Source organism: the organism of the source record quoted next, unplaced genomic scaffold (assembly GCF_019419815.1).
Source record: "Pyrus x bretschneideri cultivar Hongxiangsu unplaced genomic scaffold, Pyrus_bretschneideri_v1 Contig11, whole genome shotgun sequence".
In the NCBI taxonomy this organism is placed as follows: domain Eukaryota; kingdom Viridiplantae; phylum Streptophyta; class Magnoliopsida; order Rosales; family Rosaceae; genus Pyrus; species Pyrus x bretschneideri.
In genome coordinates, this window is record NW_025999402.1 from 3447867 (window position 1) to 3588848 (window position 140982).

Here is a 140982-nt window from a genome sequence, read left to right on the forward strand (position 1 = left end):
CATAAGCTCAACCTTTATTTGACTATTTTTGTAAAATCAGTTCAACTCTTATTCGACCATTTTTGCAGAATCAGTTCAATCAGTCCTCGACCATTTTTGGAGAATTAGTTCAACCAGTCTTTGACCATTTTTGCAGAATTAGTTCAACCTATGATCAACTATTTTTGCAGAATCAATTCAACATTTCCTCGACCATTTTTGCAGAATCAGTTCAACCCGTCCTCAACCATTTTTGCAAAATTAGTTCAATCAGTCATTGATCATTTTTGCAGAATTAATTCAATCAGACATCGACCATTTTTGCAGAATCTGTTCAATCCGTCATCAACCATTTTTGCAGAATTAGTTCAACCCGTCATCGACCATTGGACAGTCATTTTTGAAGAATGAGTTCAACTTGTCCTCAACCATTTTTGAAGAATCAGTTTAAAAATATGCATAATTAATTTTGGTATGCTTTTTAGCTCAACCAATTTGTAAATGCATATAGTTACATTTAATTCTCTATTAATGTAGGATCATCTCATTCTAAGTAACTACAAGTCTATTATGCCCAAGCATGAACCTACCATCCAAAATTAGGGTGGGCTAAACTTTGAAGCCAATTTTCAATAGTGAAACTATTTTATTAAAAAAAAAAAAATCACAATTAACAGCCAATAACCAACAATTCAGAATTGCGACATGCCAATCAGCCGCATGGCCCAAAAAAAAGAGAAACAAGTGAGTAGAGGTGGCCACCAAGAATTGCCCAGATTGGCTCATTAAGCTATTTCACTGATTAATGATTAAACAAAAATATTCATATTATCATACCCAGAATTGCCTAGATTGGCTCATCAAGGCACAAACGATTAATGTTATATCAAGACGAAAATCAAGAAAGACTCGGAAGGAAAATGAAGATGAAGAGGGTTAAAGAAGAGTTGTTGTAGCAGCAAGCCAGACAAGGGAAGACTCAAGCATGACTTACTCATATTTATCTTCTTGTACCTTTGTATTCCGTTATTTCATCTACTTCTGATTTAGTCTGAGCATTGCTCTCGTGAACACAATCACAATCCTAGAATAATTTAACTTGGCATTTATAGAATAGCTAAATTCTATCTTATTGATGACTTCATATCAGCTTTTGAAAATCACATGTCGTGTTTTTCAATGATTAAATAAATAAAAAAAAAAAAAAAAAACAACAACAACACTTTGAAATGTTGATGATATATGCCGAGACACTGTCAGGAATGCATTTTCTGAACATTGTTCATATAAATATCCATTACTTGATAATAAAAACCCCCGATTCTCGTAAACTTCAATCGCCTATTGTGAATGTTTATGTACATATGTAAATGAGTATGGCTGCATGGGCATGATGTTTGATAAATGTTTATGTTATTTTGTGGTGTGTTGGCTTTTGGGTTTGGGTAGAAAATGTATGTTAGAATCTGAATGATTATAATGTTAAAACCTACGTTAATAAAGAATATTTTTGTAACTTGAAAAATAGCCAATGATGTCATATTTCACATGTTTTAATTTTTGTCTCTCTTTGAAATGTTTAAAAAATGTTATCTCAATATACAATTAAGTATTAAAAGTATACTCTATGTATAATTTTTCCTATAGAAAACTTTATTTTAATCCTTAAAAAAGATGAGTTTTAGACTATAACCTTGCGTAAGAATAAAATCCAATTTTAATCCCTTGTACATTTAATCATCTCATTTATTAATTATATTTTGATGATTTATTTATATTTTTCTTCCTTTTCAATGTATTAATTACATTTAAATTTCATTTTCATGAATCATAATATATTTTAGGGAGATTATATTCACATACCCCAAATTACTTTTCCCACAACTTTTTAATATTTTTAATATTTTTATATCAAGTGTTAGTGGTGTGTATGACACACCCCGACCGAGGTAGGAGCGTGCTGGCCGTCACATAAAGGCGACGTAGCCATGTGCACGTGCGGAAGCTAATAGAGTAGTAATAAGAAGTACGAATAATTAAAAACTAGCATTCAAGTACCAGAATAAGTGCTAGTTAGTGCGATACAAATTCAGAGCAGGTCTATAGCAGTCCAAATAAAATAACAACCGTAGTACGCCCGAAGGCGAACCTACAATGTGGAGTGTCTGTCAGAACGCCGAAAAGCTCGCAAGGGAAACCACCGCAACGGCTAAGCAACTAGAACCTGGAGGGGCGCAAAACAAAAGCGTGAGTGGGCAAAAACAAAACTCCTTGAAAACCATTTAGCAAAACACAACTAACCCCTCGCCGTAAAACCTGTATACGTCCCAGAAAATAACATATGTACGTATGTATAGATATGCTCAAACATGTTCAAGGGTATGCCAATCATGCTCAATATGTGCTATGACAAAATCTCCTAATGATATGCAAGTGCTCAGGTGTGAGTCGTATCAATCACACAATCTTCTGACAACCGGAGTCACCTAACGCGACCTGTACGGCTGTATATAGAGCTCAAATGTCAATCTCAATAACTAAACCTGCCCACGAGTCGGAACCACCTAAAGGGTCTGTACGACAGGCCTGGGTGTAACATGTATATACGCTCTAGTGCTACGATCACGTGAAGGCTGTGCGAATAATCGCGGGTCACCTACGAGTCGGAACCACCTACTGTGGTCTGTACGACAGGCCTATGCACCTAACTTGGATCCAAGCTGAGCGTATGGTGCGAGAGGTGAACAACACGTGAAGGACTGTGCCCTACTCTGGGCGGGAGCACTAACACCGGGGGTGCAGGTTATGAGCTCTCTAATCATCTCTAACCACTATTTAATGCAGTCGTTAATTAACGCTTACCTGGCACTCACCTATGCCTCCACAGCACCCACACATAAATATATATGACATATGCATATGTATATGTATGCCACAAATGATGCATGCAACGATGCATAAACGATAAATAATAAAGTACATGGCATAAGGCAATTAACCCTTTTTAAATCAATTTCTGGGAATATAAATGTATATAGGTATATACGGAAAACAAAAGCCCACTCACTGGTATGTAGAAGGGTCGTAGCCCCCCTGCCTCGAATGTGCACGCTCGTCCTCGGGATACGTGTCACCTATATGCGAATTAACTATAAAAACGTTAACTTTAGAGCACATAACCGTCCGTTCAAAATAACTTCTCATACATTGCTCAAAATGGACAAATGAATATACCAACGTGACCTACACAACCTCACGATCACAACCATATTTTTAAAATAATTTTTGGACCACGCACGCGCCCCCACGCGCCAGCACAGGCACGGGTCCACGCGCCCCCACGCGCGGCCACGTGACCTGCACACTGACGGCGTCAGGTGACGCCGTCAGGAATATTCCCTGGAATATTCCGTTAACCCTGACTGACGCCGTTAGCTTCTGTTAGGAATATTCCGTTAACCCTAACGGAATATTCCTCTGTCTTCTCCGGCCAACCCCCGTCGCCGGCGCCGTCGCCGGAAAACCTGCAACTTAGGTTTTCTCGCTCGTTTTTCAACCGTTTTTCAAGATTTTTGCACCAAAAGAAAGCTCTAGACTAGTAGAACATGTCCCAACAAGTTTTAAGGGCTAAAACCTAGAGATTATACCTGTCCAAAAACTCCAAGCTCGGCTAACCTCGAACCAGGCCTTCCCGACGTCCAAATTCGTCCAACGAGCTACTCCGACGCTCCTGGGAACCTCACCAACACCTCTACAAGCTTCAAAAGTCCAAAAACTCAATGTATAAAACTTGCATGAACAGTACTCAATTCGGCCATTGTTAAATCGACGTGAAAACGAAGTATTCCTCACCTGAAAATGGTATGGTTGAGCTCGCCTCGACCTTACGAGTTGAATGGTGTAGCTGGTTTCCACGATCTGTTAGGATTGTGTGGGTTGTGGGTTTGTCCGTACGTTTTCAAAGGGAAGGAGGAGAAATGGAGCTCGGGGGATAGAGAGAGAGAGGAAAGTCAGAGGGAGAGAGAGATAGCAAGTGTGAATGTGTGTGTGTGTGACCCCCACACCTGTCCACACCACACTAAACACCAAAAACCTAATAGAACAAACTAGGGGTAAAATGGTCATTTCACACGTACGGTTCGATAGTTTCGGGACGGGATGTCACAACCTACCCACCTTATTAGAATTTCGTCCCGAAATTCAAAACAACCGAAAACGACTCCTAGTAACCAAAGAATAATCTAGGATACAAATCCCTCATCCGATCTTCTGTCTCCCACGTCGCTTCCTCAACGGAATGGTTCCTCCACAAAACCTTCACTAATTTCACCGTCTTGTTCCGCAGAACCTTCTCTTTCCAATCGATGATCGTCACCGGTTCCTCGTCATACGTCAAGTCTGGATTAATTTCTAACGGTTGAGGAGGTATCACATGGGATGGATCAGCAACATAATGTCGGAGCATAGACACGTGGAAAACGTTATGCACTCTGGCTAGCTCCGGAGGTAACTCCAACCTGTAAGCTACCTCACCAACTCGCTCCACGACCATGTATGGTCCGATGTACCGTGGACTTAATTTGCCTTTCTTACCAAATCTCACTACACCTCTCCACGGCGAAAGCTTCAAAAATACCCAATCTCCGACTTCGTACACCCTGTCTGTAGCATGCCGATCCGCTAAACTCTTTTGTCTGTCTTGTGCCGCTTTCAAATTAGTCTTGATTACCTGGACGTTCTGGGTAGTCTCCTCAACGATCTCCGGACCTACTAAGACCCTTTCTCCGACTTCTGACCAACACAACGGTGTGCGACAAGCTCTACCATACAAAGCCTCAAATGGTGCCATGCCAATACTTGAATGAAAACTATTATTGTAAGCAAACTCCATCAAATCTAACCGCTGGTGCCAAGCGTCACCAAACTGCAACACCGAAGCTCGCAGCATATCCTCTAAGGTCTGTATAGTTCTCTCTGACTGCCCGTCGGTCTGTGGATGATACGCCGTACTATAAAGTAATCTCGTGCCCAAGGCTTCCTGGAAAGCTACCCAAAACTTCGATGTGAACCGTGGATCACGATCCGAGACAATACTCACAGGGACACCGTGGTACTTCACAACCTTCGAGATGAACAACTCCGCTAAACGGCTCAAAGAATACTTCTCTCTCACTGGAATAAAATGAGCCGACTTAGTGAGTCGATCAACGATCACCCAAATGCCGTCAAAGCCATTATGTGTACGCGGCAACTTGTACACAAAATCCATGGTGATATTTTCCCACTTCCACTCGGGAACTGGAAGCGGCTGCAACAACCCAAACGGCTTCTTCCTTTCTGCTTTAACTTGCTGACAAACAGCACAACTGCTCACATACTCGGCTATCTCCCTCTTCATACCTGGCCAATAATAAAATGGTCGAATGGTATGATACATTTTCGTAGCTCCTGGATGCATGGCGTAAGCCGAGATATGTGCTTCATCGAGAATTTCTTTCTTCAACTCCACGCTCTTAGGCACGAACATTCTACCATCTAGCATCAACATGCCATCCGAATCTCGAACTCTGAGGTCTCGCCTCCTTCCTTGCTCACGAGCTTGAATTAGTGCTTGAGTCTCTTGATCAGCTACCTGAGCTTCAAGTACCCGATCAATAAGAATTGGCCTAACTTGGAAATTAGCAAGTAACGCCACTTCTCGATCTTCAGCTTCTAACCTCACTCCCGTGGCACGCAAGTCAGCCAAAAGAGAAACACGACTAGCGTACAACGCATTAATGCGGCCCTGTGACTTCCTACTAAGCGCGTCAGCCACTACGTTCGCACGACCAGGATGATAATCAATCGTGCAATCGTAATCGCTGAGCAACTCCAACCACCTCCGCTGACGAAGATTAAGTTCCTTCTGAGTAAAGAGATACTGGAGACTCTTGTGATCTGTAAAGATCCTGCACTTTTCTCCGTAAAGATAGTGTCTCCACAACTTCAACGCAAAAATGATAGCAGCCAACTCCAAATCATGTGTAGGGTAATTCATCTCATGAGGTTTCAACTGCCGCGAAGCATAAGCAATCACCCTACCCTGCTGCATCAATACACAGCCCAAACCATTCAAGGAAGCATCGCTATAAACCTCGAAATCACCGCTATCGTCTGGGAGTGCCAAAACAGGTGCATGAGTGAGACAATGCTTCAACTGTTGGAAACTCTGTTCACACCTATCATCCCACTCAAATTTAACATCCTTCCTTGTTAACCTCGTCAGTGGTAAGGCAATCACCGAAAAATCCTTAACGAATCTCCGATAATACCCTGCCAATCCAAGGAAACTTCTCACCTCGGTGACGGTTCGCGGTTGCTCCCAATTCTCTACCGCTGCAACTTTCTGAGGGTCAACCAAAATACCCTGAGCAGAAACGACGTGCCCCAAGAACGCAACTTGGTCTAACCAGAACTGGCACTTGCTAAACTTAGCATATAGTTGGTGTTCCCTCAACCTCTTTAACACCAAAGTAAGATGTCGAACATGCTCCGCTTTCGACTTAGAATACACCAGAATATCGTCAATAAAGACAATGACAAATCTATCCAAGTAAGGCTGGAATACTCGGTTCATCAAATCCATGAAAGCGGCTGGTGCATTCGTCAACCCAAATGGCATAACCAGAAACTCGTAATGACCGTAACGAGTCCTGAACGCCGTCTTAGGGACATCATCCCTACTGATCTTCAGCTGATAGTAACCAGACCTCAAGTCTATCTTAGAGAACACGCAAGCACCTCTCAGCTGATCAAACAAATCATCGATACGAGGCAAGGGATAACGGTTTTTAATCGTCACCCGATTGAGTTGCCTGTAGTCGATGCACAGTCTCAAAGTTCCATCCTTCTTCCTTACGAATAACACTGGAGCGCCCCAAGGTGAAGTACTAGGCTGAATAAAACCCTTATCCACTAATTCTTGCAGTTGCACTTTCAATTCCCTTAATTCAGCAGGTGCCATACGGTAAGGAGTCAACGAAATAGGATTAGTACCTGGAAGCAACTCGATAGTGAACTCTAAATCTCGATCTGGTGGTAACCCAGGCAATTCCTCGGGAAAAACATCTGGAAAGTGTCGGACGACCCTCACGTCCTCAACACCACAAGGAGGAACCTCATCCAACACCACATGGGCTAAATACCCCTGACAACCCTTAGTCAACAACTTTTTCGCCCGTAGCGCCGAAATAACACCATGTCTCACCCCACTCTGCTCACCAACAAAGGTAACCACGGGTAGTCCAGGACGACGAAATGTAACTACCTTCCCGTAACAATCAATATTGGCACGATTGGGGTGCAACCAATCCGCGCCCAAAATCACATCAAAATCCACAATATCTAACGGGATAAGATCAGCGGGCATAACCACGCCCTCCACTATCACTGGACAACCTGGGTACACGCGATCCACAATACATCTCTCCCCTCTAGGCATAGCGAACTCTAAATCATACCCTAGGGGTGTGGGGCGAGGTTGCGTCACTTGAGCAAATGTATGAGAAATCACAGAATGTGTAGCTCCACAATCAATTAAGACTCTAGCAAAATAACCAAGAATATTTAACGTACCCATAATCAGATCCGGGTTGTTCTGAGCATCCTGCAAAGAAATGTTGTGTATACGCCCCTGGCCCTGATGCCGTCCGCCACGACCTCTGCTCGCCTGAGCACCACGACTCTGCGTACCACGCCCCTGACTGGGCTGACCGGTCTGTCTCGAAGACCCTGCACTACTGGTAGCAATCTCTCCTGTCTGAAACTGTCCTCCTTGATACCATTGAGAACCGCCGGCTGAAGCTGGAGGATACGGCATATAGCCGCCCGAATACTGAGGGTAACTACCCTGGGAGTAGGGGTCCTGAGGATACTGATACTGTCCCGAGGCATAGGGTACAGCATCACCCTGGTAGTGGTAGGCACCACCTCGACCTGCTTGTCCGTAACCACTAGGACCCTAGATCTGTTGAAGTGGTGCAGGTGGTGGCATAAAGGTCTGCTGTGGTTTCTGCTGCTGCTGGCCCTGGGGACAATGTGCCGCTCTATGTCCCACCTGTCCACATGTGAAGCAACCATTGCTACCACGTCTACACTCACCAAAATGCCGGTTGTTACACCTACGACAAACTGGGGCTCTGCCTCGCCCACCATCGCCCTGCCTCTGGCCTCTAGCGCCACCAGAAAATCTACCTCCACGACCCTGCCCAGTGGCACTGAAGCCACCACTCGAAGAACTAGAACTAGCTCCACCTCTCTTGAAGTTCTGAGTCTGACGGGGCCCAAGCGATGCTTGACCTTTACCTTTGTCATCTTTCTTCTGGTTGCCGTCCTTTTCTTCATCAGTATCGCTCGACATATTCTCCGAATCCTTGATCCTCAGTAGTATCTCATAGAAGTCCCGATAAGTCTCGCTGTGGATTGCGGACGCCATAGAACGCCACTTCTTCCTGGTGCCCAAACGAAAAAGACGGAGCATCTCCGCCGGATTACCAGCGACATCAGGGTGGTAACGGGACAAGTCAGTAAACTTACGGTAGTACTCATTCGCTGACATCTTCCGCTGTTTCAGTTCGGAAAACTCCTGTTTCTTACGGTCAATATACTCAGGGGGCACATACCTTCTCCTAAACAACCTCGTAAAAACATTCCACTCGACCCTCTGATCCGGAGTCAACCTACGAAGCTCCTGCTCCCACCAAGCTGCCGACTCCGTATCAAGAAACCAAGCGGTCGTCTCAACCCATCTCTCCATAGGCAAGTTCCCCTGATTATGTAGCACCCGAAAAGTCTTCTCTATGTGTTCTAGCCAGCGCTCTGCGTTCTCGGGTCCCTCACTGCCCTTAAACTTATCCAACTTCAGATTATACATAGTTTCCAGAGGAGTCCTCTGGGGAGGGCGCATCACTGCCTGAAGGGCTGTAGCAAAAGCTTCCCCCAATTGAGTAATATCGGGGAACATAGGCTCAGAAGAGCGACGGGGTTCCCGACGAGGCGGCATAGTTCTGACAGAAGACACCAAAATTATTAGAATACTCACAAGGACACAGGACTGCCAAACCTGGCTCTGATACCAAACTGACACACCCCGACCGAGGTAGGAGCGTGTTGGCCGTCACACAAAGGCGACGTAGCCATGTGCACGTGCGGAAGCTAATAGAGTAGTAATAAGAAGTACGAATAATTAAAAACTAGCATTCAAGTACCAGAATAAGTGCTAGTTAGTGCGATACAAATTCAGAGCAGGTCTATAGCAGTCCAAATAAAATAACAACCGTAGTACGCCCGAAGGCGAACCTACAATGTGGAGTGTCTGTCAGAACGCCGAAAAGCTCACAAGGGAAACCACCGCAACGGCTAAGCAACTAGAACCTGGAGGGGCGCAAAACAAAAGCGTGAGTGGGCAAAAACAAAACTCCTTGAAAACCATTTAGCAAAACACAACTAACCCCTCGCCGTAAAACCTGTATACGTCCCAGAAAATAACATATGTACGTATGTATAGATATGCTCAAACATGTTCAAGGGTATGCCAATCATGCTCAATATGTGCTATGACAAAATCTCCTAATGATATGCAAGTGCTCAGGTGTGAGTCGTATCAATCACACAATCTTCTGACAACCGGAGTCACCTAACGCGACCTGTACGGCTGTATATAGAGCTCAAATGTCAATCTCAATAACTAAACCTGCCCACGAGTCGGAACCACCTAAAGGGTCTGTACGACAGGCCTGGGTGTAACATGTATATACGCTCTAGTGCTACGATCACGTGAAGGCTGTGCGAATAATCGCGGGTCACCTACGAGTCGGAACCACCTACTGTGGTCTGTACGACAGGCCTATGCACCTAACTTGGATCCAAGCTGAGCGTATGGTGCGGGAGGTGAACAACACGTGAAGGACTGTGCCCTACTCTGGGCGGGAGCACTAACACCGGGGGTGCAGGTTATGAGCTCTCTAATCATCTCTAACCACTATTTAATGCAGTCGTTAATTAACGCTTACCTGGCACTCACCTATGCCTCCACAGCACCCACACATAAATATATATGACATATGCATATGTATATGTATGCCACAAATGATGCATGCAACGATGCATAAACGATAAATAATAAAGTACATGGCATAAGGCAATTAACCCTTTTTAAATCAATTTCTGGGAATATAAATGTATATAGGTATATACGGAAAACAAAAGCCCACTCACTGGTATGTAGAAGGGTCGTAGCCCCCCTGCCTCGAATGTGCACGCTCGTCCTCGGGATACGTGTCACCTATATGCGAATTAACTATAAAAACGTTAACTTTAGAGCACATAACCGTCCGTTCAAAATAACTTCTCATACATTGCTCAAAATGGACAAATGAATATACCAACGTGACCTACACAACCTCACGATCACAACCATATTTTTAAAATAATTTTTGGACCACGCACGCGCCCCCACGCGCCAGCACAGGCACGGGTCCACGCGCCCCCACGCGCGGCCACGTGACCTGCACACTGACGGCGTCAGGTGACGCCGTCAGGAATATTCCCTGGAATATTCCGTTAACCCTGACTGACGCCGTTAGCTTCTGTTAGGAATATTCCGTTAACCCTAACGGAATATTCCTCTGTCTTCTCCGGCCAACCCCCGTCGCCGGCGCCGTCGCCGGAAAACCTGCAACTTAGGTTTTCTCGCTCGTTTTTCAACCGTTTTTCAAGATTTTTGCACCAAAAGAAAGCTCTAGACTAGTAGAACATGTCCCAACAAGTTTTAAGGGCTAAAACCTAGAGATTATACCTGTCCAAAAACTCCAAGCTCGGCTAACCTCGAACCAGGCCTTCCCGACGTCCAAATTCGTCCAACGAGCTACTCCGACGCTCCTGGGAACCTCACCAACACCTCTACAAGCTTCAAAAGTCCAAAAACTCAATGTATAAAACTTGCATGAACAGTACTCAATTCGGCCATTGTTAAATTGACGTGAAAACGAAGTATTCCTCACCTGAAAATGGTATGGTTGAGCTCGCCTCGACCTTACGAGTTGAATGGTGTAGCTGGTTTCCACGATCTGTTAGGATTGTGTGGGTTGTGGGTTTGTCCGTACGTTTTCAAAGGGAAGGAGGAGAAATGGAGCTCGGGGGATAGAGAGAGAGAGGAAAGTCAGAGGGAGAGAGAGATAGCAAGTGTGAATGTGTGTGTGTGTGACCCCCACACCTGTCCACACCACACTAAACACCAAAAACCTAATAGAACAAACTAGGGGTAAAATGGTCATTTCACACGTACGGTTCGATAGTTTCGGGACGGGATGTCACAGTGTAGAAAATATTAAAATATTAAAAGGGTGTGGAAGAAGTGATTTGGGGTGTGTGAATATAATGTCTCTATATTTTAAGGCAAACTAATTTTTTTTATAATATATATTCTAATAACAATTTTGTATGTTCTTCATTTAGGTACATTAATACATTTGAATATTTCGGTATATCCATCGATACAAACATATAGATACTCTAATTCAATATAATGCATTTCAGTATGTACATTTTGGTATACACTTTTGGGTATTGACTTTCAGATACATTGATTCAATATACTATATTTCGGTATATATATATATTTGGTACATACATTTTGGTATTTACATTTAGATAATTAATTCAATATAATCCATTTTTGTACATACATTTAGGTTCATTATAATATATTTTGGTATATACATTTAGGTACAAACATTTCGGTGCAAAGAAGTCAATTTTATATATTTCGATATAGTCATTTTTATACACTTATGTATTTACATATTTTTATATCACAAATTTCTTTTAATATTTTCTCATTTATGTTTATTTATAATTACAAAACTAAATATGTGCATATTAATAAAATTAAAATTTAATATGGCGAGATTAAATAAAAATACACATTAAATAACAAAAATTGAATATAAATTTTAGTAAAAGTACAAAGTACACTTCAAGTGATTAGATTGAATATGTAATCTAGTACCAAATTTTTTTTAAAATTTTAATCTTTTACAATGATTAATGTTCAAAAACCCCTTAATATTATTCTTCACCATTGACGCTCTATCTAGTCAACAAACAACTACTAAGCAACATAACCATTAGCCGCCACATGTTGAAATGTCCCACATCAACCGTATCAATAAGAAAACAAGAGTTTAAATATTTTAACCTCATTCCAACTAATACCGAGGCCTTTTGTGATAAAACCCGACACCTGACGGATTATGCAGGTGGTAATTACCAAGTTGAAGACAATATCGGTGTTGTTGGAAGTGGGCCATATGGCCCGTCTCTCTAATAATTCTAAATGGTATCAGAGCTAGGGAGTGGGTCTGTACTGTATTGCCATGTGATGGGTGGGTCCCCTTGGCCCCACGTGTTGGGTGAGTCCCCTTAACTCCACATGATTGTCGATGTGTGGATCTCCCACATGTGACCCACTAATTAGGTCTCACATGAGGGGGTGTGTTAAAATGTCCTACATCGATCGTATCAATGAGAAAATAAGAGTTTAAATATCCTAATCTCATTCCAACTAATACCGAGGCCTTTTGTGATAAAACCCCACACCTGACGAATTATGCAGGTGGTAATTACCAAGTTGGGGACAATATCGGTGTTGTTAGAAGTGGGCCGTATGACCCGTTTCTCTGATAATTCTACAAACCCTCCCTTCATCTAAACAAAGCCTTTTCTACAACCAAAACCACCCATTTTTTTACAGCCGACACAGAAAACACCATCACCGCCTCCATTACGAACCCCATCGCCAAAGCCGATTGCCTATTCATCATCTGGATCTTCTACCATTGCCCCACTTTTTGTTTCCTATCTTTTGTTTCTTTTTTAATCTATTGGTTTTCATATAATAGATAATTAAGAGACAGAGTGAAATCCAAATGCTAAGCCCAGTTGTAAAATTTCAGTTTGATATAAACATCCTTGTCTCCAACCAATCCATAACAAGTGTTTTAAATTAATACAAATAAAATGGGTGTCCAAAGAAAATAAAAAGAAAGTTGTCCGTAGAAAAATAAATTCACAAAAAATTAAAGAAGAGTATTCTTGAAAGTTTAATAAATTATATTTTATTTGTCCCAAAAAAAGTGAGAAAATAAATTGGGTGTCCAAAGACAAAATTTGGGACTTCACATAACCACTCTAATTATAATTCGCACACCTGCGAACTGTGGCAATGTAACAATTTGATCCTTATTATTTTACTAACATTTTAAAAATATAATCTTTAAAAGTTATTGTTACTATAATAATGAACAACGATAATGAACAAACTCACTTTCATGTCACTTTCCAATATATATCCTTGCAAGCAAAAGAATAGGTTCATAGTGCCGTGTAAATTAGAAAATCAATTAAATTATAGGCTCTAGAGTCATGACTAGAGAGGTATAAGATGTGGTTGAGATTAGTCACACCTTGGTCGATAAAGGGTGTCGATATCGACAAAAGCGACGAAGACTTGGATGCGTACAAGAATCCGACGTTGTTTGAGACAATGACTCGGGCATTTGCCCACGGTTACGATTTGATTTGTCTCCTGCCTCCTAGTCCCCATTTTTTGTGCGTCTGAAATCTGTAGATGTTGTGATACTTTCTTTTAATTTTTGTTGGTCTTTTGGCCATGGGCGGAGCTATGTAGGAACCAAAATAGTCTCAGGCATATCGTGATATTTTCTTCACATAGAAAAAAACTCGAGTTATTTTTTTTTTCAAAGAATTTTCATGGTATTAGATCCCCAATCAAAGTCTTTTCCTTAGTTCTTTCACTGGGTTCAATTTAAGACTTGTGGCTATTATATAGTTAACTAGCTTAAGTGGGAATTTGAGAGACTTAGGTGATGAGAAGAGGGAGAGAGTGGAAGTAGGGGATAGAGTTGGTTTTTATTTTTATTTTTGCTTATCCTTTTATTTTATTCCTTGAAGTCTTTTGATACTGTTATTTTTGCTTTCTCTTTTTTCTTATTTTTTATCCCTCTCTACCTCCGTTCCTTCTTCCGCTTAAAAAGACTTTTATTTTGAATATGAGTCGTGATACTAGCAATGGGATTGAGTTGAGAAAGAAGATAACAACAATGTCATGCCAAACTCAAATGAAGATGGTTGGTAGCTTGGAAAACGTAAAATCCTTATTTTTTTTCAATAAGAAGATTGCTTTAGAGTGAGACTTTTGGAACCTTTTGGAGCTAAAATCTGACTCTGCCCCTGCTGTTTACCAACAATTTTCGTTTAGTCGTTTTAACTAAATATATGGAGAATGATTTAAACCTACCAAGAAAGGTAGTGACGGGCAAAATTTGTTTTCATAATGAAAAAACTACGTGGTCCATTAACACAAGAATGATCATGCCCCACTGAATCCACTCATTTGAATCAGAAGCAAATGATTGTTACTTTCACCTACGATTTATCTCAAAAAATGATAACTATACATTATTTTTCTCTCTTAGAGCAATTCCAGCGTAGAAACCCTCTCCTCCTAGGCAATACACTATACTATCTACCTAATAAATAGTAATTGCCTTTAATGAACAATAATTGCCTTTTGTATTTCTACCGTTACATTTCAATAACTCTGGCAATATGCAATAAAATATTAATATTTTTTTAATTTATAAAATAATACAAAATAATTGTGTTGGCTTTAATGTGCAAGTTGCATTAAACATATATTTTAATGGGTTTTAAAACCCACACTCTTGTGACATCAATTCCATCAGACATCATCACTCTTTCTTCTCCCCTCGCTCAACCGACTCTCTCTCTCTCTTTTACACATAGACCACATCCCATCGTTCTCCCTCACATCTCTCCCTTTCTCTCTCTACCCATTAAACTCTCTCTCTCTCTCTCTCTTTCTCTCTCTTCACTCAGCTTTCTCTCCCGTAGCTCTCCTCACTATCTTCCCCTCGGTGCAAGCCAAATAACCACCACATCATCTCCAAACGCCGCCAAAACTCCCCAAAATTTTCTAAGGGTCTCACTCTTAACCCTTGACCGTGGGAAAACCCATTGGAAAACAAAAACTCAGTTGTGTAGCTAGACGAATGTTGGCGAAACTTTCACTCCTTCAACCGTGGTAAGCCTAGATTTCTCACTCTCAAACTTTCCCTCGAGTTTTTGGTAAATATTCTTAGCATGCATGCACTTTTTAGTGCATTTGAAGGACAAATTTCCCTACTCTGTTTTCCCATCAAAGTTTGTAGGATTCCTAAGCCAAACCCAGCCAAATCCCGTTGGTTTGGTTGAGTTGAAGGCATATGACGATTTCGCACGACCCCTAGACCACGAGTTTGAGCTTGCATGCTTGAGTCCACTTTGAAATCGACGAAAACAAAGAACTTCAACTCAGGCCGTCACTTTCAGGGGGTTTTCCGATGAGCTCTGGCCATTTTTGGTCTTAAAAAAAATATAAAATTGGGCTGACGCCAGGATGACATCAGCCCTGGCGTCACATCCACTCAGGCTGGCAATTCCTCACGGGCCCGGAGCTCGGGCCTTCACTCTCCCTCGGGCTGCCTACGCTGGAGCTTCAAGGCCGGGCTATCTGGCCCTATTTCGTCCCCCGTCCCCCGAGCACCAGCCCACGTTGAAGTTGCTCTTACCTCTCTTCTTTTTTTGTCTGATTTGAAAGGGTTCCTGTTGAGTTCTTTGCTTTCATGTCTACAACTCAGTTCATCTGATTATTACAAGAGTGAACCTAATCTGGAATATGAACCATAAAAAACAAGAAAACTCTACACACATCTGTTTAATCTTATTTATTATACTATTTGATTTATTCAATTTGATAACCATAAATAAAGTGGTCATAATTTCCTTTTATTTTCTCACAATTTGCAGAAAGAGAGCTCTTTTCTCTCTCCATAAAGAATAAATACATTTTTTTGTTGTGTCAAGAACCAGTTGAAAACGCAGACGCCGATGCAGAGAGATTGAAAAGTTTTCTTGTGGTCCAAGAAACTAAGAAGCGAAGCTTTAATTCGATGCAGGAAAGCCACCAAGGTTAGGGTCGGTTTGGTAGTACACAACATTGCCAGTGTCACTCACATAGTGGTCTTTTTTCAAGCTTCTTATAAAACTTCCGAGCAAGTGAAATGGTAGGGGTCCTGATTTCTTTGGCTCTCTGTAGTATTTCCCGAATACTGGCTTTGCTGCCTCGGTCTGCAAGTTGAAGAACATTAAAACATCGTCACGACTCATGAGCGCTATTGGTTATCTGAAAATGGTTTAGAAGTATTCCCAAACAAGCCTTCTATAGGTATTAAGTTGGTACTTACTGCTTCAACTAAATGGTAGTGGGGGATCTGAGGAAAAAGATGATGAACCACATGGGTTCCAATGTCGTGGTGGATGTTATTGATCAATCCATAGTCACGATCCTAGTGTCGTAAGCCCTCCTCTCAGATAACTCCATTCCTGTCAAAGTTTTGAGGAAGAAAGTTACAAGATTTTGCAAGAACTTCAGCCACAAACTTAAACGAGACATGATAAGATGATGATATCCATGGAATTCTCTTTGTCGTGGCTTCATAAGGAAATAATGCCTAACTTGATTCGAAATCCACCCACCTTTCCTCGATACCAGGGTAGTTTGTCTTCATGACCATGGTGATGCAAGTACGTTACCAAATCCAGCCACATGACAAAAACCTAACAATGAAAGCAGAGTCAAATGTGGATTCTTGTTCGATTTAGATGCAAACCTATAGGAAAATTAAAGATGCAAAATTTACCCAGTAGGGAATGCCGTAGAGCTTAAGAACTTGAACAGGACCCATTACAAAGGACAATCCCACAAGTAGTGCGGCCATTGTTGTCCAACATAAACTGGAAGTGATCACATCCTTTCTCTCATTCTTGACAAACAGATCGCTGTCCGGGTGAAAGTGGGAACCAGTCTTTCCCGGACTTCTATTCCACTATAGGAGACAAATCACAATAAGTAATTGGTTTCATAGGTTCATGCATTATGCAGTTACAATCATCAATCAATCAAGGAACTACAAACTTACAAGGTAGAAAGGGTATGCAAGCATGGGAAAAGGCACGGTGAAGCGCAAAATTCGTGTCATGTTATCCAAGTTCTTGTAGATTTTCTCAGACAACTGCAAGCATACAATTTATCACCCTCAAAGATCAGAAAAATCCGGACGCGTCAAGAGAATGAAGAACACATAAGTGATACAGAGGAAGGAAAAAACGACTAACTGGGTGCCACGACTCGTCGTTCTCAACATGGCCATGGTTCTGATGATGAGTCCTATGGCTAATTCTCCTGCAAAGTTCAATCACCATTTTAACCATACTTCTGAATGTTCGATTACATACGAAAACCAATACTCAAATCAAAATGCATTATATTGTACTAATCTATCATCAAGAACATACCATCCATGATAGGGTACAAGAATTGATGAATGCAAGAGATGCCCCACCACACTGTTTAGCTTCGGATTATTCGAAAAGCTTCCATGGCCACTGCACAATCACAAACCAGACAAACAATTCACACCAGAAAACACAAATTGACATATAGCATGCAAACGAGTTCAAATTCTCTCCCCGGAGTTTAGAGTAAGTCTAGATTAGTCTAAAGTAGAATATCGCTGGTATAAGAAACACACAAATATATAAGAAGGGAACATAGGGAATCATTAGTATTTACCAATCATGGCCAAGGACAAATAGAGCCCAAAACATTGTCCCCTGAGCAGCCCAATACAGAGGCCAAACAAACCACTTGTTTACATAAACCGCCGCCGCAGCTAACCCAAAAACCACCGCCACATCCCTCACCACATAGCTCATTGACCTCCAGGGGTCCTTAACCCAACAATGCTTCGGAATGGCAGCTTTAACGTCAGCCAATTTAAACGGCGGCGGCGCACCCGGATCAAATCCCACCTCCTCTTCTCCATCTCCTCCACCATTAACGCCGTTAACCGTCTCCTCCTCCTCTTCAAATGAGGCAATTCTCAACGGAGCGCTCACGTTTAGTCCCCATCTTCTCTCTCTGAACAGCCCACCTGGGATTTTGGTCGAATCCAATCTCAGATCCGTCGAGCTCTGGTTGGACCAAAAAATTCGAACTTTTGACCGGTGGCTACAGCAAATTGCGGTTCCGGGTCCGCGCCGAACTTGGGGGAGAGGTTTTAGTCCGCATTCTGAGAGGACCCGACTCGCCATTGGAGACCCAGATGGAAGCAGAAACACCAGCACCAGGGCTTTAGTTCCGGGTCGCCCTCAGGCTAGAGAGAGAAAGCGAGGAGAGAGAATTTGAAGCTGGAGCAAAAACCAAAAGAAGAAAGTTCTAATGCAAAAAAATTTGGATTTCAAAATTGAGAAATATATATAGGATAACAGATTGGTCTTTGATTTCTTTTCCTTAAACAACAACCACACAAATACAATCTATATTGTCTCAGAGTTTTAGGCACTGTTTCCTTCTTGTTGGGTTTCTGGGTTAAAAAGCTAAAAGAAATCTGTATTATTTTATAGTTTTTGTTTCTCTTTCTCTCTCTCTCTCTCTCTCTCAAAGTTTGAACATTGAATGTTTCCGATCCCTTGTGATGAGGAGGAAGATAGGGCATACGAGTGGGTTAAATATAGGACCGAAGATACTGAGAAAGTCTGAAGCTTCCGCCATGGCAACTTGGTCAGTGGGCTTCTACTTTTTCTGTTTGTTTTGGGGAGACTTCCACTCTGTTTTACGCGTGTCCAACACGCCAAATTTTTTTCATATTTAGATTATGGAAGAACTAATAAAAAAATGTTTTATACGTGTCCCTCGCAAAACATGTTTTTTATTAAAAAAATATTTAGACATTTTATTATTATTTTTAAGGACATATTTTTATTGAAAGAGAAAAAACTAAACAAAAAGTCACACTTGAGAGTTTTAATTTAAAGTGTAATTATTAACAATAGCGAAAGTATCGATTCAAGCTAGAATTACAGCGAATATCATGTAGCGATCATTATAGACATGTAGCTATAGGACATGCACCTTGCAATGGAAAATACAATTATGATTTTAATGGTGTTCAAATTTATTTATTGCACGTATTGTCATGTGACTTATGATCAACAATGGAATGATATATTGGAGTAATATTATTGTTACTATAATTTTTAGGGAGTTTTAATGAAAAACTCGTAGTATTGTTTACTTTAACGAAAAATCATATTTTTACACTAAAAAAATCAAACATGGTGCTATTCACTTTACAATTTATTTTGTCCTTATCGTTAAAACTCAAAATTTTTAAGCTTTTTTCATTAATTTTCTTTAATTTTTATATCATATTTATACTATCTTTTTAATAGAAGTACGCCCATCAAAACATGAGAGTTTTATTTTTATTAGAAAAGTAGGACAAATACATGATTTTTTGTTTACGAAACTAAGAATTTTGCTCAACTTTGATGGTAGTGGTTTTGTTGGTTTGACCTAAGGAGGGAATTTTATTGGTGGGATCACGATATCATGCCACACATGATTTATTTATTTATTTTTTATTTTTTATTTTTGTAAACTCATGACACATGATATAATTTATGTTTTCGTTAATCATCATTGGAAGGTTGACAAGTAAAAGCCTGTAGATAAGAAAGAAAGGTAGACTGCATGAAAAGCAGGCCATGATCATTCTTCGTGTTATCGTCATGCAGTTAATTATTAATTCTCCAATGCCGCCGTCCAAGTAATTTTGTGACTCACTTTGCTTCTACAAGTTGACAACAAATTTTTTAGTGTGCCAAAATTACAGTTTGGTAAATTAAATGTTATAATACATTGGTTGGAAATTTGAAGAATAAAAATATTCAATTAATTGTATTATGATAATTGATGTATTGGATCGTGTTTTTAACACATTGAAAAATTTCTTCAAGTTGACACTTATCACAAAATTTGGTAATTGTCTCAATCTTTCTATCCAAAATGTTTAAAAATAAAATAAAAAAAGCTTAAATATCAAAACAGGTCTCTGTGTTTCATAAATTTGGTTAATTTGGCCCCCTTAGTTTCAATTTGACCAAATTGATCACCGCGTTTGCCTTCGTCAGTCAATTCTAGACAAAAGAACTGTTCAAATTGACATGTGTCTTGTATGTGAAAAGACAAAAATGTAATGCCATGAAACCCGTCTACTCCCTCTTCAGTAATCTTTCTAATCCTTTGTTTATTTTCCAGGAGAATTGTAATCCTAAAAAATTATTGTGTAGTTGATTTGCACTCCAAATAGATGTCCACAAGATTATCCTACATGAAAATATTTTGAGCCGTTGTCATTGATCATGTGATTTCGCATGCATGTAATAAGTTTACAATGGAATTACATTTTTTGTCTTAATTTTAATGTCAGTCTAAAATTGATTAACAAGGATAAATATGAAGATCAAATTGATTGATAGAGTAAAACATAGTAAACATTTTGACACTTAAGCCTAAAATATCATCTTTTGTGGCTCGACTTTCAATCTTTTTATTGAAAAATTAAAAAAGGTTTTGAGTTTGAATTTTCTTTGGTCATAAAAGAATATTCATATCATTTCAAACCATCACTCATCTTTGACATTCACGTATTCCACATAATACAAATAAAATTGGGAGGCTGTTATATTTTTCTTTATAAATATAAAAAAGTGTAGAATGCGAAAAGAAAATTTTAGAATGCCAATGATAATTTTTTAACATTTATCCTAAGTTATGTTTTATAGTACAAATAACGCTCCGTTTATTGTGCCTATTGCCTTACGTTTCGGCCTAACTAGTGGAGATCTTTTCAATGTGTACGGAATACGAGGATGTACACCACATGTAATTATGCAATTTGAGGAATATTTGAAAGACTTTTTAGCTAAAATAGTCTCTAAGATTTGCATAACACATCATTTTGATCTCTACGATTGAAAATCAATAGAAATGGTCCCTAAGATTGTCCACTATCCATTATTTTGATTATTTTGTTAAAAACTCCGTTAAGTGTCCCGGATCTCTTAGTCGGAAGTTTGGACAATTTTTCAAAGCTTTGTAACTAAATCGTTTCTTAACCAAATTCGACCCATAATATATCAAAATAAAGATAGAAAAGTGTAGAACACGATCATACCAATTTGGCCCAATGGTTGCCAGAGATGGCCGGAAAATATTTTGAAAGGTGACTGGTTCGCGGGAAAACTGGAAAACTCGTCGGAAACTGGTAAACTTTAAACGTTCACAACTTCTTCAACACTCAATGAAATCAAGTGATTTAAAAACGAAAATCATACTTCTCGACGAGTCGAAAAGAATGGTGCCTTTATCGATGGCTAATTAGCCGTGGTTTGGATGGAAAACGGCTTGAAATTGGCTAACTTGAGACTAAGACAACCACTTTCAAGCTGTTTTTGGCAAAACCACGGTGAGTAAGTAGTCTAAAAAGGTACCATTCTCTTTGTCTTGTTGAGAAGTATGATTTTCATTTTTGAATCACTTGATTTCGTTAAGTATTGAAGAAGTTATGAACGTTTAAGGTTTACACAGTTTTCGGAGAGTTTTCCAGTTTTTCCCGCTGACCAGTCTCTTTTTAGGATATTTTTCGGCCATCACCGGCAACCATTGGGCTTCCAAATAGCTATAATCTTGTTCAACACCTTCCTATCTTCAGTTTGATATATTATGGGTCGCATTTGGTTAAGAAATGATTGAGTTATGAAGCTTTGAAAATTGCCCAAACTTTCGGCCAAGAGCTCTGGAACACTTAATGGAGTTTTTAACGGAATGACCAAAATAATGGATGGTGGACAATCTCAGAGAACATTTTTATTGATTTTCAATTTCAAGGACCAAAGTGATGCGTAATGTAAATCTCAGGAACCACTTTAGCTAAACAGTCTATTTAAAAAGAAAATTTTCCAACCACTCAGCGTTCAGGCGACATCAATAAAATCTCACCTAACCGGCCCAATAAACTATTAAATTCATAAGTCTGCCTTTTTTTCTTTGACTGATCATCTTCCTTTTATTATACTAAATTAATATTAATTATAGCGACACTGAAAAATCCGAACTTAAATGTAAAAAGAGAAGTACATTTCTATAATCAACTTAAACTAAAGAAACACAAAATCATGAACTTTTATTTTCACTCATGCATTGGCCAAAACCCTATTTGGTCTCAGCCAACAGAGAAAATTTTTAATATGATGGGAACGTAAGTAGTATACCATGTGTTTTTATATAAGTATGAGGAAATTATGTTTGTTAAGTTATTAACTTGTTAACACACATATTTCACTATTGATACAGTAACACGTGGTATAACACCACATGTTCCAGTCACAAAAAAATCTCTGCGGCATGAAGAAGAAGATCCTACAGATCTGCATGCTTCTAATACAAGGCACGTGTCAGTCCGAATGAACCCTGGCCTTGGAACTAATTAGTTTCACATTTTTGTAAATCATAAAAATCAATTAATTATCCCCCATTGAAACATGATCACTTTCTTTTCCAATGGATCGATCGAGCTCAGTTAGTTCTGGTAGGGTTACCGATCTTTTCACGCCAAAACCTTCCAAAACTACCGCTCATTATCCTCTTCATGACGCCGATGATCCTCACCATCCAGACCCCCAGCAAGAAGAGCTCCAAGAGCCCCTCAAATTCCCTACCCAGCAGGTCTGACAATTCATTTCCATTGTTTATATGCATACATTGCACAGAAACTCTCTGTGGAAGACGTCTATTCTTTTACGCACAGATATATTGTATTGATAACATAAAGAACGAACGCCTGTTTGATAGTTGGAGTGTTCATTACATCAGTGATAGATGATCGTCATATGCTGAAATTCTCATTTGTTCGTTCAACTGCAGAAATCTAGTGGCAGTGGGGGAGTTGGCAATGGATGCACCATCAATATTGATTTTTGTACATCTTGTTCTTACAGGTTTCTATATATGTATATTATGTTTGGATGATCTTAAACTATGTCTGGCAGAGGAACTGCAATAACAATGTAAAACATGCTGGTAACGTCATTTCCCCGGCTCGATGTAATCCTTCCCTTCAAACTTCCAAGGCGCCTGCTGAGCAAACTGGTACCGGTTGTTCAGGTAGGAATCATCGGGACGATAATGGTCGCAAACATGTGTTCTCGAGGCTGAGAATAACGACGCCACCTCATTGGCACCAGGCCCTGTAAGCAAATAGGTTTGGAAGTATGGCAAGCACTTGGCTTTTTGGAAACTTCATCCAATCCTTCCTTTAAAGCACAGGAGCTTTTGAAGTGTATTGTAATGGTGAACTGGTATAACTCTATCCTCTTCTTCTCGATTGAGTTAAATGCCGAAATTTCTCCATTTCTGTCTCCGCTAGTTGCTCATTGTTATGAATCTTGTCGGACGTAGCTCTTCTCGAAGCTGGAGCAGAGGTTCCCTAAAGAAATTGAGTTGAGGGATCTCGTCGGAAAGAGCTTGGAGGAGGGTATGGTCTTAGTTGCGCTGGAGGAGGAGACGTTTTTACCTCTACACGATCGACATATACCTGATCTTTTGTTGATACGAACGCAAGATTGCCTTGCGGTTTATATGCTTTAACATGCATGAATTGCCACTCGATTGAATAACCACAGTTGTTCATAACATTTTCTTTTTCTTCTTAATTTGTACAATCATCAACGTAAAGAAAAGTGTGGCCGGCAATGTTTCTGAAGCCTAGCAACATAAATTACTTTGTATCAAGGATTACAATGACACACGGTGACAATTATATACACTGTAGAAGAACAAGAACGACCTCTTGGATATCTTCTGGATCACAAGCTGCAGGTGGAGTTCTTAATTGAATGACATTGCCTTTCGGGTAACTGCAGAAGGATTCTTACTCCTGGACATGGAAATTCATATCTAATGCATAAAGCTGAACCTTTGTTATTTTAAATATGCCACCATTTTCGACCTTCCAATCTCTTGACAAGCTCGTTTGCCATTGATGAGAAGTCTTCAGCCCCGTTCTGCAGATCTTCAGTACGCCGGCTGATTTTCTGATAAATGTTTAATTTTGGGATTAGACAGAGAAAAGGAAACTAGTAAGTTTAAGAAATTTAAACATTTGCTAGTTGAAGATATGCAACCTAGAAGAACAAACTGAGATTAGAAATGAAATATTGTTCACAATATTTGCTTTGATCATGATAGCAATCTTTTATCACTAAACATATGAACTCTTTTTGGACCCAAAAAAAGAAACGCAAATAAAGAAAGAAGAATTAGTTTGTGAGGTTCTGCTACAATCTTATATGCAAGCAAATAGTACATCCGGACGTAATAGTTTGTGAACCCGCCCGAATACATTTTCACAACATTCTCCAACAAAAGATAAAATGAGAAGCAGTTAGTCTAAGGAAGAAAATTCCTTTGTGAACCAACATAGTAGAAATCCTACCTCAAGTTTTTCCTGCCTCTCCATGAGCTTATTTCGTGCTTCAGAAGCCGCAGAAGAAGCACCCTGAAATGAGTTCTTACCAGATCAGAGAAGGCATTTCATTTCTAGAGTAACTTATGTATCATCTGAACCGTCATCATTTGATATTACCTCAGTCTTTCTATATTTAGCTCTAATTTCTTCGGCCGTTCTAACTCTGGGCTTTGTATCACCAGTCCCACCTTGAAATAACTTTTCCCTTTCTGATTGCCCTTCTGCATACAACAATTAAATGACACTATTATTACATTTCCTAATATTTACAGAAAAGAAGAAAGCAGGTCGAATATTACAAAAGGTTTACCTCTCTTTTCATCTTTGACATCATGTGGTGATAAAGTAGATGCTACTGATAGAGGTTCATCTATTTCAATGTCATCTATATCAAAGGAGAACTGAGTTAACAAGAAGGAGAAAGACGTAGAAAAGATTGAATACAAGGAAACAGGATAGCACAAAAACCTATATTAAGCTCCAAAACTTCTTGATGATCTACAGGCGGAGATGGTTCTGACAGTTGAGACTTCCAAAACATGCCCTCTAAATGATTGAAAGTTGATTTAGGAGTTGCAGTATGATCTCCACTCTGGACCATTTTCCCCCCTTTAAAGCCTTTAACAATACCACCTAATATTCCGGGTGCAGTACCCTGTAGTCGAAAGATACGTTATTACTGGAAAACTATTCTCCCTTCATCACAATGAAATAACAGTTTGTTTTTCTCTAAACCTGTTTTTTCTTCTGATTCAAAGAGACACTGAGTGCAGCTTCTGCAGCAGCTGCAACAACTTTATCATGGAGACAGGGCAAAGACTCCGGAATCCTACAAACAGACAAAAAAAATTCTGAAATTATCTAACAGAAAGTTCATGACCAAACCGTAATGCAACTATCACATTTCCCTCACAGTGTGTAAATGAACATAAACAATACCTGAAATCATTCTCAACAGCTAATATAGAGATGAATGCCGATTCATACCCATTTACCTATAAAATCCACATCATAGAGTCTAATGAATGCACGTGCTATTTTTCAAGAGATTTAAGTGCAAATCCAACATTCTTGAAAAATTAAAGGCAATGATACCAGTGTAATATGTGCATCATCGGCACTCATTGTCTTATCCATGTTTGCCTTACAATTCCACCTTAGAATTGACATCAAGGAGCTTTCTTTCACCAATTCTAAATCAGGAATGGATCTGCCCACGAACAGGTATGAAAAACTCATCAGACAATCAATAATGCACATATATCTACAGCGTCAGTCAATAAACAAGTAGCGGTAGCTTGATATGCTATCATTACATGTTTTAATCCCCACTAGAAATATTGATAAGGTACTTGCTGCTACATAATCTGTATCATTTCCTTGACTATTGGGGAAAAGAATGGTACCTGATCTCAATTTCTCCAGTCTGAAACAGCAAAACCAATCCCGAAACCTTTTCAACTCTCTTAAAAGTTGCTGTCCAAATGCAAGGTCTTGCATGTTTCACTTTTCGGATGGGTTTATTGTTTCCCTGATAAGATGACACTGTCTCAGCATGCTTTCCGAATAAATGAAATAGCAGACAAAAATAAAGAAGGCAAGAGGCACCTGAATCACAGATTTTGTTGAGTATAACTGCAGTGAATCCACACAACAAAGCAAAATGAATGAATTCAACAATCTCTCTTCAGAGTATGTACTTTCTGAGCTGGATTCATGCTCAGTTTCATGTGAATTTGTAACAATTGGAGTATCGCCTGGCATAGGCTCATTCTTTGTTGAAGAATCCTTGGAGGCTTCTTGGGGTGGATTATCATCAGACACATTTTCAGACGTAGATACTCTGCCATCTGGAGTACCAACAGAAAAATTATTAGAGTTCTCTAATTATGAAGTGAAAAAGAAACTAAAAGTATTTTATTCCCTGGTAGATGATATCTGTACTTGCCTATAACATACATTGAAAGTGCAATTGACTCCTTTTTCAAGTGCCATGGCTGAGGGATGATCAGGTTACCAGCATTTCCATCAATTACATGTATATTTGCATCCTTGGTTAAGACAAACATTACCTCCTCTGCTGGGTTAGCTGTTGATTTTGTTTCGGAAACCTTTGGGCTGTTCAGGAGGTGTTGAGAATTTGTAAGTTCTTTCCAAGTCATTGAAATGACTGGAGAGCTCGAGAAAGATGCATCTTTTATAAAGAACAATACAGAAAAGGAACTTGTGTCCAGCACCGCAACCTGAAATGGATGCATTAAATTCAAAAGTCTTTCTAACTATAGCAACTTAAATTTTATGGGCCAATATTCAATCTATTGAAAACAATGAGTTATAAATTCAGAAGCAGAAAAAGAATACTTACATGACCACACTTAAATCCCACAGCAAGTTTAGCACCATGCTTTACAAACTGAAGTGTTTGAACTGAGGAATTTGTAAGACTAAATACAGCTCTGCATTGCGATCCTTTTGCTTGAGGCGAATCGTGAACTATTAAACAGAGTGATAAAATTGTTAGCTTCATAAGCAAATGTTCCATAAAAACTACTTCAAGATAAGTTTAACACTAAGATCTGATGAGCTTGCACCTGATGGACTGTGTAAGGAAAAATGAAAGCAACATTTTTATGAAGTCAAAGAGATTGACACTTAAAAAACCTACCTTCACATTTGGTTTCTGTGACATACATGAATTTTACCCCATCTGAACAGCCTTTCAGATTATAAATTCGAACCTATACACGCTAGTAGAAAGACAATCAGCACAGTAAAAGTAAAAAGTAAAAAATGGTATCGATAGAGAAAGATATCTGACCAGACCACATTCACTGCCAACAGCCAGATTTAAAGTGAAGGCGCAGAAATCCATTTGTGATACGGGAGCACTTGAACCAGCAACTTTTATATCTTGCACCTGCCAGTTATAAGGTATCACACCATGCACATGCCTTTTTTATAAAGACAAAGTTTATAAGATTTAAGTGATGAACTCTAACCTTGCTTTCTACGAGGCAGATAAAAGAGAAGAGTGGATATGTTGCATTCCATATCCGAACAGATCCATCTGAATATCCTGTTAGGTACAGTCTCTCAATACCATTATTCTCAGAAATAGACAGTTGACTGGGAACACCCCCAGTCAAGGGCCATTTTGTACCAGCTGATGGGGTTTGTGCTGAGCCAAGGTTGACAACTGAGGATATCTAAGATATACAAAAAGTAAATAATTATGTGATGTAGAAGCATTAAAACGAAGATGTTTGAGCCACCTCATCTATAAAATATATATCCAACACTCCTATAGAACCTTAATGGAATATAGAAACGGGAAAAATATAAAAGATAATCCACTCATACATGGATGAAGTACAATACCTCTGATAGAGCTTTGAATAAGTTGTCCCCAGTGTGTACCCTAACAAGTTTGGCAACAGTCATGGTTGGATCAGTTGTAGGTATCACCACCGGAAACTCCAAAGCAGAGACAGATGGACTCCTTTCTTTCTGGGACATTAAGGCAGAGAGGCAAGCATCATCATAAAGATGCAGTTGCCCAGGGTTGGTTAAAACAAAAACATCAGCTTTATGATTATCCCCGGTTGTCCCAGAACTTGGTAACAAAATCAAGTCTGCAAAAGAGCCAGTAAGGGTGAGGTCTGTACGACCAACACATCTTAAATTCCCCATTCCAGGTGACCATTCAAGAGTTAGAACCTGAAACATGGAGAATCTTGTCAGCTCCTATATTTTTGTGGCAGTAAATAAACAAGAAAAGCACCAATTCAATTGTTGTACAGAAATTGCTTTGTTTCTAGCCATGTTAAACTGTTTTCGAAAAGTGAAGCCTTTATCTCTTTAAACTGAAGTCTTTACTATTTATAGGCATGTTATACTGTTTTCAAAAAATGCACTGTTTTGGTATAATATTAACCATTTTTCCGAAACAGCCATGGAACTTTTCAGTAACTACTAACTACAGCTATCCAACTAAAAGTATAAATGAAATGTCAAACTACAAATGGACAACACACCGTCAAAACTTCTTCTGATCCGATTTCATCGCCACCATAGATAAATAGTTGGCCATCACAACCATTATGGGATTTATAATCTGTGGACCACTGTAAAACTATGACAGGAAGTCTCCTTTCAGCAGATGATAATTGTAACTTCACAACATTATTAGATGGCGATAAAGCTTTTTGACCCTTGACGGAAGCAGGAGATGACATGTTCCAGAATAAAATGTCTCCATCTATGTATCCCACAGCCAGAATGGAGCCATTCGCAGATGCCCAACAAAGAGCACTTATCTCTTTGTCTCCCAATTGCTGTTCCAATGTATCTTCTGGAGAATCAACATTGACTTCATGTGTAGATTTAACAACTCCATCCCTTAGTTGGAGATCCTTACCACCTCCAATAAAAACTATTTTAGCTTCAGATACATCCCAAAGAATAACCAACCCGTTTTGATATGCAATCAATACTCTGCCAATAGAAAAACCTCATCATTCAGTGAAGTGAACATATAAACTATACTGTTCCTAATCAATAATACTTAGTCTTGAATAAGACAATGTAACCTCAATAAAAAGTCGCATGCTATCAGGAAATCATAAATACAATAAACTGAATTGAAATTGGATTCGTTAATGGGATAGCATAGCAATGAACTTTATTTAGAGACTCAAGAACGGCAGGGAGCTAAAGTGATATACCCCTCATATATAGTGCCATCAGTCCAAGTTCCTAACTGTAACGGTCTCATCTAATCTTCCACCATGTCCATGTTTTTTGACATCTTTCATGACTATAGGACAAGTTAGATTTGTGTTCTCCTTATGGTAAAAATATAGCACTCTACTCTTTATTGGTATGAGTAGTTGTGGGTATGAAATAACTTTATTACTTCATTGTTAAGCCACTCAAAGAGAAAAAGAAAAGAAAGAATATCAAAACAAAAGTAACCAAGGTTTAGCCATGATTAAACAGGACTACTTATCAACTTTTAACTGATATACTACCTTAATTTAACAAAAAATTCCTGCAAATTTATAAACACACGAAGGAGACAAGAAAACAATTATAAATTAGGCCCATTCTTGTTCCACACTAAAAGCAGATATGGAAAGTGAGAATCTTCAAGTTTATAACTTGCCTATTTCCAGATGAACAGGGTTGGGGAAGAATTCCAACTATAGGTTGGTCAATTGGAAATGGAAACGCAGCAGCTTCTGCAGAACATAGAAAAAGAACGATTGCATTACATTACTACAAAAGCAAATAAAATTCACACATTCCATAATTAAATTTTATTGATGTTGACTTCACAATGAAAAGAAGACATTTAATCATACAATTCTTCATGGAGGATACAAATATCACAACTATCTTTCAAATTGTACCCTACAACTTCTAAAACCAAAGTCCAAGTCTTCTCGGAACAGATTTAACTGAAAAGGGAGAGAAACAATTTCGTGGCACAAATCCATATATAGAAATAGCATCATCATGAACAATATTTAGGATCCTTCAGTAAAATGAGGTTCACATGAAACATATTTCTGATCAAATAAATTTTGGGTTTTAAAAAAAAAACCCTCCTCTTTGGATGAAGCCCTTGCAACTTTATATTTAGCTTCTTCTGTGACAAGAATTGCAACATTAACTAGAAAAATCATAAACCATAGGAGCAAAGAAATGATAAAATTGTAAGCTACAGTTATTAACCACCACACTGAAGAAACTATTCTTCATATATTACCATATAAAGAATTTGCAGAAATATGATATGGCAATCGCAAAAGTTTTCCCTCCTCTGCATCATACTTCACCACAGCCACTAGAGCATACTCATCACCAACATACCTGCAAGTTTTAATACAGCAAACAAGTTATGAACTAAGCCACTCCAGCCAATTAGTAGCTGACTCAAAATAGTTGTAACAATTTTTTCGATCAGTAGTGTACATTAAATTGGAGCCATGGATTACAGAAAATGCGGTTATATTTGTTTCCCACTCTAGACAATAAACTAGGGACCTGCTCTCGAGATTCCAAACCTGCCAAAATTGAGAAGTTATTGATCACTTGTTTAAATAAAAGATAGTTTCATGCTTAATCACTTCAACGAATTTAAATTCTGGCACTCGATTATCCACTGCAATTTCCAAGTCAACAGCCTTGCTAACAACTGTCATCTGCTTCTATCTATGCGTATTCCCTCCTTATGATATTCAACCTTATTCAGGTGTTCGTACGGTACATTTTTGTTATAACGGTAAACTTATTGAATCCAAAAGGACCACTAATGCATATGCTGAATATTTAAAATGATAAAGACACTGACGTTTGTAATCGCCTATAACTTAATGAAGATGCATACGATGCAGAAGTTATATGGAGTTCTCATGTTTTGCACGGACAGAGTTGAGTTTTACACGAGAAACAAAAACTGCAAAGTGGTTAAAGAATCAATACCTGAATATCATTATCATTTAAGATGCTCACCAAATAACCCTGGTTTTGTAGAAACTGCCAGATACAGTAAGAAGATTAGTTGCTAACTCGCTTAATGATAGAAAAGACCGGAGAACAGTATTCAAGGACGTTTTGGAGTGTTTTACCGCAAAAGTTTTATAAATATAACATTCAAACATATGATACTTTTGTTTTAATAAGTTGTTGCATGAAGAAACAAGATGCGTTTCATATTTTATTCTTTTAACTAAACAAGAGGAGTAAAAAATAATTCACTGAGAAACTTAAGAATCAGTGGTGCACATAGATACCTCAATGTATTTGTAAGGCAGTTGCTTCGGGGATATAAAAAGTCCTTCAATACCATCATCACCGATTACTTTAATCCTCCCATCCCTACCCAAAAAACAAAACAACAAAGTGAAATTGTAATATAACTTGTGTGGAGCAGCAATCTCATACGTCATGATAGATGTCTGGCAGTAGTGCCAATATTCTTTCAAAAATTTTGGTATCACCGCCTCATAGAAATGAATAGCGATTCCGATAAATGTGGAACCTCAATGCTTAGTACCAATCTATCTTACTAATCACATGACCGAGCACCATACTAAGTAGATTGGCTGGCATTCTATCAATTCCAACACCGAAAACAGCAAACACTAAATAAGAAAGTAGGTGCATTTTAACTCACAATGTTCCAATGGCCAAAAGGTGCTGAATCGGGTCGAAAGCAAGAATGGACGCCGTGGATGGGATGCCATAGTGAACTGCAACTCGCAGGTCCAAGTCTTCCGCCGTCAAACCCCCGTGTGGCAAATTATGCTGAAACCAACAATTTCCCCAACACAAAATCCAAATTTAAAAAATGGCAAGTATCAATCCAAACGCCGATACTAAAAGGTATCTAAAATTAAATTAATCCTGGCATTTCAGCAAAAAATACACAGAAATGAATCACAAAATTATGAAAAATAATCCATGAATGCAATTTCCAATTTCCCACGATACTAACAAGCTAAAGCATCGAAATTTAATCCAACCGAACAAAAAGGAAAGTAATTTTGTAAGTAAAAACGAAACGAAAATTACAAGCAAACAGTGGCGGCGATCGATTGCTTGGGAATAGGAGTACCTGAGAATCGTTTATGGATTTCTGCAAAAGCCGCTTGGCGAGCATCGCGAATCCGAATTTGCAGCTGAAAGATTTGAGCTTCTGAGAATTTTTGAAGTTAGAGAGTTGGAAGTTTTCGTCGGCTGCTTGATTCGACTGACTATCGGAGGAGACTTTCTGGATTTGTTTCAGTGATCATACCAATGGCGTTCCTAGTCTTTTGAGCCGTAAGTTTTTCGAATCAGTCAATGTCAGAAATTAAACATTAAAAGAAAAGAAAAAAAATAAAAGATAAAGTAAAATGGCGCTTAGGCCCTTTTTATGGGGCTTGGATCGTAGGCGGTCGGACTGGTTTAGATTTGGTACGCAATCGGCAATCCCTCCGTTGGAAACTGACAAAGCGCAGTCGTTTGCGTATGTTGTTTGTCAAACAATAATATTACTCGGTTAAATTATTAAGGGTTTTTTTAGTTAAAATAATTTCTGATATTTTTATAGCACATAATTTTGATTCATGAGATTTAAAATCAATAGAAATGGTATCTGAAATTATCCACCATCCGTCATTCCATTAAAAAACTTTGTTAAGGGGTCCAAAGTTTTTTAATGAAATGACCAAAATGATGGATGATGAACAATCTCATAGACCAAAGTTATGTGTTATACAAATCTTGATCAAAATTATATATTATGCAAATCTCAAGAACCAAAGTCCTGTGTTATACCTTTAACTTAACGGAGTTTTTTAACGGAAAGACTAAAATAATGGATGATGGACAATCTCAAGGATCACTTCTATTGATTTTAAATCTCATGAATCAAAGTTATATATTATACAAATCTCATAAATTATTTTGACTAAAAAATCAATTATGAAATGTTGGGAGAGGGAGATTAATGGTGATTAAACCTACACTAAAGTAACAGAGTATAAATATTATTATTTTTTACCATTGTGGTAAAACCGTTATCTGCCGGTGGATTGGGCATGTTAGCTGACTTCTTTTTGCATCCTTTGGCTGACACAGTGCCATTTGCCAATGGAGTAGATGAAAGCAGACGTCACGTGAAGGAAAGCAAAGGAAAACATTATCAATATTATAAGAAAAGTGTTTTTTTGCAGCAAAAAAAAAAAAAAAAAAAAAAAAGGAAAAATGTTATTTACATATTTATTTTTACTGATAAGGATTGTTTGTCCTCTCACTTTCGGTGCCCTCCTATTTGTGGGGCCACGGTTAAGCCACGTTAAAAAACAATATAAAAAACAATATAAAATGTTGACGTGACTTAACCATGACCACACAAAACAGAAGGGCACAGAAAGGCACTGGAAGTTGAACAGACAATCCTTGTCCTATTTTTACCTTATATCACTTTTCGTCATTAATCTTCTTCAATTTATTTTACACAAGATAGCAATACCCTATTATAAAGTAATAATAAAATCTTTTTTTTTCTTCTTTTCATACGGCCATTTTTTTTTTGAATTTTAAATTAATTTGATTTGCAAGGAAGCACTCGATTGCACATGAAGAGCAAACCTATCGGATTTGAAGTGGCTATGACCATGTTTACAAAACTCAATTGCATATAAGAAGCACATCTACAAATCCAAGATGGTTATACCCTTATCTACACAATATAACTCATCATGTATTTCATCAGAGTAAAATTTATATACAAAATCGAATCAAATCAATCACGAGCTATTTGGAAATATAGCCATTTTTTGAAATCAGTTGTTGAAATATAACCTACATTTTCTCCTGTTATAAAACTAACCACAATTAGAATTAAAAAAACTTAATTACCCTTAGCCTTCTCTTAACACTCCTATGCTGTCTCTAGACTCCTCATCTCCATTGAAACACCACCACCAAACTTCTCGTTACCCAAATGTAATTGAACCAAGTGATCACGCCGAGCAGTGACTGCAATACTAGATGAAGAAATAGTCAAAACTAACAAAAGTGTTCTGAAAACTTATTCGTGGTGTGGCTATGAACCCAGTCGAGCATCCTCGCGGAGGGGGTAATCATCACATATTGGACCGGCTACAAGAGCATGGCGTAACGCTTCTCCTGGGAAGAAGGTTGGTTTCATTGGTGCTAGGGGGGACTGGCGTGGGAGCAGGGGAAGGTTTTAAACGAAGGGCAATAAGTCTTTTTAACTTCAATTTTGGTTAGTTTTATAAAAAATGAAAAATGTAGGTTATAATTCAATAGGTGGTCTCTAAAATGGCTATATTTCCAAGGTTCCCATCAATTACCTGATTTGGTTCCAAACACCAGCTGTCCGTTATAGTATAAAATATAAAATGGGTTATTTTGTCCACTTATAGTATAAAATATTAAAAAAATCTGTGCCTTAAGTTGCGTGCCAAGTCGTCTTCCTCATCGCTGATCCGCAAATATTCTTACGTTTTGTCTCTCCAACTTCATTACTATCCTAAATATTTCCCTCCTATTCCAACGGAAAAAGGAAAAGAAATTTCCCCCGAACGCGAACGGTTCGAGCTCCGAGCTCCCAATTTTCCTCCTAGCCGCCATGACAGTTCCTCCGAATCAAGGTAAAATATTCAGCTCAATCGTATTTCCAGCTATTTGATTAATTTTTGTTGGCTTTTAGTTAGATTTCTTTTTTTTCTTTTTTTCTTTTTTTATGGATTTTTAACGATCAGAAATGATGGATTAAACAATTCTATATTTACAAATTACAATCATATGGGGTCTCCTAGAAGTGTTAAAGATCACAACTTTGACGGAAATTATTCCGAAATTTCGATTTTTTATTCTGGGTTAATTTTTTATTTAAGCATTAGGAGACCCTACAAATTGTGAGTTATTGGATTGAACTTGAAGCTTCTGGTGTTGATTTGGTTTATTCTGCAATTGTTATAAGCTGACCATGTGGCTGTGATTTCGAACTTTCGATTCGGTTTGACCGTCGTTATTGCTTTGCTGATTTCTGCAGATGATGTTAAGAAGAATGAAAGGACGAATTACTTCAATTCCCCTGCATTGGATGTCTCACTTGCTTTTCCACAAGCAACGCCGGCATCCACCTTTCCTCCCTGCGGTAAGAACGTTAACCATCCTTATATATACATATAGTATACATAAACTCGTATATGTGTGTATAGAGAAGTCTCTTTTGTAAAACAGTTTAGGATTTCCGCATGTTATGTGAATCCAGACTATTGATTTGATGGAATTGTTCGGATTTGTGTATTCATCATGTCTTATTTTTTGCATTTTAGTTTGTTTTTAGTTTGTTTATTTGTGAATATTTTGTACAATTCTCGTGCACCGCTTTAGTTGATTGTGAGTTGGATTTGTAATTTGAAGTGAACTAGGCAGCTTTAGTTATTAACTTCCATATTCTTATCTCTTGGCCTTAAAAATTCACAGCCTCGGATTATTACCAGTTTGATGATCTATTGACTCCTGAGGAGCAGGCTATGAGATTGAGAGTAAGAAAGTGTATGGAGAAAGACGTCGCTCCAATTATGGCAGAGGTATCCGTCTTGCTCTATCCATTTGTGCATTTCATATTAATGCTAAAACATTAAGTATGTAATGATCTAACTATAAACAATGAGATTGATATGCGAATTCGTTTTTTCAGTACTGGGAGAAGGCAGAGTTTCCATTTCAAATTATTCCGAAGCTTGGTGCATTGCGCATTGCTGGTGGCACAATCAAGGTGCTTAATACATATCTTAATATGTTATTTTTAAATCTTGCGTTCAAAAATTTGGTGGATGGGTTGGTAAACTCGCTTTTGGCCTTCTTGCTATCAGGGTTATGGGTGTCCTGGTCTTTCTATTACGGCAAGTGCTTTTGCTACAGCTGAACTTGCTAGAGTTGATGCAAGCTGCTCTACTTTCGTCTTGGTTCATTCCTCACTAGCAATGCTTACTATTGGTTAGAATTTGGATAATTTTACTTTTGACATTTTGATTTTAAATAACCAAACCTTCACTGAAAAATGATGCTGTTGACAAGTCAAGACTCACAACTAGTGTAACTTTTCTGTACTGTCAAGAATAGCATTATGTGGTTCGGAAGCTCAAAAGCAGAAATATCTACCTTCTTTGGCTGAATTTAAGACTGTAGCCTGCTGGGTAAGCTGCTTTTTTATGATATGTGTCTGATATCTTTATTGCTAATGTCAAGATACTGAAATCTGTTCATCTGCATGTTAAAGGGTTTGACTGAACCTGACTACGGAAGTGATGCGAGTGCCTTGAGAACGACAGCAACAAAGGTCAAGGATTTCAACCTTCCCATTTGCTTCTTTATCTCTGTTATTAGGGCCGGCCCAGTGTGGGCAGGGCGACTGTCCAGGGCCCGAAAAAATTAGGGGCACCAAAATTATTAGTGTGGCATATTTATATACGTTTTCATAAAAGTATAAATTTATAAAATTTGGTTTAATGACAAAGAAATTTAACTAGAACCAGTGATTTTGTTGTTTGAAATTAATGAGGAGGTCTTGAGTTCAAAATACCATGTATGCTTATTTAAATTTCAATTTTTACAAATTTCTTTTCATAACAGTATAAATTTATAAAATTTGGCTAAATGATTAGAAGTTTAACTAGAAGCAATGGTTTTTGTATTTAAAATTAATGAGAGGTCTTAAGTTCGAAATGCTATGTGTATGTTTATTTTTTTCAACTTCTTGTTTGGTAATTTATTTTTAATTACTAGCCAGTAACTATGTGGGTTGCTATTTTTAAATATTCGTTCCAATTCAAGTCTAATCTTCAACAAAGGGTAATGCGTAGACCAAATTTGCAAATCATATGACGTGTCATCAAAAGGTTTAATTTAGTGCCCATTCATTACTTATACATATCCTTAAAAATTCAAAAATATCATTATTTTTTTAGTCTTATATTGATGAGGTTAAATAAATAAGAAAAAACACCTCACGATTTATACAAAAACATTTTAAAAGTTCAAATGGAAGACAAAACTCATAATCTATCGACTTGTAAGCCTGAAGTTTTTTGGTTTCCTTCTCTCAATACAAAATACATTAGTTTTTCCGTGTTTCTAAATTACTGAGTTTGAAGTGCTTTTCTAAATATAATTTATCAATGTTTTATGTGTAAAAACAAATAAATTTTTTTTATGAAGTGAGGGCACACTTTTTGGCGTCAAAAATCTCTGGACCGGCCAGACTGTAAAATGGTATTTGTCATGGCTCTGATCTCATGCTATATCATGTATTCTTTGTGTTGTGGGGATCATCAGGTGGAAGGAGGTTGGATACTTGAGGGCCAAAAGCGATGGATAGGAAACAGTACATTTGCTGATGTCTTGGTTATTTTTGCTAGGAATACAACAACAAATCAGATTAATGGGTATGTAAAACAGAAACATGCGAACCCTCTAAGTATGTAACTTATGCAAAATTTTATGAATATTTCTCTAGCTTCAAAGTTATGCAAAATTCTATGAATATTTCTTTCTGATTATCTTTCCCCTTATATTCACATCGCGTTGGTGTTTAGATGCTCTAGATTAATCCAAAAGTTAGCATGATGGTTTTCTGTAGCAGCACTCTCATGTTTAATGCCTTTTTTCTCCTTCTATTTCAGATTTATAATAAAGAAGAATGCCCCTGGACTGGCAGCTACAAAAATAGAAAATAAAATTGGTCTGCGCATTGTCCAAAATGGAGATATTCTCTTAAATAAAGTATTTGTTCCTGATGAGGAAAGGCTGCCTGGTGTTAATTCTTTTCAGGATACTAGCAAGGTAAGCTGCAAAGCCGTGTTGGTTAAATTTGTTTAATCTTCTCTCTTTAGAGTGATTTAGGCATAACTTCTACTTCTTATTCGACCATATGTTTAATAAACAAGACATGAGAGGTATTACTTTCAGTACTGTGATTTTGAGATCATGTTCAAGCTTGACTAGAGATTCATCTTTGTTCTTGCTTAGCTCTTTCTTCACCTTTTGAGAGATAAGGCTTGATACTGCGATGACATTATACCAAAGTTGTAACTCTGAATCTTCTTTCTACGTAGCATAGAGCAAATTTTTTCTTTCTGTTGCCCTAACATAAAGCAGATGTGAATCAATTGATTCATTTGTTAAGGAATCTTCAAATAGTTTACATTGTTATCGTCTCTCATTTCTCACACGTTAGAATGACACGTATAATGCTGTCTTCGTGAGTGTTTATTGATTTGATGTTGATTTAAACTACTTAAAACAGGTTCTTGCTGTTTCACGTGTCATGGTCGCCTGGCAACCTATTGGTTTATCTATGGGAGTCTATGATATGTGTCACAGGTATTAAAAAGTGCCTAAGCGCCTCTCTCTCTCTCTCTCTCTCTCTCTCACATCTTCAATTCAGTGTATTTTCAAGTTTCCTTGGTACCGAGTCTGAATTATATGGAATTGGAAGGTATCTGAAGGAGAGGAAACAATTTGGAGCCCCCCTTGCAGCTTTCCAAATCAACCAAGAGAAACTTGTTCGTATGCTTGGTAATGTTCAAGCTATGGTTCTTATAGGTTGGCGCCTCTGCAAGCTGTATGAGGCAGGTAAAATGACTCCAGGTCATGCTAGCATGGGGAAGGTAAGAAAAAATGACGTCCTCATGCATTTGGTTATCCTATTGCTTATCCATTCAAAATATTCAGAATAATAAATGTGTGCAATTTTCAGGCATGGATCACTCTGAGAGCAAGGGAAACGGTTGCTCTGGGAAGGGAATTGCTAGGTGGCAACGGAATCTTATCTGATTTTCTTGTTGCAAAGGTAATTTGCTTATTTGTGGATTTAAAAGTTTACGTTTTAGAATCTATACAAGGATTGGAACGTTTTTTATTAGATGAATTTTCAAGCTAGGACTCGAAAGCAATGATAGGATTGAGAGGCTGTTTCTTTTGACACGGGCGTTTGTTATGTATGTCTACCTTTTTGTTTCACCTTTTGAGCCCTTTTCATTTTGGGGTCACCTTGCAGGCTTTCGGTGATCTGGAGCCCATCTACACATTTGAAGGCACGTATGACATCAACTCCTTGGTCACCGGCAGGGAAGTCACTGGCATTGCCAGCTTCAAGCCACCTGCGTCAAGCCAACGGAGCCGCCTGTAGTGGTGGAACTTATCCGAATCTCAACTCCCTCCGCAAGCTTGTTTCATTAACAAGGTTGTCTGATGTCAAATGGGATGAAGTAAACTTATCCATTGACAACCAAAATTAAGGACGCCTTATAAATTCTCGGTTTTTGAACATTGTATCGTCATAGTTCTGAAAGACAAATAAACGATCTCAGCAGATCGCCGCATTCGACTTTTCAGTGAGTAGTAAACTGAGTTATTCGCCAGAAAAGCGCCATACCTGTGCAGGCGCCGGCGGCATAGCTGGAGTGACGAAAAGAAATGAACTTTTTGAAACTTATGACCAGAGATTGCTAAACTTGGTGGTTGGGTCAACAGAAGCTGGAATTTTAACGTAAAAACTTTCAGTACTTCACTTTAACGAAATACTACATTTTTACTCGAAAAAATGAATTATAGTATTATTCACTTACAATACTTTTTTATCATTTTCGTTAAAACTTAAAGTTTTGAAATCCTTTTTATTAGTGTTTCTTATTAAATATAAAATAATATACATCTCAAAATTAGCATACCATAATCAAAATTATTAGCCTAACCTACCATACATTTTCGTCAAAAATAAAAACTCATAATTAACAATAGAGAACTTTAACAAAAAATTTCCGATATTATTTACTTTAACGAAAAATCACATATTTTTACATTAAAAAATCAATCCTAATACTATTCACTTTCCTTTTTATTTTACCTTAAAACTCAAAATTTTCAAGTTTTTTTTATTAATTTTCCTTTTAACAAGATAAACCACAAAATTCTCGAAAATTCTACCACCTACTAGTACTACCAATTGGACTCCCACCGCCGCCGCTCCTTCCGCTCAATTCCCTCCGCTTCTCGGCGTCCCTCTCCAACCCCAAACTCCTAATCTTCAGCTGAAACTGCGCCACCGCCGTTAAAAACCTCACCGCCTGCCTCGAGCTAAGTATCTCCACCAGCTTCGTCACCATCGTCGTCCTCAGCAAGTTGGCATTCACCAGCACGGATTCCAATGCCGGCTTCAGCGATTCGATCACCGCGATGTCCTCCACGATCCCCCCGTCCCTGGCCCTCCCGTACCGCCGCAGCACGTCGACGAACGGCGGCGCCGCCACGCTCTCGTGAATCTTGGCAAGCTTGTCGTTGAGCGCGCGCTCCTCGACCCGGGTCTCCTCCCTCAGCCGGGCTATATTGACCCGTTGCCGGTCGCTCAAATCGGGCACCGACTCCGTCACTATCCGGAATACGAGACCCGGTTTGTACCCGGCGATCCAAAGGAGGGTCCTTTCGTAGGAACTAAACCACTTCGGGGAGAAAACCAGGAAAACATCCCGATGGGCAAGTCGCGATTTCTCGTCGTAGTACTGCTGGTAATGGAGGAGAACCCGGGATATCAAATCTCGAAGGTCTTCATCTCGGGCCTCGTCGATTGTCTGCTGGGTCGATAGGAGCTCGTCGAGGAAGTGTTCTTGCCGGACCAGCCAGCCCTCGAAGAATGCCACGAATGTGTTCGATGTATTGCCGCTGTGAGAGCCGGTTGACATAACCAAAACAAAAACAGAGAAGATTTCTGGGATTTCAAAGGGGACGAAGTACAGAGAGATGGGCGTGATTAAATAGGAGATTGGATTTGAAAGGTGGGTTCTTTTGGTATTTTGATTTCGCTTTGTGGGCAAGTAATGCTAATGGGTGGGGATACTTCGAGAGCAAGGTTCATACATTTTGTTTCTTTAGGGAGAGAAAGAGGAGAGGAGAAAACAGAGGAGGTGATGGTCAGACGGAGACGCGTGTGCAGGTGGATGCCATTATATATATATATATATATATAGAGAGAGAGAGAGAGAGAGAGAGAGAGAGAGAGAGAGAGAGAGGTGAAATAGTGGGATAATAGTTAAACGGTGGCTCCACCAACTGCTGTCATTAAAAAGACACCGACTGATGAAAGAGAGAGAGGGGAGGGGGATGATGTATAACTGAAAGGTCTCGGTGGGTTCCGTCGTGTAGTGAAGCCAGAGGAGTATGAAGGTGTTCAAAGTGGTGGAGTGGAAGGAAGAAAGGAGAAAGATTCACTCACAAGAAGGGTTTTTTAATTTGTGATTCTTTTTGGGGTGTGTATTTTTTTTTCACAATTGTTTTTGTCAGAGCGGGATTTCGATTTGACAAGAAAGGGAAGGGGATTTTGTGTTAGCTTAATGGGGGATTTTCGGGCTGCTCGGATGACGGGCCAACACGTCTTCAGGCGGCAAAGTGGAGGGATTGTGTGAAGCCAAGTCATAGTTTCGGGTTTGGGGAGTGGGGAGGGTGTCTTTCTCAATAGGCAATGTTTTGCATTGATTAAAAGGGGGATTTTTTTTTATTTAAATGATTAAATGAGGTGAAAAAATTTAAAGCTATTATAATAATGAGTAAATAGAGTTTTAAACTCAAGACGTATTGGAGGTTGTTGGTGGCGGGTGGGGGGTGGACGTATGCAAGTTGGAGAAATGGCTAAGTACAAAATAGAGTGAAGGTCGGTTTGGTAGCTCCGCCTGTACATGACACTTTCGATTGAAAAGCGAACTGGTTGTTGTAATTTAGGGCATGTATAGAGTAGAGGAACTTATTGGTATACTATTGTGTCTTCAAGTCCTGTATAGAGGAGAGAAACTTATCCACAACAAGATGCACCCATGACGTTATTGTGAAATAATTATATATTGTTATGTGTCTTATCTCTTTCAGTGGCAATACATAATTAATTTGAGGTAGCAATTTTCGTTGCATGAAAGCCTTTTTTTATACAACAAAGTTCTACATTTAAGCGGGAGAGGTATATATACTATGAGGAGAGGGAGGCTGAGTTAGGCCACACAATGTGTTAGTCATTGACTAGGTATTAAACTTAATACAAATTTATATATATTATCGTCATTCATGTAAGTCAAACTTAAAAGATCTTACTTACACATAAAGAGTGCTTGCACCGGACTGTCTCAGACTAGACTAACTTCAGGAACTAAGCTGAACTGGCTTAGACTAGACTAAACTGGACTAATTTAGGGAAGCATTTGATGTAGTGTCAAACTAAAAATCAAAATAATAACAAACTTTAATATTACATTATTTAATACATATCTCTTAATATTTTAATGATGCTAATTAATATTTTATTATTATGCAACATTTTTCATTTTCTTAAGAACTCTCCCTCTCCCTAGAAACTTCTCTGCATTTCTCCCTCTTTGGCCCCGTCATATTCTCTTCGTTTCTCTATCTTTTTTCTGTATTTTAGATCCTTCAAAACTATTTTTTGCAAAAAAATTTCTGCAAAATTTCACATTCCCTAGAAACAAGCTGATGGATTATTTCTCCCTCTGATCAAGTTATTACTGCCTGGCTTTGTTCCTTCAATCGTTGCTGTTGAAATGGTGAGATGTTTCTTTTATTCAATCATTTGCTTTAGTAGCACTTTATCTCCATTTTCAACATATAGCTTTAGGAAAGCCTATATCTGCCTTTGATTTGATTTGCTTCATCAATTTCTCTTTTCATTTTTTCGTGTTTGTAAATTCTTCGAAAGGTTGAGATGTTTGGTCTACAGTCGGAGCATGTGGTTGAGACCGCTGTCCTGATTTTGCAGTGCGAGATCGCCGTCTTGCATTTGCAGTGCGAGACCGCTGTTGCTGTTGCTGTTGATGTGCGAAGGACGAGATCCATGGATCTGAAAGCAGAAGGGGCCAGATCGACGAAGCTCGCAGAGGATTAGAGGAGCGAACGAAGCTGGTCTTAGCAGTCCGGCTGTTTTTGGAGGTTCTTGAAGGCTTTAGTGAACGCGAGTCCCTCCTAGTCCCACTAATGCTAATCCCTGATACTAACAAACACAGAATTAGACTAGATGTTAGTCTAGTCCAATCCAATGAGGGCTAAGGAGGGCAAACAAACACGCTCAAAGAGCAATACTACTAAGTGATTGAAGATTGCAGTGAAGTTGAAGGGTAGGAGACAAATTTTCAATGACTTTTACTGATGACAGAAATTGGTTGCCAAGAGATATATTCAGCAACAGGCTGCTGCTGAATAGATATTTTTATTCAAATTGGTTCATGACGTGTTCCAGTTGCTCGAAGTGATGATCTTATAAGAGATGCTGGTGTTGCCAATTGGCAATTTTGACCAGCCAATGATTGTACTGGGGACTGCTACGTGGCATGGGAGATAAAATTTGGTTGTTCTTATCGAACACAGATCCCCTCCGGATCTGTGCAACCGAAGTGTAGGGATGAATGGATTCGAGTCATTGAAATTTGATAAACGACTACAATTATTATAACTTTTAAAAGAATTTTTTATTTGTAACCATTAGATCAAATTTTAATGGTCTAGATCCATTGATCCCTGCACTCACAGATCCGGAGAGGCTCTGTGTTTGTTCTTATCACCTCAACAGGTCTCTAATTTTTTTTTTGGTACATGAAGCGGGAAACCCAATAAGGTTTGATGTAACGACCAACAATATAACTATTTCTTAATTATTTATCTGCGTTCGTAAATTTACGAGTGCTTCAATTTGTCGTACATGTCAGAATGATTTGTATTCTACCATAAACTAACATACATATACGTACATATTGAAATATATGGTTTTTCAATAACCTTATAGAGCTTGATCGAAATCTGAATGGTTGGTATCAAAATCTGTATGGTTGGATCACCAACCAAAGGTGTACATCGGCAGGGCATAAGATTCAAATTCTACGGGAAGGGGATCGAATTCTGAAGCAAAAGGTCGGACAAGACACGCTATCTGGCCAAAAGCACTAAGCGGAACGAATTCAATTGAGATTTTGAAGGATTTTAAAAGACCATTAACCAACAAGCAATATTTAGCAGAATCCCTTCGCAACTTCAGTAGAAGATAAAAAGGTAATGCCAAGTTGAGATAATAAACATAAAATCGCATATTTAAAATTGGATTAACAAAGCTCCAAGTACACTGAGGAGTTCAAACATCCATAGAAGGATGCCACAGATTAACTACAACGATTACGACGGAAAATTACTTTAGTCATAAATTACTTCACTAGACTAGCCACAGAATGAGAGTAGGTTGGAAATATATCGAACGAGAAAATACAACAGTCAAACATACGAGCAGGAATAAGCAAGCTTCCTAAGAAAAACACCTGATTGTAATATAGCCTAAGCCTCAATGATGAACACAACAAAATGATTTCCGGAAGCTAAACGAAACTTGACCTGCTAAAGATCATCTTTTCTTGAAACCATACTTCTTCCGTTCATAGAACAGATCTGTTTTGGCACTTCCCAGATTCACAATTTTCGGACAACCATCTCTATCTTTCTCCTGCTGAGTACACTCTTTGCAGTAATAAGCATCAGAAATTCCAACCCCTCCACAGATAACACACCTTCCCTGGAAAGATCCATAGTTGCACTCATCGCAAACCCGAACAAGCGTGCAAGGACGCACGTAAGAGTCACAAATTACACACTTACCGTCACACTTCTCACACAACCTTCCAATAGCTATTCCAGGTTGCTTCCGGCACATAATCAGGTCAGGATGATGCTTCGCCATGTTCCTGCAACAACCGGGTAAAGTAAGCTGCTGTCCAACAGATAGAATAGGGCCAAATAGCAGTAGAAACGGTATCCAAACATTAAACAACACAAAAAAGAGATTAAAGAGCAATATAATTGAAGTTGGAAACTTGGAACGAAGATAATTGAGTCCTATAGCAAGAAACACAAGAGGAAGCTCTGGTTTCTGAAATTATATTGATAAAACTGAATACATTCATAGCCTATTTATACTAGAGGACAGCAGCCTAGAATTCCTAATCCTTGTTTATAAGAAATCCTTATTCTACTAGGAACTACCAAATTAATCCTATTCCGACTACTTAATAAATCCTAATCCTATAAATAAAGACTACACAAAACATAAAAAACTCCCAAATTAACTAGAACCCTAGCCAGCTATCTGACTAGCAGACTCACTTAGCTTTCGAGAGCGCCTTAGATGCTCCTACATCAACTGATAACGCTACTACAAATTCAAAAATTTAAGATTAACCCAGTTTGCAAATCTGCATAATTTCAACAATTTCATGCCAAATTGCAGGGTGCTTATATTCACAAACCATGAAAGTTATGCTAAATCGATCAGCTACGAATATTTGCAAACTCTTTTACAACTATGCACAAAGACAATAAAAGTGGTTTACTTTTGTTATACCAATTCACCAGAGTATGAACTAACAAAGAATGTAAATTCAAGAAAATGTGCAATTTCATCTTCAATGAAAAGCAGTTCATTGCCCCATAAGTACAAAAACATAAAAACCCCACAAAAAATCTTATTTTTTTTTCCTTTTTTTTATTTCTAATTACTCTTTCAACTTCTGGGCGCTTGCGATATTGCCTAATTCCCATCACAGAAAACAAATTGTGGAATTTAAAAAGGCTGTGTAAATAGATGAAACGATTAATGAATTGAACAGAAAAGGAACCCTAAAACAGGTAATCGAATGCGTATTCGGCTAGAAATTTGAATTTCAGATGGAAAAAAATTCAAAATTAAGCAGCAGTTTCTACATACGCGAAAGCTAGAGAGGAAGAACGAATAGCTAAAGGACCAATGCTTACCGAAGATAGCTGGAGAGGACTCGGATGAAGACTGTATGAGAGATGAGAGCACAAATGGGGGATTGGCGCGATTGGGGATGTAGGGCTCGGCTTACTGAGAGAGAATCGAATGGGGCTAATGTTTTGTTTTCTTTTTCCTTTTAAATTTCAGTTAAAAATGCGTACAACAATTTCGATTTTTTTTTCTTATTTATTAATTGAGTAAATGATTTTCACACCACTCTTGTAATTTTTTTTATAGTTATATTGATAAGTCAAACGAAAATAACAGATACAATTTAAAATAGTGTGTGAAAATTAAAAAGAGTTTATGTTTATAACTTTTCTTTTATAAAAATGGCTTTATATAATTTGAAACACTTAATGAACAACTATAAATAATCGGCTTTTTAATCAAAATTGTCATTGAAATTTGCATAACACATCACTTTGGTCATTGAGTTTTGAAATCAATAGAAGTGGTCTCTGAGATTCTCTACTATCAATCATTTGGTATTCCATGCAAAATTATGTTAAATAAGAATTAAAATGATAAATATATCCTCAATTTTATAAACAATGGGCCAAAACGATTTAACAAAAATTAAAGGTATTTTGGTCATTTTATTCTTATTTAATGGAGTTTTTTCACGAAATAATCAAAATGACTGATGATGGACAATCTCAGTGATCAAAGTAAGAAGTTATGCAAATCTCAGGAACCATTTTGATTAAAAAGCCAAAATAATAAGAACAAAAACAAGAGAGCAGTGGTGATAGTACCGTAAATGAGTAGTTTGCATGCAGTATCAGTATCTTAACTAAGTTGAAGTTTGGTGTATCGGCAATTATTTCTTCATAAATTAAGCAATTGTCCTTATGATTAAAAAAAGTTCATTAAATATTTAGGAAAACTAATGAAAATGACTTGAAAACTTTGAGTTTTAATCAAAATGACAAACAGGTGTTGTAAGTGAATAACACTAGGAGTGACTTTTTAGAGTAAAAATATTCTTAAAATTAAAAGAGAACAATATTATGAGTGTTTCGTTAAGACTCTCATATTTATTTGGATAGAAATAAGTTTGTGAGGCCTTTTACCTTAATTTTCTAAATTTTGATTTTTAGGGTGGGAGGGTAAGGAAAAGGATTCTCACCAGATCCTTTTTCTGGAGATCCTAGGGATCTTGCGATCGTGACCGTTCATTGTACGTCGTGCAGTCATTTTTCGTTATGTACTATTTATATTTAATTTTAAATTTTAAATTTTAAAATAATTTATGACCGCACGATGTACGTAAATGATTACGATCACAGAATTCCTAGAATCTCTAGACAAAGAATCAGACAAGGATCTTTTTCCGAGTGTAAATTAACACGTTTTGGTAGACTCAAAAACTAAAATGAAAGCAGAAACGAAAAATAGAAAAAAGCCCAAAAGTTAAGCATAGTTTGTAAAATAAGGAACTGGTATGTTATGTGAAATCACGTAACTGTATAACTTTGTTAAAATAATAATTTGCAAAATTCCGTCATTATTTTTTAGATTTTAATATTTATTCATTCAATAATATGTTCACAAACAGGTTGAATGTGTGAATTTTATATGCATTATTGAAAAATATGTGAAAATAATGTGTTTTAAACATGAAAGTACATACGCACGTGCCATGTATCGTACGTTGGAGTTTAAAAAAAAAACGTACAATCTAACTAATCATTAATACACATACATAAAATGAATTTGAAAACATTATGTACGTAGTGTATAATACGTAGATTATACGCGAAATTACTAATTATGAAGTTAAGTAACAATGCTAAATATTTTGAGAGTTGTTAACAGCACTTAAAAAAAATTCATTCCGTTCTTTACTAACAAAACATATTATACGAAATTTTAGCAATTTTCATATTAAATTTAATGTTTTATTTTATACAAGTGATTTTATAGAGTGGGAAATCGCTCCTAGGACTTCAACTACAACAGAAAAAAAAAATGCTCCTTTGGAGCTATAAGTCCCTTTCACTCCAGACCCCTCGCACTAAACATTAATGTTAAGCTCTCACCATCACTCAAGTTTCAGCTTCTCTCATCTACAATAAGGTATTGATACTCCAAAAATTTCATCCGCACATTTTCAAGTGAAAATCTGTTTTATGTTTCCATTTATGAATAGTGCAAAATAACTTTTTAGAGCACCGATAACAACAAATATTGAGATTAAAGAAAAATGTAACTAGCAATGTTGTTACTCATCCACCTTCTCTCACACTCCTATCTCACCATTTGCAAATTCTATCAAAGCTGCTAGCGGTTTGTGACTACTTTTGCAGAGTAAACCATTCAACAAAGAACACAATTTTTTTTTGTCCAACAAAACCCACCAATAATTAAACTTCTAAATGCACCACATAAATAAAGAATTCGAAAGCTTCAAGTCGTATAATTAACAAACCACAAACATCAATGAGACAAAATTCAAAGCAATAGCAGGAAAAAGAAAACAAAAACAGAAAGAAAACCTTGGTGTGTACAGAATGGAAAATATTATTGATGAGTGATCATGTCCTTTCTCCTTTGAGAAGCATGCTTTGTCCTTCTCAAGTCTTTTTAAACTTTAAGGTATGAGTCTCTAATTGCGCTTATTTTTCTGACAACCACTTCCATCAGCATCTGCTCCCCTTGTGACTTTGCACCGCAAGAGAGTCATATCTGTATCACTGAAACCAAACATTTCTTTAATTTCTTTGCTTTCACCGGATCACGATTGTTACGTCTGGATGGAGTTTATTCTCGCATTATGTCATCGTTGACATCATCATCTGCTTCGAGGTCGAGGACAATTGAAGGGTGAATAACGTCCATGACATGGTCAGGCAAAGCCATCGCTACGAATTGGTAAATGCTAAGGCCACCATTGAACATGTCATTAGTAGGTTTTTTTTTCCTATGAACATTTCCAGCAACAGTATCGAATCGCTTTAAACATCTCCAGGTATGGAAACTTGGCCTCCCTTGCCGTATTCTAGCAAGACATACATACAATAAGATGTTGTATGTAGTTGACTATTAGAACAATATCTTGTTCAGATTTTTACGTAACTTATTTTCCAAGAAAAAAGAGGTAGTCGCATATTTTTCATAAATAGAGATTAATTAGTTGGTTTGCAATTTTTATCATTCCTCAAAACATTTATAATAGAGATTAATTAGTTGGTATCCTATTTGAAAATTTTTATCATTCCTCAAAACATTTCTTAAGAACATTTCTTGAAAACAATTTTCTTTAAGAATCAAAAACTTGATTGGTTTGCAATTTAAAAATTTTAAATCTTACGACTTAAACTAGACAAAGAGATCTAAAAAGAAGGGGTCGCAGGAGAGGGAGAAAGAGGAGAGAAGGAAAAAAAAGTAAGAGATTTTTGAAGGAAAGAGAAAGAAGAGAGGATCGGATGAGATAAGAGAGGAAGATGAGTGAGAGAAAGAACTTAATGTTAAGCTCTCACCATCACGCAACTTCCTGCTTCTCTCTTTTACAAGTGAAAATTTGTTTTATGTTTTCACCTTTTTATTTTTTTTTGTTAATTATTTTATGTTTTCACTTATGAATATGGGAAAATAACATTTTTAGAGCTCCGATAACAACAAATACCAAGATTAAAGAAAAATGTAACTAGCAGTGTTGTTACTATCCACCTTCTCTTTCACACTCCTAACACCGTTTGCAAATTCTATCAAAGATGATAGCAGTTTATGACTACTTTTTGCAGAGTTTGCCATTCAACAAAGATCATAAAAAAAAATTGATCCCCCAAAACCACTAACCATTAAAATTCTAAAAAGCACCACACAAATTAAAATTCGAAAGCTTCAAGTCATATAAGTAAAACACACCACAAACATCAACGAGACAAAATTCCAAGCAATAGCAAGAGAAAGAAAGTAAAACTAGAAAGAAAATTTTGGTGAGTAGAGAGAGGAAAATATTATTGATGAGTGATCATGTCCTTTCTCCTTTGAGCAGCATGCTTTGTCGTTCTCAAGTCTTCCTAAACCTTGAGGTACGAGTCTCTGATTGCACTCATTTTTCTGACAACCGTGTCCATCAGCATCCGCTCCCTTGGTGACATTGCACAGCAAGAGAGTCCTATCTGCATCACTGAAACCAAGCATTCCTTTAATTTCTTTGCTTTCATCGGGCCACCATTGTTACGTCTGGATGGAGTTCGTTCTCGCACTATGTCATTGTTGACATCACCATCTGTTTCGAGGTCAAGGATAATTGAATGGTCAACAATGTCCATGACATGGTCAGGCAAAGCCATGGCTACAAATTGGTAAATGCTTAGATCGCCTTTAAACATGTCACTGGTAGGTCTTTTTCCTGTGAACATTTCCAGCAATAGTATTCCATAGCTGTAAACATCTCCAAGTATGGAAACTTGGCCTCCTGTGCCGTACTCTGCCAGGACATACATACAATATGTCATATGCAATTGACTATTAGAACAATAAATTCTTTATATTTATATGTTACTTATGTTCCAACAAAAAAAGAGGCAGTAATGTATTTTTCATAAATAGAGATTAATTAGTTGTTTTTTTTTTTTTTTGTAATAAATTACTAAGAACATAAAAAGGAAGTTAGAATGACAAAAACTCATACCTGGAGGAATGTAACCTATAGAACCCTTTAGCTGAGATGACATTGTTTGACTAAAGGAGGGATCATTTGATGTTTCGAAGAGGAACCTTGCCAAACCAAAATCCCCAACATGGGCTACCATATCTTCATCAAGAAGTACGTTGCTCGGCTTTAGATCACAATGAACAATGGCTGTTTCACAATGGTGGTGAAGATAATCTAACGCAGAAGCAACATCAATGGCGATGTTCAATCTTTGCATAAAACTCATTCTTTTACTTGGAGATTCCTCCTCATATCTTGGATACAACATTGAGTCTAGACTTCCATTTTCCATGAACTCGAAAACTAGACTTTTGAAGTCCTTGCCCTGGTTATCAATGCTCGAGCATGCAGTTATGATCTTGAGAAGATTACGGTGCCTTATACTCCTTAAAGCTTTGCATTCATCTATGAAACTCTTGGAAGCTCCTTGTTGTTGAAGGTTTAGTACCTTAACAGCAACTATTGTTCCATCACTAGGAATTACCCCTTTATAAACAGAACCAAAACTTCCCAAACCAATAAGATTATCTGCAGAAAACCCATTAGTTGATTCAACGAGTTGTGAGTAGGAGACACTTGATTTCCAATCCTTATAAGAACATGAAGTTGCAAGTCTATCTTTTGACCTTTTCAGCATTGAACAAGCACCACAAAAGCATGATAGAGCAATTATGATTCCAAGTACACAGGCTATGGGGATGACTACTTTTGGGGAATGTAGTCCATGAGATGAATGGTGTTTTTTTGGGGGGCATGAAGGTAGATGTAATTGTGGGATGCCACCACAGAGCCTATGATTTCCAAGAACAGAAACACCACTAACATTTGCAAAAATACCATCTTTAGGCAGCTCGCCCTCAAAATCATTATACGAAAGATTGAGATACTTGAGAGCACCAAGCCTGCCTATGAATTTAGGAATTGGCCCAGACAAGTTGTTGCTTGAAATATCAAGTTTTTCCAAGCCTTTCAAATTCGCAAGAGATTGAGGAATTGTTCCTTCAAACTTATTACCTTGCAAACACAAGCGCTCCAAACTAGTACAACTGCCGAGGGTGCTCGGGATTTCACCTAATAAATTGTTTCTTAATAAATTTAGCTCTGTGAGATGCACTAAATCACCCACCTCAAAGGGCATCGGACCAGTCAAATAATTGTCAGACAGGTCTAGAGAACTTGAAAGGGTTGAAAGCTCCATAAGCATTTTAGGTATGGTGCCCGTAAGGTTGTTACTGGAAAGGTTAAGATCTAATAGGTATCGGCAGTTTCCAAGACTTGGAGGTATACTGCCCTCAAACTTGTTTGAGTCCATGTACAAGTATAACAATGAAGTCATGTTCCCAAAAGATGACGGGATTGACCCAGAAAATTGGTTACCATCCAAATACAATTCCTTTAACTTCTCTAGTTTCCCAATTTCATGCGGGACACTGCCACTCAAATGGTTATATTCTAATACTAAAGCAGTCAGGCTTATAAGGTTTCCAGTTCCCTTAGGAAGGTTTCCATGTATAAAATTTTCCCCCAGATTAAGAACAGTAAGTTGGGTCGAAAGGTTGGCTATGAATCCCGGAAGTTCTCCTCCAAAATTATTATAGAAAAGACTCAAATGCTCCAAACTAGTGCAATTAGCCAAGAAACTAAGAAAATTCAAGTCACCAACTCTTCTATTTCCTAACTGATTGCCATAAATGTTTAGCCAAACTAAGCTACGCAAGTTTCCTAGACTCTCACCAGGGACTGTCCCAGAGAAGCCATTTTGAGAAAGTTCAAGCATCTGAAGTCTTGACGCATTTGACAATGACGTAGGAATATTTCCTGTGAATTTGTTCACAGCACAGTAAAGTTGTACGAGATTAGGAAGCATAGTGCCGAGATTTGGTGGTAGCTCTCCATGCAACTGGTTGACAGCAACACTAAAAGTGGATATGGAAGAAATATTATAGATTGGGGATGGGATCATACCAGATAGATCATTCATCTGCACTACGAACTCCTCCAAGCCTGTTATATGCCCAAGCTCATTGGGTATGCTTCCTTGAAAATTGTTCTTGCCAAGTATTAGACTACTCAACAAAGAAAAGTTTCCTATCCAAGGTGGGATAGTTCCAGTGAGATTGTTACCATCAAGCCGTAGATATTTCAAATTCAACAATGAACTGAGTTGGTTTGGAATGGACCCCATCATCCGATTGGCTTGTAGATTAAGCAATTTTAGTTGTATGCATTGCGACAAATTAGTTGGAATTTTCCCACCAAAGGAATTATGAGAGAGGTTGAGATATTGTAGGCTTTGTAGACGACCCATTTCTGGAGGAATTTCCCCATGAAACTTGTTGTCTCTCAAATTGATTCCAGTAAGATAAGTAAGATTTCCAACGGAAGGTGAAATGGAGCCTACCAACTTTTTTGATTTCAGGTTCAACATCAAGACTCTTTTGGTGGAACGGTGGCATGAAACTCCAACCCAATTGCAGAAATGGATGGAATGATTCCACGAGCTCATGACATTGAAAGGATCAACTGTTATTCTTTTCTTCAAGTCTAGAAGAGCCAAGCGATCAGATTCATTTCCAAGCAGAGTAAGGCTGCGAAGTGCTGTAGATTCGAGGCATGTGCTCATGCATAAAAGAATGAACCCATGCAGGAATTTGAACAAAACCAGCTTACGGTTGGTACGTGAATGCTCCATCATTGTTCTAAGACAGAGAGAAAAACAGGTTAATTAACGATATTGAATTTGCACAAATGCATAAAGGAGAAGAAATGCGACCACATAGAAGAAAAACCTGATTCAATATTTTTACCAAAAATGAGATGGCAACTGTAACGACAAAAAATAATAGAGCTCCGTCATGCCGTACATCTTACAAGGAATGGAGGAGATTTTTCAAATGGGAGGGGAACCTTGTCAATTCAACATTAATCTTTTGGCCACACAAGAGTCTGATCGATGCGATCGCTCACAAGTAATATTTAGAAAGAAAAGTTTATAAAGAATATCTTTTGACAGTTGAAGTCTCACTTCCATTGGTTTCTACTTTTGCCCAAATCATGAACTGCTGCTTAATTTGTAGTGCTCGGTAAAAGAAAAAAAAGAGAAAATCTTGAAAGGGAAATTTAATATACACTAAAGCTGAAATCTTTTGAAATTACCCTCCCAGTTTTCTACCGATATTACCCTCCCAGTTTTGCTCTTATTCCTATTATGTCCTGACATAGTTATACCCATCATATATGTACTGTATTTATTTTATATTTTCTGTTTCTTCGTTCTCCCTTCTCACTCTTCTCCTCGACTCAGCTGGCGACAACGACCAACCAACAAAAAAAAGGCCCTCGATTGGTGTTTTTGGTTCCTCTCTAAAAGCCCCCCCTCTCTCTTTCGAAAATTCCTCGCCGTTGCTCTCTCCTTGATGGTTCAATTCGGGTTTGGTTAAATCCTATGACGAGTAAGTACCTCCGATCTGTGATTCTTAGTGTTCTGGAATGGTTTATCGGCTCAGAACAATTTGAAACTTTGGGAGTTAATGTTTTGAGGAACAGCTCTCAATTTCCGGATTTTGTTTTTGCTGATTTTTGAAGTGGTTGTGAGAACCGGTTCTTTCGAACCAATTTAATCGGTTTTAGTGATTGCATGTGGAGGGTTTTTGAATTTGTAGAGTCGGTCTGAAAATATGGTGGGATTTTAGGGGATTGAGGGTGTTGACAAACTGTTTGTGATGAGGTTGAATTTGAATTTTACAGACTGTTTGTTTTCTAAAATTGGTTTTGGATGAGAAAATGATGATAAATAAAGGGGGGAAGTCCCAGACTTGTAGTAGTCCTCAAAAGTGTAAGTCATTTTGTCTCTGGTTTCTTACAAAGTTAGCATCTTGTAAAAAATAGAATTGGGTTTTAGTAAATTTTTCATCATTTTGTCGATTTTTTCCCTTAACTTTCTGGGTTTTGGAGAAATTTTTTCCTTTATCTGAGCTTAGTAGTTTTTTAGTATGCTTTGTACAATTCTTAGATTAAAATACGCCAAATTCATATTTGAAAAGAAAAATGTATCAAATTTTTTTGTCTACATTAATCTATTAAGTAGGTAACTTATCAAATTTTTTTGGGGCGATCTTGTGTACAAAGTGATGTGTTGTAACCAGCGATGCAAGGGCGAGATCTGATCGGTCGCACTCGAACAAGGTTTGTTTCTCGAATCACATTCATTAGTGATATTATTAATGTGCTTCGGTGGGGGTTTTCAATATGATTTTCTAATTTCCCCTTTGCAGCATTTTTTTGGTTTTTTGTTTTTGGAGTATGTATGTGATTTATGTATGATTAGCGTAAAAATTAATAAGACATAGTAATTGTTTTAAATAACTGTACTACTTTTGTATTGTGTGCAAGCGTAAGAAAAATCCAAATTGTAATACGGGATCTAGGGGCTGTGTATTTTGTGTTTAATAAGTCAGTGCATTGGTGGAATACGAGCCGTTGTCTCTAGTTTGGATATGTGTCTAAGCAATGGTGTAGCCACACTAAGGGCTACGGTGAGCTGTAGCTCAGGGAGGTTTTGTAGCAATATGTATATAAACTTTAGTGTGTAGATATAATAGACAAAAAAATGTGTAAGAAGAATTATTTTTAATGAAACTAGCCCAATGAATATTTAGCACAACTAAAAATATAAAAATTACCATGAAAATTGTGATGTCATTTTGTTCAAGATTATTCTATTTTGATATAGTGGGGTTTATATTAGTTTTAACCAATTTTTTAATATTATCTTTACTTCTACTTTCAGTGTTTTGCTTTGTGATCTAGTTGTGTGATTGTAATTGAGATAGCAAGTTTTCCATCTTCTTCTTGTGTTTAAATCTAAAGGAAAATTAATGAAAAAGGCTTGAAACTTTAAGTTTTAATGATAAGAATAAAATAAAGGGTAAAGTGAATAGTACCAGGATTGACTTTTTAGTGTAAAATGTGATTTTTCGTTAAAGTGAACAGTACCGCGGGTTTTTCGTTAAAACTCCCTGTATCTAAATATATGTGAAATTTGATAATTCATTGTAATTTTGTTAGTTTGTAATTGCGAAGATTATTGAATTCCTGCCAGGAAAATTTTAAGTATATAAATACAAAAGTTAAACTTAAATTTTTGCATAGAATACGAATGTGGCAAAAACCAAAAAAATGTTAAAAAAAAAAATTTTGATTTTAGGAAAATTTTTTTAGCTAGCCCACCCATAAAATATTTTCTGGGTCGGCCTTGTGTCTAAGGTGGTACCCCATTTCAAGGCAAATGAGAACGCTTAACTATGGTAACCTAATGGCTTTCTTTGTTATTTTTTTTCTTAATGGGTTATTCATTCCTTGCGTTTTTATTGAGTTTTTGGCTCTGGACAATGATTCTTTTTTTGTTGTTGGGTTGCTAAAAGCAAGCAAAACCTATAAAATCGGCCTTTCGGTAACTTTCTCTACATAAATATTATGCTAGAAATTATCTGTTAGAGTGTTTTGTTTTTGTCTTAATATACTGGATAAACTTTGTTATGACAATCTTAACCAACAGGTGGAGACGCATGTATTAGTTATATTTGTACAACTCAATTCATACCTTTTATCTTAAACTTATATCAAGTCTTCATATTTGGTAATCTCCATTGATTTGGGGACCTCATTTTCTCAGAAAGAATCATATTTTATTTAATTACTCACAAAAATGATTCATAAGATTCATATAAAGTTGAAGCTTAATGTATATGAAAGAGAGGCGGATTACGTGTTGAATGGCATCATGAAAATCGTTTAAACAATATCATGAAAGAGCACTCAACATGTCTTCCGAAGTTCTTCCAAATCATACATACAAAACAAAAATATCAAACATACAAAACAAAAATATCAAACAAACAAAACAAACACAAAACAAGCAGTAGTCACCTTTTTGTTTTTGTGACCTTCGGCCGCTACACTTAAACGTTTTTGGGTGCCTACCCCGTCACTAATCGCTTTACTCACCGTGCGGTTACGAATAAGGGGATGGTGACATAATTGTTGCCTCTTCGTCACAATTAATTGCAGTTCTACAGGAAAAAAAAAAAAAAAAGATTGATAAATTTTGAAGGAGAATAAAAGGTTTTGAAGGCAAAAACTAGAAATGGAGGTGTGGGTGGTTTTGTGAACCATCAACTGGAGAGGGAAAGCAAAAGAATACGTAGAGACAAGGAGAGATGGGGTTTAAATACGAGGGCAGAGTAAGGAGAGGAAGCAAAAGCAAGAGTGGTAATCGATAATTAGTGGAGTGAAAATTGTCATTGGCGCGGTCAAGTGCACTCACATTCTCCCTTAATTTCAGTGTTAGAAGACAATAATGTCTATGCGTCATTGTACGAGTTCGATCTCTACCGATTCCCTTCTTCCTCTAATATTTAACAATTTAATTCATTAATGCTATCGTTTGTTGAAAAAAAAAAACAACAATATATTTACACACTAAAGGGGAGTGAATAAATTGGTCGTGAGCTCGTTACTCCTAAAATTTGAGCCTAAGACATTTTATAAGAAAAATATCACTGAACAATATTACTAAGTGACAAACACCTTTTCCATTACCGCCGTGTCTTATACTTAAAGGAATAATGGAAGAGTTAGATCAACGTATGCCCACAATATATGGGATCTAGAGTGATAATTAGTGGAGACGAATATGACATTGTTTGGTACTAATACACCAAATGCTCTCACTTTTTCTCCACTACTGTTTCTAGTCCTTTTAACAGAGAGAGAGAGATATATTAGGGCAGAGTAAGGTGAGTAAGAAAAACCAAGAGCGGTAATCAATGGTAATTAGTGGAGAGAAAAATGTTATTGTTGGGGTCAAATCCACTCACATTTTCTCTTAAATTCACTGGCGGATAGTAATAATACTTAAACACCTTGATGCAAGTTCGATCTTCCTCTCCCTTGAATATTGAACAATTTAACCTACTAAAACTATCATTTCTCTCAATTTTTATTTTATTTTATATACAACAATTTATTTACACACTAAGAAAGGGAGAATAATTGGTTGCTAACTTGTCACTCGTGAGATTCGAATTTAAGACTTTGTACAAGAAATATCATTAAAGAGTATTACTAAGTGGCAAACATCTTTTCCTTTGCCGCCTGTCTTATATTTAGGAAAAAAAATGGAAGAGTCAGACCGAACATAATACACAACTTATTAGGTCTAGGGTGATAATTAATGGAGATAAAAATGACATTGTTTGGTACTAATAAACCAGTTGCACCCACTTTTTCTCCGGTACTAATTTTGTCCTTTTGAAATACAATTCTTTTCAATGTACTTTAAATTTTGTAATAAGTATATAATTCAATAAATTCTAGACACCAAACCAGCAATATATATGTAATATGTAGAAAAATGGCAGAGTTACAACCCAATAACTACCCATTAAACTCGTGGCAATTGAGATAAGTTAACACTTTGGAATTATGAGATTGGAAGTCTCCCCTGCACATTGTAGAAGAAAGCAGATGACCACGGGTCACATTCGCAGCTTACTAAAATTTTGAATTGAAAATAAGAAAGAGGATAAGATTGTTGCCTGCCAAAGAGAAGCACTTGGCGGTATCTGAAATATAACTATGTATGGTATCTCAAATAAATAAGAACTTATTTGAAATGTGATAAAAACTTATACGTCTTTTTTAATTTGTTATATGAATTAAAATTTTAAGTGATTTGTTGTATTAAGTTTAAAAATATTATTTTTATCATATTTATCATATCATATTTGTACCACCTCTCTGATAAAGATGAGATCCACATAATGTTAAAATTCTGACTCCCTCTAGATCTTACTCTTTCATGTATCTGGCAATACACTAAAACTTAGCAAAATAAAGTAAACTAGAAACACATAAGATTTATATTGGTTCGGCAAAACTTTTGCCTACTTTCCTGGGTAGAGAAATCACGATTTTTTTTTTTTGTATTAATAATAGAGTATACAATACTTTTGCAAACCTAGAACTAATCTCTCTCTTTCCAGCCATTCTCTCTTTTTTCCCCTTTTCTAGCTTTTCTCAGTTGCCAGCAGCTGTTTCTAGCTTTTCTTTCCCTTACCAGCGGCTATTTCTAGCTTTCTCTCCTTTACCAGCGGCCATTTCTAGCTTTTCTCTCCTATGCCGTCGGCTGTTTTTGGCTTTCCAGTGGTTGCCGCACCCTGTTTATAAATATAAGGTGTGGTTTACATGCCCCTTTTTTTATATTAAGTTTCCTGTTCTATATGCAATATGAAAGTACACTTTCTTTCCTTTTCCAAGATATCTTCTAGGATTTCCAATCTAATTGTACAAGGAAACTTTGATTATTCCCTAGTCCTTTTAGGAGAAGAATCGGTGCACCATTAATTTCCCTAATACAATCCTAAATAAAATAGGACATTAACTTTGACGAGCAAAAATCCTAACACATGATTGCTGGGTCCTACCTATATTAGATAGATGGTATGCAAAATGTGATACGTGTAGCATTACTCTATTAAGTTTTGAAAATCATTAATTTGTCATCTCACTCTAATTCCTTTAAATTTTCCATCCAAAATAAGTCATGTGCCTGAAGTACCTTTTTAGTAGTTCACCATAAGTTTTTCAAACAAATGTGATATATTTTTTTACTAGCTAAGTCACTTTTGAGATTCGAACAAAAAACCTCTTGTAAGAGAAAAGACTTTTCCCTTAATTTACCTTGAGTTTTACGAGTTAACCAACCCAATCCAAGTCTAGCACTAAGCGAGCCATATTCAAAAAGGGGCGGCCGAGGACTTGGAATAAAGCAATCATCAACTCGGAAATTTTCATGAGAAGTAGTGGAAGTGAATGCATAATAAAATTAGTCACTTATTCTCCATTAATTATGAATTCATGTTCATGTTTTTCTTGGTAAAGTGTGGTTTGGTATGCAGCACTTGCGGCAGGGGCAAGTGGAAAAACATAGCGAAGTGGAAGAAAGCGGAGACAATGGGTCGCTGCACTCACACCCCACTAGGCCACTACCTTAGTGCTCTTGGGTGCCTTTCCCATCCTAATATCTATGAGATATATTACTTGATTTGGGACGCTACTGTGTGCAGTATTTCAAATTAATAATGCTCTGTCATGTAAGTTTTTTGCTCAAATTAAAATATATGCAAAAGTTTAAATTCTTGTCATTCGTTGTTCAGAAAATGGGAATCGTGTAAAGGATATTGTTGATTTTGTTTCTTTTTTTTGAACACATAATATTATTTACACTAAGGGAAAGGAAGTGGGCTAAGCCTCATAATGAGCTAGCAATAAAGTGGTTCAAATTCGATTTTGGCTAGAATCGAACATAAGACCTCACACTTAAAAATGAAGAGGAATGTCACTAGACCATAGTCCTAAGTGGTTGGACACTGTTGAATTGGTAAATACTAAACAAAAGAAATAGTCGAGGGTATCCTGAGGACCTGAAACTTGAGAAAATATATGTAAAAACCGATGATTCAAACTTTAATTAAGTCACATTGTGGAAATTGAAATTTTGAGATTTCATATTAGCTGAACTAATTGACGTGTTGACTTTGAAGTCTTTTCCCTACTTACTAAGAAATTGTCGTTCCTCAAAAATTTAAATGTTTAATCCTGAGTCATTTCTCAAAAGTTTAGAGACTTTGTTGATCACGCGTATAATGACTCCAAGTCCAAGATATAAGATATAAGATAACGCACAAAGTTATATTCGGAACTTACATATGGGAATTACCTACAGTAATGAGGACCTGAAACCTTCAAGATCATCCACCATTTCCATATGCATAATACATCTAGTTTGATGCTTGCATTCCTACCGAGGGTTGAACTCATTCTTTCACTTCCAAATAATGTATCTTTGTCGAAAATTTTCATAATCGAAACCGTTCAATCTCTTAATCTTCTTTTGAAGATCATCTCAATTAAAAATCAAACAAATAAGTGATAGGGATGATCTTCAAATGAAGATTAATAAATTGAATGATTCCGATTATGAAATTCCTACCTTGCATTATTTGCAATTGGAAAAATGAGCTCATCCCCATAGGAGAGTGCAAGTATTATCCTTATATCTAGAGGGGGATTAATCTATAATTGATATAGCCTATTGTTAGAGATGATGCTGTTTGACCCGAGCCTTCCTCGTCTGTTGTAACTGATTTCATAATGTTTAATTTTTAATCCGTTCATATTTCAAATGTGTTATCATTGCGCATAGATTGGCAAGGTATGGTCTTTTAGTGGACCAAGATTTGATTTGGTTCGAGGAACCCTTGGATATAATTGTTTGGCTTGTTACTCGTGGATAGAATTTATTTGTAAATGGTGTGGAACATTTTTTTCCGTCGACCGTGTTGAAATTTCCGGCAAGATTTTTACAAATAGCTCCACACCACACAAACAATAATTTGAAAGCTTTAAGTCATGTACTAATATAAACGAGGCAAAGTTCAAAGTCATGTACAAATAACTCCACACTACACAAACAATATTTTGAAAGCTTTAAGTCATGTACTAATATAAACGAGGCAAAGTTCAAAGCGAAGACAGAGAGAGAGAGGCAAAGAAACAAGAAAAGAAAAACCACAAGCAGCATATCTTTGTCCTTCTTTAGTCCTCTAAAACCCTGAGGTACGAGTCTCTAATTGCACTCGTTTTCCGACAACCACATTCATAAGCTTCCGCTCCCTTGGTGATATTGCACAGCAGGAGAGTCCAATCTACATCACTGAAACCAAGCATTCCTTTAATTTCTTTGCTTTCACCATCACGTTTGGAGTCCAGACCAAAAACATATGAGAAATGGGGAAAACTCAAAGCAGGGGAACATCATCATACCAAAAGAAAGGATAGAAAAACATGCTCATTAGTAAAATCAACGCTAAAAATTATTAGCCAATTGTAGACAAACTGTAAAACAAAAAATCAAATTATAATCACACTGCTGTGGTATAAAGGAGCGTAAGTAAGAGCAGTGGCCTTTAACCGATGTCCACATTTTTTTTTTTTTCACGGAGAACTGAATTCAAATGAAGAAAAAGAAGACTATCAAGTAATCAACTCATTCCAATTATTTCTAGTAAATTGTGAAAGATAACAGCTTTAACAAATAAATGAGCATAATTGTTATAGCATTATAAAACTTTGTCGATATAAAACTGATAAGGGCCTAGGAGGGTCTCAACACTCAAATATCTAACCAACAATCGAAAGAAAGCACAAGAAAACATATAAAATTGCACTCACACTTGGTTATATTATTTTGCATGCCATCGTCAGCGTTGAGACATCCAGCTTCAACATACAACTTAACCCAGAGGGTAGCATTAACCATTTCTCTCTTGCTTTCCCGAAGAGCCTCGTGAATGAAAATGCAAACCCATATGAACAAATTAAGAAAATACGAATTAAACCCGTAATTTAATCTAATGAAAATCAAAAGACCTTCAATAATTGAATGTCAGCTTAATCCCTTAACAAGATTAATTAAAAACAAAAATTGAGCAACAGATTAAGAAAGCGCAAATCTTCATTGATGGGTTTCTTACAGAAGATGTTCATGGCGACTACAATGAGGGCCTAATTGACAAAACACGGCAACACGAGGCTGCAACAGATTTGTGCTGCGGCCAACATGTCATGAATCTAGATGCTGCATCGTCTTCCACTCCAGCACCGGCAACCTACACATCTAAATGCTGATAGAGAGGAGTAGAATCTTAATTTTGTTGGAAGAGAAAATTACGAAAAAGGAAATTTTATCCTACCTTTTTGGAACAGGTCTACGGGGCCGAGGCCCCCACTTCAATAACAATGGTATTATTTCCAATTTGGTAATTACTACCTGTACAATCCATCATGTATGGGGTTTTGTCATAAAAGATCCCGGTATTAGTCAGAGCGAGGTAATCATATTTAAACTCATTCTTTTTTCCTTCCCCACCGATGTGGAATAGCCAACATACCTTTTACAATTCTTACAAATTTAACCATTAATCCATGTTAAATTTCTAAATTGCCTCCCTCTCTTCTCCCTTGTCTCTTCCCCCTCTTTTCGACTCCCACTGGTCCACCACAGCGCCACCCCACCCTGTCTCTTCTCCCAAATCCAGTTAGGCACTCAAAACTGATGTAAAGAAATATATGTGGGGAATTTATCCTTCAAATTTATTGTGTTCCAAGTAAAAGGGCTCCAAACTATCACATCTGCCTAGGCTGGTGGAGATTTCACTGATAACTTGTTTGATATATTTAGCATTGCGAGATGTACCAAATCACCTAGTTCACTTGGCAGTGAACCAGTCAAATAATTGTCGGCAATGTCCAAAGAAATTCAAAGATATGAAAGCTTAGTAAGGTATTCTTCTCATAAGATTGCAACTAAAAAGTGTAAGTATTAACAAATCACGGCAACATCACCGGCGGTTACTTTCAGTCGAAGTTTGGTGTTGTTGGTCTCGACACCAAGTTAACATACATTTGTTGTTCTTAGATTTTAGGCTAGTTTTTGAGTTAATTTTTTATTCAAGCTTCGCAAAACAGGCTTACCATTTACCAAACAAGTTTTTGAGTTGGAATTTGATAAACATTTTTTGAGTTTAAAACCTTGAATTCAAATAAAGTACCAAACGGGCTCTAAAACTCCCAAATTAACTACAACCCTAGCCAACTATCTGGCTAGCGGACTCACTTTAGCTTCGAGAGCCCCTTAGATGCTCCTGCATCAACTGATAACGCTACTACAAATTCGAAAATTTCAAGACCAACCCAATATGCAAATCTGCATAATTTCAACAATTTCATCAAATTGCAGGGTTTTTATATTCACAAATCATGAAACTTACGCCAAATAATAAAAGTGGTTTACTTTTGTAAACAATTCATCAGATTACGAACTAACAAAGAATGTAATTTCAAGAAAATGTGCAAGTTCATCATCAATGAAAAGCAGTTCATTGCCCCATAAGTACAAAAACAGAAAAACCCACAAAAATCCATATTTTTTTCCTTTTTTAATTTCTAATTACTCTTTCAACTTCTGGGCGCTTGCGATTTTGCCCAATTCCCATCACAGAAAACAAATTGTGGGATTTAAAAAGGCTGTGTAAATAGATGAAACAACTCATGAATTGAACAGAAAAGGAACCCTAAAACGGCTAATCGAATGGGCATTCAGCTAGAAATTTAAATTTCAGATGGAAAAAATTCAAAATTAAGCAGCAGTTTCTACATACGCGAAAGCTAGTGAGGAAGAATGAGTAGCTAAAGGACCAATGCTTACCGAAGATAGCTGGGGAGGACTCGGACGAAGGGCTGCTACTGTATGAGAGATGAGAGCACAAATAACACAGAGAATCGAATAGGGCTAATGTTTTGTTTTCTTTTAAGTTTCAATTAAAAATTCATACAACAATTTCAATTTTTTTTTTCTTATTTATTATTGGGTAGACTAGATGATGTTCACCTATCCTGACTTTTTATACTCTTTTTAATTTTAATAGTCAAATTAATAAATTAAACGAAAACAACTAACAAGATTTAACAAGTTGTGTGAAAATTAAAAAGCGTTTATGTTGATAACTTCACTTTTATCAAAATGGCTTTATATAATTTAATAAAAAACGCTTAATGAATTACTATAAATAAGAATGATAAAAACAAAAGAGCGCTGATGATGGTATCGTAAATGATTTTAGTTTGAGTGCGATAATTATATCGTAAATAAGTTAAAGCTATTTCTTTATAAAATTTGTAATTGTCCTTATGATTAAAAAAACGTTCATTAGATTTTTTTGGATAAAAATAAGTTGGTGGGGGCATTTTTCAATAGTCTTATAATTTTTTATTTTTGTGGTGGGAGGGTAAGTTGGCACGTTTAAATAGGACTCAAAATTAAAGTTAAAGTGGTAAAAATAAAAAGAAGGTCAAAAGTTAAGCATAATTAGTAAAAGGTATAGTATGTGAAGCACGTGTATAACTTTACCAAAATAATACTCTGAAAATTTCGGCCTTTTTTTTTAAATTTTAATATTTATTTAATTGATAATATGTTAAAAATATGGGTAAAATATGTGAATTTTATATGCATTATTGAAAGACATGTGAAAATAACGTGTTTTAAACGTGAAAAAAATTTGTATTGTACATTGGAGTTTTAAAAAACATACAATCTAACGAATAATTAATACGTGTATAAAAAAACAAAACTTTTTAAAATACATATGTACATATATAATAAGGATATTATATGCAAATTTACTATGACAATGCTAAATATTTTGAGAATTGTTATTGATACTTCAGAAAAAATCATTATTTTCTTTTCTAATAAAACATATGGTAAGAAATGTTAGCAATTTTCATATTAAATTTATTGTTTTGTTTTATACAAAAACGATTTTATGGGGTGGAAAATCAATCCTAGAACTTCAACTACAACGAAAAAATGCTCCTAACTTGAGCGTCCCCTTCACTCCAAACCTTTTGCACCAATGTTCTAAAAATTGGCCTAAGTAGTGGGTGGCCGCCGCGATTTAACCATAATTGGAAGAAAAATCGGGAAAAGAATTAGGCGGTCGTTGGTTGGCCTAGGCGGGTATCTGGGTGGCCTAGGCAAGCGCTGAGCGGCCTGGGCGGGCATTACCTGAAACTCTCTGGCTCTGTCACAACTCACTGTCTCTGCATGGCAACATCACCGGTGTCCAAACACATGGATGACTAATTGAATAAATTGAAGAGCCTTTTAGCAGATCGGAGGACCTGATCCAAAAATAGGAGATTGGAATAAGAGATTTGACTTATATAAGGAGAAGGTCGAGTTGGTATTGCTTCGTCTTCTTTATCGCTAACTGTGAAGAGTCCGAAGTCTTTTCCTTTCTTCCTGTTAATTGGTTTTCTAACTTTTCTTTACTTCAGTTTAAATCCATTTTCTGAATATTAATATAATATTCATACCCAAGAGTTATTGTAATCGTGGAATCGAGAGTCTGGTGTTAAATATGCTTATCCATTTTCAAGGGTTTAAGTATTAGTTATTATCTTATGTTAATATGTATTTTACTTCTTGTATTTTGCTTATTTTTTGTAGTTGTTGTCCATTTAAGTTATGTTATTTAGTATTTTAATTAATAAAGAGATGATGCATTAGTTAACTAATACTTTTATACTACATAGTTGGCACTTATTTATATAATATATAATAAATTAACTTAAATCTGCCTAGTCGCTTAGGTGCTAGGCTCCAACCTGCCATCCAACTAGCGGCTAGCGCATTTTAGAACCATGTTTGCACTAAACCTTAATGTTAAGCTATCACCATCACGTAACTTTCTGCTTCTTACTATCCACCTTCTCTCTCACACTCCTAACACCATTTGCAAATTCTATCAAAGCTGATAGCAGTTTGTGACTATTTTTTGCAGAGTTAGCCATTCAACAAAGAACATAAAAAAAATTTATCCAACAAAAACCACTAATCATTAAAATTCTAAAAAGCACCACACAAACTAAAATTCGAAAGCTTCAAGTCATATAAGTAAAACAAACCACAAACATCAACGAGACAAAATTCAAAGCGATAGCAAGAGAAAGAAAACAAAAATAGAAAGAAAATTTTGGTGACTAGAGAGTGGAAAATATTATTGATGAGTGATCATGTCCTTTCTTCTTTGGGCAGCATGCTTTGTCCTTCTCAAGTCTTCTTAAATTTTGAGGTACGAGTCTCTGATTGCACTCATTTTTCTGACAATCGTGTCCATCAACATCCGCTCCCTTGGTGACATTGCACAACAAGAGAGTCCTATATGCATCACTAAAACCAAGCATTCCTTTAATTTCATTGCTTTCACCGAGCCACCATTGTTACGTCTGGATGGAGTTCGTTCTTGCACTATGTCATTGTTGACTTCACCATCTGTTTCAAGGTCGACGATAATTGAATGGTCAACAATGTCCATGACATGGTCAGGCAAAGCCATGGCTACAAATTGGTAAATGCTTAGACCGCCTTTAAACATGTCATCGGTAGGTCTTTTTCTTGTGAACATTTCCAGCAATAGTATCCCATAGCTGTAAACATCTCCAAGTATTGAAACTTGGCCTCCTGTGCCATACTCTGCCAGGACATACATACAATATGTCGTATGCAATTGACTATTAGAACGATATCTTCTTTAGATTTATATGCTACTTATTTTCGAAGAAAAAAAGAGGCAGTAATGTATTTTTTTCATAAATAGAGATTAATTAGTTGATCTTTAGTGATAATTTACTGAGAACATAAAAAGGAAGTTAGAATGATAGAAACTCATACCTGGAGGAATGTAGCCTATAGAACCCTTTAGCTGAGATGACATTGTTTTACTGAATGAGGGAACATCTGATGTTTCAAAGAGGAACCTTGCTAAACCAAAATCCCCAACATGAGCTACCATATCTTCATCAAGAAGTACGTTGCTCGGCTTTAAATCACAATGAATAATGGGCGTTTCACAATGGTGGTGGAGATAATCTAACGCAGAAGCAACATCAATGGCAATGTTCAATCTTTGCATAAAACTCATTCTTTTACTTGGAGATTCCTCCTCATATCTTGGATACAACATTAAGTCTAGACTTCCATTTGCCATGTACTAAAAAACTAGACTTTTGAAGTCCTTGCCCTGGTTATCAATGCTCGAGCATGCAGTTATGATCTTGAGAAGATTACGGTGCCTTATACTCCTTAAAGCTTTGCAGTCGTCTATGAAACTCTTGGAAGCTCCTTATTGTTGAAGGTTTAATACCTTAACAGCAACTACTGTTCCATCACTAGGAATTACCCCTTTATAAACAGAACCAAAACTTCCCAAACCAATAAGATTATCCACAGAGAACCCGTTAGTTGATTCAACGAGTTGTGAGTAGGAGACACCTAATTTCCAATCCTTATAAGAACGTGAAGTTGCAAGTCTATCTCTTGACTTTTTGAGCATTGAACAAGCACCAAAGAAGCAAGATAAAGCAATTATGATTCCAAGTACACATGCTATGGGGATGACTACTTTTGGGGAATGTAATCCTCGAGATGAGTGGGGTTTTTTTGGGGAGCATGGAGGTAAATGTAATTGTGGGTTGCCACCACAGAGCCTATGATTTCCAAGAATAGAGACACCACTTGCATTTGTAAAAATACCTTCTTTAGGCAACTCGCCCTCAAAATCATTATACGAAAGATTGAGATACTTGAGAACACCAAGCTTGCTTATGAATTCAGGAATCTGCCCAGACAAGTTGTTGCTTGAAAGATCAAGTTTTTCCAAGGCTTTTAAATCTTTAAGAGATTGAGGAATTGTTCCTTCAAACTTATTACCTTGCAAATACAAGCGCTCCAAACTAGCACAACCGCCGAGGCTGCTTGGGATTTCACCAGATAAATTGTTTCTTGATACATTTAGCTCCGTTAGATGCACTAAATCACCTACCTCAAGGGGCAGCGTACCAGTCAAATAATTGTCAGACAGGTCTAAAGAAATTGAAAGGGTTGAAAGCTCCATAAGCTTTTTAGGTATGGTGCCCATAAGGTTGTTACTGGCAAGGGAAAGATCTAATAGGTTTTGGTAATTTCCAAGACTTGGAGGTATACTGCCCTCAAACCTGTTAAGCCCCATGTAGAGGTATAACAATGAAGTCAAGTTGCCAAGGGAAGACGGAATTGACCCAAAAAATTGGTTAGCACTCAAATACAGTTCCTCTAACTTCTCTAACTTCCCAATTTCATGTGGGACATTGCCACCCAAATTGTTGTATTCTAATGCTAGAGTCGTCAAGTTTATAAGGTTTCCAATTCCCTTAGGGAGCTTTCCATGTATAAAATTTTCCCCCAGTGCAAAATAATTAAGTTGGTCCGAAAGGTTGGCTATGGATCCCGGGATTCCTCCTCCAAAATCATTACTGTCAATAGCCAAAGTCTTCAAACTAGTGCAATTAGCTAAGAAATCGAGGAAACTCAAGTCACCAACTTTTCTATTTCCTAGTTGATTGCTGCCAATGTTTAGATAAACTAAGCTTCGCAAGCTTCCTAGACTTTCACCAGGGACCATCCCAGAGAGGCCATTTTGAGAAAGTTCAAGCACCTGAAGTCTAGAAGCATTTGACAATGAGATAGGAATATTTCCTCTGAATTTGTTACTAGCATAGTAGAGTTGTACGAGATTAGGAAGCATAGTGCCGAGATTTGGTGGTAGCTCTCCATGCAACTGGTTGTTAGCAACACTAAAATTGTATATGGAAGAAATATTATAGATTGTGGAAGGGATCGTACCAGACATATTATTCAGCTCAACTGAGAATTCCACCATGCCTGTTATATGCCCGAGCTCATTTGGTATGCTTCCATGAAAATTGTTTCTCCCAAGACTAAGAATCCTCAAAGAAGAAAAGTTTCCTATCCAAGGTGGGATGGTTCCAGTGAGATTGTTATCATAAAGCCATAGATATTTTACATTCAACAATGAACTGAGTTGGTTTGGAATGGACCCCTTAATCCGATTGAATTGTAGATTAAGCAATCTTAATTGTGTGCATTCCGACAAATTAGTTGGAATTTTCCCACGGATCGAATTTCGAGAAAGGTTGAGATATTGTAGGCTTTGTAGACGACCCATTTCTGGAGGAATTTTCCCATGAAAATTGTTGTCTATCAAATTGATTCCAGTAAGACAAGTAAGATTTCCAATGGAAGGTGGAATGGAGCCTACCAACTTTTGAGATTTCAGGTTCAACATCGAGACTCTTTTGGTGGAACGGTGGCAAGAAACCCCAACCCAACTGCAGAAATGGATGGTATGATTCCACGAGCTCATGACATCGAAGGGATCTGCAGTAATTCTTTTCTTGAAGTCTAGCAAAGCCAAGCGATCAGATTCATTTCCAAGCAGAGTAAGGCTGCGAAGTGCTGCAGATTCGAGGCATGTGCTCATGCATAAAAGAAGGAACCCATGCAGGAATTTGAACAAAACCAGCTTACAATTGGTACGTGAATGCTCCATCATTGTTCTAAGACACAGAGCAAAATAGGTTAATTAACTAAGTTGAATTTGCACAAATGCATAAAAGAGAAGAAATGCTATCACATAGAAGAAAAACTTGATTCAATATGTTTACAAAAAATGAGATGGCCACTATAAGGACCAAAAATGATAGAGCTCCGTCCTGCCGTACATCTTGCAAGGAATGATGGAGATTTTTCAAATTGAAGGGGAACCTTGTCAATTCTTAATTAATCTTTTGGCCAAACAAGAGTTTGAACGATGCGATCGCTCACAAGTAACATTTAGAAGAAAAAGTTGTACGAAATTTGGATTATTAACCAGAGAGCTTTTGACAGTTTAAGTCTCACTTGCAATGACTTCTAATTTTACCAAGTCATGAACTGCTACTTAATTTTCATTGCTTGGTAAATTATTAAAAAAAAAAAAAATCTAGAAAGAGAAATTTAATATATACTAAAACTGATAGTACTCTACGATGCGTTTGTTGCACCGGACTATCTCATACTGAACTAACTTTAGGGACTAAGCTGGACTGGCTTAGACTAAACTAAACTGGACTGATTTAGTGAAGCGTTTGGTGCAGTGTCAAACTAAGAAGTAGGATTCTAATATTATATTATTTAATCTATATCTATAATATTTTATTATTTACTTAATATATTTACTAATATTCTATTATTAATTTATCTTTTTCTTATTTTCTAGAATCATTCTTTCCGGCTGACCTCTCTTCTTTTTTCCCCTGCCGTTTCTCTCCCCTCTCCTCTGTGTATCCAAGTTTCTTCGCTCCTTTTCTCCCTCTGTTGCACAGACTATTCTAATTAAAATCACAAAAAATGGAGACTTGCCTTCCCCCAAAAAACCCCAACCCCTCCCTTTCAAGCTTAACATCGCCAATTCAATGGCAGCCATGGTGTGTTTTCCTGTTCAGCTCATTCTTTCTCTTCCCTTAGTTTTTCCTTTCAAATCCCTTTCTCTCTCTTCCCTTTGCCTCTTTTCCCATCCAACTTCACTTGTTCTTCCATGGGTGGGGATTGAAGTTACAGACGGCACGGGTAGGTGGGGCTAGGTATGGGCGTGGGCAGGGATTGGAGTTGCAAACGGCAAGGGGTGGGTGGAGGAAGACGAGATGGATGAACCCAACCATCGAAAATCGAGGTCGAGGTCGAGGTCGATGCCGTCGAAAATTGAAGACAGAGATGGATGAACCAGCCGTCGAAATCGAGGTTAAGGTCTGTGCCGTAAAAAATTGGAGACTGAGATGGATGAACCCAGCCATAAAAAAATTTCTATCTTCCAAGTTTCAGCTTTCATTAAAGCCCATGCCGTAGAAAATCGAGGTCGATGAACCTAGGGCAGTGAAGCAGACGAAGGCGACAAAGGATGCATCAAGAGTGGAAGAAGGCGAGAGAGGATGATGGAAGTGTTGTGAAAATTACTTGACACACAAATTAAACCCTATTTGTGACAATTGTAGTAATGAAGTAAGTAGGGATCGTTCTAACCGGGGATTAACTAGGGGTGCTAAAACCTCTAAACTGACTTAGAAACACAAAAAATAAACTTAAAAACGTTTGAAAAGACTCAAGGGACTCAAAACAGATTCACAAGACTCAAAACAAGCTAAAAACTCTCAAAACTGTCTAAAAACACAAACTGGGCAGTTTTGACACTAAACTCAACTTTGGACGAAAATTAGGTTTGAGCTTGACTCAAAATGCTTCAAAACACAAGATAAGACAGATTCTAAGCCTAAGACTTAACAAAATAGGGGGGGGGGAATTTGTGTTTGGACGAAATTCAATTAAATGGACAGATTGTAAAGAAAACAGATTGTAAAGCAAATTGATGTAAACCAATGGATAATGGAATGGCTAAGGGATTCTTCTCCACACATGAAATATATGCAACTTAAATCAACTTCCAGTTATCGATTCAACAAGTTATGAACCTCGACACTCCAAGTTAATTAGGTCCGCTTAAATTAACCTTAAGATTTCCCTAAGATCATTGAATTGAATGAATATGCATTGCAACCAAATTATTCCTAACAAGTTCTCTATATGAACAGCATGATAAAGATACAAGTTAGAATCATTACGTTCATTGGAAATCATAAGCATCGACAAGGCAATTGTAACTATGAAAAGCATGATACTTTCGCCAGGAATCTACTTAACACGATCATGACTAGTGACCTTCACTACTTGTGGATATAAACTCATAACGATTAGGTGAAACAAATTCATATCCTAGCACCAGATTCAAGCATGCAAATTAAGTGTGCACTCTCAATCAACATACAAGAATAAGTTCTAAATCACATAGTTAAACAGATTGTATTCATGACTTATGCAACGATAACTGGAGTAATCAACTTATTTCACATATATATCCATGGTTTCGAATACACCCTTAGCCAAAAACGAATTTAGCCAATCATACTCAGAGCAAAACAGAGATTACATGAATTAGACATTGAAATATAAGAGAGAATACACCTAAAATCGTTCAACAGCTCAGAATGGAGAACCAAACAATTTTGCGCATCTGTCTCCTTCCTCTTGCTTGCGGCAGATTGGATGGGGATGAATTCTGGGACGTTTTGATGATGTAGAACGGTTTGTGGGATGTTTAGAGACACGACAAGGGATGTAGGATGGGTGTGGATGAGTGTTTGATGGTTGGGAAGTGGTGGAATGGCTGATTGTATCTCTAGGTTGAAGAATGGTGTTTTGGGGTCAATGGATGCGGCTGGAATAGAATGGACGAATTTTGATGATGAATGAGTGATGTGAAGGGTTTGTGAAATTTCTGAATGCCTTTGTGATGCTTGCAGCTGCCTTATTTATAGGGCTAGGAAGGGTTTAGAACTTAGTTGAAACCAAAAGGTTTTGTACTAGAAATTCTATACATGAAACACTTAAAGGATATATGTGTGTAGCTTGGACAAGGTAGGAGACAAGATAGGACGGCTAGGAGACAAGGTAGGACGGCTAGTGACAAGGTAGGACGGCTAGGAGACAAGGTAGGACGGCTAATGACAAGCTAGGACGGCTAGGAGACAAGCTAGGACGGCTAGGAGACAAGGTAGGACGGCTAGTGACAAGCTAGGACGGCTAGTAGACAAGCTAGAAATTAGGCACCATGTGTGAATAGATAAAGCCTTAAGGTTTTTAGGCCCCCTTGCAGCTCCCTAACTGAATTCAAGCCTTCAAATTCGTCCATCCTCATGCCTCCATGCTTGCACTATCCAATCTTGGCCCAAAAATGCTCTAGAATGCTCCAAATTGCTTCTTTTTGCATACTTTGACACTAAAACCTGAAATTGCACGAAAATGACTTTAAACACTAAACTAATTGTTGTTTTAGCTAATTAAATGCAAGAAAACAAGCTAACTAAGTAGCATAAATATGCTTCTATCAAATTCCCCCACACTTAGCTTTTGCTAGTCCTCAAGCAAAACAAAGATATAAACATAACCTAACCTTCCAACATTTGCTTCAGGGATTTCCAATGATACATAACATGCCAAAGATCATTATTCCCACAGATTTTAGTCATCCCTACTCTTAAGCATATACTTAATCATAGTTACCATTCACTAGCTCACATTTAATCGTTTAAAATAACATTATGGACGTAGTAACATGCCTTAGAGAATCCACTCAATTCCTTACTGGATACACTCTTATTTTTACACAGATTTTCTAACTACACTCCCTATACTAAGCATATGTGAGAAGATTGATGTAAATATGAAAACGAACACTCACACATGTTATAACAAAAGAAGCACTTTTCTGGAATGATTAAGCATTTATAGATATGATCTCATGAATGGAATGCTACTACTTAGATGCGAGAACCAGGGACACCATATGCTCAAACCAATCCCAAACTCCAAATATTGAAATACATAACACTCAAGATAGATGTTAAGGATTGTAACGGGGCTAAGGGGTATTGGCTAACAAAGAAAGGTTAAGGATAAACAAAAGTTCTTAAAGCGATAGCAAACAAGTAATGAACTTGGCACTTAGAATTCACTTTTGCATGCAGAAAATCACTTAGACACACAAGGGGATGAAATACACAATACTTAGGGTCTAATTTAACTTTTTGGACCCTTTCTTCAACAACCAACACTTGTGAGTTATTTCTCACTTATTTTGACCTCTTGTTCATTCTTTTCACATTTTTTTTTTCGTGCCCAATTCTTGTTTTTGGCACAAATTCTCACACATAAATCCCTTCCCCCACACTTGTTTTTCTGCACAAGAATAATCAAAAGGAATTCATTCTAAGTCATGTTCACTATGCTTTAAGAACAAAGGCATGGATGGTCCTATTCTAGGCTAGGTAAGGATAACGTGGTTTAACAAAGAACATAGGCTAAACAAGGCTCAACGGGGCTTAAACCTACAAAACAAATGAACATGGGGTACAGCTATTTGGCTCTTGGTTCACAAACAACTTCATCTTGTTATGTGTTATGCTAATCAATTTTATGCTTTGAATGAAACTGGCATGAGTTCTAGTATTTGGAACTAAATGATGAAACGCCTTCTAAGTAGTAACCAAGCAAAGAATAATGAGATCATGCAACGACTTTAGAAGACAACAAATGCACAGATTATTAACTCTCCAAAGAACGTTAAAAGCTCAAGTCTCTCAGGGTTGTAGCGTTAGTTTGAGTTTCTTCCTTCAAGCATGTTACAAAAACTAATTTTTCTTTTGATTACAAGTGAATTCATGAACTATAATTACAACTAAGCATAAACCAAAGAGCATATCAAACTTTCATCCATGTTTGTAACTTACTTCAACAGTTATGCAATTAAAAACCAAATCCTCATCATTGTGTTGGAAGGTACCCTAAGACACAAAATGACTCAAAAACAACTCTTTTTGGTATTTTCAAAACAATTTTTCAAATTTTTATGTGATTTTCGGATTTTTAAGTTAAAACACATTAAAAAGCACCAAAACAGCTTAAAAACACCTTAAAACAGCAAGGAACAAGTCTATAAGTAATGGGTGATAAAATCCCACGAATTTGCATCAAAAACACTTAGTTACCCCTCCCCCCCCCCCCCCCCCCCACACTTCAATCAAACATTGTCCTAAATGTTTCAAGCATAAAATCACACAAAACACAAAGAAACGCACAAACAGCAAGTAAAACAACTAAATAGGCAGATTCTAAATAAACAACAAAGGGAAGGGTTTAGGAACGCAAATCTGGAATTGGAGTGAGTCCGAGAGCTTCCTTTGTTGAATTGCATGGGTTGCCTCCCAAGTAGCGCTTTCTTTTACGTCTTGCAGCCGGACGTTGCCACGGTGATCAACCTTCATGGAAACCCACGGCATAGTGGGTTGTCTTCTCAACATCATGTTCTACAAAGCCCTCGTAGTAAGGCTTCAATCTGTGCCCATTCACTTTGAACTCTTGACCTGTTTTGAAGCTACGAACTTGGACTGCACCATGAGGAAAAACGTTAGTAATAACAAAGGGTCCAATCCAACGTGAACGTAACTTACCCGGAAATAGACGAAGACGAGAATTAAACAACAACACTTTCTGTCCAACAGAGAAGGACTTGGTGCGAATCATCTTATCATGAAAGGCCTTCGTCTTTTCCTTGTAAAGGCGAGCATTCTCATAAGCTTCATTCCGTATCTCCTCAAGTTCATTCAATTGAAGCTTACGATGAATTCCCGCTGCATCCACATTCATGTTGAACTTCCTCACGGCCCAATGAGCCTTGTGCTCCAACTCCACAGGTAAGTGACATGGCTTGCCATAAACAAGCCGAAAGGGGGACATTCCTATGGGTGTTTTGTAGGCGGTCCTATAAGCCCACAATGCATCTTCTAGCCTTAAGCTCCAATCTTTTCTTGTTGGACCCACTGTCTTCTCAAGAATCTGTTTTATCTCCCGATTCGACACCTCGGCTTGCCCGCTTGTTTGAGAATGATAGGGTGTGGACACCCTATGTGTAACGTTGTACTTCTTGAGCAAGGCCTCAATTGTACGATTACAGAAATGTGAGCCTCCATCACTTATAAGAACTCGAGGCATTCCGAACCTAGCAAAAATGTTAGACTTCACAAAATCTGCAACTACCTTGGAATCGTTAGTACGGGTGGCTTTTGCTTCCACCCATTTGGAAACATAATCCACCGCCAACAAGATATAGAGAAACCCATGTGATGAAGGAAAAGGACCCATAAAATCAATGCCCCACACATCAAATATTTCAACAGAAAGTATAGGGGTTTGTGGCATTTGATCCTTAGCACTTATATTACCCATTCTTTGACACCGATCACATGTAAGGCAAAACGTCCTAGCATCCCTAAAGATGGTTGGCCAATAAAACCCACATTCTAAGACTTTAAGGGCAGTGCGTTGGATGCCAAAATGTCCCCCACATGCATATGAATGACAAAATGTTAAAATAGATTGAAACTCAGATTCATTCACACAACGTCGGACAATCTGATCGGGACAAAATTTCCAAAGGTATGGGTCATCCCAAACATAAAACCTAGCATCCTTTCTAAGCTTATCACATTGATTCCTATTAAGTGTGCTAGGGGTATGTTTAGACACCAAAAAGTTCACCAAATCTGCGTACCAAGGCTCACTTACCTGGATAGACATTAATTGTTCATCGGGAAAGGTTTCAGAAATTGGCATTGCTTCCTCATGCACCATTCGGCTTAGGTGGTCAGCCACCACATTCTCCACGCCCTTCTTATCCCGAATCTCAATGTCAAACTCTTGTAGAAGCAACATCCATCGAATCAATCTAGGCTTGGCCTCCTTTTTCGTGAGCAAATATTTGAGAGCTGCATGATCAGTAAAAATAACAACTTTAGTACCAAGTAAGTAAGATCGGAACTTATCTAATGCAAAAACCACAGCAAGTAATTCTTTTTCAGTGGTTGAATAATTTAATTGAGCATCATTTAGTGTCCTAGAAGCATAATAGATAACGTGGGGTTGCTTGTTCTTTCGCTGTCCCAAAACAGCACCAATGGCATAGTCAGACGCATCACACATTAACTCGAATGGAAGGCTCCAATCTGGAGGTGTGATAATAGGAGCCGAAGTGAGAGCTTCCTTCAAGTGCTTGAATGCCGTGGAGCATGCTTCATCAAACTCGAAAACCACCTCTTTTTGAAGCAACCGGCATAGTGGCTGTGCAATCTTGGAGAAATCCTTAATGAAACGCCTATAAAAACCTGCGTGGCCAAGAAACGAACGAACCTCTCTAACCGAAGTTGGAGAGGGTAAGTGGCGAACAAGGTCTATCTTAGATTTATCTACTTCAATGCCTTTTTCAGAAATGATATGGCCTAGAACAATACCTTGCCTAACCATGAAGTGGCATTTTTCCCAATTAAGTACAAGATTCGTTTCAACACAACGTTTCAAGATTAAAGTCAGATTATTCAAGCAATGATCAAATGAATTGCCAAACACGCTAAAATCATCCATGAATATCTCAATAATCTTCTCCACATAATCAGAGAATATACTCACCATGCATCGTTGAAACGTCGCCGGAGCATTGCACAAGCCAAATGGCATGCGTCTATATGCAAAAGTGCCAAAGGGGCACGTAAATGTTGTCTTCTCTTGGTCCTCCGGAGCGATCACAATCTGGTTATATCCGGAATATCCATCAAGAAAGCAATAAAATTCATAACCGGCTAACCTTTCCAACATTTGGTCGAGGAATGGTAATGGAAAGTGATCCTTCCTTGTCATGGCATTTAACTTCCTGTAATCAATGCAAACACGCCAACCAGTCACAACACGAGTGGGGACAAGCTCTTGTTCTTCATTCTTCACCACTGTGACGCCAGACTTCTTTGGAACAACCTGCACAGGTGACACCCAACGACTATCAGAAATAGGATATATAACACCACAATCAAGTAATTTTATAACCTCCTTTTTCACTACTTCCAACATAGGTGGATTAAGGCGACGTTGAGCTTCACGAGATGGCTTGGCTTCCTCCTCCAAAAGGATGCGATGCATGCACGTGGTGGGACTAATGCCTTTGATATCCGCCAAAGTCCATCCAATGGCAGATTTGTGCTCTTTTAACACCCTTATCAACTTGTCTTCTTCTTGAGCCGTGAGTAAGCTTGAAATGATGACGGGTAGCGTTTGATCTTGGCCCAAGAACACATACTTCAAGTGACTAGGTAATGGCTTTAACTCAAGTATAGGTGGCTGCACAGTTGATGGAAGTAACTTGTTAGTCAAAACCGAATCTAAAAGTGAGATTGGAGACTTACCAGAGTGGGAGGGCAATGACTCGAGGGCAGCGACCATTTCAAGTACTTCATCACAAGAGGGCACGACAATATGGTCAGATTGCATGCCGTGGGTTGCCAAGACTCCCTCACACTTATTTCTTGTTCCTATGTCGTGGACTAAGGCTACCTCAAGTGCATCTTCGTTCATTTGATCTAAATGCACCTGTGCCAAAGAATCAACAATGTCAATAGCAAAACAAGAATGGTCCTCAATTGGATGTTTAATGGTTTCAGAAAGATTAAAATGAATAATGTCCCCATCAAACTCCATGGTCAATGTTCCCGTATACACATCAATCTTTGTTCTTGCTGTTTTCATGAAGGGACGGCCTAGCAAGATTGGCAATGATGGAGCATGGCTTGAATCCTCCATGTCTAAAACATAGAAATCTGCGGGGAAAATAAGGTGATTGACCTGCACTAAAACATCCTCAAGGACTCCCTTGGGATAAGCGTTAGAACGATCGGCCAATTGAATTATAACGCCATCTTGTTTTAACTCACCAAGGTTCATTGATGCATAAATGGAATATGGCATTACATTGATGGATGCACCTAAATCTAACATGCATTGTTCAAATCTAGTGTTTCCAATTATACATGGGATAGTAAAACTCCCTGGATCCTTACACTTTGGAGGTAACTTGCGTTGCAAGACCGCGGACACATTTTCACTTACTTTCACAACTTCTTTGTTTGAAATTCTTTTCCTAGTTGTGCATAACTCTTTTAAAAACTTTGCATACCTGGGCACTTGCTTAATAGCATCAAGTAAAGGAATGTTTACTTGAACTTTGCGAAAGGTCTCCAAAATGTCCTTTTCGCCTTCTTCCTTCTTTGATTGTGCAAATCTGCAAGGAAAAGGAACATTGGGCAGATTAGTGTTTGAAATCACAACATTTGGAACAACATTACCTGAGGTGGACGGTTTGGAAGGTGTAGATTGCTGCGGCATGGTTGGTGCCATCTTTGCCGTGGGGTGGGATTGCTCCTCTTCTTCCAATTGTAACTTCTCATCTTCCTTGTTTGGGGCAGATGCATGTGCTTTGCTTCCCACTTCTTTTCCACTTGGTAAAATGATGGCTTTTGCAGATTCAAAACCACCCTTTGGATTGATCTCCGTAGTGCTTGGTAACTTACCACTCTCACGAAATTGTCCCAAAAATTCGGCCATTTGGCCCATTTGCTTCTTGAGCTCATTCACCTCCTTTGCTTGATTCTGCATTCCCTGCGCCATTGTGGTTAATAATTGATACGTTTTATCATCATTCATGGACATACTTGAGTTGGTTTGGGATGATTGTGCTTGAGGAGGTGGTTGTGGTGCCATTGGCCTCGGGAAGAAACCCGGGGGTTGTCGGAATCCACTTTGTTGGGCAGGTTGTTGTGCATCCCTCCATCTGAAATTGGGGTGGTCACGCCATCCCGGATTGTATGTGTTAGAGAAAGGATCACCCCTTGGTTGGTTTGGATTCCCATAACCCACGGCATGGGCAGATTCCCACCCTCCATTTTCAATTAATTGAGGGCATTGATCAGATTGGTGTCCTTGAATGGAACATACACCACACATTGTAGTTCCTTGCGGTTTGGGGCCTTCAACAAACTGTGACAACATGGACGTAAGGTTAGCCATTTGGGATTGTAATTCAGAAATAGAACTTACCTCATTGACATGATGTGGCCGTGGGGCATCTCTTTGCCCAACTCCTTCATATTGTTGTGCGTTGAGTGCGCGATTAGCAATGAGAATTTTGGCATCCATGGGTGTCTTATCTACTAGAGCTCCTCCCGCGGATGCATCCAACATTTGACGTTCAATTGGTAAGAGCCCTTCGTAGAAATATTGAAGAAGAAGCTCCTCCTTCAATTGGTGCTGTGGACATGAAGCAATAAGGGTTTTAAAACGTTCATAATAAGTTGGGAAAGATTCACCTTGGTTTTGCTGAATTCCACTAATCTTCTTGCGAAGAAGAATGATTCGTGATGTTGGAAAGAACTTCTCTAAGAAAGCTCGTTTCATACTTTCCCATGATGTGACAGTGCCAGGAGCCAACTCGTACAACCAATCCTTGGCCTTTTCCAACAAAGAAAAAGGAAAAGCCTTCATCTTCAATATGTTGCTATCCACGTTCACCGGTGTCATACTTGAGCATACGACTTCAAACTCCTTCAAATGCTTATTAGGGTCCTCCATTGATAACCCATGGAACTTGGGTATATGATGTAGCAAACTGGACTTCAATTCAAATTCATCGGTCTTCTCAGGGGCTGCCCTAGGGTATTGGATGCAAAGAGGGGCTGCATTGTCCAAACCCGAGGCGGAAAGCTCCTTGATGGTTCGGTTGTCTACTGCCATGGTTGGTACTTCTTCTTCACACCTTGCCGTGGGCTCTTCTTTAACCTCCACTTCTTGCTCTTTGATTTCAGGTTCGGAACTAGAAGGATTAGATGCTTGTAGTTTCCTTTCTCTCCTCAAAGTCCTCTCAAAATCGTCGTTAAAGTCGAATATATTCTCACGAACAGGTTGTGAGCTACGAGTCATAAACTAGTACCTGCACACAAGAGCAAACAAGATAAGTAACACACTTAAAAGACTCGGCACAAGTAAGAAAACAATAGGCCTATACACGGCACAAAAACAAACACACACACACGGTGCAAAAATATAAAACAAAACAGAAACTAAACAAATTAAACAAGACTCAAGACAAGGGATTAGCAACTTTGCTAATCCCCGGCAACGGCGCCAAAATTTGTTGTGAAAATTACTTGACACACAAATTAAACCCTATTTGTGACAATTGTAGTAATGAAGTAAGTAGAGATCGTTCTAACCGGGGATTAACTAGGGGTGCTAAAACCTCTAAACTGACTTAGAAACACAAAAAATAAACTTAAAAACGTTTGAAAAGACTCAAGGGACTCAAAACAGATTCACAAGACTCAAAACAAGCTAAAAACTCTCAAAACTGTCTAAAAACACAAACTGGGCAGTTTTGACACTAAACTCAACTTTGGACGAAAATTAGGTTTAAGCTTAACTCAAAATGCTTCAAAACACAAGATAAGACAGATTCTAAGCCTAAGACTTAACAAAATAGGGGGGGGGGAATTTGTGTTTGGACGAAATTCAATTAAATGGACAGATTGTAAAGAAAACAGATTGTAAAGCAAATTGATGTAAACCAATGGATAATGGAATGGCTAAGGGATTCTTCTCCACACATGAAATATATGCAACTTAAATCAACTTCCAGTTATCGATTCAACAAGTTATGAACCTCGACACTCCAAGTTAATTAGGTCCGCTTAAATTAACCTTAAGATTTCCCTAAGATCATTGAATTGAATGAATATGCATTGCAACCAAATTATTCCTAACAAGTTCTCTATATGAACAGCATGATAAAGATACAAGTTAGAATCATTACGTTCATTGGAAATCATAAGCATCGACAAGGCAATTGTAACTATGAAAAGCATGATACTTTCGCCAGGAATCTACTTAACACGATCATGACTAGTGACCTTCACTACTTGTGGATATAAACTCATAACGATTAGGTGAAACAAATTCATATCCTAGCACCAGATTCAAGCATGCAAATTAAGTGTGCACTCTCAATCAACATACAAGAATAAGTTCTAAATCACATAGTTAAACAGATTGTATTCATGACTTATGCAACGATAACTGGAGTAATCAACTTATTTCACATATATATCCATGGTTTCGAATACACCCTTAGCCAAAAACGAATTTAGCCAATCATACTCAGAGCAAAACAGAGATTACATGAATTAGACATTGAAATATAAGAGAGAATACACCTAAAATCGTTCAACAGCTCAGAATGGAGAACCAAACAATTTTGCGCATCTGTCTCCTTCCTCTTGCTTGCGGCAGATTGGATGGGGATGAATTCTGGGACGTTTTGATGATGTAGAACGGTTTGTGGGATGTTTAGAGACACGACAAGGGATGTAGGATGGGTGTGGATGAGTGTTTGATGGTTGGGAAGTGGTGGAATGGCTGATTGTATCTCTAGGTTGAAGAATGGTGTTTTGGGGTCAATGGATGCGGCTGGAATAGAATGGACGAATTTTGATGATGAATGAGTGATGTGAAGGGTTTGTGAAATTTCTGAATGCCTTTGTGATGCTTGCAGCTGCCTTATTTATAGGGCTAGGAAGGGTTTAGAACTTAGTTGAAACCAAAAGGTTTTGTACTAGAAATTCTATACATGAAACACTTAAAGGATATATGTGTGTAGCTTGGACAAGGTAGGAGACAAGATAGGACGGCTAGGAGACAAGGTAGGACGGCTAGTGACAAGGTAGGACGGCTAGGAGACAAGGTAGGACGGCTAATGACAAGCTAGGACGGCTAGGAGACAAGCTAGGACGGCTAGGAGACAAGGTAGGACGGCTAGTGACAAGCTAGGACGGCTAGTAGACAAGCTAGAAATTAGGCACCATGTGTGAATAGATAAAGCCTTAAGGTTTTTAGGCCCCCTTGCAGCTCCCTAACTGAATTCAAGCCTTCAAATTCGTCCATCCTCATGCCTCCATGCTTGCACTATCCAATCTTGGCCCAAAAATGCTCTAGAATGCTCCAAATTGCTTCTTTTTGCATACTTTGATAAACAAAGGGCAAGTGTAAGTCATCTTTTCCTCTATTTTGTAGATTTTGTCTCTGGGTTTCGCACAAAGCTAGCATCTTGGTTAATTTTCTGACTATGGTTTCTTGTAGGCTGGTGGTCATACTCTTAAACATCATTATCATATACGTGTGAGTCAGGGGCAGAGCCAATTAAGGCTTAGAAGGGTTTCTCACTAACATTTTGCTAAGTTAGTTGAGCTCTAAACCCTTCTCGCCTTGTAATTATTGAATTCCTTACTAATGTTGTTTGGCTTTTAATTAAATTAGGTCAAGAAAAGTTCTATACTTAACTTTTGGAATGATGATTATCAGTCTACTACATAGATATATTGAATTTATTATAAACAGTTATGAAAAATTGTGAAACACCAAAAGAAAAACAACAGAGATAATGCACAAGTAAAATGAATAAGGGATTATCCTTTAGTATTTAAGCTATATAATGTTTATGGATGTGTACCTTACCTTATTGTGTAAAATAAAATATCGTTGTGTAACAAAATGGATCTTATACTCATGTAAAATTTGGATCTACTTCAAATTTGTCATTAAATATAATTTGGTTTTTGTTAAATTTTTCATCATTTTGTATATTTTTCCTGTAACTTTCTGGGTTTTGGAGAAATTTTCGTTAAATTTCTTGGTGTTTTTTGTGTGATTTTATCTGAACTTTGTAGATTTTTTATATGTTTTGTACAATTCTTAGATTAAATTTCTGATTTTGTAAATGATAGGCCAAATTCGAATTTGAAAAACAATATATTACACCTGTGATTTGTTGTTTATGTGGTAAAAAATAGGATGTCTTTATACTCACGAAGAAGGGTGGAGGAATTTTGAGATTAGGGTAATAAACTGAAGTCTATTTCATCTGGGGACTTCCTTTGTACCAAGTATTCATATTTGGTAATATCCATTTGATTTGGGGACTTCCTTTTCTCAGAAAGAATCATATTTTATTTTATTACTTACAAAAAAGATTCATATAAAGTTGAAGCTTAGTGTATGAGAAGCAGAGAGGCAGATTGCGTGTTGAATGGCATCATGAAAATCGTTCAAACAATGTCATGAAAGAGCACTCAACCTGTCTTCAGAAGTTCTTCCAAATGATACATGCAAAACAAAAATATCAAACAAACAAAACAAGCAGTAGTTACCTTTTTGTTTCCGTAACCTTTGGCCGCTGCAGTAACGTTTTTGGGTGACTACTTCGTCACTAATCGCTTTAGTCACTGTGCAGAATAAGGGGATGGTGACACAATTGTTGCCTCCTTGTCACGATTAATTGCAGTTCGTTACGTACAAAATAAAAAGATTGAGAAATTTTGAAGGAGAAGGAAAGGCTTTGAAGGCTAAAGCTAGAAATGGAGGTGTGTGTGGGTGAACTATCAACCGGAAAGGGAAAGCAAAAGAATACCGAGACAGAGAGAGATGGGGTTTAAATAAGAGGGCAGAGTAAGGAGAGGAAGCAAAAACAAGAGTGGTAAATACATTTTTTCTTAATTAGTGGAGTGAAAAATGTCATTGTTGGGGTAAAATGCACTCACATTTCTCTCAATTTTAGTGGTAGAAAAAAATAATGTCTATGCATCATAGTACAAGTTCGATCTCCACAAATACTTTTCTCCAACAATATATTTAAACACTAAAGGGAAGCGAATAAATTGGTTACGAACTTGTTACTTCTAAAATTTGAACCGAAGATCTCTTGAAAAAAAAAAATATCACTGAACAATATTACTAAGTGACAAACCACTTTTCCTTTACCGCCGTGTCTTATAGTTATACTTAAGAAATAATGGACGACTTAGACCAACATGTGTCCGCAATATATGGGATCTAGAGTGATAATTGGTGGAGACGAAAATGACATTGTTTGATACTAATACACCAACTGCTCTCACTTTTCCTCCGCTACCGTTTCTAGTCCTTACGTAGAGAGAGAGAGAGATGGGGTTAAAATGTGAGGGCAGAATAAAGAGAGTAAGAAAAAGCAAGAGCAGTAATCAATTGCAATTAGTGGAGAGAAAAATATCATTGTTGGGGTCAAATGCACTCACATTTTCTCTTAATTTCATTGGTGGAAAGTAATAGTACTTATACATCCTGATGTGGATTTGATCTTCTCTCCCTCTAATATCGAACAATTTAACACATTAAAACTAAAGTTTCTCTAAAAAAAAAAAAATTATACAACAATATATTTACACACTAAAGATGGGAGAATAATTCGTTACAAACTTATTATCCTTGATATTCAAACTTAAGATATCTCATAAAAGAAATATCATTAAATAATATTACTAAATGGCAAACATTTTTTCCTTTATTGCCTGTCTTATATTTAAGAAAAAAATGGAAAGAGTCAGACCAACATCATCCACAACTTATTGGGTCTAGAGTGATAATTAATGGAGATAAAAATGACCTTGTTTGGTACTAATACACCAGCTGCACCCACTTTTTCTCCAATACTGCTTCAGTGCTTCTTGTCCTTTTAAAATATAAAACTTTTCTTTTCAATGTATCTTAAATTTTTTAATGAGCATATAATTTAATTCAATAAAACTAGCAATATGTACAATGAGGATTCTAGAGATCTTCAAATCATTTGTGTTCGTCGTAGATTGTGTGTGACATCCCACATCGCCCAGGGGACTGATCCTTATATGTATATTCCATCTCTACCTAGCACGAGGCCTTTTGGGAGCTCACTTGCTTCGGGTTCCGTAGGAACTCCGAAGTTAAGCGAGAAGAGGGCTAGAGCAATCTCAGGATGGGTGACCCTCTGGGAAGTTGCTCGTGAGTTCCCAAAAACAAAACCGTGAAGGAATGGTAAGCCCAAAGCGGACAATATTGTGCTACGGTGGTGGAGCGGGTCTGGGAAGTGATCCGCCCCGGGCCGGGATGTGACATTGGTATCAGAGCCTATCCCTGGCCGGAAATGTGCCGACGAGGACGTCGGGCCCCTAAGGGGGGTAGATTGTGACATCCCACATCGCCCAGGGGACTGATCCTTATATGTATATTCCATCTCTACCTAGCACGAGGCCTTTTGGGAGCTCACTGGCTTCGGGTTCCGTAGGAACTCCGAAGTTAAGCGAGAAGAGTGCTAGAGCACTTCCAGGATGGGTGACCCTCTGGGAAGTTGCTCGTGAGTTCCCAAAAACAAAACCGTGAGGGAATGGTAAGCCCAAAGCGGACAATATCGTGCTACGGTGGTGGAGCGGGCCCGGGAAGTGATCCGCCCCGGGCCGGGATGTGACATTGTGCGGCAAAAAATTATTTTAAATTAAATATGAACAGTAAGTGACAAAAACTGACTGCACAATATACGATAAACAGACACGATTTAAGTATCCTAGAATCCTCTTAAAGAGGATCCGAAAAGAATCCCCTTAAAGAGGATCCCAAGAGAATCCTCGTTCCAATATGCATGTAATATGTAGAAAAATGGCAGAGAGTTAAAACCCACTAACTGTCCATTAAACTCGTGGCATTTGAGATGAGTTAACACTGGAATTATGAGATTGGTTTATGAATTGACTTGTTGACTGGAAGTCTTCCCAGTACATTGTAGAAGAAAGCATGACGACGGGTCACATTCGCAGCCCACTAAATTGTTGAATTTGAAAATAAGAAAAGGGATAAGGTTGTTGCTGCCAAAGAGAAGCACTTGGCTATACCTGAAATGTAACTATGTAAAGTATCCCAAATAAATAAGGCCTTCTTTCTTCAAATGTGATAAAAACTTGTACGTATTTTTCATTTTGTTATATGAATTCATGTTTTTTTAAGGCCGTCTACTAGTGGCATATTTTTTTACTAGCCTAAAATTAATCATTTATTCTTAATTATGAATTCATGTTCATGTTTTTCTCTTTTAAGTGTGGTTTCGTATGCAAGACACTTGCGGCAGTGATAAGTGGAAAAACATAGCGAAGTGGAAGAAAGCGGAGATAATGGGTGGGGTAGGTTTAGTATTGTTGTCATTTGATAAAAAAAACTGCTTCTATTATGCTGTGAGAATAAGTAACTGTGAAATAAAACAGCAAAATTTTTGATAAATTTTTTAGTAAAAGTGATTTTTGGAAAGAAAAAAAAACATTATAATATTTGGTAAACTTTTATATAAAACAGTTGTGATGGTGTGAAATGATCAAAAAAAGTATAATACTAGATATTCCATTAATTTAATTTTTTTAACAAATAAAAGATAAGAAATATAATACAATAATTATCTAATATAACTTATTTTATTTATTTAGAATTTTTTATTTTAATCTCTCTTTAGAATCTAGAAGCACCGAGTCCTCGAGCTTCTCGCTCTCCTCGACGATGGCATCCCCAGGCTGCTCCTCGACATTGGTAATATTTCAAAACCCAACTCCCCCAATCTTTCAATTCAATTTTGCGTAAAAAATCCAAAAGGGGTTTGATTTTATTCACTGAAATGGTGAAAAAAGTTGAGTGAGTGATTGAGGTTTTCACTGTAGGTTGTGGGTCAAGGCTCAGCGGAGACACATTGTCAGAGAGTGGGCATCAGTGGATTGGTTTGGATATTTCCCAGGCGATGCTTGGTATGTGTTTTTATTTTGGGGTTTTGTTTATCGTTTTCGATTTGGTTTTCAGCTTCTTGATTGCTTGTTTGTTCTAAATCGGAATTTCATTTATTTGATGACTGGAGATGTGGCATTGGATCCGATATGATCATCTCTCTCATCTATTCCGACTGATTCTCACTCGGATTCCGGGTTGAAGAGGGAAGATTGCAAGCAGGAATCTTTTTCTCGCTCGGATTCTGGATTGGTTCTTGCTCGGATTCTAGGTTGATTCTCGCTCGGATTTTGGATTCGATGCAATCGGCAAATTTTCAAAAATGGTTTCTCAAAAAGATTGAATCTTTTTCTTATGTGTGTATTTGGAGGATCTGGAAGGAGAATAGGGATGAATGGTGGTGGTCGGTGTTGAGTGGGAGTGGGCGGGAAGGCTGCCGTCCTACTCTGATGCGAGGGGGTGAACGGGTTTGAGAGATTCCAGTTTGAGTATTAAGGACAAGGCCTGTCATTTTGTAAAAATGACGAGGGTGTTATTGGACTTTAGAAAGTTTCATTAAAGGTGTACTGTAGCTTAGCGTCCTTCAACTTTTTTGATGATTTTTGTTGTCAATCACCACACAGCTTTTCTGATGATTTCTGTTGTCAATCACCACAGCTCCTAAAATAATCTTTTTTTTTTTTTTTTTTTTTTTGAAGTTTACCAAACACCTTCAACATAAAAACTTAAAAAATAAGCAGCTATTTTTTTAAGCACTTCAATGCCGAATCCGGGCTCAATCACACCCTGTGCCAACAGTGGTAAGTGGCTTTTCTCACTTGCCATCCATGGAAGGATAGCTAGTAATTAATTTAAAATGCAATCAAAACAAGTTAAAGCTCCTAATCTCTGCATAAATCCTTGCTACTTTGTTCTCTAAGCAGTTGTTGAAAGTTTTCTCCAAATCAACTATAGGGGGAAAGCCAATTCCATTAATATATGTTGCTTTTGAAGGTTGGGATTTTTTTGGGGCTGGCGGGCATCGACCATTCTCTGGTCACATTAATCTAGCCTCTTTATCTGTAGGTGCTGTTGAAGTTGCTTCTTCCGATTTTTCTTTGCTTTTGGTTTTGATTGGCTTCACTGAGGTTAAATCCATCTTGATGACTAAAATCAGCTAAAACGTACACTACTGAACAACAAACAAACGCACGGAGGCAATTGAGATGCAAAGTACGTAGCCAAGGAAATTAAAGGTGGTTTTGTTGAGACCAATATTAAGGCCTATATTTATACTAGTGTGTTCATCGGCTGTTTCTAACTTTTCTCACTTGCCAGCGGCTGTTTCTAGCTTCTCTCCATTGCCCAACGGCTGTTCTGGGTTTTCCAATGGCTTTATCTAGCGTTGGCGCACCCTGTATATAAATAAATATAGGGTGTGGTTTACATGCCTATTTTCTGATTAAGTTTCATGTTCTTATGGAATAGGAAAGTACACCTTCATTCCTTTTTCAATATATGTTCTAGGATTCCTAATCTAATGATTCTAATTGTACAAGGAAACTTTGATTTTTTTTCCTAGCCAGATTGCATGGGAAACGCATGCAGTGGCCGCTACGTATTCAGCCTCACAGGTAGATAGTGTGATAATAGGTTGCTTCTTTGACATTCATGTGAATGTAGTATCTCCCATGAAGAACACAAATCCAGTAGTGCTTTTTCTATCGTCGGAATATCTTGCCTAATCACTGTCGCTATATCCAGCAAGTTTGTAGTTATCAGAACTTGAATAGAACAAGCCAAAGTTAACAGTACCTTTGAGGTATCAAAGAAGTCTTTTGGCGACCTTCAAATGTGTAGTTGTGGGATTCTCCATGTAGTGACTGACTAATCCGACGACATAGAGAATGTCTAGTCTTGTGCAAGTCAAGTAGCGCAAACTTCCAACTAGACTTTTGAAAAATGTTGGATCTACGCCTTCTCCTTTGTCATGCTTGGTTAGTTTAACTTCGCATTCCATTGGCGTGCTTACGGGCTTGCAGTTGTCCATTTTGAACTTTTTCAGTATCTCCTCTATGTAGCTTTCTTGGAAGATGAAAATGCCTTCTTCGTTTTGCTTGACTTCAATGCCTAGGTAGTATACCATTAACCCGATGTCGGTCATCTCAAATTCTTTGGTCATCACTCTCTTGAACTCTTCAAACATGCTTGGATTACTTCCGGTGAAGATTAGATCATCCACATATAAGCACAAAATCAAAATATATCCATCTTTGACTTTGACATAGAGAGCATGTTCATGAGGGCACTTGATGAAGTTGTTCTCTTGAAAGTACTTGTCGATGCGCCTATTCCATGCTCGTGGCGCTTATTTTAATCCATAGAGGGCTTTCTTCAGCTTCAGAACTTTGTCTTCATGCCTTTTGATTTCATAGCCTGACGGTTGCTGAATGTAGACTTCTTCTTCAAGGACTCTATTTAGGAATGCGAACTTCACATCCATTTGTTGAATCTTCCATTTGTTTTGAGCTGCCAAAGAAATTAGTAATTGTATAGTTTCCAAACGAGCAATGGGTGCAAATACCTCATCATAGTTGATTCTGGCTCCTTGACTATAGCCCTTCGCCATTAGTCTTGCCTTGTATCTTTCGACCTCTCCATTGGCATTTTTCTTTGTCTTGTACACCCATTTGACTCCAATGGCTTTGTGTCATTCCGGAAGAATAGCGAGTTCCCATGTGTCAGTCTTTTGGATTGCTTTAATTTCTTCATCCATTGCTTTCCTCCACTTAGTATCTTGCATTGCTTCTTGGAAGTCGACTGGTTCACAATCAGCAAAGAGACAGAAAAGTGTAGGATTATCAAGTTTTTCAGACACCTAATAGAGATCTCGTATGCTTCTTGTGCGTGGTACTTCTCTTTCATTTAGACTCCCATTTGACGATGCTGATGCTAGTGAATTACCATGATTGGTTGATGTTGGTAAAGCAAGTGGAGTAGTGGATTCTTGTTGAACCTCTTTTGCTTGCTCCATCATCCCTTGTCCATTCTCTTCTTCAAACTGAGGAAAGAAGTGAAGATCATTTGCATGCGGGCCAAAATCCCATTCTCCTTCTTCATCGAACGTCATGTCTCGACTGACCGTCTTTCCATTGTTCAGATTATACAGCTTATATCCTTTTGAATTTGTGTCATAACCGATGAAGATTAACTTCTCATTTTTGTCATCAAGTTTGCTTCTCCTCTTGTCTGGTACATGTACATAGGCCATGCTTCCAAAAACTCTTAGATAAGAGATACCTGGTTTTTTTCCACTCCATGCTTCTTGAGGAGTTTTTCCCCACACGCTTCTTGTTGGAGACCAATTGGATAGGTAGACAGCACATGCTACAACTTCTGCCCACAATTCCTTAGGCAATTTCTTGCTTTTGAGCATGCTTCAAGCCATGTCGAGGATGGTTCGATTTTTTCTTTCCGCCACACCATTTTGTTGAAGGGATCTTGGAACTGTCAAAGGTCGACGAATTCCATTTGCTTCACAAAACTCTTGGAATTCCTTCGAAGTGAATTCTCATCATCGATCAGATCTCATGGCTTTGATCTTGCAACCACTCTCTTTTTCTACGACGGTTTTGAACTTCTTGAATGCTCTAAATACCTCTAATTTCTGCTTCAAGAAATACACCTAGGTTTTCCTTGAAAAATCATCAATGAAGAAAAGGAAATAATTATTTTTACCCAAAGAGCTTGGTTTTATTGGACCACACACATCGGTGTGAATGAGCTCGAGTGGCTTCTGGGCCCTTGTGGTCGACTCTTTTGGAAAGCTTTTCTTGAACTGTTTCCCAAGTAAACATCCTTCACAAACTTGATCAAGGTGGCTGATGCACGGTAAGCCTCTCACCATCTCCTTCTTGTATAATAACTCCAGTCCCCCAAAGTTAAGATGCCCAAAACGAAGATGCCAAAGCCAAGATATGTCGTTGTAACATATCTTGAGACACTTTGCAACATCGTTTTGAATGTTCATGGGAAACAACCTATTCTTTGACATTTTCGCCTTGGCAATTAATCTTCCTTTGTCATCTTTAAGAAAAAGGCTATAATTTTTCGTATGAAAATCATAACCTTTTTCTAAGAGTTAACCCAAACTCAAAATGTTGCTTTTCATATTGGGCACGTAATAGACATTTGAAATTGATTGGTGACCGCCATTTTTTAGGGGAATAAGGATGTTACATTTTCCTTTTACAGGTATTTTGGATTCGTCTCCAAAAGAAACGTTGCCACTCACTGATTCATTGAGCTCTACGAAGATGCTTCTTCTTCCGCACATGTGGTTGCTGGCGCCGGTGTCAAGGTACCATGTATAGTCTTGGTTTTCATCATTGTTCTTGCATGCTAGTAGCACAACGCCATTCTCTTCTTTCTCTTCCACATAATTGACTTTCTCATCAAGTCTGCTGTTTGGAGCTCTACATTCCAAAGCATAATGCCCAAACTTTTGACAATTGTAGCATTGAACTTGAGATTTTTCATACCTCAAGTTTAAGCATCCTCTTCCACAACCTTTTGTTAAGCTTCCTCCTCTTTCGTAGTTGCTATGGTTGTTGAAGTTCTAACCATGTCCACGTCCATGTCCATGTCCGCAACCTCGGCCACGACTTCTTTCGTATTGGCTTCTCTCGTTGTCGAAGCTTTCTTCTTTCTTCTTTGGCTGAACATGTGTCTTAAGGAGCTGCTCATCCTTCCCTTGCCTCTTTTTATGTTTCTCTTCATATGCTTGTAGCGAACCCATTAATTGCTCTATACTAATTTCTTCCAAGTTTTTAGTTTCTTCAATCGTCATGACAATGTGCTCGAACTTGGGGTCCAACGAGCGTAGTATCTTCTCCATAATTCTAACATCTTCTAACTTTTCTCCATTTCTTTTTAATTGATTGGAAACGGCTAAGACTCTTGAGAAATAATCAGAGATTGATTCAGACCCTTTCATTTGTAGAGATTCAAACTCACCTCTTAATACTTGAAGACGAACCTTTTCCACTTGTTCGGCTTCTTTGTAAGAGGTTTGAAGCTTGGCAGAGGTTGCACTCAAGACCTTCTCAAAGCCATTGTCATCTAATGCTTGGTAGATGAGGTAGAAAGCCTTCTTGTCTTTCTTGAATCTTTCAAACTCTCATTCTAGGGTTGAGACAGAGTAGCTTCATCTTCTGGCTCAATGTAGCCTTTCTCCACGACTTCCCAGACATCGTGTGCACCCAAAAAGGCCTTCATTTTGATACTCCAATTATCGAAGTTGTTGTTGTCGAGCACTGGAACTTAAAAGGCTGCCATAGCGTTGTTAGCCATAGCTCAGATACCACTTTGTTGGGGTTTAAAAATGTTTGACTACTTTGGAGATGTTTATCTTACAAAGGAGAATGTAATGTAGCGGAATTTGATAGGCAAGAGAAAAAAAGAACACTCAAAGTGTTACACAAATTTTTTATTCTCACACAAACTTAGTACAAGAGGAAACACTCAAACACTCTCACACTTCTTCACTCTTTTTCTCACTTCTTGCTCTCTTGATTGTTACTTTCTTCTTAATTGATACAAATGGTGTGGATGCCTTCTCCTTTTATAGGCATGGATGGAGCCTTGGAGAAGCATGGAAACATCATTCTAGAGATATCTAGATCATTCCACTACCTTCCTAAGCTAGAATTATCTACACTAATCTTGCATGTTAGTGGAATCCTCACCATTCTTCTAAACTCTTCCACCAACTTGAACTTTGTTAGAACTCTCTAGCATGTGCATAGATCTTTCTTTGTGTATGGGCCGAATCAATTGTCTTGGGCCAAGACAAGATTACAATTCAACAAAGCTTCCTCAGAAAAACACCTGATTGTAATATAGCCTAAGCCTCAATGATGAACACAACAAAATGATTTCCGGAAGCCAAACGAAACTTGACCTACTAAAATCATCTTTTCTTGAAACCATACTTATTCCATTCATAGAACAGATCCGTTTTGGCACTTCCCAAATCATGAAACTCAATTAGCTTTCGAGAGCCCCTTGGATGCTCCTGCATCAACTGATAACACTACTACAAATTCAAAAATTTCATGACTAACTCAATATGCAAATCTGCATAATTTCAACACTTTCATGCCAAATTGCAGGGTATTTATATTCACAAATCATGAAATTTACGCCAAACCGATCAGCTACGAGCATTTGCAAACTCATTTACAACTACGCACAAAAATAATAAAAGTGGTTTGCTTTTGTTACAAGAATTCATCAAGAGTACGAACTAACAAAGAATGCAAATTCAATAAAATGTGCAATTTCATCTTCAATGAAAACAGTTCATTGACCCATAAGTACAAAAACAGAAAAACCCACAAAAATCCAACTTTTTTATTCCTTTTTTAATTTCTAATTACTCTTTCAACTTCTGGGCGCTAACGATATTGCCTGATTCCCATCACAGAAAACAAATTTTGGGATTTAAAAAGGCTGTGTAAATGGATGAAACGATTCATGAATTGAACAGAAAAGGAACCCTAAAACAGGTAATCGAATGCATAATAAAACTAGTCACTTCCGCTATAAACTTGAATTTCAGATGGAAAAAATTCAAAAGTAAGCAGCAGTTTCTACATACGCGAAAGCTAGATAGGAAGAACGAGTAGCTAAAGGACCAATGCTTACGGAAGATAGTTGGAGAGAAATCAGATCAAGGGCTGCTACTGTATGAGAGATGAAAGCACAAATGGGGGGACTGGTGCGACTGGGGAAGTAGGGCTCGGCTGACGGAGAGAATCGAATAGGGCTAATGTTTTGTTTTCTTTTAAGTTTCAATTAAAAATTCATACAACAATTTCAATTTCTTTAATTTTTTTTCTTATTTAATATTGAGTAGATGATTTTCGCCTAGCCTGACTTTTTACTCTTTTTAATTTTGACAGCCAAATCTATAAATCAACGGACAAGATTTAACAAGTTTTGTGAAAATTAAGAAGTGTTTATGTTCATAACTTCATTTTTATCAAAATGGCTTTATATAATTTTATAAAAAAACACATAATGAATTACTATAAATAAAAATGACAAAAACATGAGAGCAGTGGTGATAGTATCATACATGAGTTTAGTTTGGGTGCAGTAGATGTATCGTAAATAAGTTAAAGTTTAGTATCATCGACAACTATTTCTTCATAAAATTTGTAATTGTCCTTATGATTAAAAAAAAAGTTCATTAGATATTTTTGGATAAAATAAGTTTGTGAGGCTTTCTTCATTAGTCTTAAAAAAAAAATTATTTTTATGGTAGGAGGGTAAATTGGCACGTTTTGATACGACTCAAAAACTAAAATGAAGGTTGTAAAAATAGAAAGAAGGTCAAAAGTTAAGCTTAGTTAGTAAAAGGTATACAATGTGAAAACGTGTATAACCTTACTAAAATTATACTTGGAAATTTTGGGAATTTTTTTAAAATTGTAATATTATTTAATCAATAATATGGGTAAAATGCATGAATTTATATACATTTATTAAAAAAAGGTGTGAAAATAACATGTTTTAAACGTGAAAAATATGTATCATACGTTGGAGTTTTAAAAAAAGCTTACAATTAAAAAATCATTAATACGTGTACGGAAAACAAAACTTAATATAATACATACGTACATATACAATAAAGATATTATGCGCATATTTATAAACTGTGAAGTTAAGTGACAATGCTAAAAAAGTGAAGTTAAGTGACAATGCTAAAAAATTTCAGAATTATTGTTGACAGGTTTTTTTTTTTTTTTTTTAGAAACTCACACGAGAACTTCCCAGTGGATCACCCATCATGGGAATGCTCTAGACCGAACTCGCTTAACTTCGGAGTTCCTACGGAACTCGAAGCTAGTGAGCTCCCAAAAGGCCTTGTGCTAGATGGAGATGGGAATATACATATAAGGCTTACAGGATCCACTCCCCTGGACGATGTGGGATGTTACAATTTCGTTCTTTTCTAATAAAACATATTGTAAGAAATGTTAGCAATTTTCATATCAAATTTAATGTTTTGTTTTGTTTTATACAAGCGATTTTATGGAGTGGATAATTGATCCTAGGATTTCAACTATAACCGGAAAAATGCTCCTAACTTATGCGTCCCTTTCAATCCAAACCCTTTGCACTAAAACTTAACGTTTAGCTCACACCATCACTCAACTTTCTGCTTCTCTTTTACAAGGGAAAATTTGTTTTATGTTTTCACTTATGAATATGGCAAAATAACAATTTTAGATCACAATAACAACAAATACCGAGATAAAGAAAAATGGAACTAGCAATGTTGTTACTATCCACCTTCTCTCTCACACTACTAAGACCATTTGCAATTTCTACTTTATGCAGAAGTTAGCCATTCAACAAAGAACATAAAAATAAAAAATAAAAATTATCCAACAAAAACCGCTTATCATTAAAATTCTGAAAAGCACCACACAAATTAAAATCCGAAAGCTTCAAGTCATATAAGTAAACACACCACAAACATCTACGAGACAAAATTCAAAGCGATAGCAAGAGAAAGAAAGCAAAAATAGAAAGAAAATTTTGGTGAGTAGAGAGTGGAAAATATTATTGATGAGTGAACATGTCCTTTCTCCTTTGAGCAGCATGCTTTGTCCTTCACAAGTCTTCTTAAACTTTGAGGTACGAGTCTCTGATTGCGCTCATTTTTCTAACAACTGTGTCCATCAGTATTCGCTCCCTCGGTGACATTGCACAGCAAGAGAGTCCTATATGCATCATTGAAACCAAGCATTCCTTTAATTTCTTTGCTTTCACCGGCCCACAATTGTTACGTCTAGATGGAGTTCGTTCTCGCACTATGTCATCGTTGACATCACCATTTGTTTCAAGGTCGAGGATAATTGAATGGTCAACAATGTCCATGACATGGCCAGGCAAAGCCATGGCTACGAATTGGCAAATGCTTAGACTGCCTTTGAACATGTCATCAGTAGGCCTTTTTCCTATAAACATTTCCAGCAATAGTATCCCATAGCTGTAAACATCTCCAAGTATGGAAACTTGGCCTCCTGTGCCATACTCTACTAGGACATACATACAATATGTCAAATGCAATGGACTATTAGAACAATATCTTCTTTGGATTTATAAGTTACTTATTTACAAAGAAAAAAAAAAGAACCAGTAATGTATTTTTCATAACTAGAGATTAATTAGTTGGTTTTTAGTAATAATTTACTAAGAACATAAAAAGGAAGTTAGAATGACAGAAACTCGTACCAGGAGGAATGTAGCCTACAGAACCCTTTAGCTGAGATGACATTGTTTGACTGAATGAGGGATTATTTGATGTTTCGAATAAGAACCTTGCTAAACCAAAATCTCCAACATGGGCTACCATATCTTCATCAAGAAGTATGTTGCTCGGCTTTAGATCACAATGAACAATGGCCGTTTCACAATGGTGGTGGAGATAATCTAACGCAGAAGCAACATCTATGGCAATGTTCAATCTTTGCATAAAACTCAATTTTTTACTTAGAGATTCCTCCTCATATCTTGGATACAACATTGAGTCTAGACTTCCATTTTCCATGAACTCAAAAACTAGACTTTTGAAGTCCTGGCCCTGATTATCAATGCTTGAGCATGCAGTTATGATCTTGAGAAGATTACGGTGCCTTATACTCCTTAAAACTTTGCATTCATCTATGAAACTCTTGGAAGCTCCTTGTTGTTGAAGGTTGAATACCTTAATAGCAACTACCGTTCCAACACTAGAAATTATCCCTTTATAAACAGAACTAAAACTTCCCGAACCAATTAGATTATCCACAGAGAACCCATTAGTTGATTCAACGAGTTGTGAGTATGAGACACCTGATTTCCAATCCTTATAAGAACGTGAACTTGCAAGTCTATCTCTAGACTTTTTCGACATTGAACAAGCACCAAAGAGGCCTGATAGAGCAATTATGATTGCAAGTGCACATGTTATAGGGATGACTACTTTTGGGGAAAGTGGTCCTCGAGATGAATGGTGCTTTTTTGGGTGGCATGAAGGTAAATATAATTGTGGGATGCCACCACAGAGCCTATGATTTCCAACAACAGAGACACCACTGACATTTGCAAAAATACCTTTTTTAGGCAACTCGCCCTCAAAATCATTGTATGAAAAATTGAGATACTTGAGAGCACCAAGCTTGCCTATGAATTCAGGAATCTGCCCAGACAAGTTGTTGCTTGAAATATCAAGTCTTTCCAAGCCTTTTAAATCTTTAAGAGATTGAGGAATTGTTCCTTCAAACTTATTACCTTGCAAATGCAAGCGCTCCAAACTAGCACAACTGCCAAGGTTGCTCGGGATTTCACCTGATAAATTGTTTCTTAATACATTTAGCTCTGTGAGATGCACTAAATCACCCACTTGAAGGGGCAGCGAACCAGTCAAATAATTGTCAGACAGGTCTAAAGAAATTGAAAGGGTTGAAAGCTCCATAAGGGTTTTAGGTATGGTGCCCGTAAGGTTGTTGCTTGAAATGTTAAGATCTAAAATGTTTCGGTAGTTTCCAAGACTTGGAGGTATATTACCCTCAAACCTGTTGAACTCCATGTGGAGGTATAACAATGAAGTCATGTTACCAAGGGAAGACGGGATTGACCCAGAAAATTCGTTACTACGCAAAGACAGTTTCTCTAACTTCTCTAGCTTCCCAATTTCATGCGGGACACTACCGTCCAAATGGTTATTTTCTAAGTGTAGAGCGGTCAAGTTTATAAGGTTTCCAATGCCGTTAGGGAGGCTTCCATGTATAAAATTTTCCCCCAGTGTGAGATACTTAAGTTGGGTCGAAAGGTTGGCTATGGATCCTGGGATTCCTCCTCCAAAATTATTATCACTAAGTGCCAAAACCTCCAAACTAGTGCAATTAGCCAAGAAACTGAGAAAACTCAAGTCACCAACTTTTCTATTTCCTAATTGATTGACTTCCATGGTTAGCTTCAATAAGCTTTGCAAGCTTCCTACACTTTCACCAGGGACTGTCCCAGATAGGCCATTTACAGAAAATTCAAGAATCTGAAGTCTAGAAGCATTTGACAATGATAAAGGAATATTTCCTGTGAATTTGTTCTCATTGCAGTAAAATTCTACGAGATCAGGAAGCATAGTGCCGAGATTTGGTGGTAGCTCTCCATGCAACTGGTTGACAGCAACACTGAAAATTTGTATGGAAGAAACATTATAGATTGAAGAAGGGACCATACCAGACAAATTATTCATCTCAACTATGAATTCCACCAAGCCTGTTATATGCCCCAGCTCATTTGGTATGCTTCCTTGCAAATTGTTGCTCCCAAGATAAAGGAAGCGCAAAGAAGAAAAGTTTCCTATCCACGGTGGGATGGTTTCAATGAGACTGTTACCATAAAGCAACAGACATTTTAAATTCAACAATGAACTGAGTTGGTTGGGGATGGACCCCTTAATCCGATTGTCTTGTAGATCAAGCATTTTTAGTTGTGTGCATTGTGACAAATTAGTTGGAATTACCCCACGGAAGGAATTATAAGAAAGGTTGAGATATTGTAGGCTTTGTAGACGACCCATTTCTGGAGGAATTTCCCCATGAAAGTTGTTGGCTCCCAATTTGATTCCAGTAAGATAAGTAAGATTTCCAACGGAAGGAGGAATGGAGCCTACCAACTTTTGAGATTCCAGGTTCAACATCAAGACTCTTTTGGTGGAACGGTGGCAAGAAACCCCAACCCAGCTGCAGAAATGGATGGAATGATTCCACGAGCTCATGACATCCAAAGGATCTGCAGTTATTCTTTTCTTGAAGTCTAGCAGAGCCAAGCGATCACATTCATTTCCAAGCAGAGTAAGGCTACGAAGTGCTGTAGATTCGAGGCAGGTGGTCATGCATAAAAGAAAGAACGCATGCAGGAATTTGAACAAAACCAGCTTACAGTTGGTACATGAATGGTCCATCGTTGTTCTAAGACAGAGAGCAAAACAAGTTAATTAACGAAGTTGAATTTGCATAAATGCATAAAAGAAAAGAAATGCTATCGCATAGAAGAAACGCTTGATTCAACATGTTTACAAAAAAATGAGATGGAGACTGTAAGGACCAAGCAAGAATAATAGAGCTCCACCCTGCCGTACATCTTACAAGGAATGGAGGAGATTTTTCAAATGGTTGGGGTGGGGTAACCTTATGAATTCTTAATTAATCTTTTGGCCACACAAAAGTCAGTCACAAGTAACATTTAGAAGGAAAAGTTTAAAGAAAATTTGGATTATTAACTAGATTTGGAAGAAAAAATTTAATTTAAACTAAAATTGAAATACTGTTCATAAGGGCAATGTTTTTCAAATTTTGGCCCTAGCTCTGTTTATGTTACTACGCCTCTGCCTCTGCCTCTGCCACGCCTCTGATCGTCGTTCTCTTTCTCTCTTTCTCTCGACACCTCGATTCAGAACCCCTACCCACGAACCCAGAAACACCTCAAACAACCACCATCATCTCGATTCAGAACCCCTACCCACGAACCCAGAAACACCTCAAACAACCACCATTCTCATCCTTTCGACCTCACGAACCGAAGTCCATACCCAATCTCACTCCCCAGGTCAGATTTATACCTTGAATGTACCATTTTTTGTGATTTTATCCCTAAAACTCATGAGTTTTCTGACGTTTTTGCAACGATTTCGGCGAAGGCTGGCGTCGACTTGGTCTCAAACGATTTCTCAGCACCTCAGGTATAAAGATCTACTTCAAATTTGTGATCAATATAATTGGGTCCTAGTAAATTTTTCATCATTTTGTAGATTTTTTTTTCCTTCTAACTTTATGGGTTTTGGAGAATGTTTCGTTAAATTTCTGGGTTTTTTTCTGTGTGATTTTATCTCGAATTTAATAATTTTTTGTATGTTTTGTACAATTCTTAGATTAAATTTCTGAAGTGATAAGCCAAATTCAAGTTTGAAAAAAAAAAAAAAAAAATTATTATACCTGTTTTGTTTATGTGGCAAAAACAAACAACCACCATTCTCATCCTTTCGACCTCACGAACCGAAGTCCATACCCAATCTCACTCCCCAGGTCAGATTTATACCTTGAATGTACCATTTGTTGTGATTTTATCCCTAAAACTCATGAGTTTTCTGACGTTTTTGCAACGATTTCGGCGAAGGCTGGCGTCGACTTGGTCTCAAACGATTTCTCAGCACCTCAGGTATAAAGATCTACTTCAAATTTGTGATCAATATAATTGGGTCCTAGTAAATTTTTCATCATTTTGTAGATTTTTTTTCCTTCTAACTTTATGGGTTTTGGAGAATGTTTCGTTAAATTTCTGGGTTTTTTTCTGTGTGATTTTATCTCGAATTTAATAATTTTTTGTATGTTTTGTACAATTCTTAGATTAAATTTCTGAAGTGATAAGCCAAATTCAAGTTTGAAAAAAAAAAAAAAAATTATTATACCTGTTTTGTTTATGTGGCAAAAATAGAATGTCTTTATACTCACAAAGAAGAGTGGAGGAATTTTGAGATTAGAGTAATGAACTACTTTGGAGCTAAAGGTTGTTGGTTGAGAAATTAATAAGATTTTCTAAGACCGGTATTAGATTTGGAATCTAAAGGTCTTCATTTAAGTAGGTTAAAAACAAAGTATATGGAGTGCAAGTTCAGTGCAAACGGAGGCTCAAATGAGTTAGGGATGAGGATTGGAGATCAGAAAGTACCAAAGAGCTACCGCCTTCGCTACCTATGATCTATCTTGCAAAAGAACGAAGAGTTGGATGGAGACCTTAATTATAGAATGCAAGCTAGATAGATGAAATGAAAGAATGCATCCGGCATGTTGTGTAGCCGTCGTATGCCATTGAAGCTCAAGAGAAATTTTTATAGGACGGCAATAAAGCCAGCAATGCTTTATGGCACAGAATGTTGGGCAGTGAAGAATGAACACGTGCATAAAATAGGTGTAGTGGAGATGAGAATGCTTCGTTGGATGTGTAGGCACACGAGAAAGGATTAGATTAGGAATGAGGATATCGGAGGTAAAGTAGGAGTAGTCGAAATTGAAGGAAAGATGAGAGAAAATCAGTTACGGTGGTTTGGACATGTGAAACGAATCCCTACTGATGTTTTGGTTAGAAGATGCGATTACAGGACAGAGGTTTATGGCTGAAGGGGTAGAGGAAGACCTAGGAAGATTTTGGAAGAGACTATAAGAAAAGACTTAGAGTACTTGGATCTAACAAAAGACGTGACATAGAACTGAGTGGAATGACGTTCTAGAATTCATATAGCCGACCTCACTTAATAAAAATGACTTTGTTGTTATTGTTGTTGTTGTTGTTGTGAACTATGTATGTGATTTATGTTGGATTAGAGAAAAAAAAAAACACAAGAAATGCAGCAATTGGAAACATGGCTGCAAGTGATAAGACCGAGTCATTGTTTTAAATAACTATACTACTTTTGGATATGTGTCTAAGGTGGTACCCCCATTCCAAGGCAAATGGGAATGCTTGACCATAGTAACCTAATGCCTTTCTTTGTTGTTTTTCCTTAATGGTTTATTGATTCCTTGTTTTTTTACTGAGTTTTTGGCAATGGATATTTTGTATTTCACAATGATTCTTTATTTGTTGTTGAGTTGCTAAAAGCAAGCAAAACCTATAAAATTGACCTTTGGGAATAAAAAGTTGCTTCATTGGTGTGTTTATACTTTTTTTATTATATCATGTGAAATGATAAGTTTAGATTCCTAAAAAGTTAGATATTAAAATAACATTAAGATGCACAATGAATAATTCGAGAGATCGTATAAGTGGTTTTGAAAGTGGTTAAACCTCCTGAGTCCTGTGCTATAAGGCCCAACCCACTATACTCATCAATATGCTAGACAAAAAACACATTTCCCTTGAAAATTCTGAGAGGAGATACATATTGTGTCCATAAAAGTCTGACGCACTATTCCTTTTCTTTTTATGTCTACCTTTATTTGTTATCTATGACCATTGCACAAGTGTTATTTCTTTTTATATTACCTTGATTGACGACAGGATAAACACTATTTGTCGTCAATTCAAGGTAACATTAGCTTCTCTTGAACCAATGCCTGCACTATTCCTTTTCTTTTTATATCTAACTTTTTTTGTTAAGAAATCATTTCACCTCCCAATTTTTTTAACATGCTTAGACTATAATAAAATGAAGTGAAGTTATAAGCTTTCTTGGGATATGCAGAAAGTATGAAAAATATGAATATCATGAAAGAAAATTGTATTGAAATTCAAAAGGTTTTATCTGCACTCAATTTTTTCTTTTTTATTTTTTTTTTTGTTCTTATGTTTGTGAAGAAATTTGAAACAAGCTCAAAGGTCTTGCACTTTTTTCTTTTCTCAATATCTTTAATTCTATATCAAATTTTATTCATAATTAATTCCCTTTGTGAATGTTGATATTCTAGTCTTATATTAGCATTGTATTATGACATTGAAATTGATTTCCCACTGGACAAGGAAACATATTCAGTTTCCTATATGGATTTTGACAGGGATTCCTCATTAGTTTTGGCTAGGATTATGTTAGATATATAGTGGCCTCTACTGTCACAGATACTAAGCTCATTATTGGACTTAAATCTATTATGAGTCGAGCATATTATTTTCTGCAAGAGAGGAAAGGTTCACTGAGTTTTGTTGGGAGTTTTTTACTATGGCATCATCTTCTGGAGCTTCTACATGTTTATCTCTTGCCCTTCTAGTTATATAAACCATATATTTGCATATATGGTGTTACAACTGCATGAATTTTAATTTAATAGTGCTAATATTTGCAAAATTTCCAACTAATGTTGGTAGGGGGGTTTAGATTTAGGTAAAAAAAAATCAACATGGCTATTAGTGAAGTCCAGTATTAAATTTTTTCCTTTTTTTTTTCTTTTATACTATTTTTTACATTTTTTAAAAATATTAGAGAATTGAAAATCTTCTAATTTCATTCATCTTCTAATTCCAACAAATCTACTTAATATCTTCTAACAAAAACTAATATAATAACATAAAGCGATCTACAGAATATACGACCTACGTCAAGTAACGAATATATGAATGTATATTATACCTATAAGCGATATTTGAAACTTAACTAAAATGTACAAAACATAATATGTGATACAGGTTGATTATAAAAAAGAATATGTCATACAGTGAATAAATACAATTAACCTGTGATATAGGTTGATTATAAAAATTAAATCTATAAATGGAGTTTAGAGCAGGAAGAAGAAGAAGAAGGCATAACAAAAAGATAAATAAGTAAGAATAAATAATCAAAGAGATATACAGAAATAATTTTAATTTTTATAGTAAATTTTATCATTAAAGAGACAATTATTGATAATAAAATAATTTTAAAATCAAGAGATTGGACTTATTTTAATAAATAATGAATTATATTTTACTCAAATACTTACAAAAAAAAAAAAAAAAAGGGATTCATATAAAGTTGAAACTTAATATTTGAGAAAGAGAGGCAGATTACGTGCTGAATGGCGTCATGAAAATTGTTCAAACAATATCATGAAAGAGCACTCAACCTGTCTTCTTAAGTTCTTCCAAATCATACATACAAAACAAAAACATCAAACAATTAAAACAAAAACAAAACAAGCAGTGGTCACCTTTTTGTTTTCGTAACCTCTGGCCGCTACAGTGACGTTTTGGGTGCCTACTCTGTGACTAATCGCTTTAGTCACCGTGCAGTCACGAGACGAAAAGGCTTTGAAGGCAAAAGCAAGACCAAAGGACTTTGAAGGCAAAAGCTAGAAATGGAGGGTGTGTGTGGATTGTGGACTATTAATTGGGCAGGGGAAGCAAAAGAATATGCAGAGAGGTGGGGTTTACGTGTGAGGGCAGAGTAAGGAGAGGAAGCAAAAGCATCAATATATATACACTTTAAGCAAGTGACTCTTTACCACAATGGTGGAAATGTGTTAAGCTCTTGCATGACGTGAGTTCAAATTCCGTTAGTGGCTAATCTAATATCTAATATAACAAAATTCATCATTTGACAAAAATACACGCACACACACACTCTAAGATCTACTCCAACCCTTGAAGTAAAACTCAAATTTTAGGTTTCATATATATGTATTTTTTTTAGTTTCATATTTATAATTTCATTAAATTTAACGGTTAAGATCTAATATGATTAAATATAATGGTAAAAAAAATATCTAACGGTCCAAATTTAAATCTGATGGCTAAAATAATTATTTTTATGTGTTTCATATTCTTTTTTAGTGTTCCACGAGTTTCATGGTGTCGGTTTAGTAATTTTTCAATATTAATTGGAATCTAAATATTTTTAGGTTAAAATGTTTATAAAATTAAATTATGATAGTTTACATAATTTTTTTTTAAAATTACTTTAAGGAAAAAATTATCATAAATTCCTTCTTTAAAAAGTTTACATAATTTCTTTTTAAAATTGATTCTTTAATAATCTCAAGTTAAAAATTTAACCCAGAAGGGTTAGAACATAAAAACTATTTGTGGGCTAAAACATAAATTTTCTGGGTTAAGAATTTTAGGTTTAATCCAAAAGCTGAAGATGGTCTAAAGGATGGAGAATAAATTGGCTACGAACTCATCACTCTGGAGATTCGAACCTAAGACCTCTTGTAAGAGAAATATCACAAAACAATATTACTAAGTGACAAAAGATTTTTCTTTTAATATACCTTGAGCTTTATGAGTTAACCAACGTAATCTAAGTCTAGCACTAAACGAGTCATTAAAAGAGGGGTGGCCGAGGACTTGGAATAAAGCAATCATCAACTCGGAAATTTCCATGAGAAGTAGTGGAAATGGATTATAAATTCATGTTCATGTTTTTCTCCGTTAATTGTGGTCTGGTTTGAAAAACATAGCAAAGTGGAAGAAAGCGGCGACGATGGGTCGCATTGACTCACACCCCACTAAGCCAATACCATAGTGCTCTTGGGTGCCTTTCCCATCCTAATACCTATGATATATATATATATATATATATATATATATATAATTATATATATATATAATTATATATAATTATTTGATTTGGGACTGGGTGCAGTATTTCAATCTAATAAATGCTCTGTCATGTAATTTTTGCTCAAATTAAATTCTTGTGATTGGTTGTTCAGACATGAAATAAACATAGACTTGAAAAATGGGAATAATGTAAAGGACTGTTGAAGTGGTAATTACTAAAAAAAAAAAAAAAAAAAAAAATCCTTTTTGAGGAAAATTTGAAAGTAAAACGAAAACAAGTTTAAGACTTGTTAAAGAAAGTACCACATTGACTTTCATTTTCATAGACTAGAATGTGAAATGCTAAGGAGACTCTTTCAAAGTGGTATTTTTTATGAATTTTCTGCTACCCCATAGTTTAATATCAATTTTCTTACCAACATTATAAAATATTGTGTCAAAAACATGAGGCACCAGAGAGTCAATGGAGAGTTTCACATTTGAGAGAGTCTCCTTAGCATTTTTGCTTAGAAACTATATGTTGAAACCGATATTTAAAAACCTTGCTTATGTCACATTGTGGAAATTGAAATTGTGCAATTTCTTTTTGGGTTGACTAGTTGACGTGTTGACGTTGAAGTCTTTGCCCTACTTATCGAGAAATTGTCGTGTCCTCACTCCTCACCGGAATTTGTGAAGTTGGTAATGAGATCATGATCTCTTCTTTCTTCTAATCAATTTAATCTGGAATTTTTAGGTATATATTGAATTACGGATTGCAACATGAGATCCACATAATTTAAACTTTGAATGCCTTAACAACGGTAGAGCAATCAAGAATGAATTCCAAAACAAATTCCAACTCATTAAGGAAGTAAATATGCAACAAATAATTTAGTGGCCACATTTAGGAAGCAGAAATAAATACATTTTTAAGTAAAATTTAAATGTTTAATCCTCAGTCATTTTTAAGTAAATATAACTAAGGAATGACGGAAGAGCAAGACGAATGTTAATCCACAACTTATGGGGTCTAGAAGCTAGAGCGATAAAAAAAATTTGTTCTGAAACAAATTATATTATTTACATTAATCTTCGCTATTGTTTTTAGTCTCCTCAAAATGAAAAGTTATTGCCTACAACGTACTTTGAGTTTTATGAACATATAACGTGTAGAAAATGGCACATTGTGGAATAATGAGATTGATTTATGGATTAATTTGTTGACTTAAATTCTTCCCTGCCACATTTTGTCTAGTGGAAAGGGGAAGAAAGTGGCGAAACTAAGAAAAGGGCATTTGACACCTGTCCACCCCTAACTCAACGCTTAAACACTGTTAACTTTCTGAAAAATAATTAAAAAATAAATAAACAACAAAAATGGAATTTGAAAAGCCAGAAGCCCAACTGTCCTGCCACTCCCGCTCAACACCGCCCACCACCACCTGCACCGACGAACATCCGTCTGCTCCTTCCAGATCTTCCACACCACAAACCTATAACCCCAACTATGCTCGTCTCCTTCCAGATCCGCCACATTACCAAACCCACTCAAAACCGGAGGCTATGGCGTTGGAAACTACTGTGAGATTTTATTTTTTTTAATTAAAACAATAATGCTACATCCGTTACAGCATTGTTATCATGGAAAAAGAAATTATTGTCAATATGTATTGAAGAAAAAAAGTAAAGAAGCAAAAATAATTAGAAACAAAAATCAATTAAGAAATCTTCTAAGAGAAACGAAAATTTGGAAGGTCCAAAAGATTATGAGCAAAAGCTGCAAATGCACAAGGCAGACAAGAATCCGACCAATGAACCCCAACATGATCAACACCATAGTTTACCAAACAATCTGCCACCGAATTTTCTTCACGATAAATGTAAGAAAACTACTATTGCGAGATTGAGTTCAACGACAGTTTTGTATATAAGGATCTTCATTAGTTTGACATCCAAGAACTAAATCAATGATTTTGATTTAGTGATGATGGGACCGATATCGCCGGGGTTAGAGGTGGCACATGTGAACAAAAAATTCAAATCACTGAGGAGTTGAGTTTGGGTGGATCAGGGTTTTGGGGAGGGGGTGGCGATATCGCCGGGATTAGAGGTGGCACATGTGAACAAATAGGGTTTTATTAATTTGATTTTATGAAATTTTATTACTGCTCATAATTTTTTTGATGTAATAGAAGACTAAATAGTTTTTTCACTCTCTTTTAATTGACAAATAAGGTTTTATTAATATATAGTTTATATGTGCCAAGATTTCAAGCAAGCCACTGAGATGCTACATGTACAAAAGGGTGCAGAAGATTTGAACTCTCCCTGCACATTGTGGAAGAAAGCAGATGACAACGGGTCACATTCACACGCTACTAGCTGCCTGTCAAAGATAAGCACTCGTAACATGCCAATTCAAATAATTTTTTTGTAGGAATGAGACCTCAGAGTCAATAAGTCATCTAGTCAACCAAAAAAGCAATCTCACAATTCCAATTTTTACAATGTGACTTATTAACTCATGCGAAAGGTTTCCAGTTTCCACTTGTCCTTCCTGAATGAAGTAGTACGATCATTTTCGCAAGAAGAAAACATGAGCATGAATTTGGTGCAAATCCCAAAGAGCACGTCCGTTTATCAAGTAGGTGGTGATCGATTTGCAATTTGTTTGTCCTTGTTTTGATGTAGAGAAGCAGTATGATTTACATGTAATATAGTTAAGCCATCGTGACGTTTCAGATTATACAAAACATGACGTATAAGTTCATATTCACCTAAAATTTTATTTATTAGAGAGTGAAATCAACGGTTGCGATGAACTTATTCTATGCGAATTACTTTCTTATAGAACACTACATGATTAGTGAATGTTGCCTAAAGTAAAAACTGTACAATCAAAATCATTAGAGTTTTTCTTTGTTAGTGATTTTCCCATGCCTTGTTTCATTTTTTCATACTCATTTCTTCGCCTTTATACATTTTATTAATACATTTGATATTATCTACACTAAAGAATGAGAGAATAGGCTAAATCTCATAATGAGACGTGAATTTTATGCACATCAAACTCAATAATTAATCCTCTTAGAAATACAACATTTATCTTACCACATATACCCTTAATTAAAATTTAAAAACTAAAAATTATATGAAAACTAGGATACATGGCCCACCCACTAAATTACTCTCATCTCTTATTTTTTAATCTTGCATGTATCGAGTTTAAATTACTTATGTATGTAAAGGCTCTCCAAATCTTGACTCTGCCATTGATTGTAATTGAAATTGGTTAAGTTAGCATTGGAAGGGATATGTTGGAATACTAGTCTAATATTTGATGTAAATAACTTAATTGGATACGTTGGGATTAGTAAAGCATTAAATAAATAAATAAATTCCAGAAAATCAAAAATAAAAAGCTAGAAGTGTTTCACTCTACTCGCGACACCGCAACTCACGCGACACACAACCATCAAGCATTTAATTCATGACGATCTCGGCCTTATTTGATTAATCTGAAAATTGGTATTTAGTCTCAGCCCTTGCCGTCAACTCCAACCGCCGTCTATGTACGATCCATATTAGATCTGATCAACTATCCATCCTACTTCATCTATGTTCTTAACAGCCCATCTTTTCGCCGTTCGTGACCACCACAACGCTCGCCACTCACAACCACCACTCATGACACACCAATTTGAATAATTTGTTGTAGGAATGATTTTCAAATGAAGATTAATAAAATGAATGGTTTTTATTAAGAAACTTATAAGGTAAATATATGTATAAGCAAATTGGAGAATATGTGCATTCCCTATTGGAAAAAATGGAACTCTCATTTTCTCTTTTTACATTTATTTATTTATTATAATATATTGATTGACTAAATTAAAAGAGAATAAATATATAAAGACGTCATTTAGTACTATACTCTAGTGGTATTCATTTTCACTTGTGTTGAGAGAGTTTTAGGTCGAGTTGGATTTGGGCTTTGAGAACATCATATTGTCTCCCTTTGTGCGGATTCGTACCAAGTCTCGAGATATCTCAAAGGAGATAGCTTGTCTTAGGAAATACCCCGGTAACATCAACGACTCGAAGATAGCATGATTGATCAAGATAATGACTTGCTCAAGTGAAGTATGGTGTGGAAGCTAGAAGATTATTGGCTTACATGAGAGATAAGGGATTTACATGGTTGCATGGCATTCTTTGCTAGATAATATGGGCTTTCCTAGGGTGATAATAAGGTTTCTAATGGTTGGGATGCTTGATGGAAAGCTATGGAAATCATTAAGGTTGCTTGGGTGGTGATGCTTAAGGCTTAGAATATGCTTCTGGGCTAACTAGAACTCTCTAGACTTATTTCCTAGGTGGTTCTCTCTTCCTGCGTTTCTCCTATCTCCCTCTCTGTTAATCTCATTCCTTATGTAAGTGAAAGGTTCCTCTCTAGATTTCCAGAGAATCTCCCCTTGTGGCTTGGTCCTCCCCTTCTTTCTCCCAAGGCCTCATATTACTCCCCTTTTGGTGTAAGATACCTGCATTGTTGAGACTTGCAGATTGCTTCTTCTCGAGACGCGCCTTTCCCAGGGCGACCTTCCGCAGATGCTAATTCTGGTAGCACTTTATGGCTTTCGTGTATGTTGGCTGTCTGTGTAGGCTGGGAAGGGAAAGTTAACACTAAATGCTTGACTTGCTGGGCTTAACATGCATATAATGCAAGAATCTAGTTTAGTCCTAACTAAAGGGATTGATTTGCTAGGGAAAGGGATAAACTAGGCTAGTTTTCTCTCAAAGGGTATGGGCTTGGATCCTTGGGCTTCCAAGCAACCCAAAGTCTTCCATGACCTCGATTCCACGTAGGCCTGATAATCTTCCATAACCATCCACACCACAATTCACTTGATAAGCCCCAAATATGTGACTTGGGCTTAGCATGAATAGTGGCTAAGGAAGCATGGCGTGATGAATAGGCATGAGCATGGTGTGAATATCCAGCTTAATCTCCTTGGCATGGCATGCTTGTAAATATATTCCTCGTCAATCCCGTGCCTTGGCATGTGCTTGCGCTTGAATGTAGGCTTTGCATGACAATTGGTTATTGACACTTGGTTAGATTGGTGTGTGACATTTTTGGGCCCCAACAACTTATAAGTGATAGGTTTTAGATTCAATTCTTACCAAAGACAAACTTGAACAAAATTACTATGGCTATGTCACTCCCATTGTGAGGTTGAACCCACTCTCTCATCCCTTAATGTAGATAATATCAAGGGTAAAGTACAAAAAACTACCTCAACTATTAGTGTCATGACACTTTCATACCTTATCTTTTAAAATTGACAATGTCATACCTCATCTTTAGAATTTGGTCCAATATTATACCTTCCGTTACTTGGTCGTTTACTTTTCAGTTAAATGCTGACGTGGCTTGATTCGGGGCCCACTTTCTATTTAAAAATCATTAAAATATAATTAAAAACTAAAAAAAAATTATTTAATATTTTTTAAATATTAAAATAATAATAATAAAAAAAAAAAAAGAAGAAAATAACCCTCACTTCCTCCCTCCCCCTCCCCCTCCTCTCCCTTCTCCCCATCTTCATCTTCTTTCCCCCACCTGCAAAACCCCCCCCCCCAAAAAAAAAAATAAATAAATAAAAAATCCAATTTGTCTTCCCCTGCACCCACCCTCAGTTTGTCTTCCCCCTTCCCACCCCCTCTTCTCCCTCTTGCAACCCAGAAAAAAATAAATTAAAAAAAAAAAAAAGCCCCGTTCTTGTCGGCAGGAAGATGGGTGCGCAGATAAGGTGGAGGATGGGTGCGAAAGAGGATGTGAAGAATGGATGAGAGTGGTGGATTTGGAGTTGGCAAAGGGTTTTTTTTGTTGGGGGGGGGGGGGACCGAAATGGGTTCACTTTGGATTTGTTTTTTTTTCTTTTTCTTCTCCTTCTTCTTCTTTCTGGGTTGCAAGGGGTACACGAAGTTGGGTTGAGAATGTAAGGTGTGAGGATATTATAGGGAAGTATGTGAGGTGTATTAAGATAGTTTTTAATTGAAACAGCATATGTGGGGTATATTATGATATGGTATTTATTCAACAATTTGTGGGATGTTAAATATAATAAGCCTTTAATATATACTAAAGCTGAAATACGTTGAAATTACCCTCCCAATTTTCTACCGATACGCATCATATATGTATTGTATTTATTTTTTATTTTCTGTTTTTTCGTTCTCCCTTCTCACTCTTCTCCTCGACTCAGCTGGCGACGACGACCAACCAACAAAAAAAAGCCCTCGATTGGTGTTTTTGGTTCCTCTCTAAAAGCCCCCCTCTCTCTCTTTCGAAAATTCCTCGCCGCTGCTCTCTCCTTGATGGTTCAATTCGGGTTTGCTTAAATCCTATGACGAGTAAGTATGTCCGATCTGTGATTCTTAGTGTTCTGAAAAGGTTTATCCGCTCGGAATAATTTGAAATTTTGGGAGTTAATGTTTTGAGAAACAGCTCTCAATTTCCGGATTTTGTTTTTGCTGATTTTTGAAGTGGTTGTGAGAACCGGTTCTTTTGAACCAATTTAATCGGTTTTAGCGATTGCATGTGGAGGGTTTTTGAATTTGTAGAGTCGATCTGAAAATATGGTGGGATTTTAGGGGATTGAGAGTGTTTACAGACTGTTTGTTTTCTAAAATTTGGTTTTGGATTAGAAAATGATGATAAATAAAATATCATTGTATAACAAAATGGATCTTATACTCATGCAAAATATCGTTGTATAACAATTTGTTAGACATAATACAAATTTCCCTTGAAAATTCTGAGAGGAGATACATTTTGTGTCCGCAAAAGTCTGACGCACTATTCCTTTTCTTTTTATATCTACCTTTTTTGTTAAGATATCATTTAACCTCGGCTTTTTAGCCAAAATAATCTCTGAGATTTACATAGCACATCATTTTGGTCTCTGAGATTGAAAATGAATAGAAATGGTCTCTGAGATTGTCCACCATCTATGATCTTAGTGATTCCGTTAAAAACTCCGTTAAGTGTCCTAGAGCTTGTAGTCGAAAGTTTGAACAATTTTCAAAGCTTCGTAACTCAATCGTTTCTTAACCAAATTCGACCCATAATATATCAAAATGAAGATAGGAAAGTGTAGAACAAGATTATACCATTTGAAATGATTACGAAGATGGCCAGAAAATAGCCTAAAAAGTGAGTCGTGGAAAACTCGCCGAAAACTATATAAATTTAAACGTTTAAAACTTCTTCAATACTCAACGAAATCGAGTGATTCAAAAACAAAAATCATACTTCTCAACAAGACAAATAGAATGGTACCTTGCTTGACGGTTAACTCACTGTGGTTTGGTTGAAAAACAACTCAAAAGTGGGTAACTAGAGACCAAGACAGCCACTTTCGAGCCGTTTTTCGGCCAAACCACGACCATTTAGCCGTTGAAAAAGGTACCATTCTCATCGATAAGTATGATTTTTGTTCTTGAATCACTTGATTTCGTTGAGTATTGAAGAAGTTATAAACATTTAAATTTTATCCAGTTTTCGGCAAGTTTTCCAATTTTCCCGTGGATCACTCACATCCGGCAACCATTGGGCTTCCAAATAGGTATAATCTTGTTTTAAATTTTCATATCTTCATTTTGATATATTATGAGTCGAATTTGGTTAAGAAACGATTGAGTTACAAAGCTTTGAAAATTGCCCAAACTTTCGGCCAAGAGCTCTAGGACACTTAACGGAGTTTTTAATGAAATGACCAAAATAATGGATGGTGGACAATCTCAGGGATCAAAGTGATGTGTTATACAAATCTCAGGGACCATTTTGACTAAAAAACTTTTGGACATGCTTACACCATAGTAAAATGAAGTTAAGTGCTTCCTTGGGATATTCAGATTGTATGAAAATATGAATATTATCAATGAAAATTGTATTGAAATTCAAAAGGTTTTATTTGCATTCATTTTTTTTCTTTTTTTGTTCGTATGTTTGTGAGGAGATTAGAAACAAGCTCAAAGGTTTTGCACTATTTTCTTTTCTCAATATCTTTGATTCTATATCAAATTTTTTTCATAATTAATTATCCCTTGTGAATGTTGATATTGTAGTGAACAATCACAAGAAGGTAAAATAAGTGAAGAAGAAAGTTGTTGAAGCCAAGTATGTTTAAGGAAATCAAACAATTTGTGCTTTTTTGGCATTTGTCTTCCAAGATACAACGATCACATTCTTGTAATAGTAGCACTCCAAATCACAAAGCTCCATGAACCATAATTGTATTGAAATCTCTCTCGTATGGATTCAACGAGACTCTCTAATATTTAATGCACTATATGTATGAATATATGTATGATTAAAAGTTATTTAATGTTTATAGGAGGCTTCTCTATTTATAGAATTTGAGATACCCTTTTAGAAAATATGTGACTATCTACAAAGAGTCAAAAGTTGTAACTCTTCATTTAAATAGAGACATCTTTCTACCAAAAAGCTCTACTTCTAATTTCCATTCAATTAATAAATTTAATATATAATAATATTATTATTAAATTTTCCAACAATTTTAAGTTTATTTTTCTGTTCATTGGCATGGCTCTTTTGTTCATAATTTGGTTGAAGAATGCAGTGTTGAATCATACATTGATTAGAGATTTATTTTATATTTTCTGTTTCTTCGTTCTCCCTTCTCACTCTTCTCCACGACTCAGCTGGCGACGACGACCAACCAACAAAAAAAAAGCCCTCGATTGGTGTTTTTGGTTCCTCTCTAAAAGCCCCCCCCTCTCTCTTTCGAAATTTCCTCGCCGCTGCCCTCTCCTTGATGGTTCAATTCGGGTTTGCTTAAATCCTATGACGAGTAAGTACCTCCGATCTGTGATTCTTAGTGTTCTGAAAAGGTTTATCGGCTCGGAATAATTTGAAATTTTGGGAGTTAATGTTTTGAGAAACAGCTCTCAATTTCCGGTTTTATTTTTGCTGATTTTTGAAGTGGTTGTGAGAACCGGTTCTTTTGAACCAATTTAATCGGTTTTAGTGATTGCATGTGGAGGGTTTTTGAATTTTTAAAGTCGATCTGAAAAAAAATATGGTGGGATTCTGGGGAAATGAGGGTTTTTCCTCCCCTAAATTTGGTGTGTGCGTTGTGCTGAGTTTGAATTTGAATTTGAGTTTTACAGAGTGTTTGTTTTCTAAAATTTGGTTTTGGATGAGAAAATGATGATAAACAAAGGGCAAGTGTAAGTCATCTTTTCCTCTATTTTGTAGATTTTGTCTCTGGGTTTCGCACAAAGCTAGCAACTTGGTTAATTTTCTAACTATGGTTTCTTATAGGCTGGTGCTCATACTCTTAAATATCATTATCATATACGTGTGGAGTCAGGGGCGGAGCCAATTAAGGCTTATAAGGGGTAACAATGTAGTTCTTCTTCTAACATTTTGCTAAGTTTGTTCAGCTCTAAACCCTTCTCGCCTTTTAATTATTGAATTCCTTACTAATGTTGTTTTGGCTTTTAGTTAAATTAGGTCAAGAAAAGTTCTATACTTAATTACTTTTGGAATGATAATTATCAGTCTACTACATAGATATATTGAATTTATTATAAACAGTTATGAAAAATAGTGAAACACCAAAATGAAAAACAACAGAGATAATGCACAAGTAAAATGAATAAGGGATTATACCTTAGTATTTAAGCTATATAATGTTTATGGATGTGTACCTTACCTTATTGTGTAAAATAAAATATCGTTGTGTAACAAAATGGATCTTATACTCATGTAAAATTTGGATCTACTTCAAATTTGTCATTAAATATAATTTGGTTTTTGTTAAATTTTTCATCATTTTGTATATTTTTCCTGTAACTTTCTGGGTTTTGGAGAAATTTTCGTTAAATTTCTTGGTGTTTTTTTTGTGACTTTATCTGAACTTTGTAGATTTTTTATATGTTTTGTACAATTCTTAGATTAAATTTCTGATTTTGTAAATGATTGGCCAAATTCGAATTTGAAAAACAATATATTACGCCTGTGATTTGTTGTTTATGTGGTAAAAAATAGGATGTCTTTATACTCACGAAGAAGGGTGGAGGAATTTTGAGATTAGGGTAATAAACTGAAGTCTATTTCATCTGGGGACTTCCTTTGTACCAAGTATTCATATTTGGTAATATCCATTTGATTTGGGGACTTCCTTTTCTCAGAAAGAATCATATTTTATTTTATTACTTACAAAAAAGATTCATATAAAGTTGAAGCTTACTGTTTGAGAAGCAGAGAGGCAGATTACGTGTTGAATGGCATCATGAAAATCGTTCAAACAATGTCATGAAAGAGCACTCAACCTGTCTTCAGAAGTTCTTCCAAATCATACATGCAAAACAAAAGCATCAAACAAACAAAACAAGCAGTAGTTACCTTTTTGTTTTCGTAACCTTTGGCCGCTGCAGTAGCGTTCTTGGGTGACTACTTCGTAGTCACCGTGCAGAATAAGGGGATGGTGACACAACTGTTGCCTCCTTGCCACGATTAATTACAGTTCGTTACATACAAAATAAAAAGATTGAGAAATTTGGAAGGAGAAGAAAAGGCTTTGAAGGCTAATGCTAGAAATGGACCTGTGTGTGTCCTTGCGTAGAGAGAGAGAGAGAGAGAGACATGGGGTTTAAATGTGAGGGCAGAGTAAGGAGAGTAAGAAAAAGTATGAGCGGTAATCAATGGCAATTAGTGGAGAGAAAAATGTCATTGTTGGGGTCAAATGCACTTACATTTTCTCTTAATTTCACTGGCAGAAAGTAATAATACTTATACATATTGATGTGGATTTGATCTCCTCTCCCTCTAATATCGAACAATTTAATCTACTAAAACTATCGTTTCTCTAAAAAAAAAGAAACAATTATACAACAATATATTTACACACTAAGGAGGGGAGAATAATTTGTTGCAAACTTGTCACCTTTGAGATTCGAACTTAAGACCTTTCGTAAAAGAAATATCACTAAACAGTATAACTAAGTGGCAAACATTTTTTCCTTTATCGCCTGTCTTATATTATTAAAAAAAATAAAATGAAAGAGTCAGACCAACATCATCCACAGCTTATTGGGTCTAGAGTGATAATTAATGGAGATAAAAATGACCTTGTTCGGTACAAATACACCAGCTGCACCCACTTTTTCTCCAATACTGCTTCAGTGCTTCTTGTCCTTATAAAATATAAAACATTTCTTTTCAATGTACCTTAAATTTTATAATAAGTATATAATTCAATAAATTCTAGACACCAAACTAGCAATATCGAGAATGAGCATCATTTTCGGATTTTTTGTGTGAGGATTTTAGAGATCCTCAAATCATGTGCGTTCGTTGTACATTGTATGATCAGAAATAAATATGTATGTAATATGTAGAAAAATGGGATAGAGTTAAAACCCACTAACTGTCCATTAAACTCGTGGCATTTAAGATAATTTAACACTGGAATTATGAGATTGGTTTATGAATTGACTTGTTGACTGGAAGCCTTCCCTGTACATTGTAGAAGAAAGCATGACGACGGGTCACATTCACAGCCCACTAAATTGTTGAATTTGAAAATAAGAAAAGGGATAAGGTTGTTGCTGCCAAAGAGAAGCACTTGGCGATATCTGAAATGTAACTATGTAAAGTATCTCAAATAAATAAGGCCTTCTTTTTTCAAATGTGATAAAAATTTATACATCTTTTTTAATTTGTTATATAAACTAAAATTTTAAGCAATTTGTTGTATTACGTTCCCACTCGATCCCTTTCAAGATTATTTTGGATATTTTAACTTCCCACTCGATCCCTTTCGAGATTATTTTGGACATTTTAAAGTTATTTCGGACATTTCAACTATTTTTTTAATGGATATGATTGACCGCATCAGATTAATTCTCAAAGCTTGTAATTAGTCAAACTCTACGTTAGTGAGTCTAATGTACCTTTTTAGTAGTCTACTAGTGGCATATATTTTTACTAGCCTAAAATTAGACACTTATTATTAATTATGAATTCATGTTCATGTTTGTCTCGGTTAAGTGTGGTTTGGTATGCAACACTTGCGGCAGTGGAAAGTGGAAAAACATAGCGAAGTGGAAGAAACCATAGTCAGAACATTCTCTGGTCGGGACTTTTTTGGGGCTGGCGGGCATCGAACATTCTCTGGTTGCATTAATTTACCTTCTTTATCTGTGGGTGTTGTTGAAGTTGCTTCTTCCGATTTTTCTTCGCTTTTGGTTTTGATCAGCTTCACTGAGGTTAAATCCATCTTAATGACTAAAATCAGCTAAAATGTACACTACTGAACGACAAACAAACGCACGGAGGCAATTGAAACGCAAAGTACGTTGCCAAGGAAATTAAAGGTGTTTTGTTGAGATCAATATTAAGGCCTATATTTATACTTGTGTGTTCATCGGCTGTTTCTAGCTTTTCTCACTTGCCAGCGGCTGTTTCTAGCTTTTCTCTCCCTTGCCAGCGGCTGTTTTTGGCTTTCCAGTGGTTTTACCTAGCCTTGCCGCACCCTATTTATAAATATAGGGTGTGGTTTACATGCCTATTTTCTAATTCTGAATTCATGTTCATGTTTTTTATCGGTTAAGTGGAAGAAAGTGATGAAATTAAGATTTTACCATAAAATCAATTGGCAATATGGGAAGTAGCCCAAGATCATATAAGCACATAGCAAACCTTGTTCCTCACCGATGTGGGACAATTCTCAACACGTCCCGCACATGTGGTGAATTTTCAAGCCTACATGTGGACAACAACTGAGTGACATAGAGTTCGTGTGGCCGTTTGGCTTCACACGAAGACAACCCGCTCTGATACCATGATGAAATTAAGATTTTACCATAAAACCAATTGGCAATATGGAAAGTAGCCCAAGATCATATAAGCACATAACAAACCTTGTTCCTCATCGATGTGGGACAATTCTCAACAGAAAGCAGGATAGGTCGCATTCACTCGCACCCTACTAGGCCACTACCTTAATGCTCTTGGGTGCCTTTCCCATCCTAATACCTATGAGATATATAATACTTGATTAGGAAGTGTTATTGACCTCTAGCAATCACATAACTTTGCACAAAACACTCAGGTAACTTACACTAATGGTTGCCAGTATTACACAGAAAGAGACAAACACAGAAGAATAATTCAGTAACTCCGAATCTCAGATGGGAAGCCAATAGATTCCAACGAAGTGAATGGTGGAGGCACATTATCACCCTAGCAAAAGATGTAAATCAAATGACTCTGTGAGCAGATCAAAAACTGATATCAGACATCCAGAGAACAGAACATCATTCAGAACAAATCCCCATGTTACCTTCATTTAGAACAAAAAATTTACAAAATTAAAGTAGGGTTCTTCATATTCTCCATTGGGTATCGAAAGTCATGTGGAAAGCTTGGAAATAACCAAACCAACATCCAATTTAGTACACACCTAATAAAAACATAAGCAAGAAACAAAACAATGAAACATCACAAAAGGTTCAGCAATACTAGTAACGAGTGTCCGATAAAATAATTATACTAAATTCATCAAAAATTACGGAAAGGGAGATTTAAACTTGGATGGATAGGGCAAAGCACACTGCTTTAGCTAACTTGGCTAAACGCATGCCTTGCATACGTAGTTAAAAGAAGCTCTATGGAATTACAGTTGGATTTAAAGATGCATACTCAAGTAGCTCCTTGTTGCTTTCAGATATGGCCAGGTCTTCTTCCTTGAGATTCAAGGATACTTTTATGCCATCTCCGTCTCGTGTATCTATCAACACAATTAGATTCTTGAGGTGGGGCTGCCCTGATGACGGGGCAACACGCCTCAAGGCGGCAAAGTGGATGGATTGTGCGAAACCAAGTCATAGTTTTTGCCAAGTCATCGTTTTGGGTTTGGGGAGTGGGGAGGGTTAAACCCTCGGGGGAGAGTGTCTGTCTCAATAGGCAATGTTTTGCATTGATTAAACGGGGCAGTTTTTTATTTAAATGATTAAAGAGGGCGAGAAAGTTAGAAAGTATTACAATAATGAGTAGACAGTCTTAAACTCATGATGCATAGGAGGTTGGTGGCAAGTGGGTGGCGAGTACAAAAATGAGTGAAGGTCGGTTTGGTAGATCGGCTTATACATGACTATTTCGACTAAAAAGGGAACTAGTGTTCTGGTGGTTGTAATTTAGGGCACGTATAGAGGGAGAGGAACTTTCGATGTTCCATATTCTGTCTTCAAGTCTTGTATAAAGTAGAGAAACTTATCCACAGCGAGATGCACATATGATGTTATGATGAAACAATCACACATCTTTATGTGTCTTATCTCTTCCACATGACAGTATACGAATTTGAGGTAGCATTTATGTTGCATGAAAAATCCTTTTTGGTACCACGATAGTTTACGTCTAAGCAGAGGGGATAATCTACTCTAAGATGAAAGGCTGAGTTAGGTCATTCAATAGATCAGTCACTTACTAGGTATCAAACTAAACCACAGTTCCAAGTGATTGCGAATTGCAGTGAAGTTGAAGGGAAGATGACAAATTTTCCTCGACTTTTACTGATGACAGAATTTGGCTGCCATGAGATATATTCAGCAACAAGCTGCTGCTGAATTGACATTTTTGTTAAAATTGGTTCATGACTTGTTCCAGTTGTGGAAGTGATGATCTTTTAAGGGATGCTGGTGTTGCCAATTGGAAATTTTGATCAGCCAATGATTGTACAGGGGACTGCTACGTAGCATGGGACATAAAATTTGGTTGTCCTTATCACCTCATCAAGTCTCTCTAAATTTTTTTATTTTTTATTTTATTTTATTTTACATAAAACATGAAATCCAATGATGTTTGATATCATGACCAACAATACAACTATTTCTTAATTATTTATCCTCGTTCGTAAATTTACGAGTGTTTCAATTGTTGCACACATCAAAATGATTCGTATTTTACCATAAATGTAATATACATATACATACATACTGAAATATACGGTTTATCAATAGCCGTATAGAGCTTGATCGAAATCTGGATGGTTGGTATCGAAATCTGTATGGTTGGATCATCTACCAAAGGTGTTCACGTGCAGAGCATAAGTTTCGGATCGCATTGTATACCGAGGTTTTTTCTTTTGACTACCATATCTGGCCAAAATCACTAAGCGGAATGAATTCAGTTGAGATTTTGAAGGATTTTGAAAGAGCATGGCATTGACATACTGAACCATTAACCAACAAGCAATCTTTAGCAGAATCCCTTCGCAACTTCAGTAGAAGATAAAAGGAAATGCCAAGTTGAGATAATGAACATATAATCGCATATATAAAATTGGATTAACAAAGCTCCAATTACAATGAGGACTTCAAACATCCATAGATGGATGCCACAGACAAACTACAAAGATTACGAGGGAGAATTACCGAAGTCATAAATTACTTTGCTAGACTAGCCACAGAACTAGAGTTGGTTGGAAACATATCGAACGAGAAAATACAACAGTCAAACATACCAGCAGTAATAAGCAAGCTTCCTAAGAAAAACACCTGATTGTAATATAGCCTAAGCCTCAATGATGAACACAACAAAATGATTTCGGGAAGCTAAACGAAACTTGACCTACTAAGATCATCTTTTCTTGAAACCATACTTTTTCCGTTCATAGAACAGATCCGTTTTGGCACTTCCCAGATTCACAATTTTCGGACAGCCATCTCTATCTTTCTCCTGCTGAGTACACTCTTTGCAGTAATAAGCATCAGAAATTCCAACCCCTCCACAGATAACACACCTTCCCTGGAAAGATCCATAGTTGCACTCATCGCAAACCCGAACAAGCGTGCAAGGACGCACATAAGAGTCACAAATTACACACTTACCGTCACACTTCTCACACAACCTTCCAATAGCTATTCCAGGTTGCTTCCGGCACATAATCAGGTCAGGATGATGCTTCGCCATGTTCCTGCAACAATAGGGTAAAGTAAGATGCTGTCCAACAGATAGAACAGCGCCAAATTGCAGTACAAACAGAATCCAAACAATAAAAAACAGAAAGAAGAGATAAAAGAGCAATCTAATTGAAGTTGGAAACTTGGAACGAAGATAATTGAGTCCTATGGCAAGAAACCCAAGAGGAAACTCTGATATCTGAGAATATATTGATAAAATCTGAATACATTCTTGGCCTATTTAGACTAGTGGACAGCAACCTAGAATTCCCAATCCTTGTTTCTAAGAATCCTTATTCTACTAGGAACTACCAAATTAATCCTATTCCTACTACTTAATAAATCCTAATCCTATAAATATAGGCTACACAAAACATAAAGGAAACATGAAATACTCCCAAATTAACAAGAACCCTAGCCAGCTATGTAGCTATCAGACTCACTTAGCTTTCGAGAGCCCCTTAGATGCTCCTGCATCAACTGATAACACTACTACAAATTCAAAAATTTCAAGACTAACCCAATATGCAAATCTGCATAATTTCAACACTTTCATGCCAAATTGCAGAGTGTTTATATTCACAAATCATGAAACTTACGCCAAATCAATCAGCTACGAGTATTTGCATACTCATTTACAACTACGCACAAAAATAATAAAAGTGGTTTACTTTTTTAACAACAATTCATCAAGAGTACGAACTAACAAAGAATGTAAATTCAAGAAAATGTGCAATTTCATCTTCAATGAAAAGTAGTTCATTGACCCAAAGTACAAAAACAGAAAAACCCACAAAAATCCAACTTTTTTTTCCTTTTTTAATTTCTAATTACTCTTTCAACTTCTGGGCGCTAGCGATATTGCCTGATTCCAATCACAGAAAACAAATTTTGGGATTTAAAAAGGCTGTGTAAATAGATGAAACGATTCATGAATTGCATAGAAAAGGAACCCTAAAACAGGTAATCGAATGCGCATTCCGCTAGAAATTTGAATTTCAGATGGAAAAAATTCAAAAGTAAGCAGCAGTTTCTACATACGCGAAAGCTAGATAGGAAGAACGAGTAGCTAAAGGACCAATGCTTACCGAAGATAGCTGGAGAGAACTCAGATCAAGGGCTGCTACTGTATGAGAGATGAGAGCACAAATGCGGGGACTGGCGCGATTGGGGAAGTAAGGCTCCCCTGACGGAGAGAATCGAATAGGGCTAATGTTTTGTTTTCTTTTAAGTTTCAATTAAAATTTGGGTAAATTACATAATAATCCCTCATATTTGAGGTCTATTACAATCTCATACAATATCTTTAAAACATTTCACTTTCATACCTCACATGTTATTTTAAGTTTCCATTAAAAATTCATACAACAATGTCAATTTTTTTTCGCCTAGCCTGAGTTTTCACTCTTTTTAATTTTGACAACCAAATTTATAAATGAAACGAAAATATTTAACAAGTTGTGTGAAAATTAAGAAGCGTTCATGTTCATAACTTCATTTTTATCAAAATGGCTTTATGTAATTTAATAAAAAACACTTAATGAATTATTATAAATAATAATGACAAAAACAGGAGAGCGGTGGTGATAGCGTCACAGATGACTTTAGTTTGGGTGCAGTAAATGTATCGTAAATAAGTTAAAGTTAATGTCATCAACAATCATTTCTTTATAAAATTTGTAACCGTCCTTATGATTAAAATAAAGTTCATTAGATAATTTTGGATAAAAATAAGTTTGAAAGGCTTTTTTCACTAGTCTTAAAAAAAAATTATTTTTATGGTAGGAGGGTAAATTGGCACGTTTCGATAGGACTCAAAAACTAAACGTTTCGGTCGGACTCAAAAACTAAACGTTTCGGTCGGACTCAAAAACTAAAACGAAAGTTGTAAAAATAGAAAGAAGGTCAAAAGTTAAGCGGTATAGAATGTGAAAAATACGCACGTGTATAACCTTACTAAAATAAAACTTGGAAATTTTGGGCGTTTGTAAAAATTTTAATATTTATTTAATCAATAATGTGGGTAAAATGCGTGAATTTATATGTATTATTAAAAAACGTGTGAAAAAAACATGTTTTAAGCTTGAAAAATAGGTATCGTACGTTGGAGTTTTAAAAAACATACAATTTAACAAATCATTAATACGTGTAAGGAAAACAAAACTTGTTAAAATACATACGTACATATATAATAAAGATATTACGCGCAAATTTACAAACTGTGAAGTTAAATGAAAATGCTAAAAATTTTGAGAATTCGTTCTTTTCTAATAAAACATATTGAAGAAATGTTAGCAATTTTCATATTAAATTTAATGTTTTTTTTTGTTTTATAGAAGCAATTTTATGGAGTGGATAATCGATCCTAGGATTTCAACTATAACGGAACAATGCTCCTAACTTATGCCCCTTTCACTCCCCTTTGCACTAAACCTTAATGTTCAGCTCACACCATCACTCAACTTTTTGCTTCTCTTTTACAAGTGAAAATTTAATTTATGTTTTCACTTATGAATATGGCAAAATAACATTTTTAGATCACCATTAACAACAAATCTCAAGATTAAAGAAAAATGGAACTAGCAATTTTTTTATTATCCACCTTCTCTCTCACACTACTAAGACCATTTGCAATTTCTACTTTTTGCAGAAGTTAGCCATTCAACAAAGAACATAAAAAAAATTATCCAACAAAAACCGCTAATCATTAAAATTCTGAAAAGCACACAAATTAAAATCCGAAAGCTTCAAGTCATATAAGTAAACACAACACAAACATCAACGAGACAAAATTCAAAGCGATAGCAAGAGAGTGAAAGCAAAAATAAAAAGAAAATTTTGGTGAGTAGAGAGTGGAAAATATAATTAATGAGTGATCATGTCCTTTCTCCTTTGAGCAACATACTTTGTCCTTCTCAAGTCTTCTTAAACATTGAGGTACAAGTCTCTGATTGCGCTCATTTTTCTGACAACATCGTCCATTAGCATCCGCTCCCTCGGCGACATTGCACAGCAAGAGAGTCCAATATGCATCATTGAAACCAAGCATTCCTTTAATTTCTTTGCTTTCACCGGGCCACGATTGTTACGTCTAGATGGAGTTCGTTCTCGCACTATGTCATCGTTGACATCACCATCTGCTTCGAGGTCAAGGATAATTGAATGGTCAACAATGTCCATGACATGGTCAGGCAAAGCCATGGCTACGAATTGGTAAATGCTTAGACCGTCTTTGAACATGTCATCGGTAGGCCTTTTTCCTATGAACATTTCCAACAATAGTATCCCATAGCTGTAAACATCTCCAAGTATGGAAACCTGGCCTCCTGTGCCGTACTCTACCAGGACATACATACAATATGTCAAATGCAATGGACTATTAGAACAATATCTTCTTTGGATTTATATGTTACTTATTTACCAAGAAAAAAGAAGAAGCAGTAATATATGAGATTAATTAGTTGGAGATTAATTAGTTGGTTTTTAGTAATAATTTACTAAGAACATAAAAAGGAAATTAGAATGATAGAAACTCATACCTGGAGGAATGTAGCCTATAGAACCCTTTAGCTGAGATGACATTGTTTGACTGAATGAGGGATCATTTGATGTTTCATATAGAAACCTTGCTAAACCAAAATCCCCTACATGGGCTACCATATCTTTATCAAGAAGTACGTTGCTCGGCTTTAGATCACAATGAACAATGGCTGTTTCCCAATGGTGGTGGAGACAATCTAACGCAGAAGCAACATCAATGGCAATGTTCAATCTTTGCATAAAACTCATTCTTTTACTTACAGATTCCTCCTCATATCTTGGATACAACATTGAGTCTAGACTTCCATTTTTCATGAACTCGAAAACTAGACATTTGAAGTCCTGGCCCTGATTATCAATGCTTGAGCATGTAGTTATGATCTTGAGAAGATTACGATGCCTTATACTCCCTAAAACTTTGCATTCATCTATGAAACTCTTGGAGGCTCCTTGTTGTTGAAGGTTGAATACCTTAACAGCAACTACTGTTCCATCACTAGGAATTATCCCTTTATAAACAGAACCAAAACTTCCTGAACCAATCAAATTATCTACAGAGAACCCATTAGTTGATTCAAAGAGTTGTGAGTAGGAGACACCTGATTTCCAATCCTTATAAGAATGTGAAGTTATGAGTCTATCTCTTGACCTTTTCAACATTGAACAAGCACCAAAGAGGCATGATAGAGCAATTATGATTGCAAGTGCACAGGCTATAGGGATGACTACTTTTGGAGAAAATAGTCCTCGAGATGAATGGTGCTTTTTTGGGTGGCATGAAGGTAAATAGAATTGTGGGATGCCACCACAAAGCCTATGATTTCCAACAACAAAGACACCACTGGTATTTGCAAAAATACCTTTTTTAGGCAACTCACCCTCAAAATCATTATACGAAAGATTGAGATACTTGAGAGCACCAAGCTCGCCTATGAACTCAGGAATTTGCCCAGACAAGTTGTTGCTTGAAATATCAAGTCTTTCCAAGCCTTTTAAATCTTTAAGAGATTGAGGAATTGTTCCTTCAAACTTATTAACTTGCAAATACAAGCGCTCCAAACTAGTACAACTGCCAAGGTTGCTCGGGATTTTACCTGATAAATTGTTTCTTAATACATTTAGCTCTGTGAGATGCACTAAATCACCCACTTGAAAAGGCAGCGAACCAGTGAAATAATTGTCAGACAGGTCTAAAGAAACTGAAAGGGTTGAAAGGTCCATGAGGGTTTTAGGTATGGTGCCCATAAGGTTGTTACTTGAAATGTTAAGATCTAAAATGTTTCGGTAGTTCCCAAGACTTGGAGGTATATTACCCTCAAACCTGTTGAACTCCATGTGGAGGTTTAACAATGAAGTCATGTTACCAAGGGAAGACGGGATTGACCCAGAAAATTCGTTACTACCCAAATACAGTTGCTCTAACTTCTCTAGCTTCCCAATTTCATGCGGGACACTACCGTCCAAATGGTTATTTTCTAAGTTTAGAGCGGTCAAGTTTATAAGGTTTCCAATGCCGTTACGGAGGCTTCCATGTATAAAATTTCCCCCCAGTGTGAGATACTTAAGTTGGGTCGAAAGGTTGGCTATGGATCCCGGGATTGCTCCTCCAAAATTATTAACGCTAAGTGCCAAAACCTCCAAACTAGTGCAATTAGCCAAGAAACTGAGAAAACTCAAGTCACCAACTTTTCTATTTCCTAATTGATTGAATTCCATGGTTAGCTTCAATAAGCTTTGCAAGCTTCCTACACTTTCACCAGGGACTATCCCAGATAGGCCATTTCCAGAAAATTCAAGAATCTGAAGTCTAGAAGCATTTGACAATGATATAGGAATATTTCCTGTGAATTTGTTCTCATTGCAGTAAAATTCTGCAAGATCAGGAAGCATAGTGCCGAGATTTGGTGGTAGCTCTCCATGCAACTGGTTGACAGCAACACTGAAAATTTGTATGGAAGAAACATTATAGATTGAAGAAGGGACCATACCAGACAAATTATTCAGCTCAACTATGAATTCCACCAAGCCTGTTATATGCCCCAGCTCATTTGGTATGCTTCCTTGCAAATTGTTGCTCCCAAGATAAAGGAACTGCAAAGAAGAAAAGTTTCCTATCCATGGTGGGATGGTTTCAATGAGACTGTTACCATAAAGCAACAGACATTTTAAATTCAACAATGAACTGAGTTGGTTGGGGATGGACCCCTTAATCCGATTGTCTTGTAGATCAAGCACTTTTAGTTGTGTACATTGTGACAAATTAGTTGGAATTACCCCACGGAAGGAATTATAAGAAATGTTGAGATATTGTAGGCTTTGTAGACGACCCATTTCTGGAGGAATTTCCCCATGAAAGTTGTTGGCTCCCAAATTGATTCGAGTAAGATAAGTAAGATTTCCAACGGAAGGTGGAATGGAGCCTACCAACTTTTGAGATTCCAGGTTCAACATCAAGACTCTTTTGGTGGAACGGTGGCAAGAAACCCCAACCCAGCTGCAGAAATGGACGGAATGATTCCACGAGCTCATGACATCCAAAGGATCTTTAGTTATTCTTTTCTTGAAGTCTAGCAGAGCCAAGCGATCACATTCATTTCCAAGCAGAGTAAGGCTACGAAGTGCTGTAGATTCGAGGCAGGTGCTCATGCATAAAAGAAAGAACGCATGCAGGAATTTGAACAAAACCAGCTTACGGTTGGTACGTGAATGGTCCATCGTTGTTCTAAGACAGAGAGCAAAACAAGTTAATTAACGAAGTTGAATTTGCATAAATGCATAAAAGAAAAGAAATGCTATCGCATGGAAGAAACGCTTGATTCAACATGTTTACAAAAAAATGTGATGGCGACTGTAAGGACCAAGCAAGAATAATAGAGCTCCACCCTGCCGTACATCTTACAAGGAATGGAGGAGATTTTTCAAATGGTGTTTTTTGGGGGGGGGGGGGGGAACCTTGTGAATTCTTAATTAATCTTTTGGCCACACAAGAGTCAGTCACAAGTAACATTTAGAAGGAAAAGTTTAAAGAAAATTTGGATTATTAACTAGATTTGGAAGAAAAATTTTAATTTAAACTAAAATTGAAATACTGTTCATAAGTGCAATGTTTTTCAAATTTTGGCCCTCGCTCTGTTTATGTTACTACGCCTCTGCCTCTGCCTCTGCCACGCCTCTGATCGTCGTTCTCTTTCTCTCTTTCTCTCGACATCTCGATTCAGAACCCCTACCCACGAACCCAGAAACACCTCAAACAACCACCATCATCTCGATTCAGAACCCCTACCCACGAACCCAGAAACACCTCAAACAACCACCATTCTCATCCTTTCGACCTACCCAATCTCACTCCCCAGGTCAGATTTATACCTTGAATGTACCATTTGTTGTGATTTTATCCCTAAAACTCATGAGTTTTCTGACGTTTTTGCAACGATTTCGGCGAAGGCTGGCGTCGACTTGGTCTCAAACGATTTCTCAGCACCTCAGGTATAAAGATCTACTTCAAATTTGTGATCAATATAATTGGGTCCTAGTAAATTTTTCATCATTTTGTAGAATTTTTTTTCCTTCTAACTTTATGGGTTTTGGAGAATGTTTCGTTAAATTTCTGGGTTTTTTTTCTGTGTGATTGTATCTCGAATTTAATAATTTTTTGTATGTTTTGTACAATTCTTAGATTAAATTTCTGAAGTGATAAGCCAAATTCAAGTTTGAAAAAAAAAAAAAAATTATTATACCTGTTTTGTTTATGTGGCAAAAATAGAATGTCTTTATACTCACAAAGAAGAGTGGAGGAATTTTGAGATTAGAGTAATGAACTACTTTGGAGCTAAAGGTTGTTGGTTGAGAAATTAATAAGATTTTCTAAGACCGGTATTAGATTTGGAATCTAAAGGTCTTCATTTAAGTAGGTTAAAAACAAAGTATATGGAGTGTAAGTTCAGTGCAAACGGAGGCTCAAATGAGTTAGGGATGAGGATTGGAGATCAGAAAGTACCAAAGAGCGACCGCCTTCGCTACCTATGATCTATCTTGCAAAAGAACGAAGAGTTGGATGGAGACCTTAATTATAGAATGCAAGCTAGATAGATGAAATGAAAGAATGCATCCGGCATATTGTGTAGCCGTCGTATGCCATTGAAGCTCAAGGGAAATTTTTATAGGACGGCAATAAAGCCAGCAATGCTTTATGGCACAGAATGTTGGGCAGTGAAGAATGAACACATACATAAAATGGGTGTAGTGGAGATGAGAATGCTTCGTTGGATGTGTAGGCACATGAGAAATGATTAGATTAGGAATGAGGATATCGGAGGTAAAGTAGGAGTAGTCGAAATTGAAGGAAATATGAGAGAAAATCAGTTACGGTGGTTTGGACATGTTAAACGAATCCCTACTGATGTTTTGGTTAGAAGATGCGATTACATGACAGAGGTTTATGGCCGAAGGGGTAGAGGAAGACCTAAGAAGATTTTGGAAGAGACTCTAAGAAAAGACTTAGAGTACTTGGATCTAACAAAAGACGTGACATAGAACTGAGTGGAATGACGTTCTAGAATTCATATAGCCGACCTCACTTAATAAAAATGACTTTGTTGTTGTTGTTGTTGTGAACTATGTATGTGATTTATGTTGGATTAGAGAAAAAAAAATAAAATAAAACACAAGAAATGCAGCAATTGGAAACATGGCTGCAAGTGATAAGACCGAGTCATTGTTTTAAATAACTATACTACTTTTGGATATGTGTCTAAGGTGGTACCCCCATTCCAAGGCAAATGGGAACGCTTGACCATAGTAACCTAATGGCTTTCTTTGTTGTTTTTCCTTAATGGTTTATTGATTCCGTGTTTTTTTACTGAGTTTTTGGCAATGGATATTTTATATTTCACAATGATTCTTTATTTGTTGTTGAGTTGCTAAAAGCAAGCAAAACCTATAAAATTGACCTTTGGGAATAAAAAGTTGCTTCATTGGTGTGTTTATACTTTTTTTATTGTATCATGTGAAATGATAAGTTTAGATTCCTAAAAAATTAGATATTAAAATAACATTAAGATGCACAATGAATAATTCGAGAGATCTTATAAGTGGTTTTGAAAGTGGTTAAACCTCCTGAGTCCTGTGCTATAAGGCCCAACCCACTATACTCATCAATATGCTGGACAAAAAACACATTTCCCTTGAAAATTCTGAGAGGAGATACATATTGTGTCCATAAAAGTCTGACGCACTATTCCTTTTCTTTTTATGTCTACCTTTATTTGTTAGGGTAAAGTACAAAAAACTACCTCAACTATTGCGGTCATGACAGTTTCATACCTCATCTTTTAAAATTGACAATGTCATACCGCATCTTACGAATTTGTGACAATGTCATACCTCCGTCAATTTTTCTGTTAGTTTTTCTGTTAAATGCTGACGTGGCAATAGACGGGGACCACTTTCTATTAAAAAATTAATAAAATATTATTAAAAACTAAAAAAAATATTTAATATTTTTTAAATATTAAAATAATAAATAAAAGTAAAATTAAAAAAAAAAGTTTAAAGTACAAAAAACTACATCAACTATTGGGATCATGACAGTTTCATACCTCATCTTTTAAAATTGACAATTTCATACCGCATCTTATGAATTTGTGACAATGTCATACATCTGTCAATTTTTCTGTTAGTTTTTCTGTTAAGTGCTGACATGACTTGATTCGTGACCTACTTTCTATTAATAAATTATTAAAAACTAAAAACTAATTATTTAATGTTAAAATAATAATAAAAGGCCAAAAAAAAAAACCCTCATTTCGTCCCTCCCCTCCTCCCTCCTCCCTCCTCCCTCCTCCCTCCTCTCTCCTCTCCCTTTCTTCATCTTCTTCCCCCACCTGCAAATCCCAACAAAAAAAAAATAATCCAATTTGTCTTCCCCCCACACTCGCACTCAATTTCCCCACACCCACACCCGTACCCACACCCACACCCACACTCTTCTCCCTCCTGCAACCCAGAAAAAAAAAAAAAAAAAAAAAACCCAGATCTCGTCGGTGGGAAGATAGGTGCACAAAGAAGGTGGAGGATGGGTGCGGAAGAGGATGTGGAGAATGAATGAAAGTGGTGGATTTGGGGTTTGATGGGTTTTCAAAAAAAATAATTTTTTTTTTCCTTCTTCTTCTTCTTCCTTCTTCTTCCGCAGGGGGTTTGATGGTTTTTTATTTAAAAAAAAAAATTTCCTTCCTCCTTTTTTTCCTCCTCTTCTTCTTCCACCTCCTTCTCCTTCTCCTTCTCCTTCTTCTTCTTCTTCTTCCGCAGGGGGGTGTTGATGGGTTTTCAAATTTGTTTTTTATTTTTTCTTCCTCTTCTTCTTCTTCCTCCTTCTCCTTCTCCCTTCTTCTTCTTCCGCGTTGATAGGGGGAATTTTTTTTTTCCTTTCTCCTTTTTTTTCTCTTCTTCTTCCTCCTCCTCCTCCTCCTCCTCCTCCTCCTCCTCCTCCTCCTCCTTCTTGTTCTTCTGTAGGGGGTTGTTGGGTTTTCAAATTTTTTTTTTTTTAATTTTTTTGGGTTTGCAGGTGGGGGGAAGAAAATGAAGATGGGGAGAAGAGAGAGGAGGGGGGAGGGGGAGGGGAGGGACAAACAGATGGTTTTTTTTTCTCTGCTTTTATTATTATTTTAATATTTAAAAAATATTAAATAATTGTTTCTTTAGTTTTTAATAATTTTTTAATAGAAAGTATGTCCCGAATCAAGCCACGTCAAAACTTAACAGAAAAACTAGCAGAAAAATTGACAGAGGTATAACATTGTCACAAATTTGTAAGATGCGGTATAACATTGTCAATTTTAAAAGATAAGGTATGAAACTGTCGTGACCCCAATAGTTGAAGTAGTTTTTTGTACTTTACCCTTTTTTTTTAATTTTACTTTTATTTATTATTTTAATATTTAAAAAATATTAAATATTTTTTTTTAGTTTTTAATAATATTTTAATAATTTTTTAATAGAAAGTGGTCCCCGTCTATTGCCACGTCAGCATTTAACAGAAAAACTAACAGAAAATTTGACGAAGGTATGACATTGTCACAAATTTGTAAGATGCAGTATGACATTGTCAATTTTAAAAGATGAGGTATGAAACTGTCATGACCGCAATAGTTGAGGTAGTTTTTTGTACTTTACCCTATTTGTTATCTATGACCATTGCACAGGTGTTGTTTCTTTTTATATTACCTTGATTGACGACAGGATAAGCACTATTTGTCGGCAATTCAAGGTAACATTAGCTTCTCTTGAACCAATGCCTGCACTATTCCTTTTCTTTTTATATCTAACTTTTTTTGTTAAGAAATCATTTCACCTCCCAATTTTTTTAACATGCTTAGACTATAATAAAATGAAGTGAAGTTATAAGCTTTCTTGGGATATGCAGAAAGTATGAAAAATATGAATATCATGAAAGAAAATTGTATTGAAATTCAAAAGGTTTTATCTGCACTCAATTTTTTTTTTTTTTTTTTTTTTTTGTTCTTATGTTTGTGAAGAAATTTGAAACAAGCTCAAAGGTCTTGCACTTTTTTCTTTTCTCAATATCTTTAATTCTATATCAAATTTTATTCATAATTAATTCCCTTTGTGAATGTTGATATTCTAGTCTTATATTAGCATTGTATTATGACATTGAAATTGATTTCCCACTGGACAAGGAAACATATTCAGTTTCCTATATGGATTTTGACAGGGATTCCTCATTAGTTTTGGCTAGGATTATGTTTGATATATAGTGGCCTCTACTGTCACAGATACTAAGCTCATTATTGGACTTAAATCTATTATGAGCCGAGCATATTATTTTCTGCAAGAGAGGAAAGGTTCACTGAGTTTTGTTGGGAGTTTTTTACTATGGCATCATCTTCTGGAGCTTCTACATGTTAATCTCTTGCCATTCTAGTTATATAAACCATATATTTGCATATATGGTGTTACAACTACATGAATTTTAATTAATAGTGCTAATATTTGCAAAATTTCCAACTAATGTTGGTAGGGGCATTTAGATTTAGGTAAAAAAAATCAACATGGCTATTAGTTAAGTCCAGTATTATATTTTCTCCATTTTTTTTTCTTTTATACTATTTTTTACATTTTTTTAAAATATTAGAGAATTGAAAATCTTCTAATTTCATTCATCTTCTAATTCCAACAAATCTACTTAATATCCTCTAACAAAAAACTAATATAATAACATAAACCTATCTACAAAATATACGACCTAAGTCAAGTAACAAATCTATGAATGTATATTATACCTATAAGCGATATTTGAAACTTAACTAAAATGTACAAAACATAATATGTGATACAGGTTGATTATAAAAAAGAATATGTCATGCAGTAGATAAATACAATTAACCTGTGATATAGGTTGATTATAAAAATTAAATCTATAAATGGAGTTTAGAGCAGGAAGAAGAAGAAGAAGGCATAACAAAAAGATAAATAAGTAAGAATAAATAGTCAAAGAGATATACAGAAAGAATTTTAATTTTTACAGTAAATTTTATCATTAAAGAGACAATTATTGATAATAAAATAATTTTAAAATCAAGAGATTGGACTTATTTTAATAAATAATGAATTATATTTTACTCAAATACTTACAAAAAAAAAAAAAAAAAAAAAAAGGGATTCATATAAAGTGTGAAACTTAATATTTGAGAAAGAGAGGCAGATTACGTGCTGAATGGCATCATGAAAATTGTTCAAACAATATCATGAAAGAGCACTCAACCTGTCTTCATAAGTTCTTCCAAATCAAACATACAAAACAAAAACATCAAACAATTAAAACAAAAACAAAACAAGCAGTGGTCACCTTTTTGTTTTCGTAACGTCTGGCCGCTACAGTGACGTTTTGGGTGCCTACTCTGTGACTAATCGCTTTAGTCACCGTGCAGTCACGAGACGAAAAGGCTTCGAAGGCAAAAGCAAGACCAAAGGGCTTTGAAGGCAAAAGCTAGAAATGGAGGGTGTGTGTGGATTGTGGACTATTAATTGGAAAGGGGAAGCAAAAGAATATGCAGAGAGGTGGGGTTTACGTGTGAGGGCAGAGTAAGGAGAGGAAGCAAAAGCATCAATATATAATATATTAAGTTCTTGCATGACGTGAGTTCAAATCCCGTTAGTGACTAATCTAATATCTAATATAACAAAATTCATCATTTGACAAAAATACACACACACACACACACACACACTCTAAGATCTATTCCAACTCTTGAAGTAAAACTCAAATTTTAGGTTTCATATATATTTATTTTTTTTAGTTTCATATTTATAATTTCATTAAATTTAACGGTTAAGATCTAATACGGTTAAGATCTAATATGATTAAATCTAACGGTAAAAAAATATATCTAACGGTCCAAATTTAAATCTGATGGCTAAAATAATTATTTTTATGTGTTTCATATATCTTTATTAGTGTTCCACGAATTTCATGGTGCCGGTTTAGTAATTTTTCAATATTAATTGGAATCTAAATATTTTTAGGTTAAAATGTTCATAAAATTAGATTATGATAGTTTACATAATTGTTTTTAAAATTACTTTAAGGAAAAAATTATCATAAATTCCTTCTTTAAAAAGTTTACATAATTTCTTTTTAAAATTCATTCTTTAATAATCTCAAGCTAAAAATTTAATCTAGAAGGGTTAGAGCATAAAAATTGTTTGTGGGCTAAAACATAAATTTTCTAGGTTAAGAATTTTAAGTTTAATCCAATAGCTGAAGATGGTCTAAAGGATGGAGAATAAATTGGCTACGAACTCGTCACTCTGGAGATTCGAACCTAAGACCTCTTGTAAGAGAAATATCACTAAACAATATTACTAAATGACAAAAGACTTTTCCTTTAATATACCTTGAGTTTTATGAGTTAACCAACCTAATCTAAGTCTAGCACTAAACGAGTCATATCAAAAGAGGGGTGACCGAGGACTTGGAATTAAGCAATCATCAACTCGGAAATTTCCATGAGAAGTAGTGGAAATGGATTATAAATTCATGTTCATGTTTTTCTCCGTTAATTGTGGTTTGGTTTGAAAAACATAGCAAGGGTTGCATTGACTCACACCCCACTCAGCCAATACCTTAGTGCTCTTGGGTGCCTTTCCCATCCTAATACCTATGATATATATAATTATTTGATTTGGGACTGGGTGCAGTATTTCAATCTAATAAATGCTCTGTCATGTAATTTTTGCTCAAATTAAATTCTTGTGATAACTTGCAAAATGGGGATAATGTAAAGGACTGTTGAAGTAGTAATTACTAAACAAACAAACAAAAAAAATCCTTTTTGAGGAAAATTTGAAAGTAAAACGAAAACAAGTTTAAGACTTGTTAAAGAAAGTACCACATTGACTTTCATTTTCATAGACTAGAATTTGAAATGCTAAGGAGACTCTCAAATACGAAACTCTCCATTGACTCTCTGGTGCCTTATGTTTTTGACACAATATTTTATAATGTTTATAAGAAAATTGATATTAAACTGTGGGGTAGCAGAGAGTTCATAAAATTGTCGTGTCCTCACTTCTCATCGGAATTTGTGAAGTTGGTAATGAGATCATGATCTCCTCTTTCTTCTAATCAATTTAATTTGGAATTTTTAGGTATATATTGAATTACGAATTGCAACATGAGATCCACATAATTTAAACTTTGAATGTGTTAACAAAGGTAGAGCAATCAAGAATGAAAATAATTCCAAAACAAATTCCAACTCATTAAGGAAGTAAATATGCTACAAATAATTTAGTGGCCACATTTAGGAAGCAGAAATAAATACATTTTTAAGTAAAATTTAAATGTTTAATCCTCAGTCATTTTTAAGTAAATATAACTAAGGAATGATGGAAGAGCAAGACCAATGTTAATCCACAACTTATGGGGTCTAGAGGCTAGAGTGATAAAAAAATTTTGTTCTGAAACAAATGATATTATTTACATTAATCTTTGCTATTGTTTTTAGTCTCCTCAAAATGGAAGTTATTCCCTACAACGTACTTTGATTTGAGTTTTGTGAACATATAACTTGTAGAAAATAGCACATTGTGGAATTATGAGATTGATTTATGGATTGATTTGTTGACTTAAATTCTTCCCTGCTACATTTTGTCTGGTGGAAAGTGGAAGAAAGTGGCGAAACTAAGAAAAGGAAATTTGACACCTGTCCAACCGTAACTCAACGCTTAAACACTGTTAACTTTCTGAAAAATAATTAAAAAAATAAATAAACAACAAAAATGGAATTTGAAAAGCCAGAAGCCCAACTGTCCTGCCACTCCCGCTCAACACCGCCCACCACCACTGCACCGACGAACATCCGTCTCCTCCTTCCAGATCTTCCACACCACAAACTTAGAACCCCAACTATCGTCGTCTCCTTCCAGATCCTCCACATTACCAAACCCACTCAAAACCGGAGGCTATGGCGTTGGAAACTACTGTGAGATTTTTTTTTTTTTTTTACCATTAATATATATTTTTAATTAAAACAATAATGCTACATCCGTCTATCATAGAAAAAAGATATTATTGTGAATATATACTGAAGAAAAAAAAAGTAAAGAAGCAAAAATTATTAGAAACAAAAATCAATTAAGGAAACTTCAAAGAGAAACGAAAATTTGGAAGCTCCAAAAGATTATGAGCAAAAGCTACAAATGCACAAGGCGGACAAGAATATGAACCCCAACATGATCAACACCATAGTTTGCCAAACAATTTGCCACTTGATTTTCTTCGGGATAAATGTAAGAAAACTACCACTGCGAGATTGAGTTCAACGACAGTTTGTATATAAGGATCTTCATTAGTTTGACATCCAAGGACTAAATCAATGATTTTGAAATATTAGAAAGATGTTAAAAACACAGGTAAGGCATAAATAAAAAACAACAAATTTGGTTTTATGAAATTTTATTACTGCCCATAATTTTTTTGTTATAATGGAAGACTAAATAGTATTTTCACTTTTTTTTATTGACAAATAGGGTTTTATTAATATATAGTTTATATGTGTCAAGATTTCAAGCAAGCCAAAGATAAGCACTCGTAACATGCCAATTCAAATAATTTTTTTTTGTAGGAATGATTTTTAAATGAAGATTAAGAAATTGAATGGTTTTGATTAAGAAATTTATACGATTAATATATGTTATAAGAAAATTGGGTAATATGTGCATTCCCTATCGGAAAAAAATAGAACTCCCATTTTCTCTTTTTACGTTTATTTATTTATTTTAACATATTGATCGAGTAAATTAAAAGATAATAAAAGTATAAAGACGTCACTTAGTATTATAGTCTAGTGATATTCCTGTTCACTTGTAAGTTAGAAGTTTTAGGTTTGATTCTTACCAAATGCGAACTAGAATCAAATTATTATGGGTGTCTCATTATGAGGTTTAGCCTATTCCCTCATTCCTTAATGTAGATAATATCAAATATATTAATAAAATGTATAAAGACAAAGAAAGGAGTACGAAAAAATGAAACAAGGCATGGGAAAATCAGTAACAAAGAAAAACTCTAATGATTTTGATTGTACAGTTTTTACTTTAGGCAACATTCACTAATCATGTGGTGTTCTATAAGAAAGTAATTCGCATAGAATAAGTTCATTGTGACCGTTGATTTCACTATCTAATAAATAAAATTTTAGGTGAATATGAACTTATACGTCATGTTTTGTATAATCTGAAACGTCACGATGACTTGACTATATTCCATGTAAATCATACTTCTTCTCTACATCGAAACAAGGACAAACAAATTGCAAATCGATCACCACCGACTTGATAAACGGACGTGCTCTTTGGGATTTGCCCCAAATTCATGCTCACGTTTTCTTCTTGCGAAAATGATCGTACTACTTCATTCAGGAAGGGCAAGTGGAAACTGGAAACCTTTCGCATGAGTTAACAAGTCACATTGTAGAAATTGGAATTGTGAGATTGCTTTTTTGGTTGACTAGATGACTTATTGACTCTGAAGTCTTTCCCTACTTATCGAGAAACTATCATGCCCACACTGAAATTTAAGGATCATATTAATTTAGAGAAATGCTAAGGAGATTTTTTTTTAAATGTGACTATCTTTATACTCTCTGTCACATCAAATTTTCACCATTCAAATGTTGACGCGTGAATTTTATGCACATCAAACTCAATAATTAATCCTCTTAGAAATACAACATTTATCTTACCACATATATCCTTAATTAAAATTTAAAAACTAAAATTTATATGAAAACTAGGATACATGGCCCACCCACTAAGTTACTCTTGTCTCTTATTTTTTTAATCTTTCGTATATCGAGTTCAAATTACCTATGTACGTAAAGGCCCTTCAAATCTTGGACTCTGCCATTGATTGTAATTGTAATTGGTTAAGTTAGGATTGGATGGGATATGTTGGAATACTTGTCTAATATTTGATGTAAGTAACTCAATTGGATACGTTGGGATTAGTAAAGCATTAAATAAATAAATAAATTCCAAAAAATCAAAAATAAAAAGCTAGAAGTGTTTCGCTCTACTCGCGACACCGCAACACACGCGACGCACAACCATCAAGCATTTAATCCCTGACGATCTTGGCCTTATTTGATTAATCTGAAAATTGGTATTTAGTTTTAGCCTTTGCCGACGACTCCAACTACCGTCTATGTACGATTCATATTAGATTTGACCAAGTACCCACCCTACTTTCTTTATGTTCTTGACATCCCATCTTTTCGCCGTTCATGACCACCACAACGCTCGCAACTCACAACCACCACTCATGACACATCAATTTGAATAATTTGTTGTAGGAATGATCTTCAAACGAAGATTAATAAAATGAATGGTTTTTATTAAGAAACTTATAAGGTAAATATATGTATAAGCAAATTGGAGAACATGTACATTCCCTATTGGAAAAATGGGTGTGATATCCACACACCCCATTTTACTTCTTACACACCTTTTTAATTTTCAGCCGTCGGATCGGATGAATTGAAGAAGATCAATGGACAGAAATTATCAAGGGGTATGTGAGAAGTAAAATGAGGTGTGTGGATAGCACACCCCTTGGAAAAAATGGAACTCTCATTTTCTTTTTTTACATTTATTTATTTTATTATAATATATTGATTGAGTAAATTAAAAGAGAATAAATGTATAAAGACGTCACTTAGTACTATAGCCTAGTGATATTCATTTTCACTTGTGTTGGAAGACTTTTAGGTCGAGTTGGATTTGGGCTTTGAGAACATCATCTTGTCTCCCTTGGTGCGGATTTGTACCAAGTCCTAGGATATCTCAAAAGAGATAGCTTGTCTTAGGAAATACCCTGGTAACATCAATGATTCGAATATAGCATGATTGATCAAGATAATGACTTACTCAAGTGAAGCGTGGTGTGGAAACTAGAAGATTATTGGCTTACATGAGAGAGAAGGGATTTATGTGGTTGCATGGCATTCTTTGCTGGATAATCTGGGCTTTCCTAGGGTGATAATAAGGCGTCTAATGGTTGGGATGCTTGATGGAAAGCTATGGAAATCATTAAGGTTGCTTGGGTGCTGATGCTTAAGGCTTAGAATATGCTTCTGGGCTAACAAGAACTCTCTGGACTTATTTCCTAGGTGGTTCTCTCTTCCTGCGGTTCTCCTATCTCCCTCTTTGTTAATCTCTGAATCTGTTCATATCCCTCCTTATGCAAGTGAAAGGTTCCTCTCTAGATTTCAAGATAATCTCCCCTTGTGGCTTGGTCCTCCCCTCCTTTCTTGCTAGGCCTCCTATTACTCCCCTTTTGGTGTAAGATAGCTGTATTGTTGAGACTTGCATATTGCTTCTTCTCGAGACGCGCCTTTCCCATGGCCGCCTTCCACAGACGCTAATTCTAGTAGCGCACTTGATGGCTTTTGCGTGTTGGTTGTCTGTGTAGGCTGAGAAGGGAAAGTCAACATTAAATGGTTGACTTGCTGGGCTTAACATGCATATAATGCAAGAATCTAGTTTAGTCCTAACTAAGGGGATTGACTTGCTAGAGAAATGGAAAAATTAGGCTAGTTCTCTCTCAAAGGGTATGGGCTTGGATCTTTGGGCTCCCAAGTAACCCAAAGTCTTCCATAACCTCGATTCCACGTAGGCCCGATAACCTTCCATAACCATCCACATCACAATTTACTTGGCAAGGCCCAAATATGTGATTTGGGCTTAGCATGAATAGTGGCTAAGGAAGCATGGCATGATGAATAGGCATGAGCATGGCGTGAATATCCGGCTTAATCTCCATGGCATGGCATGCTTGTAAATATATTCCTCGTCGATCCCGTGCATTGGCATGTGCTTTGGCTTGAATGTAGGCTTTGCATGACAATTGGGCCTTGAGACTTGGTTGGATTGGTGTGTGACATTTTTGGCCCCCAACAACTTGTAAGTGATAGGTTTTAGGTTCGATTCTCACCAAATGCGAACTTGAACAAAATTACTATGGCTATGCCACTCCCATTGTGAGGTTGAACCCACTCTCTCATCCCTTAATGTAGATAATATCAAATGTATTAAAAAGGTATAAGGACGAAGAAAGCAGTACGAAATAAACCTTGGCATGGGAAAATCACTAACAAAGAAAAACTCTAATGATTTTGATTGTAGAGTTTTTACTTCACGCAATATCTACTAATTATGCATATTCTTTGCGAAAGTAATTCGCATAGGATAAGTTCACTGCTGCAGTGATTTCGCAGTCTAGTAATGAAGTTTCAAGTGAGCATAAACTTACACGTCATATTTTGTTATAGGGATGTGATATCTACACATCCCATTTTACTTCTCACGCACCTTATTACTTTTCGGCGGTTGGATCGGATGAATTGAAGAAGATTAACTGACATAAATTATCAAGGAATGTGTGAGAAGTAAAATGAGATGTGTGGATAGCACACCCCTTGTTATAATCTGAAGTGTAACTGTGACTTGAACCTATTCCATGTAAATCATACTCCTCTATTTTGAGGCAAGGACAAACAAAATTTGCAAATCGATCACCGCCTACTTGATAAACGGACGTGCTCTCCGGGATTTGCAGTAAATTCATGCTCATGTTTTTCTTCTTGCG

At 36.7% G+C, this 140982-nt stretch overlaps 11 protein-coding genes, 4 long non-coding RNA genes and 1 pseudogene across 20 annotated transcripts; 5 read left to right on the forward strand and 11 right to left on the reverse strand.

Annotated features, from left to right (window-relative positions):
• Window positions 1-15809: 15809 nt before the first annotated feature.
• LOC103966319 (omega-3 fatty acid desaturase, chloroplastic) lies at window positions 15810-18312 on the reverse strand. Its single transcript, XM_009379473.3, is given in 9 exon segments — window positions 15810-16227; window positions 16344-16445; window positions 16447-16482; window positions 16636-16716; window positions 16800-16985; window positions 17079-17171; window positions 17275-17341; window positions 17455-17544; window positions 17732-18312. Coding segments are annotated over 9 exon segments (1362 nt in total). The 5' UTR covers window positions 18253-18312; the 3' UTR covers window positions 15810-16041.
• A 5340-nt stretch (window positions 18313-23652) lies between these two features.
• LOC103966318 lies at window positions 23653-32384 on the reverse strand. The gene is made up of 24 exons (XM_009379471.3): window positions 32152-32384; window positions 31711-31841; window positions 31328-31412; window positions 31017-31070; window positions 30507-30598; window positions 30301-30404; window positions 29695-29770; window positions 28565-29024; window positions 27909-28247; window positions 27530-27736; window positions 27349-27447; window positions 27196-27268; window positions 26896-27023; window positions 26479-26773; window positions 26139-26380; window positions 25937-26061; window positions 25626-25740; window positions 25470-25525; window positions 25266-25359; window positions 24999-25185; window positions 24841-24915; window positions 24648-24751; window positions 24498-24560; window positions 23653-24096 (listed from the first exon to the last, which is right to left on the reverse strand). The coding sequence occupies exons 1-24, from the start codon at window positions 32194-32196 to the stop codon at window positions 23989-23991; spliced, it is 3357 nt and encodes a 1118-aa protein (XP_009377746.2). The 5' UTR covers window positions 32197-32384; the 3' UTR covers window positions 23653-23988.
• A 2134-nt stretch (window positions 32385-34518) lies between these two features.
• On the forward strand, window positions 34519-39454 carry LOC103966317 (acyl-coenzyme A oxidase 4, peroxisomal). The gene is made up of 13 exons (XM_009379470.3): window positions 34519-34699; window positions 35104-35208; window positions 35541-35647; window positions 35758-35835; window positions 35933-36056; window positions 36183-36256; window positions 36340-36399; window positions 37395-37504; window positions 37742-37901; window positions 38365-38441; window positions 38557-38728; window positions 38818-38910; window positions 39118-39454. The coding sequence occupies exons 1-13, from the start codon at window positions 34678-34680 to the stop codon at window positions 39247-39249; spliced, it is 1314 nt and encodes a 437-aa protein (XP_009377745.1). The 5' UTR covers window positions 34519-34677; the 3' UTR covers window positions 39250-39454.
• A 588-nt stretch (window positions 39455-40042) lies between these two features.
• Window positions 40043-40798, reverse strand: LOC103966316 (protein ZW2-like). Its single transcript, XM_018652163.2, has one exon. The coding sequence runs from the start codon at window positions 40796-40798 to the stop codon at window positions 40043-40045; it is 756 nt and encodes a 251-aa protein (XP_018507679.1).
• Window positions 40799-44173: 3375 nt separating this feature from the next.
• Window positions 44174-46056, reverse strand: LOC103966311 (PHD finger-like domain-containing protein 5A). Its single transcript, XM_009379465.3, has 2 exons — window positions 45903-46056; window positions 44174-44836 (listed from the first exon to the last, which is right to left on the reverse strand). The coding sequence occupies exon 2, from the start codon at window positions 44830-44832 to the stop codon at window positions 44500-44502; it is 333 nt and encodes a 110-aa protein (XP_009377740.1). The 5' UTR covers window positions 44833-44836; window positions 45903-46056; the 3' UTR covers window positions 44174-44499.
• Window positions 46057-49688: 3632 nt separating this feature from the next.
• Window positions 49689-57594, reverse strand: LOC103966312 (probable LRR receptor-like serine/threonine-protein kinase At3g47570). The gene is made up of 3 exons (XM_009379467.3): window positions 56504-57594; window positions 50552-53274; window positions 49689-50347 (listed from the first exon to the last, which is right to left on the reverse strand). Exons 2-3 carry the CDS (start codon window positions 53268-53270, stop codon window positions 49935-49937), a joined length of 3132 nt encoding a protein of 1043 aa, XP_009377742.1. The 5' UTR covers window positions 53271-53274; window positions 56504-57594; the 3' UTR covers window positions 49689-49934.
• On the forward strand, window positions 53277-83691 carry LOC108868621. The gene is made up of 2 exons (XR_007254744.1): window positions 53277-54027; window positions 82755-83691. It is a non-coding gene; the product is annotated as an uncharacterized LOC108868621 (long non-coding RNA).
• On the reverse strand, window positions 61029-64079 carry LOC125472829. Of its 4 annotated transcripts, none has more exons than XR_007254742.1 (3): window positions 63906-64038; window positions 61871-63404; window positions 61029-61352 (listed from the first exon to the last, which is right to left on the reverse strand). It is a non-coding gene; the product is annotated as an uncharacterized LOC125472829 (long non-coding RNA). The 4 variants fall into 4 exon arrangements; XR_007254743.1 differs by having other exon boundaries at window positions 61871-62468; window positions 63315-64016; XR_007254741.1 differs by having other exon boundaries at window positions 61871-61982; window positions 62173-64008.
• LOC108865336 lies at window positions 65979-85083 on the reverse strand (annotated as a pseudogene).
• A 1843-nt stretch (window positions 85084-86926) lies between these two features.
• Window positions 86927-87786, forward strand: LOC103966315. The gene is made up of 3 exons (XR_670158.3): window positions 86927-87032; window positions 87161-87244; window positions 87352-87786. It is a non-coding gene; the product is annotated as an uncharacterized LOC103966315 (long non-coding RNA).
• An 8640-nt stretch (window positions 87787-96426) lies between these two features.
• LOC125471788 (probable LRR receptor-like serine/threonine-protein kinase At3g47570) lies at window positions 96427-97982 on the reverse strand. The gene has a single exon (XM_048572547.1). The coding sequence runs from the start codon at window positions 97867-97869 to the stop codon at window positions 96454-96456; it is 1416 nt and encodes a 471-aa protein (XP_048428504.1). The 5' UTR covers window positions 97870-97982; the 3' UTR covers window positions 96427-96453.
• A 149-nt stretch (window positions 97983-98131) lies between these two features.
• Window positions 98132-99156, reverse strand: LOC125473884 (probable LRR receptor-like serine/threonine-protein kinase At3g47570). The gene is made up of 2 exons (XM_048577293.1): window positions 98260-99156; window positions 98132-98152 (listed from the first exon to the last, which is right to left on the reverse strand). The coding sequence occupies exons 1-2, from the start codon at window positions 99154-99156 to the stop codon at window positions 98132-98134; spliced, it is 918 nt and encodes a 305-aa protein (XP_048433250.1).
• Window positions 99157-99430: 274 nt separating this feature from the next.
• LOC125472831 lies at window positions 99431-104411 on the forward strand. Of its 3 annotated transcripts, XM_048574744.1 has the most exons (4): window positions 99447-99869; window positions 99961-100002; window positions 100437-100478; window positions 104022-104411. In XM_048574744.1, the coding sequence occupies exons 1-4, from the start codon at window positions 99635-99637 to the stop codon at window positions 104069-104071; spliced, it is 369 nt and encodes a 122-aa protein (XP_048430701.1). In that variant the 5' UTR covers window positions 99447-99634; the 3' UTR covers window positions 104072-104411. The 3 variants fall into 3 exon arrangements, 1 of the variants encoding a protein (XP_048430701.1); XR_007254752.1 differs by having other exon boundaries at window positions 99452-100345; XR_007254751.1 differs by lacking the exon at window positions 104022-104411 and having other exon boundaries at window positions 99431-100345; window positions 100437-100766.
• A 9493-nt stretch (window positions 104412-113904) lies between these two features.
• Window positions 113905-115555, forward strand: LOC125472835. The gene is made up of 3 exons (XR_007254758.1): window positions 113905-114157; window positions 114477-114536; window positions 114631-115555. It is a non-coding gene; the product is annotated as an uncharacterized LOC125472835 (long non-coding RNA).
• Window positions 115556-120623: 5068 nt separating this feature from the next.
• Window positions 120624-122495, reverse strand: LOC103965142 (PHD finger-like domain-containing protein 5A). The gene is made up of 2 exons (XM_009378159.3): window positions 122366-122495; window positions 120624-121291 (listed from the first exon to the last, which is right to left on the reverse strand). Exon 2 carries the CDS (start codon window positions 121285-121287, stop codon window positions 120955-120957), a length of 333 nt encoding a protein of 110 aa, XP_009376434.1. The 5' UTR covers window positions 121288-121291; window positions 122366-122495; the 3' UTR covers window positions 120624-120954.
• Window positions 122496-123851: 1356 nt separating this feature from the next.
• Window positions 123852-127533, reverse strand: LOC103965166 (probable LRR receptor-like serine/threonine-protein kinase At3g47570). Its single transcript, XM_009378178.3, has 2 exons — window positions 124817-127533; window positions 123852-124615 (listed from the first exon to the last, which is right to left on the reverse strand). Exons 1-2 carry the CDS (start codon window positions 127530-127532, stop codon window positions 124203-124205), a joined length of 3129 nt encoding a protein of 1042 aa, XP_009376453.2. The 5' UTR covers window position 127533; the 3' UTR covers window positions 123852-124202.
• Between the last annotated feature and the right edge of the window lie 13449 nt (window positions 127534-140982).

Bases quoted from the DNA above. Each gene is read 5' to 3' on its own strand.
- LOC103966312 (XM_009379467.3), bottom strand. From the start codon at position 53,270: ATGATGGAGCATTCACGTACCAACCGTAAGCTGGTTTTGTTCAAATTC. The intron at 50,348-50,551 runs GTATGAGTTTTT...ATGTCCTGGCAG, and splicing joins TATAGGTTACATTCCTCCAG to AGTACGGCACAGGAGGCCAA.
- LOC103965142 (XM_009378159.3), bottom strand. From the start codon at position 121,287: ATGGCGAAGCATCATCCTGACCTGATTATGTGCCGGAAGCAACCTGGA.
- LOC103966316 (XM_018652163.2), bottom strand. From the start codon at position 40,798: ATGTCAACCGGCTCTCACAGCGGCAATACATCGAACACATTCGTGGCA.
- LOC103966311 (XM_009379465.3), bottom strand. From the start codon at position 44,832: ATGGCGAAGCATCATCCTGACCTGATTATGTGCCGGAAGCAACCTGGA.
- LOC103966317 (XM_009379470.3), top strand. From the start codon at position 34,678: ATGACAGTTCCTCCGAATCAAG. The intron at 35,836-35,932 runs GTGCTTAATACA...TCTTGCTATCAG, and splicing joins TTGCTGGTGGCACAATCAAG to GGTTATGGGTGTCCTGGTCT. The intron at 37,902-38,364 runs GTAAGCTGCAAA...TACTTAAAACAG, and splicing joins CTTTTCAGGATACTAGCAAG to GTTCTTGCTGTTTCACGTGT.
- LOC103965166 (XM_009378178.3), bottom strand. From the start codon at position 127,532: ATGGACCATTCACGTACCAACCGTAAGCTGGTTTTGTTCAAATTCCTG. The intron at 124,616-124,816 runs GTATGAGTTTCT...ATGTCCTGGTAG, and splicing joins TATAGGCTACATTCCTCCAG to AGTACGGCACAGGAGGCCAG.
- LOC125473884 (XM_048577293.1), bottom strand. From the start codon at position 99,156: ATGACCACCTGCCTCGAATCTACAGCACTTCGTAGCCTTACTCTGCTT. The intron at 98,153-98,259 runs GTAGGAAGCTTG...TAATTGCACTAG, and splicing joins GGACAGTCCCTGGTGAAAGT to TTTGGAGGTTTTGGCACTTA.
- LOC125471788 (XM_048572547.1), bottom strand. From the start codon at position 97,869: ATGACTTCATTGTTATACCTCCACATGGAGTTCAACAGGTTTGAGGGT.
- LOC103966318 (XM_009379471.3), bottom strand. From the start codon at position 32,196: ATGCTCGCCAAGCGGCTTTTGCAGAAATCCATAAACGATTCTCAG. The intron at 27,024-27,195 runs GTAGGTTTTTTA...TCTGTTTAATAG, and splicing joins CACAGAAACCAAATGTGAAG to TTCACGATTCGCCTCAAGCA. The intron at 25,186-25,265 runs GTTTAGAGAAAA...TTTCGACTACAG, and splicing joins TGAATCAGAAGAAAAAACAG to GGTACTGCACCCGGAATATT.
- LOC125472831 (XM_048574744.1), top strand. From the start codon at position 99,635: ATGTTACTACGCCTCTGCCTCTGCCTCTGCCACGCCTCTGATCGTCGT. The intron at 100,003-100,436 runs GTATAAAGATCT...ATTTCGGCGAAG, and splicing joins ACGATTTCTCAGCACCTCAG to GCTGGCGTCGACTTGGTCTC. The intron at 100,479-104,021 runs GTATAAAGATCT...GTCACCGTGCAG, and splicing joins ACGATTTCTCAGCACCTCAG to TCACGAGACGAAAAGGCTTT.